Source organism: Narcine bancroftii, chromosome 11 (assembly GCF_036971445.1).
Source record: "Narcine bancroftii isolate sNarBan1 chromosome 11, sNarBan1.hap1, whole genome shotgun sequence".
NCBI lineage: Eukaryota > Metazoa > Chordata > Chondrichthyes > Torpediniformes > Narcinidae > Narcine > Narcine bancroftii.
Window position 1 is genome coordinate 97584207 of NC_091479.1, and position 144179 is coordinate 97728385.

Sequence of the window (144179 nt, forward strand, 5' to 3'; positions counted from 1 at the left end):
AAGAGAACTCAAGACTAAATGAGTTCAGTAAGCAAGGAAAGGCTAATTGAAATAATTGAGTTGAATTGAATTGCTTATTGTCTTATGTACCGAGGTACAGCGATAAACTTTGCTTCATGTGCTATCCAGGCAAGTCAACTCATACTTAAGTACAGCAAATGGTATAATAATGAAACAAAAATACAGTTTGTAGTATTACAGTAAGACAAAGGGTACAGTGTTACAAAGACAAAGTGCAAGGTATTGAGAAAATCACAATTAAAAATTGTGCAAGCGGGATGCAAGGATTGCCAAACCTGAAAGTAGATTTAATTGAACAATGTGAGTAAATTTGGTGGCGTTAGGATAGATAGAAGAGCTCAGAATGAGTATTATGTGAGCAAAATGAGTCACACTCTGGCGTCATCTTGTACAGGTGAAAGTTGTCTTCAAATAGTGCCTTTCATCAGAACTTGATTTGGAAGTAACCTGCAAGCGTTGAGTGAGGGTAAATTAAAGCAGTGGTTTTCAAACTTTTTCTTTCGACTCACATACCACCTTAAGTAATCTCTATGCATAGGTGCTCTTAAAGGATTACTTAAGGTGGTTTGTAAGTGGAAATTAAAAAATTTGAAAATCACTGGGTTAAAGGAAGGAAAACAGAAGGCAGGAATAAATGGGTAATTTTCAGGTCAAGAGGGTGTCGCCTACTGGTGTTCCAAGGATTTTGGCGGGGTGTAGTGGTTCAAATCTACACCAGTGATTGGGATGGAGAGCAACACTGTTATGTGAGAATAGATAAGACTGACTAGGTTTGTAAAGTTAAGAAGCATGAAAAAAAATGTAAATGAAACATAAAATTCTGACCGAGCTCCCCTGGATGGGACGTCAGGACCTGATTCGAGGGCAAAAGGAGAAAGTTCTTCAATTAGAGAGAGGTGCACCGATGGACTTCACTATCACGGAGAGCTGCAGAAATCAACTCACTAGCCCTTTTCCCTCTGGCATCCCAGTTAATTGGCCATGCAGTGTCCTGGGATTCGAAGCCATTTGTGCTATTTCCACTGGGCCACCTTTAACCGGGACACTGACTGCTTTCCCCCCTGTACATGACTCATCCCCAGAGATTGGAGAGTCTACTTTCAAATGGAATGGAATGGATGGAAGTTGTCCTTTTTCCACTGTTTAATCAGCTGACACCAAGGGTACAAGGAGGGACAGAGGCTGTCAATCCCTGCCGTGATTTGACATCATTTGACATCGGCGTCCTGATTGTTTTCCTTTTCCACTGGAGCCTTAACTGGTCAATTCCCCCTTAATTCCTGGAGGAAGATACATTTCTGGCACCATCAAGGAGGATGTCAAGGAAGTGGGAATAGATTGATTAATTGGTCATCAGCCATAATCATTTGAATAGTGGAGCATGTTCAATGGTCAAGTCAAGTTTATTGTCAACTGATTGTACAAGTACAACCTGTCAAAATAGCGGTCTCCGGTCCTCATTGAAAAACACGCACACACGCAGCCAGACATAACACACATACAGACAAACAATGCATATGCAGGACAGTATTTCATCAAGACAAATAACTAAATAAATATTGTTTCATGACCATGCGATGGTTAACGTAAGGAGTTTATTTGGTCATTCAGCATTTTCACTGCCTGTGGGAAGAGATGTTCCTTAGCCTGGTGGTGCTGGCTCTGATCCTCTTGCATCTCTTCCCTGACATAAGCAGCAGGGTGGAACAGGTCTTCAATATTTTGCACGTCCTTTTCAGAAAATGATCCCAGTAGATCCCAGCAATGGGGAAGGGGAGGGAGGAGACTCCAGTGATCCTCCCTGGCACTCTTCTGGGTCCTGTGAATTGACCTCCGATCCATTCTCTGCAGCAATTGTACCACACTGTGATGCAGCCGGCCAGGATGTTCTCGATAGAGCTCCTACAGAAAGATGACATAATAGTGGCCGGTAGCCTTGCCCACTTCAGTTTTCTCACTGTTGCACATGAAGCAAAGTTTATCGCTGTACCTCGGTACATAAGACAATAAGCAATTCAATTCAACTCAATTATTTAGTGTTGACCAGTGAGGAGATGTTGAGTGTCCACAATAGGTCACTAGTTAATTGAACTCCAAGGAACTTGATGCTCTCCACTCTCTCTACCACAGAGATGTTGATGTGTAATGGAAGGTGATCATTCCTGATCCTTCTGAAGTCCACGATCTTCTCCTTCATCTTGTTCACATTGAGACTCAATTGCTAATCTTGCATCATTTCATGAGAATTGCCACCTCTTCTCTGTCTGTCAGCCAAATGCCCTACTCCTGCTTCTTTTCTCTGTGTTTTCATAAAAGGAGTTGGTATTCAGAGGGAAATACATGTAATGTATTTCATGTAATTCATGAATTACTGAAGGATAATGTTCAGTTACAGCAAGCATTTAGAAAGGGGTTGGCTTTATTGCAAGAGGATATGAGAGTAAAAGTAGAAATATATTGAAACTGCACCAAGTACATTGTGTACTGGTTTGGCTTCCTTGTTCAGTGAAGGATATACTTATGATGGTAAGAATCCAAATAAAGATTTGTTTCATTGATTCCTCAGATGGCAGGCTTGTTGTATGTGATGAGATTAAGCTCTCTTGAGTTTGGGAGAATGCAGTCTTATTGAAAGGTACAACCTTCTCATGGGATTTGACATTTTGGATGCAGAGGTGATATTTCCCTTGTCTGGACTTAAAGCAAAAGGAAATGGCCACTCAGAACACAGATGAGAAGAATTCTTCCCATCCGGGTAATAGCGAATGTTTAGAATTGTGCGTCAGGAAGGCTCAGTTGTTGATGACACTCAAGACACTAATATTTTTGGATATTAACGCAATCATGAGATATGTTTTCGTGCAGGGAAAAGTAGCAGTGATCTTTTGAATAATGGGGTGAGCTCAAGGGGTGAATGGCCTAACCCTTCGATTTATTCTGGTCTTGGATAACCTTCTTCCTTTGTCTGTAACCCTCCAAGCAAAACAAAGTTTACTTAGAAACTATAAGTCACGGAAAGCTTCAAAACGTAATGGACAGAGGCCAAACGCTTGCAATCGGGGCTGTTAGAGTGGACAACCTGGATGGCATGAATAAACTGGGCCGAAGGGCCTGTTTCCCTCCCGCAAAACTGACTCAGTTAGTTTGATCTTGCTGTGCAAAAACTCCCCTGATGAGTCAGGTGAAAGGCAGAGAAACAAGCTTTGTTTGACCAGGGTAAAATGTCAGACTTCAGTGTCCAAATTCCTTTCCCATTTAAATGCAGTAACTTCTCCCAGTTAGGGGGTCTGCGTGCACTGAAGGATTGATTGCAACGTGGTGTCATTAATCCACGTTGAAAGTGCACTTGGAACATTGAAGGGAGGAGATGAGAAGGAGGATGACAAATAGAGGGGGGGGGGGGGGTGAGGACCCAGCCATCAGCCGAGCGTCACAGCCTCTGCAGTCACGAATCAATCAGGCTTTGGGGGAGAGAGAGAGGGAAGCTGTCGGGAGGCAGAAGGAGCCACCACCTTTGCGGACAGGGTAAGGCGGTGCTGCAGGGAGGATGCAGCCGAACCCAGGCGAGAGATGGAGGTGTCAGCCCTGCTTGTGAGACAAGGAGCGGCGAGCTCTTCCCGGACTGGGGCTGCTCTCCTTGCATCGCTCATTCTTCCTTGTGGCCCGCTCCGCGTTGCTCCGCGGCTTCCTTGCAAGGGACGCTGTAATTTCATAGTGTTCAGCCTGGGTGCCAGAGAGCCGGGGACACAACCCTCCTCGGGGGTGCATCCACCCGCTCGCCTTGCCCTTCCCCTCACGCTAATGACCGGGGCGGAGTTTGCAGCCCGGCCGTGGCCTCTCGACCACCCCCAACGCGAGCGTCTGGGTGGGAAGGTCTGAAGGTTGAGATTTGGTTTGTGGAACTGGCATCAGGTCATGTGGCTCCATCCAGCCCACTCCTGGTCTGCCCCCAATCTCTCAGGCACAAGCTGACTTTGTTCAGCAACTTGGCTGCTTTTCAAGGGGTTGGCAGGGACTACTTTTAAAAAAAAATGCCTTGAATGGAAGAGTTTTCTAGCTGTACAATAGCTTAGGGTGGAAATATCTCACCCTGACCTAGTCAGATACAAGTCAGTACAGTATGGGATCTGTTCTGCTCCAAGACCGCAAGAAAGTAGAACATGACCCGGTTCAGACCCTTGATGTGCCAGCCGAGAAATTCTTACCAAAAAAACCCCTTCTTCCTTTGTATGGAACCCTCCCCAGCAAAACAAAGTTATTCTCGGCGCCTTGGCGCACATGGCAATAAGACGCTTGCCCTCTGCAATGGCTGAGCAGAGCCATTTTACGGGGTAAAAAGGCAATTGAGGAGCGATGTTAAATGCTTAGCATGTGAAGAGCAAAGTTCACAGTTTTATAGCATTCTGCCCCACCACTATTTGTGTTAACTTGTATTTGATGGTTATGTTGCTGTGAGTCATTTCCCAACAACACTTTAATGCCAGTATTGTTTGTGAATTCTATCCTCTCTACTGTAGTTTTATTAAGAGTAGCCGCACAAGGCGCTCATCTTTGCTTGCCTGCCAGACAATACCAGACTGCATTGAGCCGAAAATGCTGCAGCTCATCAGGCCATTTCAGTCAGAAAGAAACTACAGCATTATCTGTCTTTATTTTTGATTCCCGGCATCCGTTGTTTTAATATCTGGCACCTACGGGGATTGGTAGATGCCGGATTCGTGTATTTTCCTGTTGCTTGAGACTTACTCTTACGATGCCTAACTCAAACTTTGCTGCCTCGTGATCCGCTGATTCCTGCTCACCAGACAAGTGTCGTGTACGGATTGTTTTTCTGGTTGCTTGAATTCCGGACCCCAGGAGTTTTACTGTACTTAATTTAGAGATACAGCTTGGTAACAGGCCCTTCCAGCCTATGAGCCCACGCTGCCCAAAAATCTCGTTAGAACACGATTCGTTAATCCGCGGAATCGAGTGTCTGTGGACCCCAAATATTAACTTTAGGATGCTAAAGTCCCTTACAGCCTCAAATTCAAAAATGGACACTTATGGCTCATTTACCACATGTGTATGTTAATATGTGGAGTTTAAAGGCCTTATTATAGGGTTTGAGTCACAGTATTCTGTTTTCCTGCTTCCTGAATCATGATGTATATGCATCTGTTCCGCGGCTTGGCTGGTATGAAATCTTGGACCCCAACTACCACGTTCTAACGAGGTTTTACTGTACACCCATGTGACCAATTAACCCACTAACCTCGTACATCAGGTCCCTTTTGTTATTGGGATGTTCATTATTGTCCCCTATAATGAAGATTGATGAAAAGTATTTAGAATCTCTGCTATTTGCCTATTTCCATTGACCAATGTTCTAATCAATCTCTTTAAAATATATATATTCTACTAATATAACAAAGGAATATCAACACATATATAATTAATATATATTCACCTTACAACAAATTTCATCCATAATTGTTAATTTGACATTATTTATTAAAATAATTATGACTATAAACCACTTGAGTGACATTATACCAACACTCATCATATCTTGGCGTAATATCTAGGTAATTGTTATGATCTAGGACTATCAGAATTAAACCATATATGATCAACTTATCTAAAAAAAAGAAAAAAGAACAAACCTAAATCAAATACTAATCTAACCCCTCCCTCTAATCAAGGTTATTTAATAGGACCTAAAAGAACCGAAAATGGATCAAGTAGCGACCCTCAGAAGTCAAACAGAGCATCCCTGGAACATCCAAATGACCTAAAACTCCCATTTGTGATAGTATTCTATGAATGGGCCCTATATCTTTTCAAACTGAAACTTTCTATCTTTCATATTTGTATCTAATTTTCTCTAAACCTAGATATGTCATTACATCTAACCATCTCGTGCACGAGTCGGTGAGAGTTCATCTTTCCACTTTGTTAAAACTGCTCGTCTGGCTATCAACATGCTCAAAGCTAAAACTTTCTCTGATTAGTCCTTTTCCTGCCCACCATTTTAGAATGGTACAGATTAGGCATTAAAAGTTATAAAGATTCATTTACAACTTCGCCTCCTTTGAACAACTGTTAGTTAAATTTAATCTTTCTAATAGACTTTTTTTTAGATATTTTCAAGTTAGGCACTTTGTTCAGTCTAAATTACATGATTTCCCTCAAATTGCAGATTCATTTATTCAGATATCACTTATTTATAATGATTAATTGGATTTAAGATCAGCCTCAATGGCTGGGATTAAAAATGATTGGGAGCGTGATATTAATATGACATTCTCACATGAGGATTGGTCTTTCACTCTTAGTTTGATCAATGACTCTTCATTTTGTGCAAGGCATTGTTTATTACAATTTTAGTTGGTACACAGAAAACATAGATCTAAACTTAAATTATCTTGTTTTTATGCAGATATTGACCCACTATGTGAAAATTTTTGAAGCTTTATTGATTCATATGTTTTGGGAGTGTCCCGAATTAGGAAGACTTGAGGAGAATACCTTTCAATCTTTCTCAATGATTTTTAAGATTAAAATAGACCCCTGCCCTTTAATTGCCTTGTTTGGTTTTTCTCACGAACCACATATACTTTTGTTGGTATCTAATCAATCTTTAAGAGGCCGACGGTTACTTCTGCTCCCCTCATCCTCTTTAGGAATGAGCTTACTTTCTGTTGGCTGGTTTCTAAATGGTTCCCAATCCTTTGGCCTACCTTTGCAACATTCAGTACGATTTCCTTTAATTTGATACTGTCCTTAATCTCCATAATTAAACATCAATCTCTCTCATGGAGACTTTCTGACTCACTTGAATCTCAGTGTTCCACTATCTTGCCCTTTAATCTATTTGTCCAGTCAACTCTGCCCCATACCATTAAAATTGTCTTTATTTATGTTCAATACAGTAATTTTGGAAACTTTCCTACTTTCACATTGAATTTGAAATTGCAACATGATATAATCCTATTTTGTAGTGGAAGTTTTACTATGAGATCGTTGTCTCATACACAGTACCAGATCTAAAAGAGCTTGCTCATCTGACTGGTTTCTCATTTGAGCTAAGTCAATGTCCTTTTTTTTGAATGAACCATCTCAGCTGATGACTTCAGAATTTAAATGCAATTCAAGGCTCTGAACAGAATTAAAGTAGCTATCAGAAATTTTAAAGCCTCTTAACAAGAGGCACAATGCAAGATTACAACGGTCAGTCCCCAGCTTCTGGGCATTGATGTGAGAAGTGCTTAGGCGTGGAGAATGTACTTTTCTCAGTTACAGAATCAAATGGGAGTCAGGTTCTTTCAGAGAACACAGTGTTAGCTTATTGCAACATAAAGAGTGGAAGTTACCTCCTCAAATCTTCTGTTCCTCGAACATTGTGTTTGTAGATCCCTTGGATAGTGTCATTAACTTGTAAACCTTGCCTTGCTCTAAAGATGATTAGAAATAATTCAAGGTCCACTTAAATGTTAAAAACCTTTGGAAATATTAAGAAAAATTGGAATTGCAATTTTTAACAAATATTACATTTTCTTTTAAAATAAATAATCTGTGAAACATTCAATATTTTAAAATACTGTACTGTAGTTGACCCATAAATTTAACATTAAAAAATGGACTACAAAATTTGACTTTTACACGAGTATAATCGGTAATTGAAAGACTTAAATCCAGATTATTTGCCTTTCTTATCTTTATTCAAACATGGTCACAGGCCTGGCACCAGGTCAGAAATAGAACGTGTTGGAAATCCTCAGTAGCTTGTCCAGCATCTACGGAGGGAAGCATTTCAGCTTGACACTCACTGTTTTTCTTCCACTTTGCTGCCTGCTGCTTATTTCTTGCATTTTCAGTTTTATTTCAGATTTCCAGAATTTTACCTGGCACACGTCCTGAGAATCCTGAGTTCCTGTTCCACCACCGACCTCTGTGTGCAGTCCATTGGAGGAATGTGGCCAGGAAGCCGCTAGTTGAACCGCACCTGTAAGTTCAAGATTTCTTGGTGTCCTAAAACCTCTGGGTAGTTATGCTGAGGAATGCATATCAGGGCTGTTTATTTACTTTATTTTGTTTTTTTTTACTTTTTGGTGTTGATTTGGATCTGGGGCTAACTCTTCTTCTCCTTTTCAATGTCATGCCATGGGGTCTGAGAGGCCTCGCAGGGATTTTTGACTGGATGATGTGTTCTAATTTCATCACTGATGCATGTTAACAAAGATATGCTTTGTAAATATAGAAGGATCAGTTCAATACACAAGTTGCGCTAAGTGGAGCTAAATTGTATTTGAAATGGCTAAAATATTTGCATTGCAATTCAGGCAGTGATTTAGGCACTACTTAAATAGTTCAGTTAAGTACTCGAGATGGCAGAGGTCGACAGCATCGAGTCCACGCTGCTGAAGATCCAGCTGCGCTGGATGGGTCACGTCTCCAGAATGGAGGACCATCGCCTTCCCAAGATCGTGTCATATGGCGAGCTCTCCACTGGCCACCGTGACAGAGGTGCACCAAAGAAAAGGTACAAGGACTGCCTAAAGAAATCTCTTGGTGCCTGCCACATTGACCACCGCCAGTGGGCTGATCTCGCCTCAAACCGTGCATCTTGGCGCCTCACAGTTTGGCGAGCAGCAACCTCCTTTGAAGAAGACCGCAGAGCCCACCTCACTGACAAAAGGCAAAGGAGGAAAAACCCAACACCCAACCCCAACCAACCAATTTTCCCTTGCAACCACTGCAATCGTGTCTGCCCGTCCCGCATCGGACTTGTCAGCCACCAACGAGCCTGCAGCTGACGTGGACTTTTTACCCCCTCCATAAATCTTCGTCCGCGAAGCCAAGCCAAAGAAATAGTTCAAGTTCAAGATGCAGTGATAAAGGTTGTTTTGAATCAGGCCAGTAATATCTCATTCATTGTACAGCATGAGACACAGTAGAAAGGGCAACACAGTTAGTGTAGCGGTTAATGCAAGACCGTTACTGTGACAGTGACTTGGATCCACTGTTTGTAATGAGTTTGTACGTTGACTCTGTGTCTGCAAAGCTTTCCTCCAGGTGTTCTGATTTCCTACAACCATTCAAAACGTACTGTGAATTGTAGGTCAATTGGGTGGCATGGGCTTGTGGACCAAAAGGGCCTGTTACCGCGCTGTATGTAAATTAAGTTAAAATAAAAGTGTACAGTTACAGGGAGTGATCAGTGGTATGGAGCAAAGGCAACATAATTTTACTCATTGGGGAGTAAAACTCATTCAAGAGTTTGATAACAGCAGGAAAGAAACTGCCTTGGAATCTGCTGGTGCATGATCTCATACTCGTGAATCTTCTTCCTGACGATGTTGGGGGTGGTGACAAAGGCGTGGCTGAGGTTGGATGAATCTTTTAATGTATGGATGTTTTTCTAAGGCGGAGGGATTTATAGATGGAGGGGAGATATGTGATAGCCTGAACCGCGTTCACAATCCTCTGCAATTTCCTGCGGTCTTGGGTGGAGGGGTTCTTGTACCACACAGCGATACACCCTGATAAGATGCTTTCAGTATTTTCTATCAGCTGCTCCATGCTTGATTAAGCAACAATTTTGCTCACAAATAAGTGGAATAGGAAAGTTACAACAATGGTGATACTAAGACAAAGGTCCCCTATCAATTTTCCCCTATTGTATAACACCACCCTCTATCAACAAAAATATGGGACTCTTCTTGTATCTTGGGAGCCACCTCTCAGCGAAATCCATCATCGTCTTCAATGTGCCAGTATGACCTTTGAGGAAAAAGTATTTGAAGATCAAAACTTCAGGCCTGGAATGATGTTCATGGTCAACCAGGCCACAGAGACTTCTAACCCTAGGCAGACACTTCAAAGTACTGTTAAAAGTTCACCAATGTTGTCTCTGCCAAATCCCCTGTTTTGCAGAGACATATCTACTGTGGGACAATGTCTTCAGTATACTCACTCTGTAAGCCACATTTTTTTTGCAAGCCCAATACCAGATTTCTGAAGCATACATTCCTTTCTAACAGAAAAAAAATACTACCAGGTAGACAGAAAGATTTGATGGTGTGCTCAAAGCCTTCTTGATAAACATGCAACTTATCCATGGAGCTTTGGGAAATTTGGCCCATAACCACTCAAAATGGAGAAGAAGGCATTTGTCATGGGAATGAGAAGCTTGGATGAATGCATCAGGAGCACACAGTAGCCTTGTGTAAACAGTGGAAGGAAAACACCACCTAACAGGCCTCACCAGCTCATTCCATCAGTCACTCCATGCCCAATCTGTGGAAGAAAGAGCCTGCACTGCCCCATAGTCTCATTTGTCACCTCAGAGCCCAAACCAGCAGGATAGGATTAAGTCAGCCTTGACCTGCCTTAGAAAAAGAAGAAAAGTTACATTGGTCTGCATGAAGACACAGTGGGGGTAGTGTCTGTCCTATCATAATGCTCGCATAAACCTTGGAAAAGACCTGTGAAATTTGGTTGTAGACTTCATTCTGAGGGACTTATGAAATTCGACATAACTAGAGATCGAGGGATAGAGGCACACAGTTCCTTGAAAATGACAACTCAGGTCGACCAGGTAGTAAAGAAGGGATTGGACATTCTTGTTTTTATTGAAAAGAGTACAGAGTACAAAATTTGGGACCTCGTAATTCAGCTGTACCTGGTGTTGGTGAGACCACACTGCATGTAATTCTGGCCACCAAGCTGTAATAAAAAAGACATCAATGAATTGGAAAGGATGTCGAGGAGATTCACCAGGATGTTGCTGGGACTAGAGGAGTTGAGTTATCGAGAGATATTGGATAGGCTGGAATGAAGGATGCTGAGGGGTTATCTTATAGAAGTTTATAAAATCATGAGGTGCGTGGATAAAGTAAATGTTCTCAGTACCACATAGCATAGAAGTTTCTGCTGGCTGGTTAACTATGAGTATCAAAGTGAAAATCATAGAAATGCTGCAGGTTTTACAGTATACATATATAACCAACATTTCAGGGTTGAGGCCTTCTTCAAGGTACATGATACTTTGAAGAAGGCTCAGGCCCGAAATAATGGCAATATATTTTCATGTCCTGTGGACACTGCGAGACTTACTGAGTTCCTCCAGCATTTCTGTGTTTTCACTACAATCACAGAGTCTGCTGCCTTTTGTGTTTCACTCAACTGCAGGTATGATGCCAGGATAGATGATTCTAGAACTAGAGGGCATGGTTTTAAGGTGAGAGGGAAGAGATTTAGGAAGGACACATAACAACATTCAGAAGACATTTGGTCAGTTTATGGAAAGGTGGGGCTTAGAAGAATATGGACCATATGTAGATAAATGGGACCAGCGCAGAATGCAAATTTGGTTGGCGTGGATTAGATGGGCTGAAGGGTCTGCACGATGTTGTACCACAATGACCACTTACTCATAATGCAAAAAAACTGTGCTCCAGAAGGTATGAACACATGTAAACAAATAAAGAAATATAAGCAAACTGACTGTGCAGTACAGAGAGAAAAAAAACTATAAAGTGCAAAGAGAGAATCCTTAATTGAGTCCCTGACTGAGTTTATTGTTTGTTCTGTTTTAAGTTGCCAGGCTAATATTTTGTGTGTTTTTTCTCCTAGTTCATAATGCTTTTGCTTTATTTTCATTATGTTCTTCTTCTCCACCTTATACATTTGTAATGTTTCGTATTTTATTTTTTTTGTCCGCCAATTCACTTCTTTTTGTTATATCGTCCCTGGTTGTTAGTTCTTTTTCTGTACTTACTATCTCCCTTTCCAATTGTTCTATTTCCTGATTGTAGTCCTTTTTCATCTTAGTTACATAACTTATTATCTGCCCTCTAATGAAGGCTTTCATTGCGTCCCATAATATAAATTTGTCTTTCACTGATTTCGTATTTATTTCAAAGTACGTTTTAATTTGGCATTCAATGAATTCTCTAAATTCCTGCCTTTTAAGTAGCATGGAATTTAACCTCCATCTATATGTTCTTGGTGGGATGTCCTCCAGTTCTATTGCTAATAACAGGGGTGAATCATCAGATAGCAATCTAGCTTTATATTCAGTTTTTCTAACTCTACCTTGAATATGGGCCGACAACAGAAACATATCAATCCTTGAATATGTTTTATGCCTACTCGAATAATATGAGTATTCCTTCTTCCTTGGGTGCTACCTCCTCCATATATCCGTAAGTTTCAGTTCCTGCATTGATTTAACCATAAATTTGGCCACTTTATTCTTTTTGCTTGTCTTTTGTCCAGTTTTATCCAACATTGGGTCCAAATTAAGGTTAAAATCCCCTCCTATCAATATATTCCCCTGCGTATCTACAATCTTCAAAATTTATCTAGCATAAACTTTTGATCCTCTTCATTAGGTGCACATATATTGAGCAAATTCCAGAATTCTGAATATATCTGACACTTTATCATTACATACCTCCCTGCTGGATCTATTATTTCCTCCTCCATTTTGATTGGTACATTTTTATTAATTAATATAGCTACACCTCTACCTTTTGAATTATATGATGCTGCCATTACTTGCCCTATCCAGTCTCTCTTTAATTTATTATGTTCCACTTCAGTTCGATGCATTTCCTGCACAAATGCTATGTCCATTTTTTCTTTTTTCAGGAAATTTAATACTTTTTCTTTTAATTTGGTTATGTATTCCACCCCCTTTTCCCCATTTTCATCTCTCAGTTTTCCCTTTTTGAACTCAATGTATGACAATACTTTTAAAACATAGACTGAGTTTGTTGTTGAGGAGTCTGATGGTGAAGGGGGAGCAGCTGTTCCTGAACCTGATAGTTAGAGTGGCAAGGTTAAAAAATGCTGTCGTAAAACTTTTGGCGAGTTGCTGATATTGCATCTTGTTGGTGGTTCATACTGCAGTCAAGATGCCAATGCTGGATGGATAGAATATTTTAGAGTTGAATGCTTTACATATTGTCAAGGCGAATTTCTTGACTGTTGCATGAAGTGTGAGGTTTAAGTTTATTATCATCTGATTGTACACGTACAATCTGAGGAAACAGGATCTCTCCGGACCATTGCACATGCACAAAAACACACAATACTCAGTACCTAAAGGTGACATAAATAATCAAAATAAATGTGTATTTTTTGGGGGGACCATTTACTCAATTATAGGATACTGTTCATCAGTTTCACAGTCTGCGGGAAGAAGCTATTCCCCAGCCTGGCAGTCCTACCTACTTCCTAATGGTAGTGGGTTAAAGATACTGTGCAATGGATAAAAGCGTCTTCTATTAGTTCCTTGAACCCTATTTAGACAGTGCTCCCAGTCAATGTTGGCTACATAGTGGTTTTCAACTATTGCATGGGTCTTAAAAATGTTAAATAAAATACTTTAAATTAGATGTGCTTCTTGCAGAGCTGACTTGAAAATATTACTCGGGGGCGTGGCAAGATGGCGTAAGGAACAGACGTGCCTTCCACTCCTCTCCTGACTCTGATTTATTGTTTTGTTTCTAAGTGCCCGTTAAAATTCTGTAAAAAGTTTAAAAATAGTAAGAGATGTTGAATTAATGTCTAATGGTTCATTTGTTAAAAAAAAGTAAAAGAAAACACCAACAGATCATTAAAAAATTACATTTCCCGAAATTATCTGAGCCTACCTGTTTACAAGAAGCCAGGACTCAGCGTGGAATGGATCCAGGAGAAGAAGTGCAGGATTCAGCACTGGAGCTCCGCTCTGTACCGGTAGGGCTCTCTAAAGATGGCACTCGGCAGCCTTTAGAACAAAGGGCTGGCCGGGTGCGTGTATTTCAAACAACGCCCGCTGTGAGCGCCGTCACCGAGACTTTGACAGCTGAATCAGCTGGGGCGCCGCCAGCTGGAGAGTTAAAGAGCCGACCTCTGATTGATATAGTGGTGGCGCTGCGAAATGCACCACCAGTCATGACATTTTCCCCAGGTATGGATATAATGGAGGCTTTTGATGAAATATGGCTTAAGGATAAGGATAACCCTGACTATCAGCCTCCTGATATTGCTGAGGGGGCTGTGGCAGGGGTTTCTACACGGAGCCATACTGCAAGAAAGGCTGCTAAACCAAGGGAAGGGACAGAAGACCCTTTGGTTTCTCAGAAACAGCAGGATCCTACCATGTCTGAATCTACTTTTGCTGATACGATTGTTAAGAATCTTGAGTTTAAGACGTATTCTTCAATGAAACAGCTCGGTAGCTCTATAACTCACGTCCATTCTAAGCTTAATGAATTGGTGAATATCAATACTCAACTACGGAGCATTTAAACTTGAAACCACTGAAAGACTTGATATGTGTGATCAAGGTTTAGTTGATGTACAAGACCAACTGCAAGATGTAAACAAAACAATTGAAACATTGCAGATTCAGAATAAAAATCTAGCAAAAAAAGTTGATTATTTGGAGAACCAATCTAGACGGAACAATGTAAAAATTGTTGGTTTGCCAGAAGACATAGAAGGGCCAGATCCAAGAAAATTTTTTACCGAATGGATTCCACGAGTGTTAGGGCAAGATAAGTTCCCTGAAGGTTTAATATTGGAACTTGCTCACAGAGCTTTAAGAAGGAAACCTTTTTCAGGACAGAATCCGAGACCTGTTCTGGTCCGTTGTTTAAATTATTGTGATAGAGAGACAATTTTACGTGTGGCTATTAGAAATGCTCAGCAAAATAGAACTCCTTTGATGGTCCAGAATAATCGTGTTTTTTTTTTATCCGGATCTGAGTCAAGAAATTATGTTTCAATGACGTGAATTTAATTCTGTGAAAGAGTTGTTGTGGAAAAAAGGATACAAGGCAACTTTTAGGTACCCTGCGGTATTGAAGATTTTTCAGGATGGATATCAGCCAAAGTTTTTTGATAATCCTAAAGAAGCTATGGACTTTGCTCAATCTTTACCAATCACGCAATTTCAAGAACGACGTAGTCCTCCTCGGTCTCCAAAGAGAGTGGGGATACAAGATGGGAATCAGATTCCAAGAAGAAATGGAAGCAATGGTGGTCGAAGTGATAAAATTGATTAAAAAAATAATACATCTTTTTTTTGGAAGATTTTAGTCATTGATGATAGTTTAATATGAAATGGGAGTTGGGAGAGGGAACTGGGTGGGCACTATTTTCCAGAAATCGTCAGCTACGTGTGAGTTATCTCACACGCAGTATTTTGTGGGAGTTACCACATTGTGCGGTTTAAACAGGAGGAGGTAGTAGTAACCTCCTGCCTGTTTTTTTTTCTTAATTTGGGGGTGGGGGGGTTAGACTAACTTTAAGCTAGGTCATTAATGTTGTGTACTAATTATTGGGGGGGGTTTAGTTTATTTAGTCTGCCGATGTAGTATTGTAATTTTTATTATCTTATGTTTAATCTTTTTACTGTAACTTTCTATTTTATTCATGTTATAAAATCTTAAATAAAGTTTTTAAAAAAATGAAAATATTACTCAATCATTACCACCAGTAGACCATGGCATGTTAGACCAGAAGCCAGGTGGACCTTAGTCTGAAAAAGGTTGAGAACCACTACTAGAGAAAAGGGAGACCCCAGTGATTCTCTTTGCTGTTTTAATAGACCTGGCAATGATGGTATTGCAGCCTATTCATGCCATACTTTACAGATAGGGGAAAGGGGAGTAAAGAAGGAAGGCACTTGACAAAGAACATCAACAGATTAAAACACATGATCTCTGCTTTGGCAAGTGACTGCAGTGAATAAGGTGGCAGCTGTTACCAACCAACATCTCACACTGCGTACAAAGGGAGCTGATCTGTGTGACAGCATTATAGCCGTCTCTGAGCATACCGTTTAAATGAATACAGTGCTTAGAATAGAGAGTGATGATGTATGATGTAAGTTTTATAATCTGAGTCCAGGAAATTTGTAGGCAAGCCAGTTTAAAATGGATGCAGAATATTAAGGCAGACCCTGGCTTATTTCATTTAACTGATTTTGCTTTTCTGAGCTTGAGGCTAGTGATAATATCAGTACCACTGACCTCTAATTGAATTTGAGTTTCACAAGCCTGTGCATGGCACACAGACAAAAAAAAAACTACCTCAAAGACCTCTCCATTGAATCTCTATTAAATAGAGGTCAGAATGGTTTGAGCTTTCACAGGAGAGAAAGGCCAGTCTCATCACGTTCAGTACAAAGTCACATTGTCCTTGCTGTGTTAATGTAAATAAGGCATAGAATATAATGACCTTGTCACATGTATACATAATGTAAGAACTTCATGTCCTCTGACTAGTGATGGCTGCTGTTAGCCCATAATAAAGCACCTATTCTTGTTCTGAGTTCCTGGTGTTCTTAAAATTATTATTGTATTCTTCACCGCCAAATTCATTACAATTGGTGAACAGAATCTCCTTAATTGCCAATGCAGATTGGTGAACTGGGAAAATTATCATAAAGAATTATTTTTTTGCCTTTCCCAACAACAGCTCCACTTTGCAGTCATGGCAGAAACCCTGAGAAAGACCCCAGGGACACAGGCAGAGATGACCCCGAATGAACTTCCTGTCTGTGAGGTCAGTCACTGGATTTGTGTACAACTGGCACGCTATCTTAGTGAGCAAGAGTTCAAAAGTGCAGTTGGAAGCAGTGGCTCTCAAACAAGATGGTAAATCTTAACCTGCAACATCATGAGAAACATGGGGCATAAATATTAACATACAGGAGGCCTGAGCACGTGGCGGCTAAAGCTGTTTGCTATCAGTACTGTATCATCTGCCTAGCAAGGGTTGTTGATATTGTGTCCTCCAGAGAGGTCTGGTATGGTTCTCATGATGTTTTCACTGTACAGGGAGAACAGGTTTAGTGATAGAACACAGCCCTGTCTGACTCCTCACTTTATTGGCTGATATTCACCAATCTCGTTGTCTATCCGTATGGCTGCACTTTGTTGCCAGTAGAGGTTCCTGACTATTCTTAAATCTTTTCCACCAATATTAATATCTTTAACCATTTTCATGATGACTTGGTGTTTCACTGTGTCAAAGGCTTTTGCCTAGTCAATGGAACCTAACTATTGACCTTTCAATAACATTCCTGAGAATTGAAGTGGTGTTCCCCTGCCTTTGACAAAGCCGCACCGTTCTTCACTGAGTTCTTTCTTTTTAAAATATCTTTATTGAGTTTAATAGAAAAATGCACACATATTGACAAACATTTTGTACTTCTCCGATAATACTAAAATAATACAGATGAAAATTGTGTGTACTTCTCTCAATCAAACCCCTTTCACAAAATATCTCAAATGAAATGATAGGAAGCAAATTTCCAGATTAAAGTTATGGACCCATTTGTTTGCCCATGAAAATATTGTGTTTATTGTTTCTAAAATTTACCAATCATCTTAAAAATATCAAATCAGCCTTAGACAGCAAGTGGTTCATTTTTGCAGCCATGATCAGAACTTTGGCAAAGTCTCCAGTAATAATTGCAAGATAATTCATCAAATTTTAGTGCCTTTTACCTTCTACCACCAAACCAACTTCACATCCAACTTGCTGAATTGTCTCAGACTCAAATCGTTTGGACCAATTTCCTATGTGTTTGTCTAAGGTCTGATTACATCAGAGACTTCACCCTTATCGATAGACTTGGTCACCTTCTCAGAAAGTTCAATCAAATTAAACAGACTTAACCACCCCTTTAAAAATGTCACATTGGCCATCCCTGATCAATCAAGTGCAGGTCAATATTACCCCTTATTTCTTTTTCTAATTATTTTGCAACCATTGGCCTCCAGTTACTGAAATCTTTCTATTGCCAGGTCCGGTCTTATATTAGAAGTAAAACACAAAAGTCTGCACACACTGTGGTGGAAGTAAAAACACAACGTTGGAGAATCTCAGCAGGTCAAACGGTGTACTTTTTATAGCAAAGATATAGATACATAACTGACGTTTCAGGCTTGAGCCCTTCATCAAGGTATGGAAAAATGTCGGTAGGCGTCCGAATAAAAAGATAAGAGGAGGGAGTGTGGGGGTGGAGCATGTTCCCAAAGGCAGGAGGTAAAAAGTTGGAGAAGGGAGGAAGGGCACAGCAGCAAGCATGGGGAGGAGGGATGGCTAAGTGAATTGAGAGGGAAGGGGGTGGAGAGCTAAGGGAAAGAAGACAGAGGACAGGGAAGGGAGGAAGAATGGAGAGCAGGTTAGCAAAAACCAGAGAATTTGATGTTAATTGCATCTGTCTGGAGAGAGTACAGACAGAAAATCAGATGTTGTTCCTCCAATTTACAGGAAGTCTTGGTGGGATAGTACATGACGCTATGGGAGTAATGGAGTGGAACACAGAACCAAAATAGTGGCCACTGGGAGGTCCCTGACATTGGTGGGAACAGTGCCCAGTCTCTCAAATGTCGAGAAGGCCACAAAGGGAGCATCAGGTGCAGTAAATCAATCCTGTGGATACACAAGTGAAGTGTTGCTTCCCTTGAAAGACCTGCGGTGAGGGAGGAGGTGTGGGGGCTAGTGTGGTACCTCCTGCGGCCACAGGGGAAGGTGCTGGGGGGGGGGAATTGGTGGGGAGGGATAAGTGCATGAGGGAGTCATGGAGGGAGTGGTCCCTATGGAACACAGAGAGGGGAGGAGAGGGGAAGACGTGTCTTATAGTGGGATCCTGTTGTATGTGCCGGAAATTCCAGTGGATAATATGTTGGATGCATAGACCAGTGGGGTAGTAGGTAAAGATGTGTTTCTTGCATCTGGGGGTGGTGAGAGGGGGGGAAAATGAGCAGGTGAGGTCTGAGTTGATGATGGTGGAGGGGAAGCCACATTTGTGGAAGAAGGTGGACATTTCAGATGATCTGGACTGGAAGACCTCATCTTGGGAACAGATATGGCGGAGACAGAGAAATTTCAAAAAGGGAATGGAATCCTTGCAGGGGGCTGGGTGTGAGGAAGTGTCATTGTGGTAGTTGGCGAGTTTGTAATGTATGTTGGTGGAAATATTTGTCTCTTGAGATTTTGAAATTCATGGGCAAAAGGAGTTGAGCTGATAGCATTACTGTGTATTCGGTCAACATACTGAGGTTTTATGTTTGTTGGTGCATCCTCAGGAACCACAAGCACAAATATCTTGAGTAGATGTTGCAGTCATAAGTTTGTGGAAATGTTTGAGGGATCTTCAGTAAATAAACTTTACTGACAGTGATATTTAATTACAAAATTGCAAGTTATTTTGGGTAAAGACTGCCAATCCATTGATTTCAGGACTAATCATTTTCAACAATAGCCATTCACGAGACTTGTAGAGAGGCAAATATAAGACCATAATACCGTAAAATATAGGAGCAAACATAGGCCATTTGGCCCCTTGAGTCTGTTCCGCCATTCCATCATGAGCTGATCCATTCTCCCATTCAGTCCCACTCCCCTACCCTCTTGCCATAACCTTTGATACCCTGACGATTCAGATAGATATCAATCTCTACCATAAATACACGCAACAGTCACCCATGGTAGCAAATTCTAGAGGTTAACCACCCTCTGGCTAAAGAAATTCCTCCACATCTCTTTTAAATGGGCCCTATTCAATCCTGAAGTTGTGCCCTCTTATCCTTGACTCCCCTACCATGGGAAACAACTTTTCCACATCAACTCTGTCCAGGGCTTTCAATATTTGAAATGCTTCTATGAACTTCCCCCCCCCCCCCCTCCCTCCCACCATTCTTCTGAACTCCAAGGAGTACAGTTCAAGAGCCGTCAAATTTTCCTCATATGCCAATCTCTTCTTTCAGGGAATTATTCTTGTAAATCTTCTTTGAACCCTCTCCAACACCAGCACATCCCTTCTTAAATAAGGAGCTCACAACTGTACCCTGTACTCCAAATGAGGCCTCACCAGTTACTTACAAAGCCTCAACATCACATCGCTGCTCTAAAATCCTCTGGATACGAATGCCAACATTACATTAGCCAATCCTGAGCAGGTATCACACTTACACAGTGAGTATGCACCCTTTTACCATTGAACTTCTCTATCCTATGAGCAATCTTACATCTCTACTCATACTCTTTGGAACCATCTTGTTTTAAGCCTTGATTTCCAGCCCAACTTGTCCAAGCTAATCCCTCAGGCGCAGGCATGGGTGTATGTGCCAGAGAGACTGCTATTTTGCCCTGACCAGCTCCTTCGGAAGACCTACTGCCTGGATTTCTGTCGAACATCCCCCAGGCCCAGAGGCCACATGCTCAGCTCCCTGTCAGTCTTGATCCCTTTCTCCCTGGCTTAATTTGCCTCTTGAAATTATTTATTTCTGCCTTCCAATTTTGATTTTTATACTATTTTTCATTTCTCTCCTTGTTTCCCTCTGTCTCTCTCTGTCAGTTCCTTCTCCCTGCTACTCTAAATGAAGTCTTTCAGAAGGAATCAGCAGACGTCACCCACCAGAAAGGACATTGGTCCCCATCCTCCCTGCCTGTCTGTAAGAGATGGTTGGAAGTGAGTGAAGGGCAGTGGAGCAGATGGAACATTTGAAGATGACATTAACCCTGTGTATGAGTCATTGAAAAGGTTGTTACACTGATCTAGATTCCCAGAGGCATAGCCTCTGGCTGTCAGAGCTGCTTCTGACTTGCTATGGGCTTAGACTGAGTTCTTGTTTGTAAGGGGAGCCTCTCCTCTTCATTGACCAAAGTTTCTAACGTTGCATTGGAAAATCACAGTGCCCCTTCTCAGCCACCTTCCCTCCCACCAAGACAAGTTCTGACAACACTGCATCTTCCCTTCAAGAGTTGCAGCTCTGGATTTATTCAGCCCAAATGAGTTTTAACTAATGCTTGCCCTTCAAGAAACTCTGTTAAAATCCACCTACCGATCGATAGCAGAGTGAGAATCAGAATTCATTCTCATGAACAAGTCACAAAATTTGTTGTTTCGCTGCAGCGTCAGAGTTTAAACATTCATTTAAACCACTTTACAAAAAATAAATAAAAATATTGCATGAAAAGTCGAAGGAAGGCAGTGTCTGTGGATCATTGATCATTCGGGAATCTGATGGCAGTGGGGAATAAGGTGTCCTTGTGCCGCTGAGTGTTATTCTTTAGACACCTGTACGTTTTCCCCCCCAATGGTAGCAGAGTGAAGAGAGCCTGGCTTGGGTGGTGAGGGCCTTTGAGGATGGAGGCTGTTTCTTCGGACAGCACCTCTTGCAGTGTCCTCAATGGAGTGGTCTCGTGCCTGTGATGCCGCAGAAATCTCTGGAGTTTTCTTTCTTGTCCTGAGCGTTGGCACCTCCGTACCAGATGGTGATACAACCAGTCAGAACGCTCTGCAGAAAAATCTATAGAAGTTTTCAAGAGTCTTTGGTGACGTACTGAATCGCTTTTCATACGGTGGGTGAGCGGTGACCCACTTGGACCCGGGTGAAATTCCAGGGAAGGCAGGACCTCCTTGGCCTTTCATACTGTAATCCAAATTTCCTGTAATTTGCCCTCCCTGTCAACTTAGAGGGGGCCCCGCCAGCAGTGATGATGTAATGAGTGACGCATTACGTACTCACAGGAAGTCGGAAGACTGTGTGTTTTATATATATATACGGTTCTTGGGAAAATTTCCTGAGAATCCCCACTTTACATGACCTCAACATTTAAGAGGTCAGGAAGGTTGGCTTCTGTGTGTGACAAGTGCCAGGTCTAATGAGTATGAATTGATCCATACATCTTGATCTCAGCACTTTTGATTATGACCCAATCTAGCTCTTATTACTTTGCGGCTCTACAGTATGAAAGTTTTATTTTACTGCCTTGTTATTTAGCACTCAAAACAATTCAGATTTAAAAGGTGGCAGCTGAGATCAAAGCACCTTATGATACTTTAACTGCATAGCAACATGCTGCATAAAAGCTCATTTAAAGAATAGGCCTTGGTGATTGTGCTGGACAGCTTGTAATTGTTTTCGTGTTGCAAAGTGCAAGAGAAGAATTTCATTGCAATTAGAATCCAATGTCAATCAGGAAAACCATATACAGTAAAACCCTGATATCCAGCACTATGGGGATGAGTGGATGCCAGATACATATATTTTCTGGTTGCTTGAGACTTGCTCTTACAATGTATTGGGAATAAACAGTTTAAAAGGCAAACAACAAAAATACTATACTGTACTTACATGCATTAATATATAAACCTTGAAGAAGTTTACTCTATTTTCAGTCACATTCTTTGAAAAAAATTAACCGTCAGGTTCCTGCCTCTTCACAGAGCTCGAAAGATGAACAGTAACCCTCACCACACACCTTCCCCCCCCCCAAAGTTTACAGATAAAGCCTCTGACCAGGGTGACTCTTACTAAGCAGGGATAAGGAGACACTTTAAGAGGGTCACCCCAACAGCGAGCGGCATCAACCAGGTCTTCATCTTGGGCGACGCCATTGTTTTTTTCACACAACTTTATTCAAACAGGGCTACGAGCAAAGTATGACCAAGGTCCTCCCTCCGCTGGCTGAATATTTGCTCTCACCTTCATCAGAGAACATTTAGTTTTACAATTTTAAATGTGCGTATTTTTTTTTTACCTATTATTTTATTCTTATTTATTTTACTTCAAAAAAAAATTATTTTCCTTGATTTTTTTTTGCTGATTGCTTGAATTCCAGATACCAGGGGTTTTACAGATACCTTTCACTCTCCCTCAAAATGACGAACAGTTTGGGGCTGGGCCTTGTCCTTAAATATTTCCTTCACAGGTAGCGATCTTTCAGAGTTCCCTATGCTTTGCAAAGTCTGAATGACATTGCAAGTTGAAGCATAAAGTCGAAGCAACATTAATACATTTTAGAAAAGATGTTGTACAATAATGTGGAAATCCCACAAACCCAACCGGACCTAAGCCATAACAAGAAAGGTCAATGTTTTGGCTCTAGTTCATTCTCCAAATGAAATGTTGACTACTTATGTGTCCTCTTTCTGAATACTGGCCTATCTGCCATGCACTCTCTGTTTTACCGTCATACTTTCAAAAACTGCAGCCCTCTAATTTTATTTGATATTTGAGATGTTTTCATTGGAAGTTTTCCAAGTACATCTCAGAGTATGTAAAGTTTACTGCGTCTGCTATCGGACTCCTGATATTTTTAAATTATATAGTAATCCTTTAAGAATGCTGATTACATTTGACATTCACCTAAAGGTACTTCCCAAAATCTGTCATTCTAATTACAGGGCTTGTGAAGTTCTTTCTAAGAGGTGCTCCAATTCAGCTTTAGTCTGGTTCTGAAGTACTGCCCACAGCAGGTCACACCTCATTGCAGGTGCAGGCAATAGGAGCCTGACATATCTGAGAATTGCACATTAATAATTGGGAGATCTAAAGTGAATATCAAAGAAAACTGTTGAATAACGAACTTCGTGGTAAGTCCTTCACTGTGATTCTAACTTTAAATTCCAAAATAAACTCATGAATATTCTATTTCTTTCAGCTTTACTGGCAGAACTGTGGTGCAATTTCTAATGAATTTAATCTTAAACTCAAGCTTTGAATTCACGTGGCACGTCAATGTGGTGTTTCACTTGAGCAGGAGAACCTGTCTGCAATCTTCACCTGCCCAACAATTGACAGGGTAAGCAAATCGGAAACTGCTTCCCCCTTGGAAAGGAGGTGAGAAGCAGTCAGCAACAGAAAACTTTGGCAGTCTGGCAAGATATCGTGGAATCCTGGCGTGATGCTGCACAGAAAGAGGCCGGCTGTGGCTTTGTGTCTACGGCAGTATAGAGTGAGTAGAAAGGGAATGGAGGGAAGTATAAATAAATATGAGAATAGGGAGGAAACAGTGGATCCAGGTGGCAAATTAAAAATATTTGGAATACTGATTGGTTATGTCAGATTCACTCTGCCTGCTCCGGCTGGAAATACTAATTCAACTCCTAAAAACTATGGTGTGTGTCCTGGATTTCCAGATGCACATTATGAATGGAAGCCTGTCTGACAAGTGTGGCGTGTGAAGGATATATTTCAGGACACTGGGTAAGTCTGGGATCAGGTATAGGCGGGAGCTGTGAGGAAGACAAGCCTAGTCCAAGAGCAGGTCTGTGGGTTGCAAGGGAGATATTGGACATGACTCTGTGGTCAGTGGCTGGTGATGGGAAATGGTGGGACCAGTGCTCATGGGTGAGCATTGGAGCAGGGTGGATCGTGGGTCATGTTGCTAGGTGCTCGGTGTGGGGGGTGGGGGGTGGTGGGGGGAGATCATCAATGGTGAGTCAGGTGAGACTTGTGAATTTTGAAATGGTTTAGGGATTTTGAGGTTGGTAATGATTGACTCTCTAAAAGAGGCTGGTCAATGCAGCACTTTAAAAGGACCTTTTTAGCCTGATTACAAATCAACTTTCCAATTGAAACAGAGGAATCTGCATCTGATTTTTGGGTGCAGTTATCACGCAATGAAGGCACTGAGAAGATTTACGAGGATGTTGCCAGGTCTCGGGGAGAGATTGAGCTGGCTAGGGATTTAATCCTTAGAGTTCAGGAAGATGAGGGGTGATCCCTTAGAGCTATAGACCAGGTGAGTCTACTGTCCAGAAAAGAGCAATGGGTAATCAGAGGACATTGGTTAAAGGTGAAGGGGGGAGAGATTTAGCAGGAACGTGAGGGGTGTATGGAACAGGTTGCTGGAAGAGGTGGTTGAGACGGGTATTCAATGTTTAAGAAAGAATTGGATAGAGAGACATGGGATAGGATGGGTTTAGAGGGGTATGGGTTAAATGCAGGCAGGTGGGACTAGTGTGGGTGGGACTATTTTAGTCAGCATGGGCAAGTTGGGCTGAAGACCCTGTTTCCACACTGTATAAATGGGATGTGTTTATCGAAGGATTGGCATTTTGGTCTGGTAAGTTGTTTTTAGGGATATTGCAGCGCCAGAGTCGCAGGTTTCAATCCGACACTGTCTGTAAGGAGATTGTACATTCTCCCCGTGTCTGTGTTGGTTTCCTCCGGGTTCTCCGGTTTCCTTCAAAAACATATGGGGGTTGTAGGTTAATTGGATGTATCTGGGATCATGGGTCGAAAGAACCTATTGACAGACAGCTGTGCAACACAGGTGACACAAGGCTCATGTGGATCAAGGCTATATTGTGAATTAAGGATAATGATGCCTCCCTTGCGAATGGACTGAACAGCTCTGGGCACGGTTTGAAGAGAAGAACAGGATGACGCCAAAGAAAGCTCCATGTCTCCCTGATGAATGGGTCCCCTCACATAGCTGTGGCCGAGGTGAGGAGAACTCTACCCAAGGTGAAGCCACACAAGGTGGCAGGACCAGACAACATACCTGGTTGGGTACTGAAGGATTAAGCAGACCAATTAATGGCAGGGGCATAGCCAGTTTCTAAAGTTAGTGGTAGTAAGCGTATATAACAGAAACCTCTTACCATGCATGGGCCAGATGGTGGGTCAGTGGTTGAATGGCGGGCTGCACTGATATTTTGGTGCCGTCAGATCCGGGTGGTAGTGGGGAGGTGCCACTTTTGAAAAAAATGTGCTCGGAGGAACAATGGCTCCGCCTGCAATGGAGGACTTCTCGGACATCTTCAACACCTCATTGCAGCAGTCCATTGACCCCACAGGGTTCAAGACAGCCATCAATGATCCCGGTACCCAAAAGGCTGACAATAACAGGCCTCAGTGACTACTGCCCTACGGCACTGATCTCCACCATTATGAAATGCTTGAAGCATCTTATGATGGAACACATCAAAGCACACCTCACTGGGACATTGGATCCATTTCTCTTCACTCTGTCCTAGCCCACCTGGAGAACAACGTCTCACATGAGAGGCTGCTGTTCATTGACTGCAGCTCAATATTTAATACAATCATTCCCCAGAGCTTGGTGGAGAAGCTGTCCTCACTGGGACTCAACACTCCTCTCTGTAATTGGATCCTGGACTTCCTAACTACAGTCTGTCCTGGTCGATAGCTGAATATTGAGCACCGTCACGCTGAGCACTGGCGCACCTCAAGGCTGTGTGCTCAGCCCACTCCTGTTAATGCTAGTGACCCACGTCTGCATTGCCAGATCAAGCTCCAACAGTGTCAACAAGTTTGCAGGTGACACAACAGTAGCAGGCCTCATCACCAACAAGGATGAGTCACTTTACAGAGAAGAGGTGGAAAATATTGTGAAATGGGTAATAACCTGAGTCTCATTGTGGACAAGACGATGGAGATGATCGTGGACTTCAAGAAGTCAAGAAATGACCATGCTCCACTACACAACTCTAAAGTAGAGAGAGTGGAGAGCACCAAGTTCCTTGGCGTTCACTTAACTAGTGACCGATCGTGGATACTCAACATCTCCTCACTTGTCAGGAAGGTGCAACAATGACTACACTTCCAGAGAAGGCTGAAGTGGGGCAAGTCTACTGGCCACCATTATGTCAACCTTCTACTGGAACTCTATTGAGAGCATCCTGGCCGGCTCATCACAGTGTGGTATGGTTGCTGCAGAGCATTGGATCAGAGATCAATCCACAGAATGAAAAGAGTGGCAGAGAGGATCATTGGAGATCCCCCCCCCCCCCACCCCCCATCCTCCCTATCGATATGATTTACTGGGATTGTTGTCTGAAGAGGGCATGCAAAATCATTGAGGACCCTTTCCACCCCACACAGCATCTTTCTGCAGCTCCTGTTGGGGAAGAGAAACAGGAGGATCCGAGCCAGCACCACCAGGCTGAGGAACAGCCTCTTACCATGGGCCATGAGAATGCTGAACAACCAAAGGAACTGCTAACATTAACCATCCAAGATTCTCATTTTTACAAAGCCTTATCTATTAAACACTTAATTAATTAATTAGTTTGTATAGATAAAATACTTGTTCTGCCTATGCATTGTTTGTCCATATGTGTGTTATGTCTGGTTGTATGTCTGAGTGTTTTGCACTGAGGATCCGAGAATGCTGTTTCATCAAGTTGTACTTGTGCATCAGATGACAATAAATGCATAATAACATAATAACATCTTTAATAATGTAATACAGTAAAACCTCGTTAGAACGCGGTAGTTGGGGTCCAAGATTTCATGCCATGTTCCAGCCGAGTCGTGGAACAGCTGCATATATGTCAGAGGGCCAATGGATAATCAAACCCAAATATTACCAGTTTTTGAAGGATCCACTATCTATAGCTAACAATGTCAGTCAAACTCATCTATTAAAAATAAGTTAAGTATTTATAGTTTCAATTGGTTCCCTTTGTCATCTTGATCTAGGAAATGGATTTTGAGGGCAAAATGCATATCATTAATCTGTCAAACCCATCCATCTTTCAAAATTTGCAAAGTTTGGGATCCACATAGCCCTGCGCTATAAGCAATTCAGCTGATTAATGAATTGTTATTATGCTATAAGTAGACAATAAACTTGATATGTTACTCTGCCATTTATCTAAAAATATTGTCATACCCACACTCCTGTTCGGCTCCGAATCATGGGTCCTCTACCGGCACCACCTACGGCTCCTAGAACGTTTCCACCAGCGTTGTCTCCGCTCCATCCTCAACATCCATTGGAGCGCTTACACCCCTAACGTCGAAGTACTCGAGATGGCAGAGGTCGACAGCATCGAGTCCACGCTGCTGAAGATCCAGCTGCGCTGGATGGGTCACATCTCCAGAATGGAGGACCATCGCCTTCCCAAGATCGTATTATATGGCGAGCTCTCCACTGGCCACCGTGACAGAGGTGCACCAAAGAAAAGGTACAAGGACTGCCTAAAGAAATCTCTTGGTGCCTGCCACATTGACCACCGCCAGTGGGCTGATAACGCCTCAAACCGTGCATCTTGGCGCCTCACAGTTTGGCGGGCAGCAACCTCCTTTGAAGAAGACCGCAGAGCCCACCTCACTGACAAAAGGCAAAGGAGGAAAAACCCAACACCCAACCCCAACCAACCAATTTTCCCTTGCAACCGCTGCAATCGTGTCTGCCTGTCCCGCATCAGACTTGTCAGCCACAAACGAGCCTGCAGCTGACGTGGACTTTTTTTACCCCCTCCATAAATCTTCGTCCGCGAAGCCAAGCCAAAGAAGAAGATTGAAATAAAATATGGTGCTGGCCATTCTACAACTTAAGTGCAGAAAATGGGAATTAAATTGAGATGGTGTTAGAGGTGTGAACATCCTTTGTCAAAGTACAGATGTGTTTGTGTCTGTGCTTGTGTGCGTGGGGGATATGTGTGTGTGAGTGTAAGCACATAGTGGTCTGTATATTAGTGAGTCAAAATGCACGTGTGTGCATGTGGTTTGATCTTGCATATATTTTTATACCAAACTTTTGAAGGAAGCACAGAGAGCTGGAAGTCCGTCAGCCTTCATTACAAGGAATGACTTGGTATTAGATAATGCGAATGCATTTCAACTGGTATTGATTTTCTTCGGGAACATACAGTCATGGTGGGGTTCTCCGGAATTGTGTCCCTGCTTGCAGGGTATCCCATAGTTAAGCAGGATCAGAGCCCCAACTTCTGTTTGATGTGGCTCGTACTATGAAATTTGGTGCTCATGGCGACTATGAGGGCAGAAGACCAAAAATGGTCAGAGATGAGTTTCAAGGAATATCTTGAGGGAAATGTACAGAAATTTAGAGAAGAAAATCTGAGACTGAGACCCTGGCATGTGAAGGCAAGGATACCATTGGTGGAGTGATAAATTCAATTCACAAGACATTTACGGAGTGGGACAAAACTACAGAGGGAAGCCGTGAAAGGATTTGTAAATGAGATTAAGAATGATGTCTTGTTGCCAAAGTGGAGCAGCAGGTCTGCAAACAAATGGTGAAAGGGGAACCTGACAAGCTGGAAGATGATCTCAGATTCACAAAGGGTGGAAATCAACTCTCAAAGGTTTCCTCAACAGCACCTTCTAAACCCACTTCCATGTCATAAGCTTAAACCTTTCTGACTTGCACTGTGGGAATAACTCTACCGTACGAACTGTTGTGGATCAGGATGTGCTTGTCAGCAACTCCAAAATACTGTGAATGGATTCTATTGAGCTATTATTGCATGTTAACAAATGTCCTGGAGAAACTCACCAGGTCGTGCATGCAGCATCAATAGGAAGGAATTCTAAGGCATGATTAACTCCATTGAATGAACCTATCACATTCCAGTTATGTCTATGCCCATAATTCACTCTGCAGTAAAACCACTGGTACCCTGCACCTATGGAGATTGGTTGATGCTGGATAAGTATATTTTCCGGTTGCTTGAAACTAACTCTTACAAGGCCTAACTAATACACCTATATTAAGAATAAACAGTTTAAAAGAAAAAAATACTATTCTGTACTTCCACTGGACAAACTTAACTTGCACGAATATATAAACCTTAAAGCATTTTACTTTATTTTCAGTCACATTTTTTGAAAACATTTAACTTCATCTGCAGGTTCCTCCCCTTCCACGGAGCCACCCAAAAGATGAACAATAACATTCAAGATAATGAACCCCCCCCCTCCCCCCAAGTTTACAGATAAAGCCTCTGACCAGGGCGACTTACTGAGCAGGAATACAGAGACACTTTAAGAGAGTCACCCAGCTCTTCATCCTGACGCCATCACTGTTTCACACAACTTTAGTCAGACAGCTGCTACGAGCAAAGCCCGACCAAGGCCCTCCGCTGGCTGAATATTTGCTCCCTTCTTCACCAAGGGTTTATGTGTTGAGAGAACATACACTTTTACAATTTTAAATGTATGTGTTTTTTACCTATTTTTTTTTAAATTTTTTTTTGCTGGTTGCCTGAATTTTGGATACTGGGGGTTTTCTGTGTTTGGAGTAAGGTTAATTACTCTGAATAGTTCTGATCTTGTCTTGTGATTATTGCTTTAAATCTTTGGTTTTGCCACATTGCTAACATTACTTTCTGCTTTATTTTTAGTTCTCTCCGAGATTTGTTTTTCCGGGATATGTTAAATTTTTCCCTTTTCATAAGTTTTGTAACAAGTATTTCAGAGTCTATCATGAACCTCTTTAAATACAGAAGTATTTCTGTCTGTTGCCATCCTGTTGATTTTATTATAAACATGCAGGTAAATTGCTTGTCCTAAATAGGGCATGAAAGTTGTTTCCCACAGATTGCTGGCTGTCCTTGTTAGTCCTTGAGAGGCTTTTCATTGTAATCTGTCATTGATGTCCTTTGTTAGAGGAACAAAAATACCATGCATCTTTGCTGCTAGTTTACAATATTCAAGTGTAGAACTTTAAAAAGACTTTACTGCATGGCTTTAATGATCAATGGTTTAAATGATCACCGTGTCGTGGTATCACCGAGCAATTTGTAGCCTGAAAGAGTGATGCAAACCACTGTTAGGAATTAAAGTACCTTTAAAGAAATTGCTCGAGACAAAAATTGAGAACAAAGAACATTTATTACTACAACAATGCAAAGTTGGGTGCTTCCCCTTACCCTGGGAATACACACAGACACTGGGGCTCACCCAACTTTTATACAGTTGATTTCAGTATAGGAATACCCTCCCCCTTACATTCTTCTGCCTCCTGCTGGAGAGGTTTGGCATTAGGCAATCCTGCCTGCCTACGTGCAATTTCAGTATACTTGGAGGACCAGGGGGTATCCTGTCGGTGTCCCTTCATGTTATTGTCCTTATTCACACCTTCCTGATTCTCGGGGCTACAGTCTCTTGATATGCAGAGTTGACTCATTCTATCTAGGGTTGGCTAATTTCATATGTATAAATCTGTGTATGGTTAGTTAATTAGAAATGTATGACTTGGTACTTCTGTCCAGGGCTAGGAGACCCTTATCTGATCCAGACTACCTCAACTTCCTACATTCTATTGTACCTTACCATTCCTTATCTTAGTCCTATGGTCTTGTCACAAAGACTAGAAGATTCTTATGTTAATCGTGCTGACTCTGCTTTCCTGCATCCTAAGCCCCAAACTTATCCTGTTTGAACTGGTTTCAGCCATTTTACTGATGAACTTTAGTTTCTTCCATGTTCATAATTTTAGGTCAATTTTCCCATCTCTCACAATCCTCACTTTTCTTTTAGATCAGTAATACTGATCTTTCACCATGATCAGTGTTACTGATCTTTGGTTACTAGTGTCAGTGTGACTGATCCCCCCCCCCCCTTTTCCTCACTTTTCTTTTAGATCAGTAACACTGATCTTTCAAGTGTAAGGTGTAGTTTTACCCAGCTGGTCAATAACCGAATTGTAATGTCTGTGTAAAGTCTTTAGGTAGGGGAGCACCATGAAGGTCAGGGGAGTGAGTCCAGCTGCTTATTAGGGTTTGGAGTATCAGGCTCCAGTTCTCAGTAAAGAGTCTTGTCCATCCCATACGTTGAAATATGGAAGCAGTGTCTTTGAAGCACACGACCTTTGTTAAGTGTTGTCCCGACGAAGTCTGTGAGAGGCGCTGCCTTCAGCAGCGAACGAGTCGCAGTCTATGAGAAGCGCTGCCTTCAGCAGCGAACGAGTCGCAGTCTATGAGAAGCGCTGCCTTCAGCAGCGAACGAGTAGCAGTAGTCAGGCGGTTCCGTTTGATTGTGGCTCGTATCTGATGTCCCCTTCAGCCCCGAACCCTAGGGCCACCGATCTCCGAAGGCTGTTTGGAGCCTGATATTAAAGTGTCAAGCAGCTCACGTTGTTGGAAACTGGTGCTCCCTTTCATGGGGTGATGAAAAGAGACCAAGCAGGGGGGATTGTTTCTTGTGATTTAACTGTGTGTTGCAGCTTGTCTGCTAACATTCATTGAACTTGTGAGTTGCAGCCTGTCTGTGTACATTAGCATATGTGTCAACTCTCTCTCTCTCTGCTACATGTACAATCCAATGTCCTTTGTGAGGATTTTGACACCCTGCACTCTACTTCGCTCCTTTCCACGTTATATAAGCACCAGATGAGCAGCAGCTCCCTGAAAACAGGTGTTCCCCTTCAGGGATGATCAGAGAGAGAGAGCCAGGTGGGGGATTATGTGTCTCGTGGTTGTGTGAAGTGTCTGTTTGTTTTGCGGTTAGCTTGTTAGTTTCCCCCTTTGTGTGAAATGTACATTGTTTGTTTTGCGGTTAGTCTGTGTACACAGGTGCCTCACTGTGTGACTGCCTATCCCCACTGTGTTTCCCTGATCCGTATTCTAAATACCTTGCCTCTATGCCCTCTCTAGCCTGTAAAACAGTACAATCTGTAACCTCTGCTACCCCTTCTCCAGAAGTACTTAAAACATCGAGAGTACTCCACTAAAGCTGTTTAATTCCCCTGGTCCGTATTGGGATCCCTTATATCCCATTATGACTATACATTAAATCTATGCCCTGTCTACATTCTAAAGGAGCTGAATTGTAACCTCTGCTGCCCCTATTCCAGGGGGTCTTAAAACATTAACGAACAATATTCCAAAGAAATTAGTAAACAACAATGAAGAATACATGTAAGCTCATTAAAATACAATAAGAACTTAATAAAACACAAAAAATGTAAAGCTCATTGAAAACTGCAATAAAATGCAAGAACTGAATAAAACCACAATAAATGTCAAACTCATTGGAAACTGCAATAAAATACACAAAACTGAATAAACCACGATAAATGTAAAGCTCATTGAAAACAGCAATAAAATACACAAAACTGAATAAACCACGATAAATGTAAAGCTCATTGAAAACAGCAATAAAATACACAAAACTGAATAAACCACGATAAATGTAAAGCTCATTGAAAACAGCAATAAAATACACAAAACTGAATAAACCACGATAAATGTAAAGCTCATTGAAAACAGCAATAAAATACACAAAACTGAATAAACCATTAAAAAAAACGAATAAAATTGTAACATTATGGCACTTTGTCATTAATTCTTTGAATGTGGGTCCAGCCTTTCTCTCTTGTTCTTACTGCGGTGTCTGTAATTAAAAGTACACAGAAGGGACCATCCCAGGCAGGTTTTAGTTGATCCTCTTGCCATGCTTTTACATATAACCAATCACTAGATTTTAATAAAATGAATAACAATCTGACTTTCCTTTGTGTTAGTGTAAAAATTGTAAAATGAAACACAAACCATATTTGCATGGGTTTTGAATATGTTAGACCTTATTAAAATGCAGTTGGAGCTGCTTGTCTGTATGGGGCACAACCCTCCAATTTGTTAGAGTGAGTACATAACAGACATTGCAGCACAAGAGCCCCTGCAAGAGAACTTGAAACATATTCAACCTTTAGTTCTGCCTTAAGTAAAATGCCTTGTGCCACAGCTCACAGGAGCTGGCCTTATTTAAAACAGTCTGTAAAACAGGCACCAAAAAAAGTTAAAAGATGTTCTTATGAAGATTGCACACACAATAATTTAAGTACAGGCTAGTTTCTATTATATTCCACTTAAAAGTTCTGCTGCATGAATCCTGGAGCTTGTGGAGTCATTATTGAATCAAGAAATATTGGTACCATGCCAATCTCATTCTAACATGCCAATTTCTCCAGTCCTTAAGTCAAGATGTACTGAATAGCATCTGGTACAAGATCTGTGAGTTCTTAATGATATTATTATTCTTATGCACCCAATTGTTCTGAACTATGCCACCAATTTAAATCATATTCCACCTATTGCAGTACTCACACAGCACCATAGACCAGTTCGCAGGTTTATTTCTCCATTAAGCTGAATCCAGTCGCGCAGGGTTTACCTCCGTGATTATTTACAATGTAACTTCTGCACTACCGGATTTAAATATAAACCTGATGAATGGGGAAAGTTATCATGAATTAAATAACAGCGGCAATACAGAGAAATTGTGCTGAGGCATTAATTTCACTCCAGAGGAAAATGCACCAGAGAAATGAATGATTAAACTTATAGGAATCCCCATAGGAATCCCCAGAGGTATCTTTATTCTCCAGAGGTGGGTGATCTTTAAACTCACGGACCTTGACTGCTGAATGTGTAGAAGAAATGTATTAAATGTGTTGATAGGGCTCCATACCTCTAACTGCAAGACAAGAGCCTGAAGCCTCAATTTCAAGTGCCACAGTGCACTTAAAGGGACATGCACACTCCCCCTTCAACTGGCTGATCCAGCCACTTTACACATCAGATCCTTTCTTTATCTCACATACACTTAAAGTTAAGATGTATAGAACTCACCCTATTTGCGCAAACATTTCTCCCTGCAAATGTTATAACATCACTATTCTCAGGTAGTCCCTGTGCAAAATCACATTTGAATACAATGTATTTCATAAATTGGAATTAACTGGTAGTTAAATTCGCTAATTCTACAGTATTGAAAAACGATCATTTATGACATTTAATTTTTAGCATGAATTTTAATCAATATTGGTCAGTGACTGAAGTGGGAAGTCGTGATTTATGAAATTATCTCTGGTCTCTACTCTCCCACTCCCTGCACTTCTCCCAACATTCAGGAGCTGGCACACAGTCCCTGCCTTTTTTTTTTTTTGTTACTCATCTACTATTCCTTTAACTGCTTGCATCAAAATGTTAGCCTTTGCTTTCTGCTTATCCTCAGATGTCTGGACAAATGCTTTTTGTGTGATCTGTAGAAGCTGGGTTATTCCCTGCTCATGCCAATTTTCTGTCTTTTGTAATTTTCTCTTAATGTCTGGGGCTGAGTTGGTAACAAAACCTGTTAGTACCAATTGTTCCCCTGCTGGGGATTCTATGTCGAGACCCCCATATTGTATATATATTTGGTCCCAAAAATTGGTCTAACTGTTCGGCACATCCCTGGGGATCTTCTATCAGGGAGGTCAGTTCTTTCTTAAAGTTACACACTTCAGTACTGGTCAGGGGCACATTTACGAAACCGAGACCCTCTCTCATGGGAACTTCCCGCAGTGGTCTCATCCAATTGGTTTCTGGCTTATTAGGTCTGGGTTCCTGCTCCCTGGGAAATGAATCAAAGGGTTCTGCCCTTTCTTCCTGAAGAGTCTCACGCTGTTCTGAATTAAAGTTACCTCTCTCTCCTGCCAACAGAGGTGGTAATCGAGTGCTTTGTGAGCAAGTTATCATACCACTCCTGCTCTCTTCTCTAGTGGTGGGGGAGGTGGGGAAGGTGCAGAAGGGTAGGTCATAGGAGGGGAAGGAAAGATAGGAGCCGGCATAGGAGGAACATAGGGTGGAGGGAGGGAATGTAACACATCCCAACCCTGTGGTTCAGGGACAAGAGGTTCCTCCTCTCTCTTATCCCTGGATTCTTTCTCATTCAAAACCAGCTGTTCAATGGATCCCTTGAGCCAGCAGGCTGCATATTCCCTGCTCTCAACATTGTCTGGCTGGTTTTGATAGAGCCATAAGTTCAAAGCTTCACACATCCATTCATCCTCGGATCCGAATTTTGGCCAGTACACGGAGCTCCCTTTAACCGGGTATCCCACCCATTCATTACAACAATATCTGACCGTCGTCAGTTTGTCTTTACCGCGGGTCTTTCCTGTGCCCCACTCAGATAACATCATCCCAAGCGGGCTGTACGTAGCTATCTGGTGGTCACGTCCTGTGTCAGGACTCTCATCTCTACTGCCCGCTAGTCTGTCTTTACCGCGGGTCTTTCCTGTGCCCCACTCAGATAACATCATCCCAAGCGGGCTGTACGTAGCTATCTGGTGGTCACGTCCTGTGTCAGGACTCTCATCTCTACTGCCCGCTATTCCCATACTTAGGAACAAGTAAAATACTCTTACCGAGTTCTGGCAGTACTGCTCTAGCGCGCGTCCTTCCGCCGTTTGTTCTCAATGCCTCTTCTCGGATATCACTCGCTTCTTCCACTGACCAGCCACCCGTCGCCCGTGAGTCCAGCTGAATCAGCCGGGGTGCACCTACTCTCGTCGTCAGGGTACTCTGTCAGTGGAGGGAGTGTGATCCCGGACGAGCCCCCATTTGTTAGGAATTAAAGTACCTTTAAAGAAATTGCTCGAGACAAAAATTGAGAACAAAGAACATTTATTACTACAACAATGCAAAGTTGGGTGCTTCCCCTTACCCTGGGAATACACACAGACACTGGGGCTCACCCAACTTTTATACAGTTGATTTCAGTATAGGAATACCCTCCCCCTTACATTCTTCTGCCTCCTGCTGGAGAGGTTTGGCATTAGGCAATCCTGCCTGCCTACGTGCAATTTCAGTATACTTGGAGGACCAGGGGGTATCCTGTCGGTGTCCCTTCATGTTATTGTCCTTATTCACACCTTCCTGATTCTCGGGGCTACAGTCTCTTGATATGCAGAGTTGACTCATTCTATCTAGGGTTGGCTAATTTCATATGTATAAATCTGTGTATGGTTAGTTAATTAGAAATGTATGACTTGGTACTTCTGTCCAGGGCTAGGAGACCCTTATCTGATCCAGACTACCTCAACTTCCTACATTCTATTGTACCTTACCATTCCTTATCTTAGTCCTATGGTCTTGTCACAAAGACTAGAAGATTCTTATGTTAATCGTGCTGACTCTGCTTTCCTGCATCCTAAGCCCCAAACTTATCCTGTTTGAACTGGTTTCAGCCATTTTACTGATGAACTTTAGTTTCTTCCATGTTCATAATTTTAGGTCAATTTTCCCATCTCTCACACCACTTTAGAATCCATATGCCCCATTTAAATTTAAGTTTCTACTTGTTGGAGGGCTCTGTTTCTGGAGCTCACACCAAATTGGCCAGAAACTCAAGGGAGCCAATCCAAGAATGAGGGAGAGTGAACAGGCTGCAAACATACTGCAGAAAATGGAACAACAGCGTTTGTTACTCCATTATTGACCCCCTCAGTTAAGACAAAGAATTTGATGGGGTGAAAATGAGCACAATATTGGCCATTATAAGAGTAAAAATAATTGGACAGGTACAGGGATAGGAAAAATAAGAGATTTGGGCCAAATTGGATGAGTGTGTACAAAAATCTTGGTTGTTATAGACAAACTGGACAGAATGGTCTGCTTCTGTGCTGCATATCTACAAATCCAAGATATGGAGAAGTCGTTGAAGATGGAAGAGTGAACAGGGAGTCACGAAGGGACCAATCCCTTTGAAATTATGTAAGGAGAGCAGGGAATGTAGATGGAATCTAGATGGAGCAGGCAGATATTGCAAAGAATGAGCCATTAAATGCAAAGGTGGACGCTTTCACATTCAAGTAGTAGAAAAAGGTTGGAAACACTCTTCCTTGGATGGCAGTCATGGCAAGGTCAGTTAGCAAACCTATGAAACTGATTGTGGATTTCAGGAGGGGAAGATCAAAAAAAACACAAACCAGTCTTCATTGAGGGGTCAGCAGTGGAAAGGGTTAAAAACCAAACTCCTGGCTGTCGAGATCCCTGAAGATCTATCCTGGGGCTTCCGTGTCAATACAATCATAAGAAAGGCTCGGCAGCAGCTGTACTTGGTGGGGAGTTTGAGGAGATTTAGTATGTCACCAAAAACTTTGCAAATTTCTGCAGGTGTACCAGCATTCTGACTGGTTGCATCCCTGTCTGGTATGGAGTTGCCATTGCACAAGATAGGAAAAGGCTACTGAGAGTTGTAAACTCTGGGCATCAGTCTTCACTCCCTTAAGGACAAGAGATGGTGTCTCAAGAAAGCAGCCCCATTCTCAGCACCCAGATCACGACTTCTTCTCATTGCTACCATCGTGAAGGAGGTGCAGGAGCCTGATGATGAACACCCGATGGTAAAAAAAAACAGCTTTATCCCCTCTGCCATCAGATTTCTGAATGGACAATGAACCACAGACACTACCTCACTTTCTTTTCTTTTAGTTTAATTAAAAAAATGTACTTTATACAAATTTTGCACCTGTACGCTCCCACAAAGCAATGAATTTCGTGACCACTTATGAACAAGTTATCAGTTATATGCCCAAGATTGGTAACATGTGAAACTATTATTGTATTTGGAGAAAAGGTGACAATCTGGAATTGTTATGATCTCGCCAAAGGCAAAAACAGATTCGCGATACAAGCGTCCCCATGTGCGTTTGAGGTAACCATTTTGGAAAAGTACACATTGTGTCGGTACTTAGCTCAGGCAGAAGGATTTAATTCAGCTGACATCTGTGGAAGCATAACCCCAACGAGAATTACTACCTCAGGAAAAAGAAAAAAAGTTGAGGAGAGAAGGTTGTAATCACACGCACAGTCAAAATGTAGAGCAGTTTACAATTTGACTTGAGCCAAGTAATTTTACTGACTCTTCTAGGTGACATATTTGACTCCCAAGGTGAATTCTGACTCCTGGAGAACTGTCAGGGAACAAACTACACATGGTCCTTGAATGTTATTGAAGGTCGCCTCTCGCAGACTTGATACATTTGGCAACAGGCAAATTTGTTAATGAGCATGAGCAGGCAGTAGAATATTCATAAGTGTGTGCGTGTGTGTGTGTGTGTGTGTGTGTGTGTGTGTGTGCGGGTAACGAGATGAGCCAGAGCAGTATTGATTGAAGTCTTGTGGAAATGAATGTGTGACTGCATTAAAAGAATGTGAATTATTTTCTGCACTGGGCTCCCTCTCTGACTGACCTTGGAACAAAGTTATTGTTCTGTTGAGTGTTGGATCACCATTTCTTTTGAAACTTCAGTTCTTGTCACTCAGTTGTTGTTTCCTTATTTAACTTTCAAGTGAGGGGTTACATCTCCAGGTTTGTCCTAATTTACCAGAAGGTAAAAGGAGATGGTAAATTGCTTACACAGACTACTGATCACTTGAAACAGCCTGGCAGTTCAGTTTGTCTTATTTTCATTCCTCCGCCCACCACCCCCCACCACCCCCAAATACATTTGTGATCACATTTTAACTTTTTTGCAATTATTTTGTGAATGGGCCCATTTGGTGAGAACACATTAAATTAGATGAATTAAGTAACAGTAGGTGCAGTGAGATAACCTTGCAATTGACGTTGTACAGCTCCTCCTACTCTTTGTGTGTTTATATTGATCTATGCTGAGCAGAAAATTCCAGTCTATTCTTGTGTTATTATACTCTCTCCATTCAAGAAGCATCAAATCAGGTATAGTTTCAACAGTGAAAGACTTAACACGTGTCTCTTTAGTTTCCAGAAAGACATATATATTTGACAAAGAAGCATTTATCAACTTCTTTAACTGTAACTCAAAAAAATCAATGGACTTTATTTTATTCTTCCAGTTAAGCAAGAAGAAAAGGAAGTTAAAGATGCCACCACCAATGGCACCCCAGGAATATATACCCCCAGATGGTGGTTGGGGATGGGCTGTCGTTGCCGGAGCTTTCATTGCAATCGGATTTTCTTACGCATTTCCTAAAGCCATCACTGTGTACTTCAAGGAGATTCAGATGATCTTTAATGCCTCGTACAGCCAGATTGCATGGATCTCTTCCCTGACGCTTGCTGTCATGTACGCTGGAGGTAAGATGGTAAACTTCTGGTGTAGTTGGCTCACGTCCAGGTTCTTCAACAAGAGAGGTAAAACCATTTGACACCGGTTCAGTCTAAATACTCGTGTGCACATGCTGCATTGGTACAAAGGGTGTACAATATTTTGTACTCTTAGCATTATATTCATTCAAAATGCACCAAGGAACGTAGGCCGCCTTGAGGAAGTTATGACAATACAATGCTTATCTCTGCTAGTTTATGAGCATTTGAAAATTATTTTTAGTCTTTTAGTGGATTTGTAGTTAATGATTAATTAATTATCCTCCTGCAAGGTTAGTCTTTCATGTGTTATCGATATTGGTTTGAAGCTGCACCCAGTAATGTAAAGAATAAGTTAAAATTGATAGGTTTATGATAGCTTGGATCAAATAGTTCATAATTCAACAAATTCCAATGACCTTATGAATTCATAGCTTTTTTTATTTATTGGGGATTTTTTGGTGTAATAATATTGTTTAATCTGAATCAACTGCCTTTATTTTGGGTTTACTTCATTATCGGCAGCCACATCTTGGATGCCGATGGTCGTGACCCTGAGTGAATTAAAGAGTGTGGAGCACGTGCCTCACAGCCACTACTAGAAGTGGAGCTGGATCAACAGCAGCTGGTGCAGGTAGTGGATCAGGGGTTAGATACTTTCCTCTGACTGTGGAAACTGCCACAAAAATGTTGACTGCCCCTCCAGTAAGATGAAGTGGTGTATTCTAGGAGATTCATTTTAATTTTAATTTTGACGTACAGCACGGTAAAAGGCCCTTTTGTCCCACAAACCCACGCTGCCCAATGATACCCAATTGACATGCACGTACACGTAGGGAGAACATACAAACTCCTTATGGACATTGCTGGATTTGAAACCCAATCACTGGTGCTGTTACAGGATTGCACTAATTGCTTCCCTAACCTTGCCACCCTTAAAGTCCTGTTTATTGTGCCTGATAAAAGAAAAAAATTCCTTCAGTGCTGTTTCAAAGAATAGATGGTTGGTGTCCTTCAATCATATTAATCAGGTGTTATCATGTTGCAGGGGTGGGATATTGTCTCCTGAATGTTAACTCTGACAAAATATTTTAAAAAGTATATTATTGGCTGTAAAATGTTTAAATTTAAATTTAGACATACAGCATGGTAACAGGCCATCTCGGCCCATGAATTTATGCTACCCAATTAACTTCCACCTCCGGTAAGTTTCAAACAGTGGGAGGAAACCAGAGCCCCCGGGGAAAACCCATGCAGACGTGAGGAGAACAGACAACACAGGATTTGAACACTGGCCCCAATCACTGGCGCTATGAAGGCATTGCGCTGACCGCTGTGTCAACCGTGCTGCCCCTACGCCAACTATGCCTCTCTATGTGGCAAGGTGTCTGTAAGGGATCACATATAATTCTATAGGATATATAGCAGAAAGAACAGGTCATTCAGGCCAATCTGGTGCAGCCTAGTCAGGGATTTGCTTTATTGTGCTTTCACTTGTTTCCTTCTAAACCTATCGAAATTACGCTTGATTCCATGTCCACATGCTGTCCTGGTACTCCTCTAATTCTTACTACAGTATTTGTTTCAACCACTTTCTTGGGTGATTGCTTTCCCTTTCTATTTTGGATAAAGAAGTTTCTTCTGAATTTGCTCTCAACTTTCTTGTAACTATCTTGATGTACTCCAGTAACACTCATTCCTACAAGTAGCAACATCCTCTCTGCATACATTCTATTTGAACCATTTGTTATTTTAAGGGCCTCTATTACATCAGACCACAGTCTCTTTTCCTGAGGAAGAGACCCAATCCCTTCTTCCTTTTCTTATTAATGCATCCTTCCATATTCTGCACCCTTCTTGTAAATCTCTGCACCTTCTATAGTGCATCTGTAGAATTTGTACGTTATGGTGACCAGAACTGTGTGGAGTGTGGCAATTGTTTTGGCCAACCAACGTTCCATAGAAAGTGTGGAAAACCTCACCAGCTTTCAAATCTATCCCTCTTCCTTTCTATCCCATTTGCTTTTCCAATGGTGTGGCTTTTAGTGAACAATGCTACATTAAAGCAGATGCGTTCAGTCAGAAAAGTACAGAAGCCTGAAGTCCAGCACTGTTTTAGTTTGTGTATCCATGCATGGCTGCAATAAGTAAGATTGCCAGTGTATACATTGCCCTTGTGTAGATGACCTTACTTTGTGGTCAATGCTCATGGCTTGTCTTACTTCCTATTAGTCTCCTAGTTACAGTCCAGCTGGATAGATGCAGCAATTGAGTTTCACATTTTGGCCTTGGCCTCAGGCTTGGGGTTTCCCTGGGCCATGCTTCTTAGGGAACATATGCCATGCATACTGCCCTCTTCAGAATATACCAGCAAGTGAGGAATATTTCTTCCTCCTATCATTTCTTATGCTTTGGATCCAAATCAATAAACAAATGAGCTATTTTGATTAATACTGCGGAGAAATCTTAAGCCCTTTCCCATTACGGTTACCCATTGGGTTCAAAGGCGTTCATGTCTATCAACTGTGGAACCGAACATTGCAGCACAGTACAGTGTCTTCAGCCTACAATGTTGTGCCGACTTGTGTGAACCTACTCCACAACAATCTAACTCTTCCATACCTCACACCCATAACCCTTTATTGTTCTTGCATCCGTGTGCCTGTCTGAAAGTCTTTTGTACCAGCCTGTGCCACTACTCCACGCAAAGCATTCCAGCCACCCACCACTCTCTGTGTAAAAATAAACTTATATTGGGTGTCTACCTGAAACTTTCCACCACTCATTTTCACATTTTTTTTGGTGGTCTCAGGGTAGTTTCTGGTTAGGGTAGCACAGGCAGGATCAACAGGCCATAAAATAAAGTTCTACAGCATAGAAACAGACCCTTCAGGTCAACTAGTCCAAATCACCCAAGTTTCCCAGCTCAGCTACTCCCAGCTGCTTGTGTTCTATCCACATTTCATCAAACCATGGAACACTACAGCTAGAAACAGACCCTAATTATCTTGCAATATGAAACAAAGGGAAAACATTATGGCCAGCTTTTAGTTATGTAGAACCAGAATGATAAGTGCTATGCCCAGCCTTATTTGTTGGAGCAATGTGTGCTGGCAATTTATTTGAAGTAAGGACTATCTTTTAACATGGGTGAAATGTTCCAATGCCAGCTTGAAATAGAACACAGTACAGGTCCTTTGGCCCTCTATGTTGTGCTATCCCATATATTTCTTTTTTTTTAAAGTACTAATCCCTCCCTACCACGTGACCCTCTATTTCCCTTCCATCCATGTGCCTTTCTAAGAGTCTCTTAAATGCCCCAAATGATTCAGCCTCTGCCACCATCCCTGGCAAGGTCTTTCAGACCCCCCACAACTCTCAGTGTAAAAATCTTATGCTTTATGCCTCCCCTTCATTTTGTACTCATATCCTCTGGTGTTTGCTATTCCTGCCCTGGGAAACAGGTGCTAACTGTCCACCCTTTCTATGCCTTTTATAATCTTGCAGGCCTCCATTGTCTCCTCTCATCCTTCTATGCTCCAAAGGAAAAGGTCCCAGCTATGATAACCTTGTCTCATAAGGTTTATTTTCAAATCCAGGTAAATCTCCTCTGCTCCCTCTCCACAGCTTCCATATCCTTCCTGTAATGAGGTGACCAGAACTGAACACAATACTCGATAAGTGTGGTCTCACCAGAGATTTATAGAGTTGCAACATGTGCTTTTGAGCGCATGTGCTCACAAGCCCCACAACAGCGGGATACCCCTTCTGGGAAATGTGCTCTAATGTAATCCATCAAGGTCAAATATCGGCCAAGTATAGAGCTAAACAAACTGTTTTTAATTTGGAGCAAGCATTACATGGTTGAGCCATGAAGGCAAAACAGAAACATTACCAAAAGACATGTTTTTTAAACACAGTTGGGAACATTCGTTGGCACTTGGATTGATTTTAGAATGTCAAAATAAAAACTAAAGTTGTGCCAGGATTTTAGGTTAATTGGGCGACATGGGCCTGTATGTCTGAATAAATATATATCATATATATCTATATCTATAGATCTATATGTATATCTATATCTATATATAAAATATAGATCTATATAAATAAATAAATAAATAGATAGATAAAATGTCTGTTTATTTGCATTTCTCCAAAATAGAACTGAGTGAAAAATGAGAGTTGACTGGTTGTGAAATGAAAGTTAACGTCTTTATCATAATTGCAGTTAAACAAGAAAGTCTGCAAACACTACGGTCGAGTGTAATATACAAACGTGCCGGAGAAACTCAGCAAGTCGCACAGTATTCATTGGAAGTAAAAGGTAATCAACATTTCAGGCCTGAGCCCTTCGTCAGACCCACTTTCCTTATGAAGGGCCCAGCCCGAAACAGTTACCTTTTACTTCCTTTAGATGCTGAGTGACCTGCTGAGTTTCTCTGGCACTTTTGCTAATCTTAATTTTGTTTGAGTTAAATTTTTGTGCTCAATGCAAAACATGACATAAATGTCTTTTAGGACTTATTCTACTGAGTCTGAAAGTGTGCATTTTCAATCGGCCTTCAAGCCACTAGAATAGATAATGGCAGCTCTCATAGCAGAGGGTTGATCTGATGGGATAGGTTTACAAAATTGTTGTCCAAAATATATTTCCCAGTGTAGTTTGTAGGTCTTATTTTTTTCACATGAGTGCTATAACAAATGACATGTTTTTTTCCTCAGAGCAGTTTTATCTTAAGATTTTGCTTTGATCCTTTTTAAATTGTACATGAATCACATTGCAAGGAATTCATGACATTTTAGAAGGGATTTCAGTCCAGAAGTTTCTCATGCAATTTTCTCTTTCTGTTGGAACGATGAAATGAGCGGTCCATTTTTGCCCACGAAGCGTGACAGAATACAAACGCTATTTGATGTTTCCATCTGGCTCTGATGATTGCTTTTCTCTCTAGATATTTTTCCAGCTTGCAATCGGGAAGCAGTTGTTATCTGAAGTTCTGCATGAATCAAACATCGGTGGAAGCTGCAGAATTTAATCTGCCAAGTGCAGATGAGTCTCGAGACACTTTAAACGTAGAAGCGGTTGGCTAGAAGGGAAGCTGCAAAATTCTCTTACTATTTCACCAAGCCTTGCCACTGATGGTCAAAAGAAGCCCTTGTATTTGGACGGACCCTCCTGATGTCAAATCTCTTCGCCATCAGTGTGGTCACAGTTGTAATGCAGCCGTATGTTTGCACACGCACAATATTTTTCTGCAGCTTGTTTTTATTGTAGTGGTTGGTGGATAAATACTCCCCAAAACCCAGAAAAGGATTCCACAGTTCTTCTTCCCATTGGCATACAATAGGAGTTCGAGAATTGGGATAAAATCTCATCTGGAAGCTTTCTATCACGAAGCATCCAGATAGATTTTACATTAGATCTTAACATGGCTTAAACCCATAATATTTTGATCTAGTAACTGAAATTCTTAAAGCATGTCTTATTGCCATTTAAGAGCTGGTGCAAATGACTAACACTGGACTCTAAATTGACTTTTTTTTGTTGTTCTGGGAGGTTGAAGAGATGAGGAGCCAGGGGATAGATTGTGTGGCCTGGTAGCTAAGTAGGTTCACTGAAGAAAAATTGATTCTTAACAGAAGTCTGCAGACGCTGGGATCCAGTGCAGTACACAGGAGAAACTCAGCAGATCATTCAGCATCCATGGAATGTAATGGGCAGTCGACATTTTGGGCTTGAGCACTTGTTCAAGTACGCCAAAAACCAGGGAGTGCCCAAATAAGAAGGTAGGGGACAGGGGTGGAGCAGAGCATAAGCCAGTAGGTGATAGGTGGGTATGGATGGGAGAGGGAAGGAAGTGAGAGTGATTGAGGGAGGGGGGGGGCTGAGGGCTGAGAAAGATGCTCTCTGACAGGAGAAAGGAAGGAAAGAGGCTGAGACGTTCTGGGCTCAGCTAAGATTCATAGAATATGTGTCTGATGGCCCTTCTTTGACTTTGGCAGGTGTGGTCTTGATGTGCCTGCTCTGGAACAGACAAGCCCCAACATCTTCTAACATAGGAGTTGAGGCTTGAAGAAAACTATTCAATATAATATCTTTATATATAAAATCAAATCAAGCTGCATTGGGTGCATTTTCTGCTGGATTATTTTTTTTCTCAGCATAGGAATTGGTATTGCTTACTGGTTAAGTTTGTTTCTTATTCTTGTCAGCGATTCATTCAAAACAAAACTGGTTGAGAAGAGTAGGTGACAGGGATGGAAATTTGAGCAGAATCCTTGCATTTGCCTTGTGAAGCGTTTGGCTTCAGCAATGTAGTGATCAATTGGTTAATTTCCATCCTCCCATTAATACTAATTGTTCTTTACATTAATACTAATAGCCCAAATGTATCAGTCAACTTCTGTTTAATATGTTTCTGTTTATTGCAGTTATATTTTGTAGCGTTAAAGTTGAGGTATTGTTGGATGTGGTTCAGATATTTATTCCTGTTTTCTCCTTCAGGACTTCCTGACTTTGAAGTCCACAGATCAGATATTTCAAATCTTGGACATGTGGCTGTTTTAATTTATATAAATAGCATACAGGTAGTCTTCGACTTCCGAACTACGCCAATTACTTCCACCTGCTGATATAACCAATTGAAAAAAAAAATCTTTCTTAAAACTACTGTGCAAGTACATATTTTGTATTAAAAGTAACATATACAGTGGTCCCCAGCCCAGTGACATCCCAAAGTCCCTACTTTCGGCGGCATCCCGAGGTCCCCACTCCCAGCCGCAGCCAGAGGTGCCCAGGTTATGATCAGTCTGAGTTTCAACCTCACCATTGGTCCCAGTTACAATCATAAGTTGGGGACTACCTATCATTACTGGATATATTTAATTAAATTGATGGAACGTTAAATATCAGTGTATAAATTAGGTGGTAGCTCAGTTCCTGAACTGAGAAGGGAGGTGGGGGGGGGGGGTGGGGTGCATGATCAGTCACACAGTATTAGTCACATACATGCCAAATTGGGTAAAGGTGACAGATAACCTTCCCTGAAAGTTATTAACAAACAAGGTGGTTTTTTTTGTGACAATCAAGCTGTTTTGTGTTTACCATTAATGAGACCATTAAAAAAAAAGTTTTGTTTAATTAGCTGAGTTTAAATTCACAATAAAATCCACATCGCTACATGTTCTTTTCATTGCAGTCAGTGTTCACTTGTTATTTTTCATACAATGGAAAGCTTAAAAATAGAATATTTTAACTCAAAACACACAAGATTTTCACGAGTGATATCAACATATTATGTGCATAAATAGGAAGAAATGACATTTAGGTTTAGGAGATATTTAGATATATGTGAGATGGAATTCAGGGAGATCCAACATGATCAAACTCAATAGGCCTGGAGAATTTAGGGACCTTCTTGAGGGAGATTTGATATTTTGTTTGCTATATCATTGGATAGCATACTCATTTTGAATGTACGGGGACAAGACCGAAGGATTCAATGAATGACAGCCCTCAACATGTGATAGTATTAAACCATGAACTTTATTTAAAACAGGGAACAACTACACAAAAAGATACGCATATACACACAAGCAAACTGATTTCACTATCGTGAAAGATACTGTAACTACAAATAACCACAACTACAGAGGGTTAAAGCAAATGATACCTGCCACCCTCTCCCCCGACCTGCTGAGTTCTTCCAGCATTTGTGCATGGGTACGACAGATTGTGGCTTGTTTAGAGATTTCACATTTAAGATTTATTGTCAGAATACATCTTTTCCCCTATTTTATCTAATTCTAATCTCGTCCAGTCTGGTATTTCCCTTGTTTGATAAAAATCTGATAGGTATCTTAATTGTGTGGCTCTATAATAATTTTTAAAGTTTGGCAATTGTAAGCCTCCTTGTTTATACCATTCTGTTAATTTATCTAGTGCTATCCTCGGTTTCCCCCCTCCATAAAAATTTCCTTATTATTTTCTTTAACTCTTTGAAGAATTTTTCTGTCAGTTGTATTGGCAATGCCTGAAATAAGTATAATATCCTTGGAAAAATGTTCATTTTAATACAGTTTATCCTTCCTATTAGTGTTAGTGGTAAATCTTTCCAATGCTCTAAATCGTCCTGTAATTTTTTCATTAGTGGATAATAATTGAGTTTATATAATTGGCCGAGATTTTTGTTTATTTGTACACCTAGGTATCTTATTGCCTGCATTTGCCATCTAAATGGAGATTCCTTCTTAAATTTTGAGAAATCCGCATTATTCATAGGCATTGCTTCACTTTTATTTACGTTTATCTTGTAACCCGACACTTCTCCATATTCCTTCAATTTCTTATATAATTCTTTTATTGATAGTTCTGGTTCTGTTAAGTACACTATAACATCATCCGCAAATAGACTGATTTTATATTCCTTGTCTTTTATTTTTATTCCTTTTATATTATTATCTATTCTTATCAATTCTGCTAGTGGTTCTATAGCTAACGCAAACAATAAAGGTGATAGTGGGCATCCCTGCCGCGTTGACCTGCTTAAGTTAAATTGCGTTGATACATGTCCATTTACTGTCACTTTCGCTAACGGTCCCTTATATAATGCTTTAATCCAATTAATATACTTCTCCGGTAAACTGAATTTTTGCAATACTTTGAACAAATAATTCCATTCTACTCTGTCGAAGGCCTTCTCTGCGTCTAAAGCAACTGCTACTGCAGGTGCTTTATTTCCTTCTACTGCATGAATTAAGTTAATAAATTTACAAATATTGTCTGTTGTGCGTCTTTTTTTGATAAATCCAGTTTGGTCTAAATTTACCATTTTCGGTACCTGCTCTGCTAATCTGTTTGCTAATAGTTTAGCTATTATCTTATAATCTGTGTTTAGTAAAGATATTGGTCTATATGACGCTGGTGAGAGTGGATCTTTCCCTTGTTTTAGTATTACTGTAATTATTGCTGTTTTACATGAATCTGGTAAGCTTTGTGTTTCATCAATCTGGAGGGGTGGAATTAATAAGTCTTTAAATGTTTTGTAGAATTCTATTGGAAATCCATCCTCTCCTGGTGTCTTATTATTTGGTAATTTTTTTATTATCTCTTGTATTTCTACTGTTCCAAATGGTTCTGTTAATTTATTTTGTTCCTCTATTTGTAGTTTTGGTAGTTCAATTTTAGTCAAAAATTCATCTATTTTCCCTTCTTTCCCTTCGTTTTCAGTTCGGTATAATTGTTCATGGAATTCTCTAAAGTTTTCCTTAATTTCTTTTGGATTATATGTAATTTGTTTGTCTTTTTTCCTTGATGCCAATACCATTTTCTTAGCTTGTTCTGTCTTAAGCTGCCATGCTAGGATTTTGTGCGTTTTTTCACCCAGTTCATAATATTTCTGTTTTGTCTTCATTATATTCTTCTCTACCTTATATGTTTGTAATGTTTCATATTTTATTTTTTATCCGCCAATTCTCTTCTTTTAGTTGTATCTTCCTTCATTGCTAATTTTTTTTCTATATTTACTATTTCCCTTTCCAACTGCTCTGTTTCCTGATTATAGTCCTTCTTCATCTTGGTTACATAACTTATTATTTGCCCTCTAATGAATGCTTTCATTGCATCCCATAGTATAAACTTATCTTCCACTGATTCCGTATTTATTTCAAAATACATTTTTAATTGTTTTTCAATAAATTCTCTAAAATCCTGCCTTTTAAGTAGCATGGGGTTTAATCTCCATCTATACATTCTTGGAGGGATGTCCTCTAGCTTTACTGTCAATATTAAGGGTGAATGGTCCGATAGTATTCTAGCTTTGTATTCTGTTTTTCTTACTCTATCTTGCATACTAGCTGATAACAAAAATAGGTCTATTCTTGAGTATGTTTTATGTCTAGCCGAGTAATATGAATATTCCTTTTCTTTTGGGTTTTGTTTCCTCCATATATCCAAAAGTTGCATTTCTTGCATCGATTTAATTATAAATTTGGTTACTTTGTTTTTTCTGTTAATTTTTTTCACAGTTTTATCCATATTTGAATCCAAATTCAGGTTGAAATCCCCTCCTATTAGTATGTTCCCTTGCGTATTAGCTACCTTCAAAAAGATATCTTGCATAAACTTTTGATCTTCTTCGTTAGGTGAATATACATTGAGTAGATTCCAAAACTCCGAATATATCTGACATTTTATCATTACATATCTCCCTGCTGGATCTATTATTTCCTCTTCTATTTTAAATGGCATATTTTTACTAATTAATATAGCCACTCCTCTTGCTTTTGAATTATACGATGCTGCTGTTACATGTCCTACCCAATCTCTCTTTAATTTCTTGTGCTCCAATTCAGTTAAGTGTGTTTCTTGGACAAATGCTATATCAATTTTTTCTTTTTTCAGTAAATTTAGCAGTTTCTTCCTTTTAATTTGGTTATGTATTCCATTAATATTTAAAGTCATATAGTTCAACGTAGCCATTTTATACTTTGTTTATCTTCCCTTTCCGTTTTTCCATCATTACCTTTCCTCCTTTTCCATTTCTGTTTTCTTATTTTAAACCCTTTATAAGACAACATTCGTAAAACATCAAACATTTTCCTTATTCTCCTATTTATAACTTCTTTAGCCCCAATCTCCCCTTCCCCTCCTGAGTTGTCCTTTATCCCTTGTCGGACAACCACATCTCCCCTCTCCATTTGGGTTTGCGAATTCACTCGCAAGCGTCAACTGATTTTGCAGTGACCCCAACTCCCCCCCACCCAGCCCCCCCCAGAAAAGATTTCACTTTTCATATGTAACAAAGGTCACTCTTTTAATTCCCTCCTTATTCTCTCTATTCCATTACCTTCCCTTATTAATTCTTGTCTATACTATCTATATTTTCCTCTAAATACAGATACATTCATTATACCTATACACTCTTATACCTCTTTACCCACATACATATCAATCGTGATAATTTTTACTCTCATTACACGTCTTCATCCCTCAGTCTATTTTGTAATTGTTCTGCAAATTTTCGTGCTTCTTCTGGATCCGAGAATAGTCTGTTTTGTTGTCCTGGAATAAATATTTTCAATACCGCTGGATGCTTTAATATAAATTTATACCCTTTCTTCCATAAAATCGCCTTTGCTGTATTGAACTCCTTTCTCTTCTTTAGGAGTTCAAAACTTATATCTGGATAAATGAAGATTTTTTGCCCTTTATACTCCAGTGGTTTGTTGCCCTCTCTTACTTTTTCCATTGTCTTCTCCAGTACCTTTCCTCTTGTAGTATATCTTAGGAATTTTACTAAAATAGATCTTGGTTTTTGTTGTGGTTGTGGTTTAAAGGCCAATGCTCTATGTGCCCTTTCTATTTCCATTTCTTGCTGTAGTTCTGGACATCCTAGGATCCTAGGGATCCAATCTTTTATAAACTCTCTCATATTCTTGCCTTCGTCATCTTCCTTAAGGCCCACTATCTTTATGTTATTTCTTCTGTTATAATTTTCCATTATATCTATTTTTTGAGCTAGTAGTTCTTGTGTCTCTTTAGTTTTTTTTATTAGATTCCTCCAATTTCTTTTTTAAGTCTTCTACCTCCATTTCTGCTGCTACTGCCCGCTCTTCCATCTTGTCCATTTTCTTTCCCATTTCTGTTAAGGTCATATCTATTTTATTCATTTTCTCTTCTGTGTTGTTTATTCTTCTTCTTAAATCATTAAATTCCTGTGTTTGCCATTCTTTAAATGACTCCATGTATCCCTTAATAAGAGAAAGTACCTCCTTTATCTTGCCTTTCCCTTCTTCTTCTATTTCACTGTACTCTTCCTCCTCCTCTTCTTCTTCCTCTGGGTTGGCCATCTGTTGTTTCTTTGTTGCCCTTTTCTTCTCTTCTTTCTTGTTTCCATTGTCTTCTGTGTTCTCTTCTTGCTGCAGGTGTTCTGCAGCTGTCGTTGCCGGCTGTGGAGATCGACTCCCCAGCTGGTCACCCCTCCCGTCGGTGTGTTTTTTTTTCATGCGCGGTTGCGCACTTTTACTCGGCTCAGCGAGCCATTTTTGTAGTCCAATTTCTACCGACCTGAGGGAGCGGGTTTCTCTCTCCACCGCGGGCCTCTTCGAACAGGTAAGGCCTTCTCCTTCTTCCTCTGTTGTCTTCTCTTCCTCTCTTCTTACCGTTGATTTCGATTTTTATTTTTTTGTCGCCATCTTCTTTACACCTTTATACTCACTTTTCTTTAACTTTTATTTCTGTGCCTTTGTGTTTTCCTTTGTTTTTTCCGACTTTTCTGGAGAGGGCTGGAGTTCACCGTCCGGCCACTACTCCATCACGTGACTCCTCCGATGATGTGGATCCATGATGATTGCTGCTGCTCTCCAACCAGCATTGCTGTAGATGTTCTTGATGTTGGGAAGATTTTGCCTGTGATGTCCTGGGCTGTGTCCACTACTTTTTGCAGGGCGTTACACTCAGGGGTATTGGTGTCCCCATACCAGACAGTGATGTAGCCAGTCAGCACACTTTCCACCACACATCTGTCAAAATTTGTAAAATCCTGAGGAAGTAGAGGTGCTAACATACTTTTTTTCACAAAGCCATTTGTGTGTTGGGTCCAGGAAAGATTCTCCAAGATAGTGACTCCCGTGAACTTAAATTTGCTTACCCTCTCCACCTCTGATACCCCAGTGATCACTGGATTGTATACCTTTGGTTTGACCTTCCTGAAGTCAACAATCAATTCCATGGTTTTGGTGACATTTGAGTACAAAGTTGTTGTTGGTGCTGCATTTGGTTAAGTTTTTAATCTCCCTCTTGTATGCTAACTCATTATATTTTTCTTTGTACAACCACCTACTGTGGTATCACCGGCAAATCTGTAGATGGTGTTCCAAGGCTTAATGCAGAGCCAGTGAGATGGCATCCGCCATAGACCTGTTGCTATGATAGGTGAACTGAAACGTATCCATGTCACCGCTTAGACAGGAGCTGATCTGCTTCAACACCAGCCATTGAAAACACTTCATCACTGTTGATGTAAGTGCTACTGGTTGATAGTCATTAAGGCAGGTTACTCCGCTCTTTTTGGGTTCTATATGATTGATGCCTGTTTAAAACAAGTGGGTACCATGCCCTGCCGGAGTGACATGTTGAAGATATCTGTGAATACATTGCTAAGTTTGTCAGTACAGATTTTAAATTCTCGGTCAGATACTCTGTCTGGGCTGGATGTTTTCCTCAGATTCACTCTCCAGAAGGCAGGATTTATTAATTAAATTTAGATATACAGCACAGTGACATATTGTTAAAAACTGGAATGATATAAAAGTTGTTAAATCAGGATATTAAAAATCAGTTTGTGTTTAATTTTATACTCTCTCATCCTCAGAGTGGTGCAGCTTGTGAATTGGCATCTATGCTGCTAACCGAGTTTAATTGTACATAAATTAAACCCTATCAATGGATCAGTAAAGGTTTGATAAACCCTGACAAATTTTGACAGATGTGTGGTGGAAAGTGTGCTGACCGGCTGAATCACAGTCTGGTATGGGGACACCAATCCCACTGAGTACAAAAGTAGTGAACGCAGCCCAGGACATCACAACAAAAAACCCTCCCAGCCGTCGAGAACATCTGTGGGGAACGCTGCCATCAGAGAGCACCCAGCACCAGTGCACGCTCTGTTCTCGCTGCTACCATCAGGGAAGAGGTATAGGTGCCGCAAGGCTCGCACCACCTGGTTCAGGAACAGCTGCTATCCCTCCACTGTCAGACCCCTCAACAACCAACTCCATCAGGGAGTCATTTAAGGACTCTTACTTCTGCACTTCATTGATTTTTTTTCTCACTCTGTATTGAAGTCATTTGTTTAGATTTTTATTTGTTTACATGTGTATGTTGTGTACAGTTTTTTTTTACTACCTACAAGTGGTAATTCTGCCTCACCGGCAGGAAAAAGAATCTGAGGGTTTTATGTGACATCATGTCTGTACTCTGACAATAAATCTGAATCTGAGACCATATGGGATATAAATTGATTGTGACTGGTAATATATTTATGAAATATTGTGAAGTCATGAAATGGACTTTAATCTACCAACATTTAAAAGGACAATGGAGGAAGCAAGGGAAATGGACGAATGAGAAATTTTTCTCGAAGAATAGCAGAGGCAAGATCGGTGAAATTGCCTCCATCTGTACCTTGAGTCCAGATGCTACAGATATGAAAGCATGATCTAATTTGTTATTTAAGAGATCATACTGTGGTGATCCACAAAATAGCAGGGATATCCTTTGGAATGTAAGTGTTGTGGGTTGTCTAGAGGATGTGATAAGACTTTGTAAGAAAAATCTAATTAGTCCCAATCCCCTGCTTTCCCCCCAGAGCCCTTCAACTTGTATTCCTCTTCAAAGGTTTATCTTTGTCTGCCTAGAAAACTGCTATTGCTATTAAGAGAGAAAGGAGCTCCAGTAACTCCCCAATGTCATATCTGGGCTTTTTTTCCCCCCAATTTAAGACTGCTACCCATCTTAAAACCCAGTGTGGTGCTGAAGGTGGGGGATAAAAAGGCAGCAGGTAGTGCTGCTGTCTCACCGTGAGGCTTCAAATTTGCTCTCCGATGTCACCTGTGCCGGTTTTCCCTGGGATTATTCTCCCCCACAGTTCCTTCCACACACTGGAAGACAGGATAACTGGCCGTTGTAAGGTGACGCTGATGTTGGTGGGCATCAGGAGAATCAGTGGATGAATGGGCCTGCGAGCTGGAATTGGTCACAGAGAAATAAGTGGGGAAAGTGATTGCTCTAAGAATTCGTTCAAAAAATGTTGCGTAATGGAGGTGTGTGCTGGGATGTCTGTTTTACTCCTATACATAGAACAGAATCAGTATTTATTGTCATGAACGTGTCATGAAATTAGTTGTTTTGTAGCAGCGTCACGGTGCAAACATTTATATAAACCACATTACAAAATAAATAAAAATAGTGCAAGATAAAGAAAAGGACAATGGGGAAGAAGCTGCCCTTGTGTCACTGAGTGCTTGCCTTTAGGCTTCTGTACCTTTTTCCCGTTGGTAGCCTAAGTGGTAAGCATCCTTGAGGATAGAGTCTGCTTTCTTAAGACACCGACTCTTGTAGGTGTCCTCGATGGACTGAAGATGGTGGCCGTAAAGTTGCAGGTTGAGTTAACAGCCTTCAGGAGTTTTTTCTTGCCCTGAGCGTTGGTGCCTCTGTACCAGACAGTGATGCAACCAGCCAGAATTCTCTCCACGGTACACCTGTAGAAGTTCTTGAGAGTGTTCAGTGACATGCCAAATCTCCTCAAACTCCTCACAAGGATAACCACTGGTTAGTCTTCTTCATGATTGATTTGACATGGAGGCTCCATTACAGCACAAGGACAGGCCCTTTGGCCCACAATGTCTGTGCCAGCTGAGGCTTCCTGAGCAGTAAAAGCAATGTAACAACCCTGTCAACCAGTGCCTCTGCTCTTTGCAGCTGTAAATAAAATGGTTTAAATATTCCACCGATGGAATGACAGAGGAAAGGGATGGGTGAGTCCAGCCATCATTTTATTGATGGCTGAAAGGTTATGTTCCATTTTCAGGACATGCTGAGTTCAGACTCTTCCCAGTTCACACTGAAAACACTGCACATTGGGAATCATTTTCCTGGTGAACCCCCCTCTTGGAAACGTGAATGGTGAACAAAATGGAGCAGCACATAGGGCGCTGTCCTGTCAGAATGAATGGCCTGTGGGGAGAGGGGTTGAGAGGGCTTTGGCCATCATATCAGAGAAGAGAGAGGGAGGTTCAATTCATCAATGATGCATGAGTTGGCTTTGACGAGATCATAATGATCTCTCCACTCTTCCTATCTATTACCTGGTTACTTTGACCCTGCTGCATTATAATGAATGATCATGTAGCTCAAAAGCATAAAACAGAAGATGTATTTGTAGCAGGCTATTTGCCATAGTAACAAGCTGATTTCTTTCATTATATACAGCCATATCTTCTGTACCATGAAGGTCATCATTCACCACGACCTTTTGTACTCCTACACCGTTGGAGCCTAATCCATTTGGGGTGTGGAGCAGGTGATCTGGGTCCTTAGTTTTACACCATTCCCAACCAATGTACTTTTAATGTGCCATATATTTGAAGCGTGTTTCAATGCACTTTTGGAAACACAAGAGTGTTTGCTTCTGACAATGTTATCATGGCTCAACCCCATTTATCTGTGTCGTAGGCAAGAGACAGAATGGCAAAAATGGTCACTTGCTGAAGAAACACACAAAATGCTGGAGGAACTCAGCAGCTCAGGCCACATCCATGGTCGCTGTTTTGCAAGGAATGGCAAGAAATAGGCAGAAGCCTAAATAAAATGATGGGGGGGGGAAGGGGAGGAGCTCAAGTTGGCAGGTGATGAGTGAATATGAGTGGGAGGGGGAAGCAAGGTGGGGGGAAATGTAAGGTGGTAGGAAGAGGCAGAGGGCTGAGAAATTTGCACTGATAGAAGGGAAGGGAAGGGGGGTGGGGAGCTGGAGGAAGTTGTGAGTGATGGGCAGGTAGAGAGGAGGAGGGGAAAGAGAAGGAATGGGGCCAGAGAAATAAGAGAAAGCAAGGTAATGGGGGTGGGGTGGGAGTTGGTTGAGAAAGCAAAGGGGGAAGATTATTGGAAATTGGAGGAGTTGATGAGCAGCAGACCTTCGACAGACATGTCGGTATGGGAATGGGAAGTGGCTGCCCACCAGGATATCCTGTATGTTGCAGAGGATGCAGCGCAGATTCCCAATGAAGCACTCTTCCTGTCTTTCCGATGTAGAGGAGACTGCACCAAGACCATTGGAAACAGTTACTGACACATTCCCATATCGTGGACTCATGAAACCTTTGACAACCTGTGACAGAGATCACTGCAACTAATTGAGGATACAAATGAAATTTAAGAATTGGTTCATTTTCAAAAATATAATTATTTAAAGCTACAATAAGCTACAATAAATACATGTTTGTATTGTATTTAGGTGACTGCCACAATTTTGGTTGGATTCTCTAGGTCATAAAATCTCTTGTGGAGTGGCAGTGATTAAAATTTGATGAGCTCTCTCCATCTCTGTTCATGCATGTGTTGGAATGTAAGGTTTCTTTTTCCCATGTTAAAAGTACTGCACATCTGCACGAGAAACATGATACCCACAGCTTAGATAATTATTTCAGTCAATTTACACTTTATATTCGTTTGCTGGACAGAGTCTGCATCTTCATCTATTTTTTTAAAGGGCAAAGTATTTGTGGGCAGAAAAATCTATGTTCAGTGCACATTTTAGTGTTGGATGGAAGAAGGAAGGCAGATAGAGACGAGGAAAACATTTTTCAGTCAGAGGGTGGTGTGGAACTTATGGCCATAGGTGGCACTGGTAGCAAGGTCTAAGAGATTGACAGGTATTTGATTAGTCAAGACATCAAGGGTTACAGGGAGAAAGCCGCAGGGGGTGGGGGAGGGGGTGTGTGAATGGGAAGATGGATCAGCTATCAGCTGATGAAAGAATGGCGGAGCAGATTTGATGGGTCTACTTCTGCTCCTATATTTTGTGATAAACTGAGGACCATTTTATGTTGCCATCTCAGCTCTTCGCTCTTCTCAAGATTCCTTTATTGTGATGTTATAGTTCACAACATGTAATATTACACAAAATTGCCTTCTGCCTGCCATAAGGCAGTCAAAGAGTCACCATTAGTGTCGCTCAGTGCCCCTTACAGTAAGAGAGAAAGAGAAGCAAAATAACTCTCTATTGCCTCTGAGCCGATGGGTTGTGGGTTCAATTCCAACCCCAGAGATTTGAAGATAAATTGTGGGCTGATACTCCAAAATACTGAATTATTAGAACTGCCACCATTAATTGAGATGTTTAACTGAGATTCCCTTTATTTCCTCAGATCCCATAAGATCCCACGACACTTTAAAAATGGGGTTATCCTCATTATCCATTAAAAAACCAAATCAGTTTGTTACTTGTGTGAGTTTGCTGTGTGTAAATTTGCTGCCACACCTTTCTGCATTAGGAAGATGATCAAACTTAAACCCATGTGGTCTTTAGAGCCCAATTATTTTCTTTGGAGCAATGTTAAAGCGGATTTCCATTTTGATTTGAGGACGTTATTTTTGTAAAACCTTTTAAAGGACAATGGATAGTGTTGAGAACCTCAAGATCATGTATCAACAGAACAGAGAAGCCCTGGGAAGGAGAAGACCACCTCTACCCATGCCTCTGCCCATCACCTCCCACCTGGTCCATTACTCAAAGTTTTTGGTTCCTGTATTGTCCTGATTCGTGACCACAAAACTGGAGTATGTCATCCTTGATTCTGAGGGCCTGCCTAAAAAAGTATGTAATTAAAGTGGAATCTGTTGTGATGCCCTGAAGCACTGATGCATGTTAAAATAAGTGCAAATGCTTTCTTCTTAATTGCACTAGGTACAATTTAAAAGCACCCAGTAGGTAGTTTACATTTTAGTGTGTCTCAGTGCACATGGCAATCAAATAATTCAATTGCTTCATTTACTGGTGCATGTATTTTTTTGCTCTGATAACATACAATGGTCTTAGCATTCTGCTTCAGATGTAATGACAAAAGGCTCTTCCAGCCCACGATCCCATGGCTGTCAAATACAACAATTAACCTACAATCCCCATATGTCATTGAAGGATGGGAGAAAACCGGAGCCCCCAGATGAAATCCACACAGGGAGAACATACAAATTCCTTACAGACAGCGCCAATTTCAAACCTGGGTCACTGGTGATGTAACAGCGCTGCTTCATTATAACAGTGAGCTCTCTATCCTTCACAAATTAATAAATTTTAAATTTAGACATACAGCGTGGTAACAGCCCTATTGGTCCACAAAACCTTCTGGCCCAATTACGCTCAATTTACCTACAACCCTTGTCCTTTTTGAAGGGTGGGAGGAAACCAGAGCACTAGGAGGAAACCTGTTCATACATGTCTTCTTACAGACAGCACCAGATTTGAACTCCCAGTCACTGGCACTGTAACAGTCTTGTGCTAACCACTGCACCAACTGTGCCACCCATTTTTTCATTTGACGGTTTGACATGTCATCAACACTCTACTGAATCTCGACAGGTGAAATGTTGAAAGTATATTGGTAGGTTGCATCATGGCTTGGTTTGGTTCCCAGGAATGCAGAAGGTTGTCAAAAGTAGCAAACGTTGCCAAGGCTATCACAGGGCTCCGACCTCCCATCCATAGAAGACATCTGTGTGAGGCACTGCCTCAAGAAGACAGCCAACATCATAAAGGATTCCCATTGCCCTAGCCACAACCTCTTCTCATTGAGAGCAAGGTGGTTGTTCTGACACCACGCAACCAGATTCCTGATCTCCATCTTACATTCCGATTCCTCATTTCCCATTATTCGGCAAACAACAGGTGATGTCGTCAGTGCATTTATAGCTTGCGCTGAAGCTGAATTTGGCCACAGAATTGTGAGTATCAAGGGAATAGAGCAGGGGACCAAGCATGCAGCCTCCTGTTCGGACAAGGAGGAGGTAATGTTGCCAATCTGTCTTGAATGGGGTCTGGCGATGAGGATCCAGATGCAGTGGGATGATCAGAATCCCCGATCCCTCGGTTTGATTAGAAGTTTGGCTGGAGTGATGCAGTTTCCATGCTGAGCTGTAGTCAATTAACAAGAGCCTGATGCAGGTCTTGGTGTGGTCCAGGTGGTCTCATGCAGAGTGGTGGGCCAGCAAGATGGCATCAGCAGTTGACCTATTGTAATGAAAGGCAAACTGAAGTGGGCCCAGTCCCTGGTTTGAAATGTTGTATAAAATAGGAAAAACATTTATTTTTATAATTACTCTGCATTACTGTTTAAATTGTAATTCTTTTATAATATAATTTTTTCCAGTTACATGAATAAACCTGCATCAATATTTACTGCCTTTCAAATTTATAGTGCACAGAGCTATAATTGCTTTTGATGTTGTCAAAGCAATTTATTTCTAACAGCATAGCATTTAAATCTGTTCACTCTTTTTTCAATAAATATCACTTGACTGAAAAAAAAACATGTTGGAAATATTCAGTAGGTTTGGCCGCATCTGTGGGAAGAAAAATAGAGTTAATGTTTCAAATTGCTGGTCATCAGATTGGGGAAGAAGATGAAAAACCGTCCTGAAGCTGTAGAGATGGTGTGGGTAGGGTTGTCTCTAATTGGGTAAAACCAGAGTATCCATGGAGATAGGATTATCTGGCCAATGAGTGAATGGGGCCAGTGAGAGAGGGAGAACACAGATAAAAGCAGATAGATGATCTAACATAGGAGTTGTGAAATGGAGAACATGAAGGCCACCCCAGATTTTAAATTTTCTGCTTCATATTTGCAAATGTTTTATTTTTAGTGAATGTTATTCAATAACAAGGTAAGTGCCCTTTTTTCATCAGCTTAGCAGACTCACTATACTGCTATTCTTCCCTCCATAAATTTTTACTGAAAATAGAGCGATCAAAATGAACTGCCGCCCATTCAAAAAATTGCTCTAACTTTTTGGATTTTTTAAAAATTCTGATAAATTGGATTGTCCACTATGGACAGATTTAGAATTGTGATCTATACAGCAATATTTAGTGGCCTTGTTATTGGGTACCTCTCTTACATTTAGCTTTTCCAAGATCAATAGGAATATATTTAATCCAATACCCAAACATTTATTGTGAACCTGGTTCCAATTTAGGAATTTTTTTTAATTTCAAAAACTGTTTTATCGAATGTTATCTCTTATTACTTTTTTTTTCAACCATCAATAATTGATCAATCTTTCTCTATTTGGAAAATCAAAGGTATTGTTTATTTTGCAAATTTATTTAAAGAAGGTTGCTTAATGTCTTTTGAACAGCGGGCAACTAAATATGACTTACCAAATACTCATTTCTTTTAGATATTTATAGATTAGAAGTTTCTTAAATACCATATTACTGGATTTTCCTTGTATACACACCAGATCTAGTTGATAATAATTGAATCCTTCTCAGAAAGGATTAATTGGATTATATATGATAGATTATGAAATGAAAATTAGGTCCAGTACTTTACGATAAGATTAAAAAGACATGGGAAATGGAACTTGCAAGACCCTTATCAGAGGATCTATGGGACAAGATTTTTAAACCAGTGAATACATCTTCAATATGTGCCCAACATTCATTAATCCAATTCAAAGTGGTGCATCATGTTCACATATCCAAAGATAAATTGGCTTGTATTTTTTCTAATATAGGCCTATTTGTGACAGATACAAATATGAAATTGCTACATTGGCACATATGTTTTGGTCTTGTTCATCCTTAGAAATCTATTAGAAATAAATTTTTTTATATCTTTTCAACTGTACTCCAGGTAGACCCAACCCAGACATGGGGAGTTTTTCTGTATCGGTGTAACGAGTTGTGGCCTTCTCTACATTGTTGGCTAGAAGAACCATCCTATTCAAATGGAAAGTCTCTAGACCTCCAACAGTGTTTCGGAGGTTTTCTCATATCATGTCCTGTTTCAGTTCAGAAAAAAAAATTAGAAATCATATATTTGATTCATTGGTGAAATTTGAAGATACATGGTACCTTTTATCTTATTTTCATTTGATATATATGTTTTTAATGCGATTAGATGTACTCACTTTTCCATATGAGATATAGTCTTACCTTTGATTTTTGATTCACAGTAGGAACCAAGAGCTACAAAATATATGTAACCCTTAGGATAAGCTGCTCAGCTGCATTTTTTGGTTAGTTTTTTTAAATTGGAGTAGGTTAGGTGGTTTTTTTAATATAATACTTTTTATGTTTTTTAAATTTTCACTCATTGCAATGGTGGGGGGACCGAGTTTATAAAATTTGAAGTTTTATCTGAATATAAATATGTATGTGACGTTTTATTTTAATTTTCGATCCTTTTTCTTTATTGTATTTTTTCTTATAAAAACAACAATATAATTTTTTTTTAAAAAAGACAAGATTGTCAGAACTTGGCCCTAATCAAGGGTTTGATGAATAATGTGCCCTTACAATGGACAGCTATTCCAAACGTTTGGCTGAACTGATGGAAAACTCAAGCCTAAATATAGCTTGCCAGTACTTGTTCTGCTACATTGTACATACCAACAAAGGAACCTCATGAAAACCCCATTATTGCGACGTGAATTCCACTGGATGCTGCTATTTATACTTTGCAGTTTAAATTTTTTATTTGTAAAAAGAATATACACAAATTATTTGCAGGCATAAGGAAAACAAAACTGCAAATGTGAGTAATTTGAAACAAAAAACACATAGTTTCAAATAATCAGATCACGAAGCAACTTTGTAAAATAACGAAACAAGAGTTAACTCAGTGCTAAAGGCTCATTAATGTGTCACGTTGAATCTGTTTCATTCTCCACATTGCTGGGTATTTCTTTGTTTTTATTTGTGGAACAAGTTTTGGCTCTGTCACAGAGGGGGCATTCAAAATGTACCTCAATCAAGGCATCTCATGATAGAATCATAATGTAGTTCTTCCTGGTTTTTGGAAAATCTCCTTCAAGAAATGTTAGAGGCTGTGGAGTCTCAGTGACAAACAGACATGTTTTCTTGATAACCCAATGCATTTGGCTGAAATTTAATCAGGCAATATCAGTTCACAGTTACCTCATTGCAGATCCAAGTAGAACAATCACAATAATCTTTTGGAAAATGTCATAATACAGCTAAGAATGTGACAAGAGATGTTGACACATTGAGACTGGTGATTGCCTATGGACAGTTAAATATTCAGGGCTGTTTGACCTCTGTCGGAAGCAAGCTCTGCATTTTAGGTAACTTGAAGAGTTGATTTCAATTTGTGCAGGTGAAACTTTATCTGTGTTTCACCCTGTTGCTATGTGATATGATATTGTACATCTTGTTGAACAAAGTGTTTAAAACCATCTGGGTTGTTTAGACGTGTATCTTAACTTAAGGGCATCCTAACATTGATTGCATATTTTTCTTCTGCAGTTCTTCATAATCAAGGATGACTCACTCACTTTTTGTGGGTCTGTGCTGGCTAATCAAACCAATGTGGGGAAACAAAGCTTCTTCAAGTGATGGGCCAGGAAGCAGCTGATGGGCAGGTGGGTGGGTAATTTATGGGGTGGTCCACTCCTTCCATTGCTTGCTCCATTCCAGTTCTTTGTTCTTCCTATACGATTTGCAGGTTCTCAATATCATCCATTTAAAATCAAGCCTGGATCTTGAAGGGTTCCAATCTGTAAACATTGACCAATCTTCTACCCCTCCCCCCCACACACACGCACTGATGCTCCTTGACCTGCTGAGTTCCTCCAGCTGATTTTTTTTTTGCTCCAAATTTCAGCATCTGCAGCCTCTTGTGCATGTTTAAAACAAATCTGCGAAACCTGACTGAAGGGCTCTTGACCCTATCCCATAACCTCATTTACCATGGATAATGGACTTTGCAGTGAGATCTGTAGTTGGAAGGCACCCTCGTTGACCTTTTCTATGCTGGTTGAAACACAAGAACCCATTCTATTTAGTGTTCTCAAGATTCTAGGTCTGAGGTATTGGTTTCAAATTGTTTGTATGCCCTTTACAAAATCTGTGGAATAATCTTATTATTTCATGAGACTCAGAATGTTACACGGGTTGTCATAAGTTGCTAGATTCACGCAAAGAATGAAATGAAGTTTTGATCACAAGTGAAATACAATTGGGAATGCAGCAGGGTTGCTGGAATGCTCAGCTTATTTAATGGTTATTTCTTTAGAAGGGCGAATGCTGTTTTAATATAAATGAAGCTGACTCAGAGCACAAGACAATTACATACCGCACTGCTCTTCCACAATAGAATCTCAGGTTGGTTACGCTTATATTGATTGGCTTCTATTCTAATTTTTGTCCCAAGGGAGTTACATGTGTTAGTTCATGTTTTTACTTCCACAAAGAATCTTTCAAAGAAAGATGAAACAAGACGCTGGAGAAATTTAACAGGTCAAACAGCAAAGATAATGTAGCAAAGATAAAGATAGACAACCAACATTTTTGGGCTTGGGCCCTTCATCAAGGTATCATTTCCCCAGCTTTGTGTTTTTACTCTGACGTCAGAAGTATGACAAAAGATTGATAGTTATTCTTGAGAAATTGTTCTGGGATGAGAGCAAAATGTAGGCAGGTGTCTGAATAAAATGGTGGGAGTTGGAGGTGGATGGAGAAAAGGGGCAGGAGGACAAGCTTAGACCCTCGGGCAAGAGGTAATCGGTGGAGGGCACAACAGCAAATGGAGAGGGGGGATGGTTCTGTGAGAGGAGAGGGAAGGGGATGGAGAGCTGGAGGATAGGAGGCAGAGATATGGGGAATAGAGGGAGAACAGAGAGTGGGCTGGCAGAAACCTCACTGGAGTACTTTTGTAGTGTTGGCAAGTTCCAGCTTTGACCAGACAGTTTTAATAAGCGGTGAAAGATTAATTTTTGGCCAGGATTCGTGCTAATTTTCATAGTCTTGAAATAATGCCAGTCCATCTTACCCCTGCTGAGGGAATGGAGGGAACATGCCTTTAACTGAAGGTCTTTGAAAATAATGCCAAGGTGATTCTTTGCAGTAATTCTTAAGTTCCTCTTTTTATTGTTTGGCTGCCACATGTAAATGTGGCAATAGTAAGATTAGTCAGGATATAATTTTAAAAGGTGGAGCGTCAGTGTCATGAGTGCTCGGCCCTGATGCAACTCTTATTTATGGAAACTAATACGTGTCGTACAGTTTTCCATGAAGAGTTTGACCTGTTTTGCCAACAGAACAGTCCTAGAATCTCGTATCACCAAATGCCCATCACAAGACCAGCTTTTTCTAACTTCACGTTTCAGCAAATGCTGACTTGTTAACCTAAATTAGAATGTCCTTGAAACAAAGTTCAATTTGGCCATTGTAATAAATTACAGTAACAACAGCCAAGTTCAACAAAGCTGCTTTTATTTCTTTTTGCATTCCAGATTGTTAGTTTGCAATAAAAATTAAGATGACAATAAATTAATCTTGAAATATAATTATGTAATTAAATAGAAAATGTGATAATATTTAAAATTTCTTTTAGTCTTCTGTAAGGCAAAGATTTTCCATCACCCTAAATTGCCCCGTGCCCCTTACAGTCAGAAAAAGAAGCGAAAGAGACTCTCAACTATTTCCCCCCCACCCCCCCCAAAACGGGTCACTGATTGTCCACAGTCCAAACCATCTGCAACCCAAGCTCCAGATGCACAGCTCTGGCACAATCTGGAAGCCTCCAGCGCCTTCTTGCATCCCGGTTCCGATACCTGCTACTCCTTCAGCGTTTCCTCCTAGTCTCCAGCAGTTTGCAGCGCAGTGTGAGTGCTTTGACCGCAGTCACCCAGCCTGTATCCTTTGTGGGTATCTCGCCTTGAGTTGCCAACAGCCTGTGTGCACTTCAGCCTCCGAGCTTCTACTGGCCCACCATGGTCACCGTCCCGTAGGGTCATTTCCTCTGCTCCCTGTTGTCTGGCACCCCGATATAATGAGATGAATCATTGGACTCGGGCTCTGGGCAGGACCGTGGACCTTGGGCTCCCAGCAGGAGCGGGGGTGTTGGGAAGGTCATGGCAGTTCCAAACACAGGTTTATACTCAGACACTCAATCATAAGTACTGGATTATTAGGTTCAGCATTGCACATTTTATTTGTTTCCTGCCAGCAAAATTGCCTTTTCAACAAAGATTTATTATAACCATGATTTAGCGTGACCCCACCTTTTTGGCGATGAGATTTTATGGACCCAAACGATCGCATTATAACAGAGCCACATTGCACAAAGCATTTTGTGTCATGGAGGGATGGACTTATGGCAATAGCTAAAGGTGGGGAAGCAGATATTTGAATCCCCAAGTGCACAGAGTAAGCCACAAAAAATTCACTTGTTTACAGGGTTATGCATGGATGTGTAATGGCACATTTTGCACATTTAGCGGAGCAAAAGCATAGAAATGCTGGAGGAACTCAGCAGGACTTGCAGTGTCCATGAGAGTTAAAGATATTTTACCTTTTTTTCCCTTCGGGCTTCCTCCAGCATTTCTGGATTTTTGCTACAATCACAGAATCCCCCTGAACATAAATCCCTGCAAAAGGTAGTGAACACAGCCCAGGACAACGTAAGCAAAATTCTCCCCACCATCAAGAACATCTGCAGGGAGACCAACTGCAATCATCAAGGATCCACACCATCCAGCACACATTTTGTACTCACTGCTACCATCAGGAAAGAGGCCTAGGTGCCACAAAACTCACACCACCAGGTTCAGGAACAGCTGATCCCCCTTCACCATCAGCCTCCTCATCGACAAACTCTAATCAGGGACTCATTTAAGGACTCTTGCACTTTTTCTCACTCTCTGAATTGCACAGTCAGTTTGTTTAGATTTCTTTATTTGTTTACATGTGTATGTTGAGTACAGTTTATTTTGCACCTCCAATAAGCAGTAATTCTGCCACACCCACAGGAAAAAGAATTTCTGGTTTGTATGTGATGTCATGTATCTTCTCTTGCAATAAATCTGAGTTAGTGGAGCTGCTGCCTCTCAGCTCCAGAGTCCTAGCCGCAATCTCATATGACTGGTGTTTACATCTGCTTCCTGTGACCACATGGGTTTCTTCCAGCTGGTCCAGTTTCCTCCCGCATCCTAGAGATGAGTTAATCAGCCACTGTAAGTGGCCCCTAGTTGTGTGGGTGAGCGGTAGAATCATGAGCCAGCTGTATAGAGAATGTTGGGGGAATAGAAATGGGATTTGTGCAAATGGGTTCCTGAAACATAGAAAATAAGTTCAGGAGAAAGCCATTCAGCCCTTCAATGCAGTCATGGTCAATCATGTGATTTCAATGGACAAAGGGCTTGTTTCCATGCTGTCTGTGTCTGTGACTGAGTAACAGTAAAGATGTGCCCTGGAAAAACCAGCAAAATCTTGCCCCCAGATGGAATTACTTGTCCATGTCAAACATAAATGTCACTTGTACTCGCACTGAAAGAAATTCATCAGACGATAACAAACTCAGAAATAAATGGTGGCCAATGTAAGGCCAAGTGAAAAGCAGAGCAAGCAAGAATCAAGGATTAATCTGGCAACTTGTGAAATTGACAGCTTAGACCATGGCAGCTTCATAAAAATATAGAGCCAATTAAAAATAACAACTTCAGGTAACTCGTGTCTTCAGTCTGAGCCAGAATTAGACTCTCCCACAGTGATATTGGCTCAGTTTTCATCTCGCCATTAGTACAGCTCTTGTTTGTTCTTGTTCTCACTCCCAAAATGGCCTCATTTCAGTTTTCATATTCCTTTGTTCATGTTTTCTCTCTCACTAACTGTACAACTGGATGAGCTTTTCTGCTTATTCCAATGACAATCCTGACTTTGCCAAATCAGAGGTATTCCCTTTAACCCATCCACCCCCACTCCTTCCTTTCTGCAACTTTAAGCCAACTTGTTTTCTCTCTTTCCTGGATCTGACAAAACCTCGTTGACTCAATGTTCACTCTGTTTCTCTTCTCTGGATGCTGCCTGACCCTGTGAGTGTTTTTAGTTTTTATTTCTGATTTGAAGCATCTGCAGGTTTTAATGTTAGCTCTGTTAGAAATGAGAGGATCTCTGGAGACTCCTTCCCCACCCCCACCCCCACCCCCCAATAGACATGATCTACTGGGATCGTCATCTGAAGAGGGCACACAAAGTCATTGAGGATCCCTTCCACCCTGCACACAGCATCTTTCAGCTGCTTCTGTCGGGGAAGAGATCCAGGAGGATCAGAGCCAGCACCACCAGGCTGAGGAAAAGCTTCTTCCCATGGGCAGTGAGAATGCTGAATGACCCAAGGAACTGCTCACAGTAACTATCCGAGACTCTCATATTCACAAAACAATATTTACTTGTATCTATGAATTCTTGTTCTGCACATGTATTGTCTGTCTGTATGTGTGTTATGTGTAGATGTGTGTCTGCGTGTTTTGCACTGAGGACCAGAGAGTGCTATTTCACTGTGTTGCACTTGTGCAATCAGATGACTATAAACTTGACTTGATTTGACTTGGTAGCATAACAAGTTAGCACAGTCTGGCGCTGTAGGTAAGGAGTTTGTACATTGTTCCCGAGTCTGCGTGGGTTTTCCTAGGCACTCCAGTTTTCTCCCACCCTTCAAAATGTATGAAGATTGTAGGTTGATTTGGGTGTAATTAGGCAAGCACTAGTCTTAATGGCTGGAATTGGCTTCTACTATGTTGTAAATAAAATTGTAAAAATTTATAAACTTGTGAAATGGGAGCGCTGGCCAGCAATCGTCCTTAGTGTCATCATGAACAGGGGTGACCAACGTGGAAATTGATCTTGTTGAATAAGTTTTGTGAGTTCGAGTCAGATTGGATATCTTTTCAGGTCATAAATGATGAGCTGTGATAAGTTGGGATTGGTGTGGTTCATGGAGTATGTATGCAGGCCCTACAGCCCCTAGTCCCCATGTTGACCATTAAGTACCCTTCAACCTTGCTCACATTTTCCCATAGAACAATACAGCACAGTACAGGTCCTTCAGTCCCCAGTGTTGTGCTCAAATTAATGAACCCTCCCTACCCCATAACCCTATTTTTTTCATCCATGTGTCTGTCTAAGAGGTTCTTAAATGCCCCCAATGTTTCAACCTCCACCACCATCCCTGGCAAGGCATTCCAGGCACCCACAACTCTCCGTATCTTTAATTTTTTTTTACCCCTGATGTCTCCCCTAAACTTCCCTCCCTTAACTTTGTACTCGTGTCCTCTAGTGTTTGCTGATCCTGCCCTAGGAAACAGGTGCTGGCTGTCCACCCTATCTGTGCCTCTCATAATCTTGTAGACCTCTATCAAGTCTCCTCTCATCCTTCTACACCACAAAGAGAAACGTCCCAGCCCTGCTAACCTTACATCATGAGACCTATTTTCCAATCCAGACAACATCCTGGTAAATCTCCTCTACACCCTCTCCATGGCTTCGACATCCTTCCTATAATGAGGTGACCAGAACTGAACACAATAGTCCAAGTGTGGTCTCACCAGAGATTTATAGAGTTGCAATATGACCTCTCTACTCCTGTATTCAATCCCCTTATTAATGAATCCCAGCATCCCATAGGCCGTCTTAACTATCCCATCAACCTGTGCAGTGACCTTCAGGGTTGCATGGTTTTAAACCCCAAAGTCCCTCTGTTCCTTCACACTGTTAAGTAACCGACCCTGTACTCAACTCTGGTTTGTCCCTTCTGAAATGCATCACCTCACACATCCTTCTGCCCAACTCTGCATCCTGTCTGTATCTTCTTGTAACCTTCAACAACCCTCAGCTCCATCCACAACTCCTCTAACCTTCATGTCATCTGCAAACCTACTGACCCATCCTTCATTTGTAACCCAGGTAATTTATAAAAATCACCGAGCAGGGGTCCCAGAACAGAAGCTTGCTGAAGAGGGCATAAGAAGGTCTTGGTTACTCCAGTAGTCAGAGACCTCCAGGAAGAATACTTTCTTTCCACTATTACTAACTGCAGCCCTCCACTCTTGCATCCTTGTGAACTAAACACGCGTCTCCACCACAAATTCTCCTGCTGTTTACCTTAAAAGAGGGTCAGTTGATAACAGCCAATTAATCTAAAATAGATGCCATTCAGCTCATTGTGCCTACAGTAACCCTTAAACACATCTATAGATTTCATATTCCTGTCCCTTTCCATGTTCTTTAATTTTTTTTTAGTCCATTCTCCTTTTAAAAGCTAGCTGGGATTTTGTTCCTGAACAACTTTCTCTCCAAACAGAAAATAATTTGTTTTTTTTTCTCCCCCTGAATAAACAACCGTTGTTCTTGGTCTTAGTTGAGAGCATCAACCTTTTTTATAGACTGGTCCTGATGGTCTCATGCAGTCTGTAAATGTTTGTGAAGAATGTAAATGGCTTCAGCCTAAACCAACCCCCAAAGTAACACTCATTAAATAAAACAAGAGCTTGTAATATTTACCAAAAGGGTCTCATGTCCTTCCTTCAGGAAATGAACTGGTGGGAATGGGAACCATCATCTAGGTCAGGAATTCCTTTGTTAAATCCAAATTCTGGATCCCATTGTTAAAGGGGATTGGAAAGACCTATTCTCACAGACACTAGGTGTATTACGTGCAAGGTGATGCACTTTGGGAGCTCTAATCAAGGTGGAGTAAATACCATTAATGACAGGACACTAAGCTATATGGAGGAATAAAGGGTCCTTGATCTACTGGTCTGCACTGGTGGATTGGGCGATGAAGAACGTATGTGGAATGTTTGCTTTCATTAGGCAGGGAATTGATTATAAGTGCTGAGAGGACTTGATACAACTCTACAAATCACTGGTAAGGCCACAGCTGGAACATTGTGGGTAGCAGGAAAGAAGTGATTATACAGTCATTTGTAGAGGATGTGGCCTGCAATGGACTTCAGTTCTGGGAAGAGACTGGGGAGACTGCTTGTTTTCCTTGAGCTGATAAAGAGGAACAGAATTATGGGGGGCATAGGATTGATAGCAAGAACTTTTCCCCACTAACAGGGAGGTACCTGAGCAGAATGCATCGGCTTAATAATTCGGAAGAATTATTCTCACCCAGAGGTTAAGTATAATTTGGATCAAACTGCTTGTGAAAGTGACGAAGGCAAGTGCACGCAAAAAATTTCAGAAGCAGCGGGATTAGGGTGGTGTGATTAGTGTAAAAGTGTGATGCCGTTACAGTGCCAGCCACCCGGGTTCGCATCCAGGACTGTCTATAAGGAGTTTGCACATTCCTTCTGTGTCTGCATGGATTTCCTCTGGGTGCTCAGGTTTCCACCCACCCTTCCAAAAGAAGGGTGGGAGGGGTGTGGTTTAGGTTAATTGAGGTATTAAAGCAGCATGGGCTGAAAAGGCCTGTTACCACATTGTATGTCTAAATTAAAAAAAAGATTAACACTTGAACCACCAAATCTCCAGATCAAGTCGTGGTAAACGGGATAAGTATTGATCGGACTTGCTGGATGGAATGGATACAGTGGTCAGAAGATCCTGTTTCTGAGATACACAATTCTATGTCTCCATGATCAACTTTGGACTTCTTGTGTGGCATTTTCAGAGCATTCCTCAAGACAAGAATAGAAAGGAATTGTCTTTATGGACTTTGGGAACTTACTGGTTAAGCTGATAAATAACTTTGAATAGGCCATAAAAAGGCTAAACGATATACATACAATATATCTGTTTAAATTGGGCTGCCTGGTGAACAGCTTTAGCTGAAATTGCAATTTTGGTGTTTAATTAGTTGCTGCATTGTATAGGACTTTATAAGGGGGACTGTAATTGAATTGTATTCCAATGATAGCAATCATTGATTTGTGAGGTATTACATTACAAAGCAGTCCAAGTGTGCTCACATTTTCATGCAAAGTGGTCAAATGAAATGTGACAGTTATCAAATGTTCTCTCATGACTTGATCCTGCAGAACCAACTATATAGTTAAAAGTTAATTGAACAAGCTTGAACTCAGCTTCTTTATACTGTGACAGTGTGTGTTTTGCTATAGCAACTTGGATTAGCAGTGAGGTGTGGATCTCAATGGAAATGTTATTCCTGGTTTTTGCCTTTGTTCTCTGGCGTTAGTTGAAAAAAGGCCAAAGCCTCGAGCAGTTTTTGCAGCTCTCCCATCTATTCTGAACCCATGTATCTGCAGTCATATAAAACCAAAGAAATTTATACTTTGGACTCTTGCCCAGCAACAGCCTTGCTTGTTTTACCATACAAACATATTCAGTGATTAATTCAAATTACTCTTGTGCAAAGTAATTTCTCAATCATACACGATCTGTCTCTGATGGGACAGTTTCTCCTGTGAATGAATGTGGCTAAAGTCTCACGTTGATACTGTTACCATGATCTTGGCAATTTCTGGCCAAACCTTGATGATGACTATGGACAGACAAATAAATTAATTTTATTAAGTATGAACACAGTCCTGTTTTTGTTGGTTTTCTTCCACAAGCATTGGTGTCTTAAGTTGAATTATTCTGCAGGGAATGGAACAAGGATAAATGCTTTTTTCCTTGTATGTCACACTAATGTGTACATGGATGTGAGGGGTTGGAGGGTTATGGGCAGAGAGCAGGAGGGGGAAGCTAGTGGAGTTGTTCAAGTGAACCGGTGTGGACTTGAAGGGCCGACATGGCCTGTTTCCATGCCGTAAACAGTTATATGGTTATATCAGTCAAAAAGAATGGACGACTGAGTTTGTTTGAGTTGCAGTCCATCCTTGGAGGGGAAAAAGATGCCAGCACCTTTTACAACTCCCTGGATCATCTGAACTACTTGACCATCAATGTAGTATTCACGAATTGGAATCACCCCTTATAAAATGCTGAAAATGTGTTCAGAAAATTGTACACAAGTGAGGCATTACAATCTGTATAACTGATCTTGTTTAAGGGATAAAACACGATGCTGGAGAAACTCAGCTGGTCAAACAGTGTCCTTTATATAGCAAAGATAAAGATACAAAACCAACATTTTGGACTTGAGCCCTTCATCAGGGCTGTTATGTTTCTTGATCAGTTATATAAAGTACACTGTTTGATCAGTTAAGTTTCTCATGCACTTTGTTTTTTACTTCAACTATGCTGTCTGCAGACCTTCAGGATTTACTATTGTAAATATTGCCCTTTGTTCTTCGGAATGGTTTCAAGGAGTCTTTCAAATTCACTCGAGACTGTAGACTCTTGGTTTAACTTTTATTCTCCCCAAAAGATAGTCCATCTCGTAATCTACCTCTTTTGTGACTAAAATCATTTTTATTTTCTTTGGTGAATACATTTCAAACTTGTGGATGGTGTTGGCAAGATATTGACCAGGGGCCATCCTTAAGAAGTGGGCAGACCAGAAGGTATTGCATCTCACTAGAGCTGCAGGCATCATATTTGGTGGAATATCTTTGCATTGTCCTTTGGCAAGTTTACTGTCATCTGATTGCTCAAGTACAAGACAACGAAACAGTGCTCTCCGGTCCTCAAATACAGACAGACAATACGTTACACAGACTAGTATTCATATATACAAATAAATAAATGTTTTGTGAATTTCAAAGTCTCGGAGGGTTAGTGTGATCAGTTCCTTTGGTCGTTCAGCATTCTCACTGCCTGTGGGAAGAAGCTGTTTCTCACCCTAATGCTGCTGGCTCCGATACTCCTGCCTCTTTTTCCTGACAGGAGCAGCTGAAAGATGCTGTGTGTGGGGGTAGAGGGGTTGATAATTTTGCACACCCTCTTCAGACAACAATCCCAGTAGATCACGTTGAAGGGAGGGAAGGAAACTCCAGTGATCCTCTCTCCCACTCCTATGGTCCTGTGGATTGACCTCCGATCCACTTCTCTGCAGCAACTGTACCACACTGTGGCTTTGACCCGTGGGCGTCAAAAGGGAGCAATATGCCTTTGACACTGCACCACTCCTTCAATACTTCTCTGAAGTATTACCTAGATTTTGGTGCTTGACCCTATGCATTTTAAAGCAAGAGGAACAGCAATCTGATAAAGCCAAATAAACTTTTGTGCTTTTATTAGTTACAGAATGCATTATTGGAAATGAATGTCTAGAAATTCATCTCCAATCAGTAGTCTGAGCATTATCTTTCTGCCAGCATGTTCATCTCTCTCTCTCTGGAACTCATCTCACCATCCATGACAGTCATGCCTGCAACTGGCTCTCTGGAATCCTCTTCCTGGCCCTTTCTCCCCCTTCTACTCTGATTCTCGTTTTCCATTCCATTTCTTTGACCAACCTGAAGATGCAAGAATGCAGAATTTTCTGCCATTGTCAGTTTTTTAAAAAATTCCAATTTATGACATCTGTAGCTTTCTTTCTTTCTTTGAGCAAACTTTAGGGAATCCTAAATAACCTCTTTTGGTTTTTGAACTTTGTAGAACCATGTACATTCGAGTTGTTGAATAAATTATATTTTTTTTATTAGTGATAAGGGGGAATCGGACATAGTTTAAGTGGACTGCCTATCTTGCAGTGAAATACTTCGGCAAAACTGTTGGCAAAAACTTCATCCACTTGTGGAGTTGCTCTTGTGTGACTGATACGAGCAAGGAGCATGCTCCAGAAATAAATTGATCTTTCCAAGGTCAAGAAACAATTTAATGATGTGATAAAGGATAAAACTATAAAACAAATAAAGATGCCCATAATTCTTGGGAAACATTGAATGACATTCTATCTGTTTCATAATCTAAGCACTGACTTTTATCTTTTATCTTTTACTTTTGAGGTGCTGTTTTAGAATGGGCTCATTTCTCTCTACAGTTGAATCTAGACTACCTAGAGTTGTAAGGCTTAGATTTTTTTCAAAATTTCAGAGATGCAACATGGTGACAGGCCCTTAAAGCCCTACAAACCCTGTACATCTTTGGAGGGTGGGGAGAACGTACGAACGCCTTGCATACAGCGTTGGATTCAAACGTGGGATGCTGATGGTGTAACAGCATTGCCCTAACTGCTATGCTAACCGTGCCACCCGAAGAAGGTTTTAAAAAAACCGTAAAGACAAAAAAAGCACCATGTCCTCATCAAAACTCCAGCTCACACAAGTTCAGAGTAGACGCAGCAAAGTTGTTTCCTATGGTGAGAGGGGTTGGGGGGGGGGAGGGGTGTCGAGGACAAGAGGCCACGACTTCAGGGAGTGGGGCTGAGTGGGAGAATGATCAGCTTGAGATGAAATGGCAGAGCGGACTCGGTGGGGTGAATAGCCTACTTCTGCTCCTATATCTTATGGCCTTAAATTCAAGATTACTAAAACCTGTATCAGATGACAGAACAAGTAAAAGAAAAAGGATTTAAAAAATGTACCAGAAGAAAATCAGAACTAAGTGGTTTCACCTGACTAGAGAGATGATGAGGCTCGTGTCCTTTAAGAATGCTCTGGATTAGTCTAATGGAACTGTTTGAGATTATGGAAATACTTGAAAGTATAAGAGGCCATACTAAGGTCTATATCTTTAATGTGATCATACACAAAACCAAAAGTGAATTTGGGAACAACGTCTTTACTCAAAGAATGATTAGAATATGAAACTCAGCACGCAAGAAAAAATTGAGGTCACCGGCAGAGAGGCATTTAGGGACAAGTCATCTTAAGCACTTCAGGAAAAATGAACAGTGGGACATGTTGATATTTAGATGAAAGGTGAGAGGAGTCTCAGCTGCAGTTCAAGCAAAAACGTGGCTATTTGGCTGATTCATCTCCTGTGTTGTCAATACGAACAGCTGCATTCAAGGGCACAGCATAGATTTTACCAGCCTAAAAGAGTGGGGGTTCTCAGTAAATTGCAAGCGTGTCAGAGTCGGGAAAAGGACTTCAATGTGATATTGTGGAAAGTGTTACCTCTTTAAAGGTCAACTGTCTGGTGCCAGGCAATGAGCATTCCAAGGGTACTTCACTGGAGTGTTGAGCTATGTAAAGGAAGACTTGGTGGAGAAGGGTGGGGATGGTGAGTGAGGAGTTGATTAAGGACTGCATTCAAGATCTGAAAGGTTGTGGGTAGCCTGTGATGTGGCAAGATGTTGCTGTGCCATCGGTGAATTGTAGTGTCACTTAACAGTGCAGCAGAATTTATTCCAGAATTTCTGAGATTTTCGAGCAAGCTATTCAAATTTAATACCAGATTATTGATCATCCATTTTTTTTTTGATTACAGGAACTGGGAAAGAGTCCTTGAATTTCACATCTATCTAACTTGCAGTGACTAGAGGGAAATATAATGCATACTTTTCCTTTTTAAAGAGAGAGTTAGTTTTGAATTCACCTTTCACAACTGCTGTACATCATGCAAACATTTCCAGTAGTTTTGAAATGTGTTCTTTATTGTATTGTAGGAAACATTCATCAACCTGCACCCAGTAAACTCCTACAAGCAGTATTGAGATATTGATTAGATAATATTTTCTGCAAAGTTGATTGAAGGATAAATTTCCATCGTGCCCTAGCTGTCACAGCCAGATGTTCATTTTGACAACTGGGCAGTCACTCAAGGAACTCTAGTAAAAACGTACAGTAAATGCTGGAGGATCTCAGCTGGTCTCACATCTTCTGTAGGAGGTAAAGATACGTTACCTTCCTTGTTGCGATAGATGCAACAATGGAGGTGCTTCATTAATCCATAAGTTCTAGACATGTCAGAGTCTTGAGAAATATTGGAATGAAGTAGTTCAAAATTTCTCTGCACTTTCTGAAGTTAATTTTAAACCTAATCCCTTAATTGTTTTATTTGGTGTTGTTGGAGAGAGTGACCCAATGTTAACAGCATCTGAGATGCACGTATTAGCTTTTATTTCTCTTATGGCTCAACGGGTGGAGTTGCTCTGACGGAGGGATGTTACCCCGCCTAATCGTGCTCACTGGCCACGTGAGAAGATTCGATGCTCAATTTCTGATTTGAATGTAGATTTTCAAACGCTTTGGGGACCCTTTTTGAGTTACTTTTATAATCTTTGATTTGTTATGAAGGTAGAACAGTTGACTAATGAGGTAATTTATCACTGATAAGAATTCTGTCTCTTTTTTTGGCCAAACAGCTTCTTTGGTAATAGGTTTAGATTTTCCTTTTTATAATAAAATAATATAATATCAATACAATATAATCTGTTTGATTAAAATGTGGATTACCTTGGATGAAATGATATGATTTAAGTATAATGTATCTTTTTTGACTTTTAACATATATCCAGATGTTTTTGGATGTGAAATTTCAATGTTAATAAAAATATTGAAAAAGAAAGAAGATGCATGACCGACATTTTGGGTCTGAGGCCTTCTTCAAAGTATAACTCAGTGCAGTGACCACCTGAAGGAAAGCCCCGTTGATGTAAGGTTCCTATCTCTTTACGTGGCTGGGTCCACCATATCCAGCAATTTAGTGCTGTCAACATCACTTAAAGTCAGAACTTGAATATACAGTGAACATACCTATACATGAGCATACACAATACACAAACTCTTTGTAGGTAGGTACATATGGACTCTCATGGCCCATTCTTCCCTTCAGCGTCTAATAGTGCATCTCACAGCCAATTCAGTAGATTGAGAAGCAAGAATAACTAATGATGTTAATGAATGGATGGTTTATCCCAAGCACTGGCAAAATTCCCTTGTTTTTCACCACAATTAACGTCAATGATTCTCCAATGCATACCTGAGAAAGCAAATGAAGCAGAGTCTGCCCCCTGAGAACTATAGAACTCTACAGTACAGAAACAGTCCCCTGCACAATGCGGCATTCCTTCAGTCCCATATCAGAGTGGATTTTTACATGGCTCCTGAACTAAGAGCATGGTTTAGAGGTTAAAGTAAGACCATAAATCAATAGATAATATTAGCTGACCGTGTCCCAAAGAGCATACATGGAAACCTTTCTCTGCGACAGCAGATGCGGGGAGTTGAAGACAGCAGGCAGATGGAGTCACTGCTGCCCGTAATCATTGCAGCAGGCTGAGGGGTCAGGTGTCCTACTCCTGCACCAAGTGCATAGTATGGGGAACCAGCCCGCCATTCCTCACATGACACGACAGTGTGACATCACCACTAAAACTACATGGCTCAGAAAAGCAACTCATCACCAACAGCTCAAGGGCGATAAGGGATGGGCAATAAATGATGGCCTAAATATCCCCAACTCAGGGGGATGGATATCAACAGCTGTTTATCTTTCTCTGTGGTACACAAGATATAAAGCCTTGTCTGAAAGCATCAATACTTTATCAGATGAGGATTCTGGAGTACATAACATAACATAAACATAACAATTACAGCACGGAAACAGGCCATTAGGCCCTTCTAGTCCGCACCGAACCAAACACCCCTTTCTAATCCCACCTCCCTGCACAATGCCCATAACCCTCCATCTTCTTCTCATCCATATACCTGTCCAACCTTTTCTTAAATAATACAATTGACTCCGCCGCCACTATTTCTCCCGGAAGATCATTCCACACAGCTACCACTCTCTGAGTAAAGAAGTTCCCCCTCATGTTACCTCTAAACCTCTGCCCCTTAATTCTTAACTCATGTCCTCTTGTTTTAAACTTTCCTCCTCTTAACGGAAATAGTCTATCCACATCCATTCTGTCTATCCCTTTCATAATCTTAAATACTTCTATCAAATCCCCTCTCAACCTTCTACGCTCCAAAGAATAAAGACCCAATCTGTCCAATCTCTCCCCATACTCCAGATGCTTAAACCCAGGCAACATTCTGGTAAACCTTCTCTGCACTCTCTCCACTCTGTTTATATCCTTCCTATAATTAGGCGACCAGAACTGCACACAGAACTCCAAATTAGGCCGCACCAACGTCTTATACAATCTCAACATCACCTCCCAACTCCTATATTCCATGCAATGATTGATAAAGGCCAGCATACTAAAAGCCTTCTTCACCACCCTATTCACGTGAGTTTCTACCTTCAGGGAATGATGTACCGTCACTCCTAAATCTTTCTGCTCTTCTGTATTCCTCAATGCTCTCCCATTTACCACATATGTCCTATTCTGATTCTTCTTACCAAAATGAAGCACCTCACACTTATCAGCATTAAATTCCATCTGCCATTTTTCAGCCCACTTTTCTAAGCAGCCCAAATCCCTCTGCAATCCTTGAAAACCTTCTTCATTATCCACTATTCCACCTATCTTAGTATCGTCTGCATATTTACTAATCCAATTCACCACCCCATCATCTAGATCATTAATGTATATAACGAACAACAATGGGCCCAATACAGATCCTTGAGGCACACCACTGGTCACCGGCCTCCAACCTGACAGACAATTATCCACTACCACTCTCTGGCCTCTCCCTTTCAGCCAATGTTCAATCCATTTGACTATCTCAAAATTTATACCTAAAGACTGCACCTTCCTAACTAACCTTCCATGTGGTACCTTATCGAAGGCCTTACTGGTCCATATAGACAACATCCACTGCGCTACCCTCATCCACATTCCTAGTCACCTCTTCAAAAAATTCAATCAGATTGGTCAAACATGACCTTCCTCCCACAAATCCATGTTGAGTGCTCCTGATCAGACCCTGTCTATCCAGATGTTTATAAGTACTATCTCTAAGAATTTTCTCCATTAATTTACCTACCACAGACGTCAAACTTACAGGCCGATAGTTGCCAGGCTTCCTCCTTGAACCCTTTTTAAATAACGGAACCACATGCGCAATGCGCCAATCCTCCGGCACTATCCCCATATCTAATGACATTTGAAAAATTACCGCCAGAGCCTCTGCTATTTCCTCCTTCACTTCTCTCAATGTCCTGGGGAAGATCCCGTCTGGTCCCGGAGACTTATCCACCTTTATATTCTTCAAAAGCCTTAAAACTACACCTTTTGTAATCTCTATATTCCCCATATTTACCCAATTTGCTTTTTTTATCCCACATCTCCCAATATCCTTCTCCTTAGTGAATACCGAAGAAAAAAAACTGTTCAATATCTCCCCCATTTCTCTAGGTTCCACACACAGTTTTCCACTCTGATTTTCTAAGGGACCAATTTTGTCTCTAGCTTTCCTCTTACCATTAACATATTTGTAGAACTCTTTTGGATTAGTTTTCACCCTGCTTGCCATAGTTTTCTCGTACCTTCTTTTAGCTTTCCTAATTCCTCTCTTAAGATTCCTCTTACATTCAATGTATCTTTCAAACATCTCCTTAACTCCATGCTTCTTATATCTAATGTACGCCTCCCTTTTTCTTCGAACCAAGTTTCCAATATTCCTTGAAAACCACGGCTCTCTCAAACCTTTTGCCCCTCCTTTTAACCTAACAGGAACATAAAGCTTTTGCACTCTCAAAATCTGATCTTTAAAAGACTTCCATCTCTCTACTACATCCTGCCCATAAAACAAATTGTCCCAATGCACACCCTGCAAGTCCTTTCGCATCTCCTCAAATCTAGCTTTTCCCCAATCAAAAACCTCAATCCTTGGCCCTGATTTCTCTCTTTCCATAATGACATTGAAGCTGATGGCATTATGATCACTGGACCCGAAGTGCTCGCCAACACTAATCTCCGTCACTTGACCCATCCCATTTGCCAACAGTAGATCTAACACTGCTCCTTCTCTGGTCGGCACCTCTACATATTGTTGTAAAAAACTATCTTGCACACATTTCACAAACTCTAACCCATCCATTCCTTTCACAGAATGTGTTTCCCAATCTATATGTGGAAAATTAAAATCTCCCATAATTACAACCCTGTGCTTATCACAAATATCTACTATCTCCCTACAGATTTGCTCCTCTAGGTCTCGGTCCCCTCCGGGTGGTCTATAATACACCCCTACAAGTGTAACCTCTCCTTTCCTACTCCTCAGTTCCACCCAAATAGCCTCCGTGGATGTGCCCTCTAATCTATCCTTCCTAGGCACCGCTGTAATATTTTCCCTGACAAGCAATGCAACCCCACCTCCTCTTGCCCCTCCGACTCTATCACACCTAAAACAACGAAACCCAGGGATATTCAGTTGCGAATCACATCCCTCCTGCAACCATGTCTCACTAATCGCTACCACATCATACTTCCAAGTATCAAGTATGCTATACCTTCCACTTCCACGGCCATCTCACCACGACGATCACCTCCACCCTTGCAACTGTCCCCCCACCCCCCATCCGATATTTCTTACCACCAGTCTTATTAGTGCCACACCTAGATCATTGCCAAGAGCACCAGTTCTTTGGCAGATATTCAGTGTCAGCGAGATCAGGTTCTTTCCACAGTCATGCACACACACTGCCAAAATACCATGAGCTCATAACTTGTAGAAACTAACTATTGAAGACACTAAATCACAGCCTCAATGGAAACAATTTGTTTTCCAAGAAGTGCTCTTATTTTTAAATTGGTTTTGAAAGGGTGCGGTCCTCGGTACAAGTCAACTTTCTATCACTTTGCTGAGTGCTTCCGTATTCGCTTTGAATAGGCAGCGAGGAATGGAATTCTGTTTAAAATCTACTGCATGTCATTTGTATATCTTTGCATAAGGCACTTGTACAGATAGAATTTCTTGCTTATATCAGAATATTTAAAAATGCATGAAACTTGAAAACTGACACAAGAATGTGTGGAGTTTTGGGAAACTTCAAGACCTCAATATGCCAGATGATATGTTGTGTGAAAAGAGTCCGGATCGGGATGCCAGGAGTAGTGGTGGAAGCCTATACTATGTTTGAGGCTTCTAGATCGACATGAATATGCAGGGATATTCAAGCACCAGAGTTTTACTTCAACTTTGGCCACATGTTCGGCTCAGAAAGTGAGCTGAAGAGTCTATTTTCAAGCTGATTCTTCTATGTTCTATAAATTGCTACAGTGGTGGAAGGGTGGAGGTGCCTCCAGCGGTTCCATGCAAATTGTTGGCAGAGGAATTCCGATGAGGTTGTGCACATGCATACTTGATGCTGTAGGACTGACTTGAGCACATGATAATAACGAGCTTTTTTGGACCCTGCTTTTCTCCACGTTACATTTGAGGCCTCAAGCTGTAGTACATCATCTGTCTGCAGTGCACACAGCTAAAGGAGCTGCACGTAAGTGGAAGATCCTGAATGCTTCTATATTCGACTTTGCAGGTGCATGAGAGAACGCAGACCTTCCCTCTAATTTCTCAATGATTCGGAGAAAGGAGACCATAGGAAGTTTGTAGAGGAGCGTATCAGGGCTGTAAGGTTCATGTTTGGTTGAGTCGACTTTAATTCTACTAGGTTCCATCATCTTTCTGTACTGCTTGAGTGATACTTTATCAAATACATTTGCATATATTACATCTGCTCCCTTCATTAACATTTTCTCATGGAAGAATTCAATCATGTTATTCCAATGCACTTTGCCAAGATATAATTGCTGGTTTTCCTGGATTAATCAGTGGCCTTTTCTGGCACTGAATTCGGAGCTTTGGTTCTAAGAGATGACAGGGTTTGACTCGTATCGACTAGATAAAAGGCAACTTTTGAGAAGTTAAACACAATCTGCTCAGAGGAACTCAGCGAATCAAACAGCATCATTGGGAAGAAAAAAAAAGATTGACATTTCGAGTGAAATCCTTCATTCAGACCTAATATATTGTGTTTAGTCAAAACACAATGCCACAGAAAATCAGCAGGTATTGATGAAGGGCTCAAGCCCAAAACATTGGTTATGTATCTTTATCTTTGCTACATAAGTACTCTGTTTGACCAACTGAATTTCTCTAGCATTGTGTTTTTACATCAACCATGGTGTCTGCAGACTTTCATGTTTTACCCCAGATTGTGTTGAGTTTTAGATTCCAGTATCTGCATTCTCCTGTGTGTCTCACGTGTTGAGAAGTATTGTGATTAGGTTCTGAACTTAAGGAAATTTTGTTTGTTGCTGTTCTATTTTCCGCTCCAAAATAAGTCTATTCACAATCTCACACAAAATTTCAGTGCATCCAAGCTTTTGTCTTTAAAGTCAGCAGCGTTTAAAAGTAACTGTGCTGGCTCGAGACACCAAGAACTGAGCCAACATTGCAATAGCCGAAATGAATGTGACCTTACTCTGACCATGTGCAAGTGAAACAGGATTTCCAGTAGTCAAACTTGTTAATGTACAATTCTGGGTCTGCAGCCAATATCAGGCCTAACACCGATCTAGCTTTACCCAGAGGGAGGAGCCAGCTGTTGGAGTGTTGACAAGTAAAACCACTTAACTCAAAGTGCTTTGATAATTGAGGCATTAATTGGATGCAATTTTAAAATATGCTGGAAAATAAACGCTGCTTTAAAATGATTTCAAGCAGTGTTACCCACTCATGGAAAGAAAGAATTTGCTTTCAAGTCACAAGATCATAAGATCTAGGAGCAGAAGTAGGTCCATCAGCCCATTGAGTCTGCTCCGCCATTCTAATCATGTGCTGATCCATCTTCCCACTCAGCCCCGCTCCTCATAATCCTTGATAAAATACTGATCAAATACCTGTCAATCTCTCTCTTAAAAACACCCAACAACCTCATGTCCACAGCCACCTGTTACAACAACTGCCAACCTCAAGTTCCACAGACTCACACCCCTCTGGCTAAAGAAATGTTTCCTCATCTCCTTTTTGCAGCAGATCCATTGTTCTGGAACTTTGGTGGTGCTCGATCATCAGATTTTCCAGGTTATTAGATCTTACTCGCGCTCATGCAGAAACAAGTTTTTATTTCTGATGCTTTTATTTCTGTTACAGGGTCTCAACCCAAAAATTCTCTGCCTTTATGGATGCTTCCTGATTTTGCTCTAAATTACACCATATGCAGTCTTCCATGTCCACACTTTTATTCTCCCTTTCTACAGTCGACACAGATGTACAAGGCATAAATTTAGACATACAGCACAGTAACAGGCTATTTTGGCCCATGTGTCCATGCCACCCAATTTACCCTCACCTTGGTACGTTTTGAATGGTGAAAGGATCCCCCAGGGAAGACCCATGCAGACACATGGAGAACGTACCACTCCTCACAGACTGCGTGGGATTCGAACCCAAGACCCGATTACTAGCTTTGCATTAACTGCTTTACCAACCATACTGACCCTAGAATTTAGATGTACAGGATGATGACAGGCCATTTTTCCCCATGATCCCGTGTTGCCAAATGACACCAAATTAATCTACAACCCCTAGTACATTTCGAATGGTGGGAGGAAACCAGTGCCCCTGGGGAAATCCAACACAGACAAGGGGAGAACATATAAACTCCTTAGAGACAGCGCAGGATTTGAACCCTAATCCCATTCGCTGGCAGCCCTTTATTTTCTGGTAAACCTGTTAAATTTAAAGGGAATGGGGAACACACAAGCGCTCTACCATCTGACTCCAGCTTCAAACCTCCACATGTTCCTGACCCTTGGTGCTTTGGACCCAACCCTAGCTCTGGCCTCACACCGAGCTCAGAGTCCGAACTCTAGCCCCATCCGCATCAAGCAGCATCTGTGGCAGAAAAGGAATGATTGAAGTTAATGAAGGGCTTCAACCTGAAACACCAACATTTTTTTGTCTCTCACTTATTACTACTCGACCTGCCGAATTTCTTAAACTGTTTCTGTTTGGCTCCCATCCTGAACTAGTAAGCGAGCTAAATTCTGGACCATCTGGATTTCTGTCCAATAGCACGCCAGAGGATTGGAGTTCCACTGTTTTGTTCTTCACAACAACGAGACATCGCAAAATCTCTACCATTGAATTATATATTTTTTTTTAATTTGGAAAGGCATAACGGTAATGGGCCCATCTGACTGCTCAAATACCCCAAAACCCTTGCAGGCACAAGGAGAATGTGCAAACTCCTTACAGACAGTGCGGGATTCGAAACCAGGTCACACGCATTGTGCTAACCATGCTGGCCTATTATATTGTTGTAAGTAAGAAACAAAATTGCCAATTTGTGCAGAGCAAGTTCTCGATTTACCATCCAGGCCACAGTATCTTTGCGAACTATCTTCAAGGAAGAGATACAGGAGCATTAGAAAATAAAGGACTGCCAGACTGGGAAACAGCAGTGAGACTGTTAAACAATTCTAGAGACCTGTAAATTATATATTTTTTATATGTATAGAGAGAGAGAGAGAGAGAGAAATTGATTTTGGATCGCTATGTATATATGTCGTTTGTGTGTAGGGTGTACTATGTGAATGCGTGTGCGCACTATGGTCCAGCGATACACTGTTTCATCACATTGTACAACATGTACAATCAGACAACAATAAATGAAATTGAATTTCATTTTACTTTTTTCATTCCTCATTTTCATTTATCCTTTCTGCAACACAAAGTTTGGCGAAACACTAAAATTTTACTGTGGGAAGTTTTTGTTCGGGATTATTGAAGCAGCGTTAACATTTCTAATGATTCCGTTTCCTTTCAAACTCCAAATCGACTGTTGAGAATTGAGTCTGGGTTGACATGTGATTTGCAGCCTATATGTTATCAACACCTACGGTAATTTAGCACAATACCAGCGACCCCATCTTACTTTGTAAATGGGAGGGGGAAGGTTTAGGGCTTGTTCTTTTTTTTTCTTTGCTAACTCAAAGTCAACATTTAATGATAAGATTGTGTTTCTTTTATGTACAGGTACACAATCCTTTATCCGGAAAGCTCCAAAATCTGGCATTTTTTTTCCAGATGGTGCTACAGTGGAGGGAGAGAGAGAGGCAACAGCGCGACTCGGGTGGGTGAGAGGGGAGAGAGACGGCAGCGCGACTCAGGTGGACGGGAGGGAGAGACGTCAGCGCGACTCGGGAGGGCAATGGGGGAGGAAGATGGCAGCGCCACTCGGCTGGGCGGGGGGGGGAGAGAGAGTCTGCAGCGTGACTCGGGTGGGCGGGGGGGAGGAGAGAGAGTCGGCAGCGTGACTCGGGTGGGCGGGGGTGAAAGAGAGACGGCAGCGTGACTCGGGTGGGCGGGGGGGAGTGATGTCAGCACAACTCGGGTGGGCGAGGGGGAGGGAGGAATGGCAGCACGACTTGGGTGGGCAAGGGGGAGAGAGACGCCAGCATGACTGGAAGGGAATGAATAGGGGAGCACAATTCGGGTGGGATTAAATCTGGGGAAGCTAGCTTTTGTTCTGAAATCCTGAAAAATCTGAAATTCAGAACCCCAAGGGTTCCAGATAAAGGATTGTGTACCTGTAATTGATGAATTTCATATTTTCATGTTCATTTGAAAATATATATAAAATAATTTTTAAAAATTGTTGTTTTCATTTGCTTGGTTGAGCAGCTTAATGTTATAAATCATAAATTTTACATTTTTCTTGGATGAGAATTCTGTGAGATCACCTCTCATTTAATGGCATTGGAACTGTTGTAGTTTACTATACAAAAGGACACCATTTGATACATCATGTCTTTTTTCTGCTCCAGCAGACAATCTCCCACTCCTCCATGACCCTCCCTCCACCGATCCCATCTGACAGGCCGTGTATTCTGTTATATTTTAGATTTCCAAAATTTCCAGCATTTAATTTTTGCTTCCCAATCGGTTGAGACATTGTGCCCGCGTTGACTGTTGACATTTTACCTTCAACGATTTGTTGCAATATAAGGCAAAAGTGAGACCAGCAATTTTACGATACTGTGAGCATATTCCACCTCTAACTCCGCTACTGAACTCTGTCTCATCAGGGTTTATGTATTGACTGGTTCAACCAGTTCATCAGATTGTGCAACTCTTTAAGGCCACATCATAACAAGGTGGTGACTGAACTTTAGAGATTTCCTTTAGAGATGAAATCACTCTTGGTTCCAAAGCATTTATCTCATTTGGAATCAATCTTGAACCGTTTGTCAGCGGGTTCATTGTTCTCGTTGCTGCCATCAGGAAAGAGGTCTGGATGCCACAAGTCTCGCACCCCCAGGTTCAGGAACAGCTGACTCTCCATTAGACTCCTCAACAATAAACTCAATCAGGGACTCCTTTAATGTGTCTTGCATCACATTATTTATTACTGAATATTTATTTTTTCTGAATTGCATATTCAGTTTGCTTACATTTGCATTTCTCTCTTTTGTATGCACATCTTTTCTTTTTGCACTACTATTAAGTGGTAATTCTGCCTGGCCCACAGGAAAAATAATCTCAGGGTTGTGTATGTGCTCTGACCATAAATGTGAACCTTGAACTTTGGGCTTCAATACAAGTTCAAACATCACCATGGCCACAAACAGCTAAATATATGGGGGAATTTGGAAAGAAAATAACTGTAGCAACAGCGGCCACAAAACTATTGGATTATTGTAAAAAACTTGACTTGTTCACCAATGATCTTCAAGAAATAAGATTGCGCTTCTTGCACATCTGACCTGTTTGAGACCCCAGGCCCCATCATGTGGTTGATTTTTAACTGACTCCTCTCTTCAGAGGCAAGTAGGGATGGACAAAATAGATCAGCTTTCCCACTGATGTCCACATTCTGTCCCTGTAAAGACCATTCATTTTCAATGTCGTTGACAGTGATGGGACAGTGATTCCCTCACTAACATCTTAGTGCGCAGGAAAACCAACAAGTTTCGGGCAGATTAGACAATTTTCCAGTTTTTTTTTAACCAAAAGTAGACTTCATTCAGAATAAATTATTCACGAAAGGAAAAGTCTGTTCCCACCCTAGTTTCCTAACCATACATTCCCATCAATGTACATTCTTACTTTTTTTCTATTCACGCCATATAACCATATAACCAGTGGCACATTGTTGTTACTCCCTCCCCCCGCCTACCTTGTTATTTGAGGGGATCAGTGGGAAGGCTCTAGACCCGTGGTTCTCAACCTTTTTCTTTCCACTTACATCCCACTTTAAGTAATCCCTATGCCATTGGTGCTCTGTGATTAGTTCAGCAACTTCAAGCTGAACACAAAGATAATTTCAGATTTACTGTATCACGTAGGAAATTGGGGAAACATTAAAATATCTTTTATTGAATTTAGCCTGTTGACACAGGCGTTAGTTCAACTGACTGATGTTTTCTTGCCGATTTTCATTTGTACTCAACGTCTGATGCCTCTCGTGTCAATGTCCACGATAGTTGGGCAGCATCGATGGATTCCAGTTGCCCTGATAACCACTCTTCCATGCTCCCAATGACCTGGTGAAGCCATCGATGGATTCCAGTTGCCCTGATAACCACTCTTCCATGCTCCCAATGACCTGGTGAAGCCATCGATGGATTCCAGTTGCCCTGATAACCACTCTTCCATGCTCCCAATGACCTGGTGAAGCCATCGATGGATTCCAGTTGCCCTGATAACCACTCTTCCATGCTCCCAATGACCAGATTCGTGACTGCACCAAGACCTGTCAGGAAGACATCCAAGTGTTAATGCAGAAAATGAATTTTTCATAATATTTTGCACTTCGAGGTTTTGTGACAGAAAAGTCACAAAAATAGGTTAAAAACACGGTACGTGATAGGAAAATGTTAATATGATTTTCATGATCAGCAGTCTTAAAAATACACCCAAAAATGTTGAAGAAGCAAAATCTTCATTGCCTCGTGTCATTGTTCTTGAAATGGTTTCCACACAGAACTTCACATTCAAAGTTTGCTCAACCAGTTCAATTTCTCAGAACATGGTGAGAAATAATTGAAGATATTTGGTTTGAAGTATGATCTTTCTTGAATATTTATCAAGTGATGATCCTTTGCACTGACTGTGAACAGCAGGCAAATTTGTTCTTGTCAAGGAATGTGACTCCTTTCTCTCTTTGCTCCCTGCAGGCCCCATAAGCAGCATGTTGGTGAACAAGTATGGGTCTCGTCCAGTGATGATGTCAGGGGGATTACTATGTTCAATTGGAATGATTGCTGCTTCATTCTGCAATAATATTCTTGGGCTTTTTATGTGCGTGGGTTGCATTGCAGGTGAGTCGTTCTCAGGCAAGGTGAGCCAAAAGACTTGTTTCGGTCGTGCTGATAATTTTCTCCACGATGTGGTCACAGTGATTGCTAAAGTCTTGGACTAGCCAAATTAATTCCAATCTTGGGTGATAAAGGTAGTTCAAGTTGGCTCTGGATGGTGAGAAAACCCAACCTGATTTTGCCTGAGTATCCCACAGTGGATATCTAAATTATGGCACATGCCCTGGGGCTCACTTGAAGGGCACCACTGAGCCATTCTCTGATAGTAAAAAAAATTTTTTTTCACCTGGGCCCCGGTGGTCTCCTTCACTGCCCGGGCCCCTGGTGGTCTCCTTCACTGTTCGAGCCCCTGGTGATCTCCTTCACTGTGCCGGGCCCACGATGGTCCCCACATGTCCCCTGATGAATAGAAGTGGGGCATGGAAGGCATGAGCAGAGATGGAGGCCCGATTCACCTGTACGAAGTCTGGTTCTCCCCACCCCCAACCAGCGCCACCCCCCCAAACAAACAAAGAACACGCGGCTCTTTCTTCTTTGCTCCATCCACCCTTCTTCATCCTCTCATTCACCTTAAATTTATTAAAAGGCCTAAGCCAAATACAACATGGCGGCCACCAAGGCTGGCTCTCGCGAGACCATCTTGTCGCCGTTTATTTTGATGCATGGAATGTAAAAGGTTGCCCCCACCCCCCGCCATGTGCACTATTTTCCGTAGATGCGCCCCTGGACTCACAACATGGTCGTCATTCATAAAGGACAAGATATATGGAACAGAGTTAAACACGATAGTCTGCAGAAGCTGTGATTGTTGTCAAAACACAAAGAAATGCTGGTGGAACTTAACTTGATCTTGCTGCGTCCATAGGAGGTAAAGATATGTAACCGATATTTTGACCTGAGCCCCTCCTCAAGGTATAAGTGGAAAAAAATACGAACAAGCAAAAATATGAGATCTTACTTTAATATTGACCCCATCAATATAAAAAAATAGGATGGAGATCCCCACTGGACTGTTCCACCATTCAATGGGGCAAAAAAAAATTAGACATACTCATTTTCAAATTCTGGGGAAAAATTTGGAGAATGGTGCTGTTACAGCCCAACAATGATCTGATTTTCTACTTTCTAAATCAGCTCCATTTTCCTACTCTTTGCTTGTACCCTTCCTATATCTCAGCATCAAACTTCCTTATTGAACAGTGTTATAATCCCTATTTTCAATTTGTGGAGATACCAAACTCTGTAAATCAGTGGTTCTCGAACTTTTTTCTTTCCACTCACATACCACTTTAAGTCATCCCTATGCCATAGGTGCTCTGTGATTAGTAAGGAATGGCTTAAGGGATGTGGGTGGAAAGGAAAAGTTTGAAAACCACTTTTAATCATCCCTCATTGACTCGTTATGTGCACGGTTTCATAACTCCTAAGGAAATGGGCCAATGACAATTTTTCTCAGGCCAAATATTTCAGTAACAATTGGGTCCAGAGCAGTGGTTCTCAACCTTCCCTTCCCACTCACGTACCACGTTCAGCCGTCCCTTACTAATCACAGAGCTCCAATGGCATAGGGATGACGTAAAGTGGGATGTGAATGGAAAGATTGAGAAAGGTTGAGAACCACCAGTGTAAATGAAGGTATTGCATGGGTGACTGGTGATCACTGGGGAAAAGGTACAAGAAATAAAGAGCAAGTCCAGATTAGGTAGAATGTTGAACTGAAATGAAGGTCATATTGGCACAGAGGGTCCATTCTGTGCGCACCTGTGAGAGTGTGGTGCGTAGTCACAGAGCTGATTAACAAGGTCCAACTGCCTGGTCCACATGCCGAAAGGGACAGCAGTGTTCTTGACCTGTTTTTAATGTTGGCACCAACTCATTCATTCTACCAAAAGAAAGACAAAAGCACCACAGGGAAATATGAAACTCCATCAAAAGTGGCTCAGATGGATGATTGAACCCCACCACCACCAAGTTCCAGTCTCATTCTGCACAGGCAACCAAGAATTCATTTTCACATCTGTTGTCCAAACTGTTGAAATGTCTCTTCCTTTCCAATCCAATCCGATTTGACTCTTTGGACAGTGAGTAAATCAAAGGATATGAGCAGAAAAGTGATCGTGAGGATCAGCTTTCATCTTATTTTATGTCAGAACAGTCAAGATGGGGAAAATAGTCTACTCCTGCTTCTATTTCTCAGTGTTCTTATGTAAACAGTACATATTTTACACATTTTTGTTCATCGTTTTTTTGGTTTATAAATGTATTCCTTATTTTTTCCAGGTCTCGGATTGGCTTTTAATCTTCAGCCAGCCTTAACTATGATTGGGAAGTATTTTTACAAGAAACGCCCCATTGCTAATGGAATCGCAATGGCTGGGAGCCCAGTGTTCCTGAGTACTTTTGCACCTCTGAACCAATATTTGGTCAATGTCTTCGGTTGGCGAGGCAGCTTCTTTATACTGGGAGGAATAGTATTGAACTGCTGTGTGGCAGGATCCTTAATGAGGCCCCTCCAACCCACAAAACCCAGCATTGTGAAAGACGCACAGTCAACTGCCTCCAACAAATATGAAAGCAAAGAAGTGGGCGATGGACTGCAGCAGGAAAAGAAGAAAAAAAAGACCATCTTTGAACTGATTAACAAGCAACTAGATCTCAGCCTCTTCAAACACCGGGGGTTTCTGATCTATCTATCAGGCAACGTCATCATGTTTTTTGGCTTCTTTGCTCCAATTGTGTTCTTGGCTCCTTATGCAAAGCACATGGGTATAGATGATTATTCTGCAGCATTTCTGCTTTCTATTCTTGCTTTTGTGGACATGTTCGCAAGGCCCAGCATGGGGTTGCTTGCAAACTCTCGATGGATCAGACCAAAGATCCAATATTTCTTCAGTTTTGCTGTCTTCTACAATGGCTTTTGCCATGTCATGTGTCCATTGGCAAGTAACTATGTAGGCCTGGTGGTCTATGCAATTTTCTTTGGTTTTGCCTTTGGAATGGTGAGTGCAGTTCTCTTCGAAACTCTGATGGATCTGGTTGGTGCCAAGAGGTTCTCCAGTGCAGTGGGACTCGTCACCATCGTAGAGTGCGGCCCTGTCCTTCTGGGACCACCGCTGGCAGGTAGGAGTTTTCTGAAAAAGCATGTTAAAGCCATTGACCCTGCAGATGCTGTCCAGTAATTTCAACAATTATTTACTCCTGGTCTTTTGAGGAAGAATATAGTGGAAGGAAATAGTGGCAAGAAGGATCATGAAGTCGGGGTTCACAGTTAGCACAGCGCTGTTGCAGTGCTAGCAACATGGGTTCAAATCTGGTGCTGTCTGTAGGAGTTTGACTGCGTGGGTCTCCTCAGGGCTCTCCAATTTCTTCCCACCCTTCAAAGCCTACCAGGAGTTGTAGGTTAATTGGGTGGCATGGGCTTGTGGCCGAGAAGGGCCTTTTATGGTACTGTAAGTCTAAAATTTAAAAAAAAAATAATACAAATTGCAGACGGTAGATAAAATAATGGAAATTCATTGGAAATATAAGTGACAGGTCCAGAAAACAGATAAGAAGAAAGTGGGAATAAATGGATATCATAACTCTTACTCAATTAATTCAAGTTATTGGGTAAATTTCTGTTAGTTCTTGGGCTGTTTTATTCTAAACCTATGCAAGGAGGTACAGTAGCAGAAAATCAGAAGGAGAGATGGGTTGGCCCAGTGTCACAGAGGCAGAATTGGGCAGTTTAGTGTAGAATGGACTAGTACTGCTCATCATGAGGTCAAATAATGCTCCAAGGTTACTACAAGCAAGTCCACTTCAACTTCAGGTGTCAGAGAGAGGGACGGATCAATGGGTAAGCCATGGAGTTCTTGACGGGGTTTGAAGACAATGAGATAAGATGAGAGTTTATTGCCATATACATGAGTACAACACACGGACGGACATTCTGGCATTCTACTTGTTGCAGCTATACAGGCTTGTAAAATCTACTGGCAATTGATAAGTAGAGGTGCCCCTCTACTTAAGATTTTTTGAGGTTACGATGGTTCGAATCCGTACTTTCAATTTCAAATTCCGCGCTTGAAATATACGGTACGCTGCTCTCTCACAATGCAGGGCGATGGCAGCATCGCGCGGGACTACTGTACAGAATACTTCATGCCCAGTACCCTTTCAGGTGCGTACGTTCATGGTTTATTTTTCAGTGTGGAATAAAGGGATTCAAAATTTAATTATAAAAAATGGTAGGTGCGGTTTTCTTTCTCGACTTACCATTTTTTTTTACTTACGATGGGTTTACCAGAACCCATCGTAGGTTGAGGAGCACCTGTATAGGTTAAATTACAACACAAGAGAAAAAAGGATAATAAATACTGATGAATATTAACAATTAGTGCAAAACAATGTAATACTGCAGTCAAACAATGGCTGACTAAATATGGTTTGTTCCCACATCATTACTACCCTGTGTGATTCTGAAGGTTAGGATTCACAATCCTCGGCATCTTTTGAGGTTTACCAGCTATGCAGCTGTCAGTACTTTCAAGAGCATAAATATATCAAGATTCATGTTACACTGTAAGCACTTTTGCATCATCCATGACATAAATTTAATTTCTTTGTAATAATGATATATATTTTAACATTAATGACATCTGTAATAAGACAGACGGTGAACCAAATTAGAAAATGTGCCTTTTTCTAATGCATATTACTGAGCCTTGGAACATAAAGCAATCTCTTTGTAAGCAAAAGGGTTTTGGAAGTGCCTGCTTTTATGATGGTCTGGTGGCAAATCTCATGACCATACATATGAACTGGCCCTGCACAGGGGTTCTGCTTTCTAGCAGCTTTTATCTGCTAATGCAAACAGATCCAGAAAATTAAATAAAGGCTTGTGTTTACATAGCATCAGAATCAGAATTTATTGTCATGAACATGTCACAAAATTCTTCTTTTTTGCAGGACCACGTGAAAATATGTTATATTTAAATAAATAAATTAGTGCAAAAGAAGAGAACGTGAGGTCGTGATCAATGTCCATTCAGAAATCTGATGGCAGAGGGCAAGAAGCTGGGTGTTCATCTTCAGGCTCCTGCCCGATGGCCGTAGTGTGAGGAGGGCATGGCCTGGATGGTGGGGTCCTTGAGGATAGAGGCTGCTTTCTTAAGACAACGCCTCTTGTAAATTTCCTTGCTGGAGTGAAGAATGGTGCCCGTGATGCTGCTGACGGAGTTAACAACAACTCTCCGGAGTTATTTCCTGTTCTGTGTGTTGACACCTCCATATCAGACAGTAATGCAACCAGGCAGAATGCTCTCCATATAGAAACCTGCAATGGTCTGTGGTGACATACCAAATGTCCTCAAATTCCTCACTAAGTATAGCCACTGGCAAGCCTTCTTCATGATTGCATCGATATGGAGACCCCCAGGACAAGTCTTCAGAACACATCCCAAGCAGGTGTACAGCCAAAGAAATACTTCCGTAGCATAGCCTTTGTCAGAGACAACACTAGTGCCCAATAAACACAGAAAGATCCCATTAATCGCAATGGCCACGAAACCTTATGCAGGATGCTGGTTGAACAAAGAGTTCTGGTTGTGCCACTAAAGGTTTCTTGACTTTAGTGCCGGCAAAGGTGAGGAATGCAGTTTAATATCTCACACAAGAGAAAGCTTATCTGTACTGGAAACGTCTGCTCAAACCAGAATATAGTTATGTTAACTGCCAGTGAGTACAAAAAAAATCTTCATTTTTACATTTTAAATTAAGCTTAGACATACAGCATGGTAAAAGGCCCTTCTGGCCCACAAGCCTGTGCTGCCAAATACCCCAATCACCTGCAACCCCTGTACGTTTTGAAGGATGGAAGGAATCCAGAGCACCCGGACGAAACCCACGCCGACCCTGGGAGAATGTGCAAACTCCTTACAGAGAGCACTGGATCATCCTGCCCATTACCTTCCAGTGAAGCTCTAAGATCTCAGAATTCACATCTTTACCACGCCACACCCTATCTCATTCTTTCAACGGCGTAACAATGAATGGGAGCAGCTCATCTTGCTTGCAAACATGTGAATTCTTAAGCTGATAACCTCCAGATGAAGGTGGAAAATTGACCCTCTGGTAACATATTTCTCATGTCATGACAAAGTCCCTGCAGGGCTAAGTAATGCTGAAAGTGCCAGATTTCAAAATGCTAGGGCCCGATGATCAATTTGCCTTGCACCACCAGCACAGCGACAGCCGTGGATTTGTTTTGACCGTGACTGTACCTTAGCATCCATGTTTGACCTCCTCGCATTCTCTGCAGTGTTATATACAGTCAATGACACAAACCTGTGCCTGTTGGCATGTCTGCAGGTCTGATTGTTAAATTACTAAGATCGTTGACTGAACAATCATGGCATATGAGTTCAAATACCACCCTAGTGTCTCAGGGTGGTATCAGTTGTGTAGAAATTTGTATTAAAAAAAACTAATCTAGATCATAAACAGGAATATCCAGGAACAGTGAGAGGAATCTATGCATTGATTACATGGTATTATTTTCAATTTTTTAAAATTTAAAAATAATGATACCTTCTAATCAATAAGATATAGCCAGGATTTGAAAGAGGGTTGATTGATTAGAAGGTATCATTATGTCAGACTGTGACACAGCTTTCTTGTATTCACACACCAATCCCCAGCTTGCTGAGACTTTTCAGAAGGCAGTTAAGAATCAATCACATCTGGAGCCTTATGCACTTTCTCTAGGTAGGGATGACAGCTTTTTTCTCATCAATCACGCCACTGCGTTCGGAGCCTCATGCATGCTCTCCAGGTAAGGATGGCAGGTTTTTTTTCCCCTTGCAATACATTTGTGAACCAGGTGTTTTTTATCATCCCCCATCTAGTAACGTCATGGTGGTCCTGGGATGTTTTGCTACGTCAATGGTACAATAGTAATCCCTATGTCATCGGTGCTCTGTGATTAGTAAGGGATTGCTTAAAGAGGTATGTGAGTGGAAAGAAAAAGATTGAGAACCACTGCTCTAGCTTCAAACTTCTAAAAAAAATCTATATTATTTAAATAATTCCTTTTGGAACTCTCCAAGTAGGGTCATGTTTGAAATCTTATTTACAGGAATTCTATCTCTACAATTACATCCAGTCTTACATCCTTTTACACCTCGTCAAATCTGGTGATTTGATCATTCCTGAAATTAATTTCTACACCTTCAGCACTGCCCTTTCCCTCTTACTTTTAGATGCTCCTATAAACTTAACTTTTGAACTGCATGAAACCCTGTTCTTCAGTCCTCAGTGTAAAAACATGCACGCACATATACAGACATTGCAAACATTTACATCCAATTTAATGCAGTACATATACACAAATGACTAAATATTGTTAACTAATAGCAGATCCCCAATGAGCAGTTCCTGTGGTCGTTCAGCGTTCTCACTGCCGTGGGAAGAAGCTGTTCCTCAGCCTGCTGCTTCTGGCACTGACACTCCTGTATCTCTTTCCCAACAGGAGCAGCTTGAAAATGCTTTGTGTGTGGTGATGGGGGTCCTTAACAATTTTGGGAGCCCTCTTCAGAAACGATCATGGTAGATCACATCGATGGGCGGGAGGGAGACTCCAATTATTCTTTCTGCCACTCTTATGGTCCTGTGGATTGACCTCAGATCTAATTCTTTTCAGCAACCATACCGCACTGTGAGGTAGCTGGCCAAGAGACAGCTCGAGACAGCTCCTATAGAAAATTGACAGGGTGGTGGTGGCCAGTTGATTATCTGCTTCCGTCTTCTCAGAAAGTGCAGTTACTGTTGTGCTTTTCTTACACGTGAGGAGATGTTTCCAGGATAAGTCACTTATTAAGTGGACACTGAGGGACCTGGTGTTCTTTGCTCTCTCCACTATCAAGTTATTAACGTGTAGTGGAGAATAGTCATTCCTGATTCCTGATCCTCCTGAAGTTCACGATCATCTCCTTTGTTTTGTCCATGTTGAGACACAGGTTGTTATTCTCGCACCATTCTCACAACCAAGGAGATGATTGTGGTCTTCAGGAGGAAGTCAGGGAAGCAGAACCCAGTCCTCATCGAGGGCTCAGTAGTGGAGAAGGTCAGGAACTTCAAATTTCTGGATGTTAATATCTCAGAGGATCTGTCCTTGGAGCCTCCAAGTCGATGAAATTCTGAAGAAGGCTTGCTAACAGCTACACTTCGCGAGGTGTCTGAGGAGATTTAGTATGTCTCCAAAGACTCTTGTAAACTTCCTCAGGTGTACGGTGGAGAGCATTCTGGCTGATAGCATCACTGTCTGGTGTGGAGGTGCCAACTCTCAGGACAAGAAAAAACTCCAAAAGGTTGTTAACTTGGCCTGCGATATCACTGGCACCAGACTTGGCACCATTGAGGACATCTCCAAGAGGCGGTGCCTTAACAAAGCAACCTCTATCCTCAAAGACCCCCACTCTACCATCAGGAAGGAGGTACAGGAGCCTAAAAGAAGCATTCAGTGGCATAAGGACGGCTTCTTCTCCGCTACCGTCAGATTCCCAAATAATCAAGGCCTTACTTTTCATGCACTATTTTTTTTAAAATTTATTGCTGGAAGGGTGAATGTTTCCACTGTGACGCTGCCGCAAAACACCAAATTTTGTGACTTATTCGTGACAATGCATTCTGATTCTGATATCACGAGATTTTCCACCTCTTCTCTGGATTTTGAAAACTTGGCTGAATGGTGCACCAACAAGAACCTTGCACTCAAAGTCACCAAAACTAAGGAGTTGTTGTTGACTTTAGGAAGAGGTTTACAATCCAGTGATCATTGGGGGATCAGAGATGGAGAGGGTGAGCAAATTTAGGTTCTTGTGAGTTATTACCTGAGGATCTTTCCAGGGCCAATTGCATCGTGGAGAAAGCACATCAGCACCTCTACTTGCTCAGGAGTGTACTGAAGCTTGGTATGATGTCAGAAACTCTGGCAAATTTGTAGAAAGTGTGCTGACTGGCTGCATCACAATCTGGCACGGGGACACCAATAGCTCTGAGCGTAAAGCCCTGCAAAAGATAGTGGACACAGCCCAGGACTTCACAGGTAAAACCCTCCCCTCTATTGAGAACATCTACAGGGAACACTGCCATTGGAGAACAGCAGCAATCATCAAGGATCCACACCACCCAGCACACGCTCTGTTCTCATTGCTACCCTCAGGAAAGAGGTGTAGGTGCCACAAGACTCGCACCACCAGGTTCAGGAACAGCTGCTATTCCTCCACTATCAGACTCCTCAACAACAAACTCAATCAGAGAATCACTTAAGGACTCTTGTGCATTTTATTGATTTTCTTTTTGTTCTCCCTGTATTGCACAGTCAGTTTATTTATATTTGTATTCTGTTTACAGTTTTTTGTTTGTTTACATGTTTTACTCTGTGTACAATCTATTTTTTGGATTACCAATTAATGGTAATTCTGCCACGCCTGCGGGAAAAAGGAAGCTCAAGCATGTACATGATGTCACATATGTTCTCTGACAATAAATCTGAAATCTAGTGCGACATCATTGTTGCTGATGAGGCCAACTACTGTTGTGTCATCTTCAGTAAGCTTCTCTATTCCCAGGCCAGGTGAGGCAAGGTCATCACCCCAAAACTCTTCTCCGTCTGCCTCACTGCAGTGGTGCATCTTGCCTCCAAGAAGCTTCACAGCAGAGTGGAGCTGGTCTACATGACAAAAGAGAAACCTTTCAATCTTCATCCCTGCACCCAAGAAACGAGGGATCATCCTATTGTTTGCGTGCACACAGAGGACAAGGCCAAGTGTTTTGGCATAATGAGCAGTGTCCACTCAGTGAACATTAATGAGGAAAGTTCATCAATAAAGTAAGGCAAAGTGGAGATTTATATAAAAGACGTAAATAACTAAATTCTGTCAATTAAATAAAAAGGCGAAAAAGGGTCAATCATGCATTGCAGTATATGAGACCTGATAAACATCATTGAGATCCATGACTACTATATCTGTAGTCTGTATCTGTAATTCAAGCAATGTCGGCTTAAAATAGATTAACTGGAATCCAGAATTCATCATTCTCACTGCCCGTGGGAAAAAAACCTGTTTCTCAGCCTGGTAACACTTGCTCTGATACTCCTGTATCTTTTTTTCCGGCAGAAGTAGCTGAAAGATGCTGTGTGTAGGGTGAAAATGGTCCTCAATAATTTTGCATTACCTCTTCAGACAACAATCCTGATAGATCGCTTTGATGGGCTTGGGAGGGAGACCCCAGTAATCCTCTCTGCCGCTCTTATGGTCCTGTGGATTGACTTCCAATTCAATGCTCTACAACAACCGTAACATGCTATGGTGCAGCCGGCCAGGATGCCCTCGATAGAGCTCTTGTAGAAAGTCAACAGAATGGTGACTGGTTAGCCATGCCCACTTTAGTCTTCTCAGGAAGTTTCAATGGAGATTTTGATGACATATCCATATATCTCCAGTGGACTGCGTTGGATAGCATTTCTGTAAATTCCTTTTGCATGGATGACTATGTGAAGGATTGTAAATGAACACAAGTAATTGCTCCTGCTTCAATGACACAGCAACCCTGTAGATGCTTTCCCACCTGTGCATTCTGACCCAGTTGGATGATGATTGAACTGGGTCAGAGGATGTCACTTTGACACAACTGTGTATTAGGGCGGTGTTTTATTCAAACTCTGCACCAACTGGGAAAAACACAGCTTGATGGATTTGTGGCCAACAATGTCTTATCCAGTGCTTGAGACAATGATAAAACCCCAAGAATGAGGTTATTTGAAATGTGTGGATGTATTTGTGCATTTTATAAAGTCAAGCAACAATCTTGTGTTTAGATCAGATGAAGTAACATTTGTAAAGCTCTGCAAAAATATGATATTCGCACATCTTAGGAAGGAATGTATTTTGGTTTGGAGCAGATGGACTTAAGGATAAGGGTACATAATTCCATGAAAATGGTGAGATAAGTAGATAAAGAGGTGTTTGGCATGCTTACCTTCATCAGTCAGAGCCCAGAAGCAGTACAAGGTCATGGTAATGGTGAGACCACGCTTGGAGAATTGTGCACATTCTATCAGAAAGATAATATCAATCTGGAAAGAGTGCAGCAAGCAATCGCTAGAATGGGATAGTGGGCTTGAATAATAAAGCAATGCTAGGACTTTGCTCTCTGGGGTATAGGAGGCTGAGGGAGAGCTAACAGAGCTCTGTAAAATCATGATGGCCATAGATAGGATAAAAAAAACATTGGTTTTTCCCAGGTTAAGGAAATCAAAGACTAGAGGGCATAGGTTAAAGATGAAAAGGGATCTGAGGGGTTTCTTTCTCACACAAAGGATGGTGGATACATGGTAACAGGCTTTTGTATAAATGTCAAATTTAGACAGGTGCATGGATATGAAACAATGAGAGGGATATGAGATGAATACAGATAAATTAGCTTGGGTAGACAGTGTGGTCAACATGGACAGATTGGGCTGAAGGGTCTATTTCCATACTGTAAAATTCTATGACTGTGTGTCCTCTACAGCATCATTTTTAGGATGAGTAAGGACAACTGTACACTGGCCAAATGTGCAGTTCTCCTCACCTTGCCGGAGGAAGGATGAAGGATATCGTTGAACTGGAAAGGAAGCACAGAAGATTCATGAGCATGCTAATGGGACTAGAGAGTTTCAGTTAGAAGGAGAGGCTGGACTTTTCAACCGGGAGCACAGGCGTTTCAGGGGTCGTCTTGCAGAGGTATTCAAAGTTATGAGGGTCACGGATCAGGTGATAGGGTCACAGTCTTTTTCCCAAAAGAGAGTCTAAAACCGGAGCATGGGTTGAAGGTGAGGGGTTGGGGGGGGGGGGGGGAGGTGGTGGAGGGTGTTGGGAGTGTTAAAAAGGACCTGAGGAGCAACTTTATAAACACAGGGTAGTGACCATAAGGAATGAGCTGCCAGAGGAAGTGGTAGAGGTGGATATAATTGACTCATTTTTCAAATACATTTGGACAGATACATTAGTAGGAAAGGGTTAGAGGGATATGGTCTGGGCACAGGCAAATGGGACTAGCTCAGATGGCCAATGACATCAGCATTACGAGTTGGGCTATAGGAACTGTTTCCATGCTATATCACTCCATCACTGCTTTCATACTGAGATCCCAGTAAACTGGCGCATCAATGACCCGTGTTTAAAGCTGGGTCAAGTCAGTTTGGAAACATTCACATTGAACCAAGAGAAGCCCAGTTCAGTGCGACATTTTACACTGGAGCCGATGCATATTGCATCAGCTCGGATTCAAATTACACTGGTGGGTAAGTACCGGGTCGAAAATGACCTCCCCATGCCACGTTGGTCATGTTCACACAGGTAAGGGAAATGTCAAAAGGCAATTAAGTACTGGCTTTCAGGGCCAATGTGAAAGCAACTAGAGGGCACACGTAAAACTGCTGCATTATTATTTGGACTAGCTTTTCGTTGCCTCTAAGATCGCCATCTTGTGGTTATAATGTATTAGTATGATTTTTCCACACTGATCTTTTTCTTCTCTCTGTACAATAAAACCCTTAGTAAGTGACACTTATGGGGATTAGTAGATGCCGTATAAGTGAATTTTCCAGTTGCTTGAGATTGTGTGTTGTGTGATTGGTAAGCTAAAGGCGAGGGGCCAATTTTAAACTTCCGTATTTTTTACCGATTTATTTTCCACCTATGCTTTGCCGGTTGCTTGAGGCTGGCGGTTGGTTGAATTCCAGATACAGGTTTACTGTATTTTATTTTCTTCCATTTGGTTTGAAACTACTAATGCATTTTGAAGTCATAGAGCTGTCAACATGTTTTTTTGGCCATAGCCAGGACAGGTTTTGGATATAATGTCTTCATTAGCCAGAGCATAGAATATACAAGCAAGGGAGCTTATGGTACAGGTGTATAAACCATTGGTGAGGCCCCACCTGGTGTACTGTGAGCAGTTCTGATCCCCACATTACAGAGGGGTGAGAATTGACTGGAGAGGATGCAGAAGAGTATAAGAAGAACTTTGCCAGCGATGAAATGTTTCAGTACAGGCACTCCTTAATGTACATTAAGGTTATGTTCTGGCAAACCCATCTTAAGTCGAAAAATTGCAAGTCAAAAAAGAATACCTCACCTAACATTTTTTTAAATTAAATTTTGAATACCTTTATTCCACATTGAAAAAACCCATTAACGTTCACAGCTGAAAGCACACTGGACATGAAGAATGTTAGAAGCATTAAACTAAAATTAATTGCTGGATGGTGAGGTTGCTAAAGTGACAGGGTCATCAATTTTCCTCTTCTTCTTACCAGAAGCAGGAGACACACATGGGTGTTTGGCAGACATGATGGGTTGTTTACAGTGCACTCATTCACATGATCACCAAAGATATTCTCGAGCGATGCTGCCGTCGCCCAGCATCGCGAGAGAGGAGCATACCACATATCGCAAGTGCAGGATCCGATCGGAATTCGAAACTGAAAGTGCAGATTCGAGGCATCGAAACTTTGAAATATCGTGTTGGACCATCTTAAGTAGGGGAGCGCCTGTACCAAGAAGAGACCGGAACAAGCAGGATCGATTCCCTTGGAGTGGATAAGGCTGAGGGGAGACCTGAAAATTTATACAAAATTATGAGGGACATAAATATACTCACCTTCCCCTATGTAGTAAACCTGCTCTTCAGGTCCCCTTTTAAATCTTTCCCCTCTCACCCTAACCTGTGGCCTCTAGTTTTGATCTCCCCTTCCCCAGCAAAAATACAGCAAGAATCCTTCTTATACATGTCCTTCGAGCTTTTATAAACCTGTAAAGTCATAGCTTACCCTCCAACACTCCAAGGAAAGTGTCTCACTCATATCTAATCTCTTCTTATATTTCAAGGCCTCTCACCATATAACTCAAGCTCTCATCATGTTCCAATTTCTACTTATGATTTTAGATCGATCCAATAAATGCATTTATCTCTGGAATTCTGTACCCAAGAAAGCGGTAGAGGCTGCCTTATTAAATATATTGAAGACAGAGTTAGATTTTTTGTGTTGTATGGGATTTAATGGTTATCGAAATGGGAAAGTCCTATGATTTTATTGAATCGCGGAGCAGCCTTGACAGTCCAGGTGGCCGACTCCTGTTCCTATTTCTTACATTATTAAGATCAAGAGACCTTACAAACATGACAAACTTAAGTGCTCTTCCTCGGTCTTTTTAAAAAAAATTCTTGCATTTTTATTCAGTAAAGTAGCCTCACTTTAGATTTGATTTCTTGATTGGGGGCTGATCAAGAAGAAGAAAATAATCTGATGATGCTTTAGCGAGAAACTGGCATGAAGAGCTTCTCTAAGTATATGAAAAGGAAGAGAGGGGTTAAAATAACCATACCTTGTGAAGAAATTGAAGCTGAGGAAATAGTTATAGGGAACAAGGTATTGGTATCGATAAAGAATAATTTGCCCCCGTCTGTGCAGTTGGGTAGAACATATTACCATTAATATTAAGAGTAATTGGAGAAAAATAGAATGATCATCATTAGAAAATTAGTATCAAACATATTAACAGCTGATAGTTTGGCTCCTGATGGTTTGCACTCTCGATTCCTAAAAGCTGTTACCAGGGTTACCATCTTCCATAATTTATTAAATTTTGAAGAGGTCCTAAAGAAAGGTTAAATCTGCCAACACACGACTCTTACTAAAGATGGGGTGAACATTGGGCAACTGTTGGCCTTGTGTCTAAGGTGAAAAAATAGTTTCAAGTCAATAGTTAAGGACAGTGCAGTTAACACAACACTATAATAATGCCAGCGACTTGAGTTTGATTCTAGAGCTGTCTGTAAGGAGTTAGTGTGTTCTCCCTTAACCTCATGGGTGTCCTCTGGGCACTCTGGTGTTCTCCCACGTTCTAAAGGTCTACGCAGCTAGTAGATTAATTGATCATGTGAGTGTATTTAGGAGGCGTGGGCTCATGGGCCGGTAGGACCTGTTACCGCGCTGTATCTCTAGATTTTAAATATGTAAAACATTGTAAGAGTTTCCAGGATTAGACATCAAGCGTAAATGTCTTTATTACATTCATCCTAAATCTGGCCTTAATGTGTCAGCCAACATTGCATGCTTTGTGTTTCTGCATTTGTTTTATTTACATCGTCAGTACACCCTGAAGCAGTTAACATTTTTACAAATTAGTTTCTGATTGATAGTTATTAGTTTGGATTTACACATAAGGTCCTAAAGGGGAATGCCCAGTTAATACACTGTGTGATGGAGTTGTTTGGAGAGTGCAGTTCGTGATGTCATTCTGAGGGTGCAATCAATACTACATCTCAAGTAGGAGCCAAAATGTGTAATTTGTTTACCTACCTTGTTCGGTCGGCGTCCTGGGGTCAATTGGCTGGCCACAGCCATCTTTATTCTGGTGCGCATGTGTGAGTGCTGGCTGGAGCACGTGCAGTGCATTTGTGTATTGGAGTGCTGGCCGGAGCACAAGTGCATTCGTATATTGGAGTGCTGGCTGGAGCGCGCACAATGTGTTCGTGTGTCAGACTGCCGGTTGGAGCGGGCGTGGTGCGTTTGTGTATTAGACTGCCGGCCGGAGCACGCGTGGTGCATTCGTGTATTGGAGTGCCGGCTGGAGCATGTGTAGTGTGTTCGTGTATTGGAGTGCTGGCTGGAGCGCGCACGGTGTGTTCGTGTGTTGGACTGCCAGCTGGAACATGCGTGGTGCGTTCGTGTATTAGAGTGCCGGCCGGTGCATGTGTGGTGCATTCGTGTATTGGAGTGCTGGTTGGAACATGCGCAGTACGTTCATGTATTGGAGTGCCGGCGGGAACGTGCGCAGTGTGTCCGTATATTGGAGTGCCAGCTGGAGCGCGCATGGTGCGTATGTATATTAGAGTGCCGGCCGGAGCAGGCGTGGATGGTTCATGTATTGGAGTGCCTTCTGGAGCGTGCATGGTGCATTCATGTTTTGGAGTGCCGGCTGGACTGTGTGCGGTGCGTTCGTGTATTGGAGTGCCAGCTGGAGCAGCTTTCGTGTATTGGAGTGCTGGCTGGAGCATGCCTGATAGTATATGGCATGAATCGGGAGCTTTAAAATATTATACGACATGGCCGCATAAGAGGAGGGTGTGTGAAATGCTCATAATTTTCATTGAGCAGTTTTTATAGAGTTAAAACAGATGTTATTGGACATTTTATACAAATATATTATCTATAAACATTTTATTGAATGTTAAAGAAAATAGTTACAAGTTTGTGTTAAAATAAAGGATTTAGACACATCTAGACTTGAATTGGGAATAATTGAAATACGTCATGAATGAGTGTCTCACCTGGCCTCCAAGTGAATAATTGAAATACGTCATGAATGAGTGTCTCACCTGGTCTCCAAGTGAATAATTGAAATACGTCATGAATGAGTGTCTCACCTGGCCTCCAAGTGAATAATTGAAATACGTCATGAATGAGTGTCTCACCTGGCCTCCAAGTGACGAGCTGCCGCTCTCTCACAATGCAGCACTTTCTCAAGGTCAGAACCAGTTCCTCATGACACCTGATCGTAAACACCTTCTCTCGACACTGAGCCCTGAGTCTCAAATTATCAATTTGTTCTCATCTCTAATTTATCCCTTGACATCCAATGATCTTTCCTCTCCCCAATTTGCTGCTTCCAATGTCACCTGCCCCTTAAAGCACCCTGGATTCTGACCACCACCAGTCCACCTCCAACTTCCTTCTGCTCTATTGTTGTCTTATTATCTCTTGTCCTCTCAGTTAACTTAGATAGGCAGGATATATTTGGAGGAGATAGTTAACTTTGCCCTTCACAGTTAGCGCAGTAATGTAACATTACTGTTACATCGCCAGCAATTGAGTCCGGGGTTCGAATCCCGCACTGCTGTCTGGAGTTTGTACGTCCTCCCCGTGTCTATATGGGTTTCCTATGTGTCCTCTGGTTTCGTCCCACCATTCAAAACCTACCAGGGGTTTAGATCAATTGGGTGTAACTGGGCGGCCCGGGCTTGTGGGCTGAATGGGCCTGTTACCGTGGGGTCTGTCAAAATTTAAATTTAAAATTCAACCATCTTTCATCTTGGGGAAATCACTTGATCAGTCTGATTGGATCCAGGAATCTATCCCCAAAAATGCAGTTCCATTCAGGTGGATCTCCAGGAGACCTGTACTTCTTGGCCAACGAGCTGTCGGAATGTTCCCCAAACAGTTTCCACCATCTCACAATTATTCGTGGCTTAAAAATCTCGTCGCTGGTTTGGGATAGGGAAGACTATGCAATGTGGAGGTGTTCAGAAAATCCTTGGATTCTTTCCAACATTTCTTCTGTGGTCCACTCTAATATTATCTACGTTGGTCGACTATTTTATCATTGATGCTAACCATCGGAAAACTCAGGCCTGCCATTGTAAATCAGTTCTTACCGATGGAAAGCCTACTCAATCTGTTTGATTAACTTGCTCTGGCTGCTTTGAAACGGTGGTTGTTCAGCACTAAGAAAATTGTTTGTTTTGCAGGATGGTTGGTGGATGTAACGCAAGATTACAGGTACATGTACCTGGTCTGTGGAAGCGTTGTGATACTATCGAGCATCTATTTGTTCATTGCAAATGCTATCAACTACCGACTGTTGGCAAAAGAAAGGAAGATGGCAGAGGAGAAAAAGAAAGCATCGGCGGACGGTGCAGAACTAAAAGACGTCTGTGGGAGTGCGCCAGACGATGATGATATTGAAATCAGCCCTCAGATTCTGATGGCAAATTCCTCCGAGAGAGAAACTAATATTTAGCCTACCCCACTGATTTGTTGTTTCCCTTCTCCCAGTGTTCACTTGAAATTAAGGGTCAAAGTACACGTGAGTCTCTACATAGATATTCAGACTCCAACAAGGGTCAGTATTTTCAACTGCAGGTCACTTACTGAACCTTGGGATGGGAAGGAGAACCTCTCTGTTTCAAGGGTTATCCTAGTTTAACGTTGTGGTCGGAGAAGTGTCTGCATTTTTTTTTCACTGACCTGTTCTTTTAAAATGCCATAATTTAGCAGGGAAATTAGATATTCCATAGGGTTAATATGCAAGAGGAGAAATTCTCCCAACATTTGCCACCCAAATGGTGGCCTGTGATCTACTGTCATGCAGAGATTTTAAATCCACACCATTATCGTAGACCATTTTAGTTGTGTGTCAGCAAAACAATTGCAGCTAGTAGTTCATTCCTGACCAGGCACAACTTGATATGACTGTGTCCATTTTTTTTGTGTATAAACAATCCAAGGTATCTGTGCTAGGAACTGCATAAATTAACATAGCAGAGAACTGCAACGACAGACTGCGAACAGCAAGCAAAAAAGTCGGCAGTATATGCTAAGCACAGGAGAGGGCACTAGACTAAGAATAATTAAAGATGAACTCTTCTTCATGAAGAGATGGCCCTTCCTAATTGAGTCTCCACAGACTTGACTGCAACCTTTCATGAAGTTTGACTTTCAGGAAACTTAATGAAGAACGAAGGAGGTCTCACCTGCACCGGCCTCTTGTTCTTCTATTAAATAGATTAATGTCTGGTAAACAAACCAAATTGAGCTCTGCCACTCAAAAAAGATCTTAACTAGATGGAGAAGAGAGCATGAGGGACAGAGGCTCTTAAGCCTAGATTTTCTAATCAATGTTGATTTAGCACTGGCAGTGGCCTATTTATTTTCGAAATAATGTCAATTGGAAAATCTAAGCTTAAATATTCATCTGCAAGTGAAATCGATGTTGAATTAACATTAGATTTTGAAGATCCTCAGTGAAATAAATTGGCGAATGACCATCCAATTTACAGTGTCAGTCAGCAAAAGGACTACACCACCTTGTATTTTAACACCCGTTGACTCTTTGTCAAATTGTGTTTGATAATTTCTATGGGGTATTTTACTCTGGTAAGATAATAGAAATTGGCCAACACTCAGAAGCCCACATAGGGTTGGCAATAAACCACTGATGCACTCGAGGCATTTTTCAAACTATAGTTACTGTTGCCAATTCTGACTAGGGGGCTGCTAACCTGAAATATGAGGTGTCCAACAGCTAAAGTATTCCATTACCTTGTACCAAAGTCCTTCACCAAATACATCTCACAGGTAAAACTAGTATTTGTCTATTTTAGCTATTCTCTAAGTTGTTTGTATTGTAATTCAATTAAATTTATATCAGGGTCATGAGTTATGGAATTAAATAAACTTTATAGTTTGTACATAAATTTTATATTGTATTTTCAAGATACAAACAATTTACAATTCTGTTAACTCGTACCAATCTTCTGTGAAATGATATTTGCACTCTAAGCAAGTGAGTTGTGAATGAAGTAACTGCAATACCCCATTGTCACCTCAGTGGGAGCAAGGAGTTGGCATTAGAGCAACTTCTCTCATTTCTACTCCTTCCATTTGGGAAAGTATTTGAACTTTCCTGACAGCAATAAGACTGGGAGAGAGCTCCCGCAGCTCACATGCCATGGTGCCATTACTGCTATTAATCACATGCTGATTGCAGTAAGATAATGGCTGCTATTAACCCTGGGCATTTTCTAAATTTAACTGTACCTTCTTGACCATAGTGATGTGAAAAATATGAGAGAATTTGGAATTTTATCTGGCTGAGACCAATCCATTTTGGGTTCAGCTATCATATAAGGACTCACAGTGTTGACTAATTTTCCAGATTAATCCCGAAGGAATTGGGTCGAATATTTTATTTTTTTTCACTGGCCCAATATTGCTTCCAACTGACTTCTCATATTTACTCTTCCACTCACCCACTGATCGCAGCTTTTAGGCTAAAATGTCTCTGAAAGTATGTAGTAGAGATTACTTTTCCAGGCATATCTGTATATTTTAAAAAAACTCCTGAGGAAGGTGTTTTAAATTGGATCTGAGCAGGACATTTTTTTTTTCTCTCAGAAGGTGTCCAATATGTAGACATGCTGCCAGAGGAGGTAATGGAGCCAGGTACAGTAACTCTGTTGAGGAGGCATTTGGACAGAAGGTACAGGCAGGGTAAAGAAGGATATGCTCCTAATGCAGGTAAATGAGATTAGTGTCAATGAACAAAAAGGGTCAGCATTGATGTGGTGGGCTGAGGGGCCCAAGTTCTCTGCTGTAAAACTCTCTGGCTATGTGACTCCAAATTCAATAACTATGTACATATTTGAAGATAAGATCAAAATAGAGAAATGTTAATAATTTTCTATCTAATCTCATTGAAATTTACGTAGGATTTGGTAGTATAGTAGTTAATCAAAGGGTTTGGAGACACGAGTTGAAGATCACTTCATGGCCGCTGAGAAATTTAAATTGTTAAAAGCCAATACCAATGACTGTGAAATTATTATTGATCATAAATGTTGAATTGGTTGGCTGAGGTCCAATCTGATATCCATATCCATTCAGGTTATGATTCCAAATGCAGATCTGTTATTAACTGCAACAAGTACGACCCTATGAAACAGTCTTCTTTGGTCCTTGGTGAATAAACACGCCAACACATGTAGAGCCACCACACACATGCAGACTAAAGATTTACAGGCAGTGCACGTACATATAAAAAATGAATAAATGTTGTTGAGCTTGGAGGGGTTGAGGGTGCAGTCTCACTGCCTGGGGAGGAACCAATTGCAAGCCATTCAGTAGGACTGTAAGGTGACAAAATTCACTCCACCGGTTCACACAGGATAGGCAATAAATGTTAATCTTGCCAGCAATACCCTTATGCCTAGAAATTCATTCTCAGGTTGATCACACTAAAACCTGTATAAAAATGCTGGAGAAACTTCCATAGGAGACAAAGATACATCATTGATGTTTCAGAGCTGAGCCTTTGTAAGGAATGAGTGAAAATCAGGCAGGCACCTCAATATAAAGGGGGGAGGGAGGGAGAGGGAAGAAGAGACCAAGGGAGGAGCATAAACCAACAGCCAAGAAGTCGTAGGTGGACATGGATAGAAAGGAGGAGAGAAAAGCTGAGAATTGATCATGTGGTGGGGGTGTGGGGGTTGGAGGGAGTAGAATACAGAGTGGGATAAGGAAAGAGAGAGATACAAGGAATGGGGAGCTGGTGGAAAGGAGATAGAGAGAGTCGGGGGAAGGCCAATGCCCAGATGGAATATGAGGTGCTATTCTTCCAATGTGCACGTGGTCTTAATGGGCCAGTGCGTTAGACCATGGCGAGACATGTCAGCATGGGAATGTAGTGGGGCCACTGGAAGATCCCTGCTACTACAGCAGAAAGAGCAAAGATTTCCCAGTCTGTGCCCAACCTCTAATGGAGCCTCCGAATGCAGTTGGTGACCCCCCCTCCCCCGCCCCCTTCTCCCCTTCAGATCCACAAGTGTTGCTTCACTTGGAAGAGTTGTTTGGTGCCCTGAATGGCAGTGAGTAAGGAGCTGTGGCACGTGTAGCTTTTCCTGTGGTCACGAGTAGATACCAAGAGATGATCGGTAGGAAGGGATGACCATTGCTGAAGGGCTCACCCCCAGAACGTTGGTTATATATCTTTACCTCCTATGGATGCTGCAGGGACCTGCTGAGTTTCTTCAGCATTTTTGTGTATAAACTACAATCACAGCATTCGCAGACTTTCTTGTTTCAAAGCCTGTATATAACTGCGTTCCCAGGTTTCCCTCTGAAATTCATTCCATTGACAACAGTGTGTGGAACAATTACATATTGTGCTACTAGGCAGGAATTAAGTTCTTGGCCAGTGATCCTTTTTGAATTATGTGGCCCCTAATATTTGCTGTAGCACTCACTTCAATGACGGAAATGATTAATCCATCAGAAACATTTCACTTCAAAGCATATGTAAACATATTTTTAAAAATGGTATGGTCTCTGTTTTTCAGTAAATGAAAGCACTTATTGAGTAAATGTGAACAATGTTGAGTATATCTGGTTCCTATTGTTTGGTGTGAGTGTACAAGCAGGTAAATCATTTTAATTCCTTTCTATGTCTGGTGAAGTGTTACTGAAAGTTAGTGAAAACAAGTATGGACTGAAAAATAAAATAGAAAAGAAAGAACAAATTATGTGGACCATTTCAACAATGCTTAGAGTTGGCTGCAAACTACGCTAGTCTGGTAGTTGGATTTTTATTTTAAGCATGAGGACAGCAACATATGGAAAGGCTTATTTCTCATCTTTCATTGCACTCGCTTTTTTGGGGGTTACCATTGCTCCAACAAAAAGCAACTACTGGTTCAATCTTCCAGTCACTGGAAAAACTAGAGAATGAAATTCATCTTTTGGGAGCTGGTGCTAAACAGTTGTGAGCGGACCAGTGTCCAGTGACTGTTGAGAGAGGGTCAATCTCCAAGGATACCACCTGTCTTACCAAATAAAGTAAATGCATTGGAGAAGGACACTCTAACACGTAGTCAAAGATAAATTTCTCACCTAAGTTTTGTTGAGGTTTATTGAGAATAATTCGCTCTGCTGCCAAACACCGGATTTCAGAAACTACGGTTTCTGGGGAGCAGGTCACCAGAAACCGGAAAATAGATAAGTCCTGGTTCTGATTCTCAATCACCTCAGTGAGCATTTTGTTTTAAGGGACTTGATTCCAAAATTAGTTGAATATGTGGTTTGGCTCTCAAAAATTCCACTGGCCAGTTAACAATGTGGCAACTCTAGATCTAAGAAAGCCCTTATCAGCTAAGGTAAACCTGAATGTCATCAGCTTAAGAAATGTTTAGTATCAGTGGACCAATGTCTTAATCTTCAATTGCAGGGTCACATTTGGACTGACACTTCATGCTGAATGGGGGTTAGTCTATGTTTCTATTTGGCAGTTGGAGTTTCCTTCAGAGAAACACGAGTTTCCAATTAGGATTCATCTTGGAATTAAAAATAAAAACAGGTTAAATTAATTTCCCCCCCCACCATTCCTTTATTAAAAATGACATGGTAGAGAATGAGCTTCATTAGAAATAAAACACGAAAATCAACCTACACTGGTTGAAGTAAAAGCACAGCACTGGGGCAAGTCAGCATGTCAAGCAGTATCCTTTATATAGCAAAGGTAAAACTACATAACCGACGTTTCGGGCTGGAGCCATTCAACAAGGTATGGAAAAATGTCACCAGGTGTCCAAACAAAAGAGTGGGGGGGGGAGGAGAAAGAGGTTGTGGTCACAAAGGCTGGAGGTGATGGGTGGAGGAGAGGACAGCAGTGATCAAGGGGAAGGAGGGATGGCTGGGAGAATAGAGGGGGAAGGGAGGGTGGAGAACTGGAAAGGGGAAGGGAAGGGGGGGGGGGGAATAGGTCACCAGAAACCGGAAAATAGAGAATGAGCTTATTATGAACAAAATCAAAGGTGATCAGCTGACAAATGAATGACATTTCATTAGCCAATAGGAATTTGAGAGAAGGCAGGTACAATGAGGCTAAGGAGTCAGCGGTGAGTTCTTTAAGACTTACACATGGATGATGCAAACTAATGAGTTGACTATGTAATGTGTGCAATAACCTGCTCTAAGAGTTTCAATTAAAAGTTAAATACACCTTGAACATGAGCATTGTTTTGCATTTTTTTTTAATTGTTGAAATGTCCAAAAATGTTGAATTGTTAGTGGTGGGTGATGGGTTTTGAACTGTCTGTAAGGAGTTTGTGCGTTCTCCCTTTGTCAACATGGTTTTCCTCCCACCATTCGAAACGTACCGGGGCTTGTAAGTTAACTGGGCGGCATAGGCTCGTGGGTCGAAATGGCCTGTTACCGTGCTGTATAAATTTTTAAATAACTTGCAATGTTACCAGATTTAGAGTGTTAATGTGCAATTTCATATGCATTATCAAATAATGCATTTGCTCTGAATTAATTAGTTTACTGGCAAAATTCTTTGGCGGATTGCTTAGAATATGGATTGAACAAAACAAAAGCAGTGCAGGAGTGCCTAAGACCAGCTTTCATAAAAATAAGCTTTTCAAGGAAGATTCCTTTTTTTGGTTGATGCAAATATAATTCCTGTTCCCGACCAGGATATGTATATCCATTTTAAGTCAAATGAAACTGAAGGCTACCGTTGAAGCATATTGGCAAAGATTTCAGCCAGAACAGAGTATCAAAGTCTTACTGAGCCATAGCATGCCTTCCGACTCCAGAATTAGAAGAATCACGGATCCCATCCCACGATCTTTGTTTCAGTATAAAATTAGATTTCTGCAACTCATAAGTTCACTGGATGAAAGACAAACCATGGGTAGAATAATCACCTTGGATCCTGGTTTGAGAGTGTCACAGCCAAGAAACCAAGGTTCCGGTTACAAATTTCTGCTTAAGATATGAAACAGTGACAATACCTGCTGTGGTAACGGTTCTTATCCAGGAATCTCCCAGCGGCGAATTTCCCAATGGCACTCGGGCTCTCCGGTTGGCGAGAGATGATCTACCTTTTCCAACCGAAAGAGGAAGACTTGCAAAATGAGAGGACATGGGATGCTTTGTAAACCAGAAACAAGATGGAGCAGAAGCAGGTTCTTTTTTATTCAGGGACTGAAGCACAGAAATGCTGGAGGAACCTAGCCAGACTCACAGCGTCCATAGGAGGTAAAGATATATAACTGATGTTTCGGGCCTGAGCCCTTCTTGAATCTGTGGATCTCTTTACCTGAAGTGGTAATTGAAAGCAGTTTTATAGCAATGTTTTCAAGGTACGATGGCAAGAAGCAAAAGGAATAAAGGGACACGTAAATAGGCTTGTAAGATTAAAATCACTGGTCATGTAACTGATCAACACCAGAAGGGCCTGAATTCATCTTTACCCTCGTAATTTCAAGGCAATACTGAATTAAGGCTGGCCAACAACCATTTTAAGATGCCGTTGGTCACATCAATCATGAAAGGGGCATATTACAAAAATCATTCTCACTATTCAGTTTTGCTGTATTTTAAGCACAGTGGCTTTTACCAATTTCTCTGGGTGTTCAGCAATGGTCAGGAAATTCAGGTTTGCTGGCAATTCCCACATAACACAGACATTTTCTTATTAATGAATTTCCATGGCTTTTGCACTTTGGTTCAAATTATTACTTTTTAAACAGAAGTGCCTCTTTGGAAGTTAAATCTTAACGATTGTTTTCTGATTTATATTTATAGCTGGATAAATATCTCCAGCTTTAATTGCTATGTTATAACAGATATATAGGGGGACATTTTTTTTCAGTGGCCAGTCTTGAATACAAACTGTTTCATGAAAATGCTGACCTCAGGAAACTCTGTTTAAAGTCAATCTCCATAAATAAATCAGTGCTGTGATTTGGAGAAGTTATTCTACAAAACGATTCCTTCCAAAACATTGCAAATAAATTGCGTGCTTCTGCATGTGCTAAACTGTAAATATTTTTGTGAGCACTTGTATCTAATGACACAATGAGAAATAGTTTAGGTTTTCACTGGCGAGAGTGTTTTATATTTATATGTATAGGAGTTCTAAGCTAATCCTATTCCTTTTTCTTTTGCATGATATACAATTCCTTAGGCCAACCATTCTCAATGGCGGCCCGACAACACGTTTATGTAAAAGCCTTGTTTCCTTTTCTCGCCACGTATTATAAATATTTCTTTCTTTTTGTGAGGCCATAGGATAGAATCATGGAAGAAAGAAACCAAAACTTGACTGCTTCACAGGGAAGGGAGCCCATGAACTTTGAGCAGAGACCAGGGTTGGGGTGGGGGAATAGCTGAGAAAAGGTTGAGAACAAATGCTGTAGGCAGTGGACGAGACTCGACAAACTTTCCTCGCTCTTAAGATCAAAAATAGCAATATTTGTCTAAAGAGTAATCTACCTTTGGGATATTAGATAAAACAGAATTTCCCAAAACCATTTACGAATAGCTCCCCTCTCTCTTCTCACTCCGGGTCTCAACTCCGGTTGTTCCATTTAATAGGGCCTTCAAGGATTAAATTATTAGGAACACTCATCTGGATAAACCGGGAAATTGCAGTGAGGCAAATTAGTGCAAACCCCATCAGGGTGAACATTTTGTTGAAATCCCATCTGTTAAACTTCGAGATAAATTTCTTCAAGATAAATTATACAGTTTAATCGTAAGGCAATCCCAACACTAGAATTCAATCTTGCTGACAGATTAATACATGGGTAAGGATTTTGTTCATTCCTGTGACCTTGATGTTCGAGAAACAATTGCCATTCTTAGACATACTATCCCACATAATATTAAATTTAGAAAAACAGCAGATTGACATTCTGTATGTCCTTTTCTTTCAACATTAAATCCAATATTAAATAAATCTGCAATGGGATTTTCAGATTAGGCTCCTGCATGTTCTGCCCCATTTGATGCACAACTCTATTTCGTAGGTCTGAGAGAGGGAAAGTGCTCGTGCACAGAATGGAATGGAACACCTTGCATGGAGTGACAATCACTATTTGTTTAAAAATAAAGTATTGATATTAATGATTAATGTTAGTACTGTCATAAAACTTGTTGGACTGGAACAAATCAACAACTGCTCTCTTGGTAAATTGGGGCCTGATGTTGCAATTGCAGTTTTTATGGGTTGGCATTTAATGCAGAGCAGAGCAGAGCTGTTCAATGTGGACATCTTTCTCACTTTCTCTCCTTCAACGATACGACACATTAAAGCATTTATATATTTTGAATGCACGAACAGGATTGATGTAAGTAATTACCACCCTTTGTATTTTTATACATGGATTTATTTAAACTGTGATTAAAAGTTAGAAATTTTCAATGATTCTGTTGATATTTTACAAAAACATTTTTTCCCAAATACAGTAAAATTCCTGGTATCCAGAATTCATGTAACCGGCAACCCCAAACAACCGACAAAAAAAAAATCAAGATAATAAATAAATAAGTGAAATTTTAAAATAAATAAGAATGTAAAAGTTTAAAATTGTAAAAGTAAATGTTCTCCAGAGCAACACACAACCCCTTGGTGAAGAGGGGAGGAAACATTCGGCCAGCGGAACGCCCAGGTCATGCCCCACCTGCAGCAGCTGTTTGAATAAAGTTGTGTTTGAATAAAATGGCGGCGCCCAGGACGAAGAGTCGGCTGATGCTGGGACAACTCTCCCATAGTCTCTCCCTATCCCTGCCTAGTAAGAGTTCTATTAGTATATTATTAAATATATTAGCAAGGCTTTATCTGTAAACTTGGGGGAGGGTGGGTTAATTATGATGGTGGCACAGTTAGCACAACATAGTTAGAGAACGTTTTTACAAAGCCAGCAACTGGGGTTGAATTTGAATTTAAATTTTGTAAGTTATGGGAATTACCTGATTAAAGTGAACTTTATATTTCGGAGTATAAGTCAAGTCGTCAAACCCTAAAAATAAATTCTCCAAAGTGAGGGGGGGGGGGGGGGCGGGGGTGATGGGGTCAACTTATACGCCAGATACTTTTGAGACCTTACATTCACAAAAAAACCCAGATTGACATCAATCTGGCGTATAAGCTGATGCTGGAAGCACTTCCCCGCTACTGGCACCGCTCCTCCCCGACACCTCCCCACCTCTGGGCACCACCATAACCACCCCTACCTGAGACCCTGAGGTCGCCATCACCACTCCTGTCTGGTAGGCCTTTGGTCTAGCCAGGAGCATAATGTTGGCCCTCCAGTTCCATGGGCCATCGCCGCTGCTGCCTGGTAGGCCAAGATTTGTTTTTTTACTGAACTTACAGCTTTGTTACTTGCAATTGGGGTGTTTGAAACATTTTTGGGTTGTTCCTGGGAGGCCTGGACAGCCCAAAAAATAGGGTGGACTTATACGCCAGATATGCCATAAAACCTTTAAAATTAGGCTGAAAAATGGGGGTCGACAATGCTGGTCGACTTGTATGCCAAAATATATAATAATTAAGGGCTCTAATACTGATTATTTTCTAATTACTTTATAGTTTGCACAGTTATTTGCCTTTTAAATTGTTTATTGTTAATGCAGGAGTATTAGGCCTTGTAAGTGTGCATCCCAGTGTGAGAAACACATACAAATATAAACTAAAATATTAGTTTCTCTTGGTTCGTGATTTGTCTGGTAATGCTGAACTTATCCAGTTGTTTGCCTTCATAACAACTATTTCTAATGGACTGGTCTCATATTTATGTATACAGCAAGGAAACTCAAAATGAAAACAAAAGAGTGTTTTTTTGAATCACATGGATATAATTGACAGCCATCTCCAAGGGACTTGCCCTGATCTCTCGACAACAGTTCAGAAGCTTGGTGTAAACCATGGAGAGATAGTGTAAAGGTCTACCTCTTGCCTGCAAATGGAGAGTACAGCCACGGACATGCTATCCTGAGATTCATTACGGGCTTGACAAACCCAAAATGCTGGGAGACCTGGCTTAATTATTCTTCTGTGGGGAAGAGAGTTGGAGTATTACAAGTGCTCGCTATCACCTTCCCAAGGAGTAATCAGGGTGAAGGCCAATAAATGCTGGTCTTGTAAACAACAGCCATGTCATACACAAGCATGATAGTAATTGATGCCAATGACACAGCCAGTGGCCTGTCTCATACTGTATTCCCACTCCTGGTACCCAATTACCTCTGCACCAGAAATGCATTTATTCAAGAATGCTGGCAGTAAGTACTTGTGGTTCCAATGATGTTCTGGGCTACTTGCACTCATTTTGGAAAGCATCCTTGGGAATTTGGGCTCTGGTTTCCAATGACAATGGGAATGTTTGCACCTCTGTGCATCCTTTTAAATATTAAGGAGCGCTAGCATTCTTTCCTCCACCACCAGAACAGCAGCAAAACCACACCCATTGCATTTCTAAACTGGGCTGCTGGTGAGGAATGATAGGGAAGGGTGTAGAACAGTGGTTCTCAACCTTTTTCCACTCACATACTACTTTAAGTAATCCCTAGGCCATCGGTGCTCTGTGATTAGTAAGGGATTGCTTAAGGTTGCATATGGGTGGGAAGGGAAGGTTGAGAATCACTGCTCTAGCCCCAATTTTTACTGAAATATTTTGCCTGAGAAAAATGGTCCTTGGCCCATTTCCTTAGGCGTTATGAAACCGTGCACATAATGAGTCAATTAAGTACGACTAAAACGGGTTCTCAAACTTTTTCGTTCCACTCACAGAGCACTGATGGCCTAGGGATTACTTAAAGTGGTATGTGAGTGGAAAGAAAAAGGTTGAGAACCACTGGTGAAGAATAAAGACCCATGGGTTAACAATTAGATTTAGAGCCAAGGGTAGGAAAACCCCTTTCATGGGGGAAATCACAATGTTGCGGTGTCACCACCCAAGATTGGAGAATGGAGAAAAAATTATGCTGGAGTACAAGATTAAATGAGCAGCTCTATGAAGAAACAAGTATTGAAAGGATATTGAGTTTACTCAAAAATGCTGGAAAAACTCAGCAAGTCACATAGCGTTCTTTATGTAGTGAAGGTAAAGATATCTAACCAATGTTTTGGGCCTGAACCCACCATTGAGGAATGAGCAAAAAGCAGACAGACTCCTGAATATAATGGTGGGAGGAGGAGCACATGCCCACAGGCAGATATGGGTGGGAGGGCACACAAGATAAAAAGCTGGGGGGAAATGGGGGAGAGGATAAGTGTGGAGAGGGAAGGGGTAGCGAGCTGGAGGCAAAGTGACAGGGGGATGGAGAAGAGAGGCGAGGAGCCAAACGCAATCCAGAGAAGTTGATGCTAACACCATCCGGTTAGAGAGAAAAGGATATAGAAGCAGGTGGTGGATAAATGCTGCTAGGATTAAATTGAACTGATTGTGTGCTAAAATGCCCTGATGATGTCACTTTTTTTGCATTTCTCTGCTTTTCCCAATCTGGAGTCAATTCCTTTCATGTCAACTATTTTTATTCATGTTACGGAACATTTTCTTGTTCATTATTGAATGTTATTGTTTCAAGGCATCTCAACTTCTAATTTCTATTAAGTCAGGGGGTCAGGCTACTTTATTTAGTTCAGGATTAGTTTGTTCGTTTGGATCATATATCTTTTCTACTGTGTTTATTATTTGAACATTAGAGTTGTGGGGAGTTAATTAGCATTTGTTTATGATGTTTAACCTTTTGATTTACAGTAGAATCTGTAACCTCGCATTCCATATATTGTTTCACTTTATTTAAAATTAGTAAAAAATTGGAAAAAGAAAAGAAACCTGGAGTCAAGTAATTAATCCTTGAGTGTAGTCATAGCAGTAATTACAGATTCATGGTTTGTCAATGGTCAATTCAGATACACTTCTGTTGCAATTAGCGTAGTCACAGTATATATCACCATTAAATGATTCATAGATTGCTAACATAAAGTATATTAGCAAATGGTGTGCATTTTGTAAATCAAGGGTGTTGATGAAATTTCCTTGCCATCTGCCACAGCGTTCCTCGTGATCCATGTGATCTGTGTTGACAACAGGACCAAGCCTAATTTAGATGTAACAAAGTCCTCAAATTAATGTCAGAAGTTCATTGAATTTTGTGATATAACTCACTTTTACCTGTTCATTCTTACCGACTTCCACAGAGATCTAGCAGTTCCTACCCCTGTGGCCGGCTACCTCAATCTGGTGGTGGAGGGGTTGGGGGGGGTTTACCTAATTCCCTCTGTGCCATCGATCTGGTGCTGGAGGAGTGGGTGGGGGGGAGTTTTACCTAATTCCCTCTGGGCTATCAAGATCCATTACCTCAAGAAGGTAGGATGGGAATAGTTAGGGGGGGGTGGGGGAGAGTTTTACCTAATTCCCTCTGGGCTATCAAGATCCATTACCTCAAGAAGGTAGGATGGGAATAGTTAGGGGAGGGGTGGGGGCATTGCTGGTGAAATGTGCTGTGCGAGTACAGGAAGATATTCAGGAGCCATTGAAAGTAGTTAGAGAGAAATCCCAGTTTGTGTGTTAGTAAAATGCCCTGCAATACGTGACAAACACTGAAAACCATATCATGCATTTGATCATGATGTTCCTTCCATTCGGTGCGTGACTGATGACGCAGTTTGGTCCTAAAGCAGCCATAATTGCCACTTGTTCCCAGACAAAATCGAAATCGTAAAGGACACACCAACCTCTTTGGCTTGTGAATTTGACCTCAGAAACTGAGTTGTGCAATTTTTGGCTTTGTCTTTCTATCTGCACGTTTATTTGAGTTGCACCTTCAATGCCTTTGAATGCTTTTGCTTTCAACAGCACCTTGATTTACAGATTGCATGCCAGGTCCTGCTAGATACTAAAAAAATGTAATAAAATCATGGCTAAAAACAATGCAAAGACAGAAAAAAGAGCTGCCTCGTGTAATTGATTATTGCTATCTTTTATTATTAATGCTCAGATACTTCAGTTGTGCATTGAGTGACTTTTCATTTTTAATGCTAAAATAATATCTACTTTTTTAATTATAATTTTGCTTCACTCAGGGTTTTCTTTGACATCATGCAAAATTGATTATTCTTGTTATTGGCAAGATATAATATTTAAATAAATATTTTGACTTTTTGTTCGACCTCTGCTACATTTTTGTTTCCAGTGAGTGGAATGTCTTGTATTCCTTTTACATCGTTAGCGCACAGAAAATCATGCACTAACATGGGAACCGTGCCTTTCTTTTGAGAAGAGCGTACAGCACTGCTGCATTGAGCTGTGGGGAATGTATTCAGATTTGTGTCTAATAGTGTTACGAGTCCAAAGGACCCCAAAACCCAGCATTCACCAAGACAAAACAAAAATTGTTTTTAATTATCTTTAAACATGAAAACAGAATCAAACTTTAACTTATCACTATTAACTTAACTAAACCCACCTTCACCCCCTTCTAATTCTAAGTGCATGTGTATGTGATGTGTTTGTGTAAATGTAAGAGGAGTTCTTTAGTTCACAGTTCAATCTCATTTCTCATTCTTCCAAGTTCTCTGGTTGCAGGCAATTGTTATACTGTGGACAGAATTTAACATGTATAAAGTTCACCAGGCTTTGGTGCTTGTAGTGCTCGAAAGGTAAATGTTTACCACTCAAGAAAGTTCTCGTACGGTTTGCAGAAAGAGATTTGTTGTTCCAGGATTACCACAACTGAGGTATCACTATTAGTCACGTCAATGTCTTGATGATGAGACTTGACCCATCACAGTTCTCCACATGATAACCTCTTTCTTTCAGGCTATCACAGAGTTCCTTTCTGTTTCACTTATTCCAAGAGAAACATCAGACAGATAGCATTTCTAGCCATCTGCCACACTGGAGTTTGTTTAAGTTCCAACCAGCTTCTCTTGCTTGTTTCAGCTGTCTGTCTGACTCTCTCTCCCCCCCAACTGCCAGAAAGCCCATGTGACTCTCTCACTTGCAAAACCCCTGACCTTCTCCAGCAAACAATAGGAGTTAGTCTTCTTGGTCAAGCTGTTGTCTTTAGGTAAACAAAAACCCAGGAGTGACCTTTCTGTGTACTCTGGCCAAACCCTTGCAAAGAGCTTTTAACAGCCAGAGCGTCTCCTGCTTGTGGCTTTAATGATGTCATTTCAATTTAGCACCTACCTGTGAAATGTGCACAGCATTCTCCATAGTTTCTGTAAATTCACTAAATATGAATTCTTCAAAATTTCAAATAAAATCTGTTTTAAAGTGTGTGTAAGTAAATAACCTACTCTAATTTTACCAATTTATCTCCCAAATATTCCATTACAATAGTAAATTAATTGAATTAATCCGCTACACTTACACCAAAGTGATGTTGATAAATAGAGAGGAATTTCTCCCCCTTTCCCTCTTGGAAAGAGAGAAAACCTAGTTTAGAATGTTATTCAGTATCAGGAAGTCAGTTCAGTCAGTGAGCTTTCAATGGAAATAAATTATCGTAATAAAGGCACAGCCACTTTCACAACAGATTTGGGCAGACTGAATATCTCTGTGTATTTTACAGACCACATTATGTTCCTGGTACAGGCCCTTCAGCCTATTGAGTCTGCACTGAGCATCTAGCACCAAATTAATCTTACTTGCCTTTCAACCAGTCCGATTCTTCTGCCACCTACCTGTATATCAACTTACAATGGCCAAGCAACATACCTTCCATCATGCCTCTAGCGTATGGGAGAAAATTGGAGCAGCTCTGGGAAAGGTCCACTGTCACAGGAAGAACATGCAAACTCCATGCGGGAGATCTAGATCAAATCAGAGACAGTAAATACATTTCAATCAATAAAGAACTTTCAGAAATTAAATATGTGGTATACAAAATCTCCCCTCCCCCTCCCTTCCCAAACACCCAAAAAAAAGAAAAGAAAAACAAGCAGAGAAAAGAAGGACTGGAGAATGTCAAGGGTATAAACTATTTATATCATATTTTTTTAATTTTGGAGGTTACCAAGAGGTGAGGTCTTCAGAGAGTCTGTTAAACATTCATACCCACATTTTCCAAAAGGTCTGATTTTTATTTTGTAAATTATAAATAATCTTCTCAAGTGGAATGCAGCTACGAAGTTCCACATGCCATCTCTCCATCCCTAAATCTGTGTCCGTTTTCCAAGTTATTGCTATACGCTTCCATGAAACTGCTAAAGCAATTTGTAAAAATTCAATTTGATACATAGTTGGTTTCAATTCAGATCTTATAACCCTTATAAAAATAGCATCGGATCCTGTGGGAACTTAACCCCTGTTATTCGTTCCAAAAAATTTCCAACTTCCAACCAGAAATGTTTAACTTTAGGACACTTCCAAGTAGAATATAGACACGATCCAATCTCTTGCCCACATATAAAACACAAATGTGACAATGTAGGGTACATTTTAATTTTTTTTTAAATGAGTTAAATATAACTGATGCAAAAAATTATATTGAACCAACTATATCTAACATTAATAAATTTTGTCATATTATCTCTACATTCAGACTTTCCCATCTATTTGCCTATTTAAATCCTCTTCCCATCTTAATCTTGAAGTATGTCCCCTATTTTGGGGGCTTTCTTTTGAAGTAAATTTCCTTATATGTTCTGGGATCATAAAACAACTCCTTAATTGAATTGAATATGTGGACACACACCAGATTTTGTCTTTGGATTCCCCTCTCACCCCAGTTCACCCTTGTCCAGGAACAGACCAGTAAGAAATTTCTATTTGTTTCGTATGAATCATGGTGTTCATTTTTTCATTTGCTTGCAGAGGTATAATGTTGCCAGTTATTTATCATTCTTATTTACATTATTAAGATCACCAGGTCCTTCTAAAATCTGTTTAGACTTGCTAATCGTGGACTGTTTTCAGTTAATATATTGTCTTGTTCCTTTCTTGCCCCATCATATTCTGTCTTTGTATTTCCTACAAGATAATTATCCATCTCAGCCAACATGGGTCATTGGGTGTTGTTCATGTGATGGTTTCATTGAATTTTATAATAGATTTTGCCCTTTTGTTTAGGTGAGATACTCTTTCTGATTAATATTTATCTCCCAGCCTGCACTGCCGAAATAATTGCCTGATAATTATCAAAATACACTCTGAGGAACCTTGCTGTGTTTAAATTGAATTTTAAAGCCAGGTAATTGTCAGACAATGATGCATTGTACAGCAAAACTCTGATAATCCAGCACCCTTCGAACTTTGAGAGTGAGCAAATCTTGCTGATGAACGAATGTTTCTCTGACTAATAAATGCACATTTATCTCATTATTTTTACATGCTATGCAGTCGTAATAATAAACTTCCAGGGAACCTTTCACTTTTCAAAGGGAGTTCAGGGAAATATGCAAGCGTTCCAGATCCTGGCTCCCACAGTACACCTCCTCATTGATGAGAACCAAATCCCAGCCTTGACCACAATCCAGTGTGCTTGCGCTGGCTGCACACTCCACTTGCACTCTGGACCCCTGCTAGTGAATGAACCAGATTCCAAACCATCAGCATTTTGATGCCACACTATTGATGTTTTACTGTATTTGCTAATCAAATCAGAAATAGATTTATAAAGTTTCCTGGGCTGTAAATCGACACAACTGTACAAGACTCTTGATTTGGGTGTGCTCCAGGACAACAATAGCCAATGCCAGAGCACATCAATTTAAGGTGAGTGGAAAAAGGTTTAGGGACGATATCAGAAATATTTTTTTTTACACAGACCGTGGTGGAGGATGAAGGTGGAGGCCATTTAAAAAAAAACTCTTAGATAGGCACATGGACATAAAAATAGAAGATTACGAGTTAAGTAGGGAAAAATATTAAATTGTGGTGGAGTAGGTCAGCACAACATTGTGGGCCAAAAGGCCTGTTCTGTGCTACAATGGTCTCAGGGAGAATGTGCAAGCTCCACCAAGACAAATTCTGAGGTCAGGATCAAACTCGGGTTGCTGGAACCATGAAGAAGAAGCTGCAACATCAGGGACTGTGCCACCCCACCTCAATGACTAACTTTAGCCCCGATACTACTGATTTCATCGACAAGCTGACCTTTAAACCAACCTCCAACCCCCTATCAACAAATGATGCCTCAGTAAATCTTCTATCTCCTTCAATTCAGCATTACCCTATACAATTTTGTTTTATTACATGACAATTAATAGTATCTGACGCCTGTTACACTGGACAACGAAGATTTTTCTTCCTGAACGTTTTTGGGTGTATTTTATAGACTTTGGGCTGCTGATCAAGAAAATCACCTTAATTTTCCAAAATGTACTGTTCTTTAAGATATAACTTATTTTTCTGACTTCCTGTCATATTTTAAGTCTACATCAAGCACACAAAGCCATAAGGAGCATCATGTCATTGAAAATGTATTTTCTGCTTTCACGCTTGGACTTCTTCACTGCTGGTCTCGGTGCAGCCAGTGACGTACACGGTGAAAGATTTCACCAAGGCATTTTCGCATGGAAAAGCGGAATCAGGGCATCTGGAATCCATCAATGTTGGCCAACTATTGTTAGACACTGACATGAGAGGCATCAGATGCTGAGTACAAATGAAAATCAGCGGCAAAAGATTTTTAAGACAGTTCAACTAATGCAATTGTTCAGCTTCATTATGCCATTAAACATGGTAAAGTTCATAAAAGTTAATTTAATGTTTCTCCAACTTCCAACTTGATACAGCACATCTGAAATTATCTTTGTGTTCAGCTTGAAGATCGTAATCTCCAATTTATTTTCAGAATCCAAATCTTGTGAAAGAAAATTTGTTGTCCAGTGTTACTGATTCCTTTTCCTCCCTCTGGCTTTTTCAGCATAAGGACAGGAATGGTCTTGGCCATCGTAATACTTGAAAGATGCAAGGTCCAGAAATGGAAAATGGGAAACATTTCCTTGTATTAAAATGGTGCTGGGCAGTTTGTGGAATCCTTCACATCTACCACATCTTCCTTGTGAAATATGGAATTGGGGTTCACTGGCCTAAAGTAGGAAAAGGCCATTCAGGGCAGAAGGAAAAGACATTTTGTCACTGAGCACAATCTACTGGAGGAACTCAGCAGGTCGAGCAGCATTCACTGGGTTTCGGCTTGTAACATCCACCAATCTTTTTTTCTCCCACTGATGCTATTTGGCCTGCTGAGTTCATCCAGCAGAGTGCGTTAAGCCTGAGATTCCAACATCCGTCGTCTCCTGTGTGTGTCCAAGAATGTTGTCTACATCTTTTGATATTCTCTCCCCAATGGTGGGTGGAGAGATAGATAAGAAAGGATAAATTGGTTGAATTTTATAAGGAATCAATGGAAATTGAATTAATGTAGGGAAATGGTAATAAATATTTTTTTAAATAACATATTATTGTATGGTGGGCAGACAAGAGGGGCAGAATGGCCTCCTATGGCTTTTTTTCTTATGTTGTTCTTATTCCCCTTCCCCATCCCCTTCTCCTCCTCCTCACACCTTCCTTTTCCCCTTCCCCTCCTCCCATTGCTCCCCCTCCCCACCTCTTTCTCCCTCCCCTCCTCCTCCTCTCTTTCCTCCTATCCCATCCTCCTCCCTCCATTTCTGACCAATCAAGCACGGTAGCTTTGTTGAAACATCAGTCCGTCAGATCGAGGAATGGGCCTAATGCCTATTTAAGGGGATCCTCAAGGATACCTGAGTGTTTGGAATGTCCAATAATGGGACAGAATTGCTCTTTTTTAAAAATCCTGTTTTAAGCCCAAAATACAGGCTCCAATTGCGCCACCAAAATCCCTCAAGGCAGTTTAACATTCCATGGAAAATCACCTCCAGCCTGCAGTGTTCAAACATAAAAGTAAATTCTGCAAACAACTTTTTGATGAACCATGGAATTTGGGCTGCAGCAATCATAGTTTCCATGGTTTGGACGAGAATACTTATGGTTTATGATGAGATTTCAGGTCTGATTTGTGAGCAATTAGATTATTTATTGATCTACAGCAGAGATGGGTGTTCGACCAATAAAAATGCCATTTGCTCATCACGGTTTCAATAGAACAAAGCCTGCTTATGACTTGTGTTATACAGAATGATGGAAAATACATTTAGGTAACATCTTGTCTGTTTGAAGAGCTGACCACACAGGCTCCAAGTTGTTCATTTCACGTTTTTGCAGCTGATTTCTGTAGTCGGACCCACCAGTCATCTTTAATCTTGCTCTTCACTCTTTCATTTCATTTCAGCTCAACAAGGCCCTTAATTATTGAATCGTGCTTGGGAATAAAGTAGTTGAGAAAGTCTGACTAAATTGACAATGTAACACTAAGCAAACACCACTGATTTGCCCTTGTGTAATGATGGTGGAGTGGGCTCTTCTGAAATACAATGGATCATTTTAATTGAAATATGAATTTGAGAAGCATACCAGGACAATGCTACAGCTTTGTTTGACACCATTTGTGGACACTGATTAGTATTATGGAAAGCTGCCAATATTTTAAAGGATCCTACCCACCCCAGACCTGCTCTCTATCCTCCCACTTCCGTCGGGTAGAACATATATGAGCTTGAAAACTTAAACCTCCAGATTCAAGGACATGGAACCATAGAACCAGTTTCTCTTCTGGTGTTATCAGACTCTAAAGCAAACCCCACATCGGCACTGTTTAATTGTACCTTTCTATATCTCCCACACTTCATCCTCGTAGCATAGTATCAGTTGCATAAGAAAACTGGAGTGGAAGTAAGTTGTCCTCAATCCTGCGGGACTTTCTGATGATGAAATTAACTGACCAGAGACCTCAAGTACCATTTCACAGACTTCATTTTACAGGATACATCATGGAGAGTAGATAACAGTCTCCACTACTGTCCAACCCTGATATCTACTTCTACAAGCACATACAGGTATATGCAGAGAGTAATGGAGAAAGTCGGATTACATCATGGAATAAACCCATTGAAAACTACATCAAGAAGTCTATTACAATTTTTGTCTTTCAAAATCTTAGTTTTGTCTAATTGGAAGAAGAATGTGTCACTAACCACTGCTAGCATTTTTTAAAAATATTTTCTTTATGATTCTTTCCAAACTCAGACAGTTCCAATAATTCACAGTTCAACAATCAGATTCATCAGTATCAGTCATTTTTCTTCTCCTAGGCCTGTTTTTATCCCCCCTCGCCCCCCACAACAGAAAATAACAAAAAAGAACACATTAATCATTAACATGAAAAGGCAAAAGTGCTCATTTAACATATATATATAAAAAAAAAGATGCTTTGACCAAGGACAAATAACAAATTAGAAAAGAAAAACACATTAAGTATAGAACTCAACACCCGTTCTCCAGGTCTCTTACATTTATCTCAATTTAGCCTGATTGGAATGGGCTCCCCACTCCCTGTCCATCTCCAAGAGAGGATGGACAAAAAATGGGTAGCGGGGGGGGGGGTGGGGAGGACAGGCAGTGAAACACAGGGGACCGCACTATATCCTTGCACCTATATAACGCAGGCAGGGTTGCCAGATTTAAAGAAAAGTTTCATATTTTTTTCCTTAGATTATAAGTAACTTTCTCCAGTTCTCGATGACAGTTAAGGCTACAATTTAGCTTCTAAATAATATCTTTCTGAACAGATCTGCCAATTATGTTAGTGAACATGTCAATCCTTTCTTCATAAAATGTCTTCCAACCTTCCCAAGAAGAAGAAAAAAAGTATTTAAAGAGGTGGCAGATTCTCATTGTTCTTCAGTGGACAATTTCTTCTTCTAAGTTATCAACCTGTTATAATATCAGTTCATTTTTAGACAGAAACCATCAAGTCTAAAATCAAATTAGAATCAACAATATCAAACGGTGAGCCCAATTTCTATTTGTTGTACTTGTTTATATTTGCTTAACAAAATACCTCTCTGCATGAGGCCAGAGGCAACTGAATTATTGAAGTTCTTCCTTGAAGCGTTCAGGCGCAAGCAGCAATCTTTATCTCTTTCTGTGCAGTACTAATTGAAGGACTGTGCGACTGAGCTGAGAAAGCCCATACAACGGAATGCTACATTGAGGTACCAACCTGTTTGCCTAAAGAGCAGCCAAAGTTGTTACTAATAGTCTTTCATATTTCACATCGAATCACTGAGTTCAGGCAAAGTCCCATTGGAACGGGTCTTAAAGTAAAACTACAGAGAAACAAAAGAAAGCGCATTTATGGCAGTGGTGGACTTACTTCATTCTCTCAAGAGACCCTATCACATACTTCCTTTTTTGTTATTTTATACCACACAAGCTCAATACAGTTTTCTTCAATTGTTTAATATCTGTGATTTATTTACAAGGAGGAAGGATTTAGAACCAACTCAAGTTCAGTTCCAATTTAGTGAGATCAGTTCTTCTTGTTGAATCCTCATATTGGTTTATTGTTATATTGACACTTTCAAAGAAAGACTTGGATTTATTGATACTTTTTACATCATGTCGAACTACTCAACAGTCGCTCGCCCCTTTTACACAGAGTTTAAAAGCCGGATTTTATTCACTTTCAAGCTCGTGTGTGTAAAAAAAAATCAAAGGCAGATTTGGGTGAGTGGGGGTGGGGGGTCCAAACTCATCTGTCTTCGATCCACCAAGAGGGGTATTCCCAGCAGTGGAGTGTAGGGCTCCACAACTAATCTAAAATGGTACCAGGTTGATATGGGAAGGGCTGATGATGTCATGTAGGTCTTCAGCCCGCGACAAATGTGCGGGAAATTCAAAATTGTGTTTTTGATCATACAGATGTTCTAACAATTGCGACATCACTTACTTAATAATTTTCAACAGCTTGGATTGAGTTCCAAGACAGCGCAGAATGTACATGGCTATCAAACGCATGCGTTGAACCACCACCATTTTGAATGCGCACCAGTGACACTTCCGGGTGCATATGTTTTTCGTCAAAGTTGACACCGAAGTTCATACGGTAAACATCCCGCCTCTTTTGCTTCGGGTGCCGGCTTGCATTGTAAAAATTTCAAGGAGCTGGTTTTTTTGTGTGTTCAGTGTGAACACACAAGCTGGCTTCCCAAGATGGTTCATGACTATGGAAATACTGCGGATTTGCAGCCTAAAAAGGCCTACTGTTGAAAATTCGCCAGCCATTTTTATGCAGGGTTAACTTTCAGTGAATAACATTGTGATACTGGCAAAATGATTGCCCAGAATTTTCTGTGCATATTAAATGGTCAAATGCAACTTGCCAGGATGAATTTGTTCAAATCTCTGGACTGGGACCTAATCGGACAAAGTTCTAACTCAGTGTGAGCCACTGAATAATTGCAAACACTGCATGACCAGCAACAATAATTGATTCCACCCTACTAAATTAGGCTAACCTTTCCAAAAATATTCTTGGCAGTGAAATATTCCACCATGCCCTTAGGTTATAAAATGCCCTGCAATGAAATGGAAGCATTTAAAAAAAACAAATTCTCTCAGCTTTGCTCTACCTGTCCACTGATATTGGTTAATCCAAAAGCAAGCGTTTGATTGGCATGATGGGACAAATGGCCTGTTTCTGTGCTGTATGATTCCATGACAAGTGCAAATGCTGAAGTCGAAAATAAAAGAGAAAATATAAACATTCAGCATCTCAGGTTTCAGGTTATTGTCAGAGAACAAAAAGGTTCTTTTTCCCTGCGGGTGAGGCAGAATGACCACTTGTTGGCAGTGCAAAAAAAAATTGTGCTCAGCGTACACATGTAAACAAACTGCAAGACACAGAGAGAAAAAAATAAAGCACAAAAGTCCTTAAATGAGTCCCTGATTGAGTTTGTTGTTGAGGAGTCTGATGGTGGAGGGGGAGCAGCTGGTCCTGAACCTGGGGGCTGCGAGTCTCGTGGCACCTAGATCTCTTTCCTGATGGCAGCAGCAAGAACAGAGCGTGTGCTGGGTGGTGGGGGTCCTTGATGTGGCTTCTGCTGACGGTGGCGTTCCCCGAGGATATTCTCGACGGAGGGTTTTACCCGCGATGTCCTGCACTGTGTCTATTCCTTTTTACAGAGCTTTATGCTCAGGGCCATTGGTGTCCTGTGAGGAGAGTTAGAGTTAACATTTCAGGTCAATGTCATCTCATCAGCAATGTGGCGATGACAAAGAGAAAATGGAGCATTAACTCTTTTTCTCTCACTTGGGTTCAGAGACCTGCTTCTGTCATTAAAACTCCATTAAACGTGAGATGGAATGATTATGAAATGCATTCTGAATTGAGAGCAATGCCATGCCTTGAGCTATACTGCCCGCCTGGTGCGTTTACTGAGCTAACTGGAGAAAATTACAGGGCAGACTTTTGAGGGTAATGTACACTTGGTAATCGAACATGGTTCTGTTTCAGTCACAATGAATTGCCATGTAGATCTCAATCTTAGCTGTTATAAATGGAGATCCACCTTCAAAGTAATCAGTTTTTACAGTGCTGTCTGCTTAAATATTTTAAAGAGAAAAGTATTGTGACTTGTCATGAATGCCTGGAATAGAACAGCTTATAAGTGAATGACTAATTTAAGTGGATTCTGCACTGGGTACACCAATGCAAAACAAAATTGTCCTACAATCCCCTCAGCTGTTGAATAGGTCATCACGGTGGTTTTTTTTGTGTGACCCCAATCTTTGTTACGACGGAGGTACCTCTCTGTAATGACCACCCTTGGGATTGTTTGAGGCATCTTTAAGGAGGCCAGTCAGAATGGCTGTGGCGTGCTGAATATTTATATTGCTATTATGCAATTTACTTCAATAATTTAAGCAAGTACCAAGAGCAACAAACAATTTGTGTGGCACCTTTAGCATCAAGCACAGTCCCAAGGCACCATGCAAATCAGGCTGAGGTGTCCAGCCAGGAAGGGAAAAGGAATGAGGTTTTTTCTTTGAAAAAACAAACATGACAGGGGAGGTAGAGAACTTTCTTGAAAGCAAAGCTGAGCTGAAAAGCTCTCAGGGTTGAACCCGATAACTCATTGCAGCAATCTGATATGGAGCTCAATGCAGTGTACTTTAATAAACAAACTAATAAACTGGGTGCAATACTTTTGGTGGAAAAATTCAGCGTCCATCAGCAAACCACATCCCTGGAGGGAAGTTGTGGTCTGTAACATTCCTTTTCTTTCCTATGAATGGCAAGCATGACCTTGTTTCAATTTCAAGTTTACCCCTATTGTCATGTGTTGAGGTGCAGTGAAAAGATTTGTTTTTAAGTACAGCAGAATTGTTTTATTCAAACTGTCCACTCTTGCAACCTTCTCCGCACATGCTGAGGGAATCTGCATTCTGAAAAGAGGTGGACGACTGTCTCCACTCCACTGCAAGCATCTTGGGGACAACATTCATTGTGGGCGACGTTTCTGCCATACAGGACCAGAAGGGCGAGCCAGGTGAGGTCCTGGTGCTTACTTGTGAGTTCTGATAATGCAGCATTCCACCAGACCTGGACGGTCTGCTCAGGGAACCACACCACTGTGTCCATCTCAGAGTCTGCAGGAGATTCTATGCTGACCACTGCCTGATGGTCTTGTGGTCAAAGGTGTTGGTCTGAAATTTTTTTTACAAAGGATAGGTGGTGTGGCAAAGTCCAGCTGACTGGGACATTGTATGGCAATGGTGCCAACCCCATCCTAGGACAGGTAGAACCTCAGCTCATGGTGCCATTGTACTTTGGTTCCATGCATAGTCTGATGCAGCCACACACATGAACATGGTCATCAAGATGAGAGCAACTTGCATATGGCTTGCCTTCAGACCTTGTACATTTTGGATCCCCATATGGACTGGAAGGCTGCTCTGGTAACCACCAGGGCAGAGGAGCAGGAAATAGGCCACTCCTGCACCAGGTACAGCACTTTGTACCTGATGACCAGTTGCCTCCCAGTAATCGAGAGGGAAAGTTGACCCCACACACCCAATTTCTGGTAGACCTTTGCGGTCTGCTCCAATCAATTTTTGTTGCATATCTCCAACCCTCCAAACCAGATCCTTCAAACCTTTAGGTCATCATACCTGACTGTGAAGGGGATGGTGGACCAGTTAAACCAATTACTGAAGAACATTGCCTTAGCTCTTCTTCCGGTTTACACTGGCACACAATGAAAACTCAAAATGTCCACAGATGCTGATCTGTCTACAGACCAGTCGTGTCTGAACAGAAAATGACACCGTCGTCCATGCACTGGGAAACTTGACCACTGCCTGGCAACATCACGACTCTTACGCCCTCATCCTTTCCGCTGGATTTGACAAAGAGCTCAATACAAATAAGCACAAATAAGCTTGGAGAGAGCAGACAACCCTCCCTAACTCCAGACTCTGGGGAAGCTTTGAACTGCACAATGAATGTTCATGTTGAGCAGTTTAATACAATTCCCTCCCCAAAGCCCATTTTTGAGAGCAAATCCATCATATATGTGTTCGATGTCTGGTTGAAAGCCAGGAATGAGACTGGAGCATTTCTCAGTTACCTGGATAAGTCAAGTTCCAACAATACCTTGGTGACATTGTACTTACATGTCACACCAAGGCCATTTTGACAGGACCTTTGAAGGCAATGCTGACATTCATTTCAAGTAGAGTAGAAGAGAATATAAGAGCAGGGATGTGATGTTGAGGTTTTATAAGGCACTGGTGAGACCTCACTTGGAGTACTGTGAGCAGATTTGGATGGCTCATTTATGAAAGATGTGCTGACGTAGGAGAGGGTTCAGAGGAGATTCGTAAATGAATCTAGGGATGAAAAGGGCTATCACATGAGGACTATTTGATAGCTTGTAGCCTGTATTAATTGGAATTTAGGAGAATGTGGGAGGAAGGAATCTCATTGAAACATTTTGAACATTGTAAGGTGTGAATGGAGTAGATGTAGAAGAAATGTTTCCCATGGCGGGAGAATCTATGACAAAAGGGTACATCTTCAGGATTGAAGGGTGGCCACTTAGAACAGAGATGCATACGAATTACTTCAGCCAGAGGGTGGTGAATCTGTGGAACTTGTTGCCACGGGTAGTTGAGGAGGCCAGGTCATTGTGTGTATTTAAGACAGAGATTGATAGGGTCTTGATTAGCCAGAGCATCAAAAGTTATGGGGAGAAGGCCGGGCTGTGGGGAAATAGATCACCTCATGATTATATGGCGGGGAAGACTTGATGGGCTGAATAGTCAATTTCTGCTCTTATGTCCTTATGGTCTTAACTTCCATTAGGTGTAGCACTCAGGGCAGCAGACATTTGGGAACAGAACTCCCTCCAGTTAAAGAACAAAAAACTGGAGATGCTAAAAATATAAACAAAACACAGGTTTTGTTGAAAATTCAGCAATTTGAAATGCAACAGGACCCTCCTATCTGCAGATTTTCTTGTGTAACTAAAGCTGAAATGTTGACTTTATTTCTTTCTCCACAGATGCCATTTGATCTGCAGAAGATTGTTTGCATTTTTGCCCTTTTGTGTTTAGAACCATCTCCAAATTCTTTGCCAGAGACTTGAATTGGAAATATCCCGGTGAACTTACCGGGTCACTGCATCAAACTCACCGGGCTCTGTTCCTGTTACTTTCACCAAATCTTCAGCATTGAAAGTAGATCCTTGCCACCTTATCAGGAGGAACTAACCAATAACAACTCCTGAATTAGTGATTGTGACTCTTGCTAATCTATTTCCCAACCTAAATTTGGATAGGAACATAGGAACATAGGAAGTAGGAACAGGAGTAGGCCAAAAATGGCCCATCAAGCCTGCTCCGCCATTCAATAAGATCATGGCTGATCTAATTTATAACCTCACTCCACCTACCTGCCATCTTCCCATAATCCCCTAATTCCTCTTGTGATCATCCCTTTACACTGGACAACAATTTTTTCCGACAGGTTCACTTCCTGAAAAAAAAATTAGGGATTATGATGGAAAACTTCAAGGTGAACACAAAGATAATTTTAGATTTGTTGTATCATGTAGGAAGTTGGAGAAACATTCAATTAACTTTTATTGAATTTAGCCTGTTGAACCATGATCATGATGTTCATTTATACTCAGCATCTGATGCCTCTCATGTCAGTGTCCCACAATACTCAGCAGCCATTGATGGATGCCAGTTGATCTGACACCGCATTTCCATGGTTGCAATGACCTGGTGAAATGTTCGTCACTGACTGCACCGAGATCAGCCAGGAAGACGTCCAAGTGCGAATGCAGAAACTGAATTTTCAATGACATGTTGCACTATGTGGCTTTGTATACTTGAAGTAGACTTAAAATATGATAGGAAATCACAAACTTAGGTTGTATCTAAAAAATCGTATGTGATTGGAAATTTTTATGGTAATTTTCCTGATCAGCAATTCAAAATCTATAAAATAAACCCAAAAGTGTTTAGGAAGCAAACTCCATTGTCCAGTGTAATCAAAGTTTAAAAAAAACATGTTAAAGTTCTCAGAATCAGTGCTTCGCAGCACAAAATGTGACTTAGTTCAGAGCGCATCAGGTTCTCATTGCCTAATGTGGAAGGCTGAAGCTTACATTATACTCTCAGCAACTACTGGGCAAGTGTCCAAACCACTTGACTTGCAAGTGTATAAGTGTTCACTTGAACCAGGCCACTCAAATATGCAAATCAGATGCTAATGCCCATTTCAGGACTCCACTCAAAATCAGTCATCAAGCAGGAGGACCATGTACCACCCATGTTTTGTTCAGTTTTGCTCATCGACGAACATGTTTTTCAGATTGTCAGCGTAAAGTTGCTGAAGAAAGCCAAGTGACTTCTCTACAGCATTGGGTCTGTCTACTCATTCGGGGTTGTGGTCCAAATAAAATAATATTTGCTTCCCTTTGCCTTAGAATTATTGTTCCCACATTATCAAGTACCCATTTTCCCATTTTACACAGAAATCCCATTTAATTAGTGTGTGAATGACCCGTGTTTAAAGCCAGGTTGGGTCATTCACACAGAACCAAGAAAAGCCAGGTCAAAACGCATCGGTTCTGATACTACCTATCTTAGTGGGTAATACACGGGATGTAATACACGGGATGAAAATGACCCCCTCCCCCCACCCCCCCCCCCCCCCCATCCAGCATTCAATGCATTCACACAGGTAAGAGAAGCAGTTAAAAGGTGATAAATTCCTGTTTTTTAATGGCTGTGTAAAAGAGGTGAAGGAATCCCTTCATCCTTCACTGTGAGGAGAATGATTTAACAACTCCACTGTGTGAGGGAGCATTGAATATCAAAAACTTACAAGTGCTGAAAATCTGATGTAAAGTCCCAGAACAACTTGGGCAGTATTTGTGGAATGAATTAATGTTTCAGTCCAAACGCACTTAGAACTGTGACTAGCTGCGGTTGAAGCCGGCAGCCATCAACCATGGTACCTCAGATTGGTAAATTGCGATTGCCATCAACATAAGTAAAAATATTAAGCTGGTGATTGCTTTATTTTGACATTGCCAGGCATTTAATGTCAGAGGGCAGTGTATGTTCTTCGATACAACAAAATCCTTCCTCCTCTCTTCTTGACATGACCAAAGCTGACAATGTGTTGCCAAGTACTGTAAACATTCCACAGCAAGCTTTAATATTTCCTTCCTTCAGGAATAAGCAGCAAAAAAAAAAATCCATTAATACATCATTTCAATGTAAGATTGTGCCATCTGGGCTGTTAAGAACCTGAATAAAAATAAAATGAATGTAATAACATGGCAGAACACTAGTATCATGGTAATCACCACTTATGTTAATTTCTTTGCACCACACCGTGTGTTATCTAAAGAAAGACCTGGATTATCCGAAGCCGCCTGGGCTTTTCAGGATTCTTGCAATGTAAACACCCTGGTTTGCCTGCCAGCATGTCATCGGACCTGATGATATGAATCCAGACTTGTCAAGTTCAACTGATTTCAAATTGTTTTGAACAGGGAAAACAACCTGCTTCTCGTTCTTTCAAGATAAGCATTTTTTCATGCATTTAAATCGACGTTAAATTTATCAGACTTGCTTTCACTTAGAAGGGGATAGTTTGATAAAAAAAAAGCATTCCTGATGCAGTAGATGTAGCCTATTTGTATCTGTACCAAATACTACCCAGAATCATCCCACCTTGCACAGCGCCAGGCCATAGAGCTGGAATCCATGGATCTTCTAATGCAGGGTGAGAGTTGGAAATTTAAAGGATTTTTTTTTCACATAGAGTGGTTGATATCTGAAATACACCACCAGAGGATACGGTGGAATCGGATTCAATTACTATGTTTAAAAGATATTTAGGCAGACACTTAATTAGACAAGGCATAGAATGATACGGTAATGGTTATTGTTATATACACTGTACAATATATTTAAGCAATGAAATTCTTAACACAGCTGAACAGGTAGTCTGTAAAGAAATAAAAAGCAACTGCAGCAGCATATTTTAAATTAAATATAAATAGATAATAAATGCAGAAGCTTTTTTTTTAATTTAATCCAACAGTATAGTTACAGGCCATTTCGGCCCACGAGTCCGTGCCGCCCTTTGTACACCCAATTTGATCTTCGCCCCCAGTACATTTCAGACGGTGGGAGGAAACTGGAACCCCCCCAGGGAAAAACCACAGGGACAGGGGAGAATGTACAAACTCCTTACAGACAGCGTGGGATTCAAACCCTAGTCCCGATTGCTGGCACTGTAAAGCCTTTGGGCTAACTGCTATGCCAACCAGGCTGCCCAAAATGGATAATAAATATTCACAGTTACCACAGTACAAAAAAATGGTGGTGACATGATTGTGCAGACAGGCCTTTCTGTGGCGTGAGCAACTTGGATCAGTGTAGATGGGCAAAAAAAAAGGTCAGCAAGGACAAGTAGGTAGAAGGGCCTGTATCTCTGCTGCATGGTTTGATAACCTTGTGATTGTAGTGGAGGCTGAAACATTAGGGACACTTAAGAGACTCAGGGATAACCTTGTGATTGTAGTGGAGGCTGAAACATTAGGGACACTTAAGAGACTCAGGCACATGGTTTAAAGAAAAATAGAAGGTTACAAGGTAGGAAAGGTTTAGTATTTTTGGTAGGAATATATAGGTTGGCACAACATTGAGGGCCAAAAGGCCTGTACTCTACTATAATGCTCAATGTTCTATGACAATACCTCCCTTTAAGTGAATGAGTTCCAAACCACTATCACCTTCTGGATAAAAAAAATTCTGCAGATCTTACCATCCATTACTTTCCTGGATTTTGACCCCTCTACCCTGGGAGATAGTTATTTATGCTATCTAGACCCATCATAATTTTATACACCTCAGTTAGGTTCCCCTCAAACTCATCCGTTAAAAAATAAAAACCCAGGCTTCCACATAGCTAAATGTTTCCAATCCTGGCAACATCTTTATAAATCTCTGAGCCCCTTCCAGTTTAATCACAACTTTCCTGCAATGTGACGACAACATTTTTCTGTCATGAGGTTGAATTATTTGTCTACACTGTACTTGTGTAACCTGACTTACAAGTCTGCATCTCATCCACCAAAAGAAGCCACCTGTCTGCGATTTCAACTATTTTGCTGTCCCTAAGGATCTTTGGATCTTCCCCTCAAGACATTTCTGTTGTTTTACACCCCTCAATATCCATCCCCTTGTTGCATCTCTCCAAATCCTCTGGATTCCACTTTTCTGCCCAGCTAACCAGACAATCTATACCTTCCTACATTCCCACTCACTGCCAACCGCAAGTACAATTTCTGTATCAATTACAAACTTATTTATCATACCCCCTCCATATACATCTATATTATTAATTCACATTGCAAAAATAAAATGCCCATGGAACCTCGCTCTTAACAGTCACCAAAACATCTGCCAGTTACTATTTGTTCTGTAGATCAAATTTGCCACTCCACCTTGTCTTCTCTGAACTTTTCAATAATTGATCAGCCTCTCCTAAGTTGTGAGACTTTGTCAAAAGTCCATGGAAACTATAGCATACACACTGCTTGCCTTCGTTCTCAACATTACCTCCTTGAAAGAAAACTCAATATGAAGAAACCTGTTCATAAACAATTCATTCACCCTGCGGCTGATTAATCTGAGGTTTTCTAATTGAAGCTTCACACCGTCCCTTCAAATGGCTTCCATTTTGAGAAGATACAAAAATTGGCCAAATTGTGAATAGGTTGTTTAGGATGCAGCTGGTTATTGATCATTTGGGAGTTTGGACAGAGAACTGGCTGATGGAGTTTAAATTATTTTTTAATTTTAAATTTTAAAAAATTTAGGCATACAGCACAGTAACAAGCCATTCCAGCCCACGACTCCGTGCTATCCAATTACATCCCATTAACCTACACCCCCAGTTTTGAATGGTCTCTGGAGACAGATGCCCACGAAGGAAACCCATGTAGACGCGGGAAGAATCAGGCTCCTTACAGACAGTGCCAGATTCGAATCGCAGTCGCTGGCGCTGTAACAGCATTTCATTAACCGTGCTGCCCTATCTAAGCAAGTGCGAGGTGTTGCACTTTAGGTGGTCAAATGTAAGAGAGAGTATATAGTAAGTGGCAGGACCCGTAGAGGGATCTTGGGGTGCAAGTCCTCAGCTGCCTAGAAGTGGCAACACAAGTAGGCAGGGTGGTAAAGGAGTTGTCAGTTGTGATGTTGAGAATAAAAATCAGGATGTCATCTTACAGCTACGTATCTGCTAAAAGGTTGCAGCTTGAAAATAAAATGGCTGCGGTTCTCGATCTGCTGTAGTGGCAGGGCTGCCACTGGGTGTAGGTACACAGAGAACAGGGAGAAAATTCTCAGCATTCCCCTGCAGGATCCAACCACTCAGTCCGACAGCCATCAGCTCTGAACAGGCTTTAATTGCCTGTTAAAGGAGCCGATGGTAGTTTATTTTAAAAATCAGCAACCGTGCGGTCTGGGCCTAAGATGGCGGCGCCTATGATCAGCATGGGGTTGCAGACTCCAGAAAAGTGGAGGACAGGGGCAGGACGCCATAAAAATGGGAAGATCACCCCTCCCCCCCCCCCCCCCCCCCCCCCCCACAATGGTTTGAGAAAGGGAAGCAGGGGAAGACGACCCGGGGACGGTGACACAGACAGCAGCCTGCTGGTGACTCAAGGTGAGAAACACTAGTAGGCTGTGGGCGACTGTGGTCAAGGGACACACACCAGGCTGCAGATGGCTGGAGACTGGCTGAAGGGGTACCAGGCATCAGAACTGGGATGCAAGAGGTTGCTGGACACTTCCTGATCATATTAGAGGTATACATCTGCAAATCAGGTTGTTGATAGTTTGGACTGAAGACAGTGTAGCTACAGAGACTGTGGGAGCGCTGTAGGCAAAGCCATGGACAGTCAATGTCTCTGGGGGTGGGGGGGAACATTCTCTTTTTCTTCTCTTTCTCTGGCTGTAAGGGATGCTGGGAAATTTTTGCTGAAGATGAATTTTGCCAATTGTATGGAAATATTGTGTACTATCACATTTTCTGTCTTATTGCAGGACAGTAAAATAATCTTGAATCGAAAACTTTGGTTTGGCCACATTTGGGGTATTGAATGTGGCTTTATGGGATGTTTGTGGAGGCCTTGGAGAGAGTGCAGAAGAGATTTATCAGGATGTTATTGGCATTACAGAATGTTACCTATACAGAGGGGTTGTGCAAACTTGGATTGCTTTTTCTAGATCATTGCAAACTGAGGAGCAATCTGATAGAAGTACAGAAGTGCAGATAGTCTTTCGCCCAGCGTGTAAATGTCAAAAAAAGGAATAGATTAAGGATAAGAGAAAAAACGCTTAAAGGAGATTTATGAGACAAATTTTTGAAGGTGTCTGGATTACAGTCAGCATCAGAACAAATCTAATTGGGGGCATTAGGATATCTGTGGAGGGGTGGGGGGAGGAGAACAAACTACCGTTTGAGAACTCAATCAGCGTGGGGCGGGGGGATTTAGTGCGGGTACCATGTATGGCCTCCGCCATCACACTTCCTCCTCCTTCCAACATAGAAGACATACGTGCATGCTGACGAAACCACGTGATTCATTTTGGTGACACCCCCTTTTGATGGTGTCACCCAGTGACTGTAGTGCTGTGGGTGGGTGGGGGGGACGACGACACAGTAACTTATTTGGGGGGGCATGCCCCACGAGTAATCCCCTCCCATGACACCGACCCTGCTGGAATACACTGTCAGGAGAGGTGGTGGAAGCAGATAAGATAGCAATGTTTAAGAGGCATTTAGAGAGGCACATGTGCAGACGGGAAATGGAGAGACATAGGGATTGGTTTAATTTGGCATCCTGGATGGCCTGGGCACTGTGAGTCGAAGGGCCTGTCTTGTCCTATTCCACTATTGAAAAGCCTGGCTGAAGGAGCCAGGAAAGAAAATCCCCACACAATCAAGGAGAGATGAAAGGAATTTCATGACCTCTTGTCAAGGTGATCAGCTCACCACTGTGTACACTTGCTGTGTGGAGATCCCCACAGTAAATGTTCCTTTTGGCAGTGGTCTGAGTGCTTTATGCAGGGTGCACTCATGCAGAGATGTAGCAAGCCACCAAAGTAATTGTACCAAGTATTTATTTATTCATGTTACAATCCCATACAGGTGAGCCTACTCTGCAGGCTGTGAGAGGATTTTATGCATTATTTTTCCGAGCTGATTGCTATGTTGATGTCAAGGATTGTAGTGTGGAGAGAGTCACTTGTTTTGCATTTTTCACTTTGCCAGCTCCTTAGGGAAATCATTTCCCTTTAAGAGACTCCTTATATTCCGATCAGCTGGAGAAGTGGCTTTGGTTGTTGAGCTGGGTCATCTCTCGGGAGCCTTCAACTTCTTCCTGCTCCTTGGGTTGGAAAAGGCTGGATAATGTAGATATGGAGAAGATATTCATTGCCACAAACAACAGTAGAGGTGATGTCTTTGGGTATATTTAAAGCAGAAATTCAAAGGTTCTTGCTTAGTTAAGGTGCCTAAGGTTATGGGGACAAGGCAGGAAAATGCAGTTGAGAGGTAACTCACATCATCACATGGTGAAGCAGACTCAATGGGTTGAATGACTTTTTTTGATCCTAAACCTTATGATCTTGTGCTCTACCTTACCCGCTCTCAGGTCTAATTCATTGGAAACTCAGTCTCCTTGCTGTACTTTCTCTGCAACTGACTGTAGTGGAGAGCATCAAGTTCCTTGGAGATCACTTAACTACTGACCTATCGTAGAAACCCAACATCTCCTCACTTGTCAGGAAGGTGACTGAACTTCCAGAGAAGACTGAGAGTGGGCAATGCCAGTGTTACAAGCCCAAAGGACTCCAAAACCCAGCAGCAATAGAAATTCACCAAGACTTAAACAAAAGTTGCTTTTAATTTTCTTTAAACATAATAACAGGATCAAACCTTAACATATTACTATTAACTTAACCTAACTTAACTCCATTCTAATTCTAAGTGCATGTGTATGTAATGTGTACATGTTCAGGACATTCTCTGCTTCACTATCCAATCACTTCTCCAAGTTCACGAGTATCAGGCAATTCTCAAACTGTGCACAGAATTCAACATTTATGAATCTTCACCCGGCTCTGGTGCTTACAGTTAAATGATTACTGCTCAGGAAGGTTCTTGTTGGTTTTAGAGAGGAAATTGTTGCTCATTAGACACACACAAACTGATTTCCTCCTATCAGTCATTTCAGTGTCTTGCCGAAGAAACTTGCCCCATCATGGTTTTTCCAAATGATAACCTCTTCTTCCAGGTCATCACAGAGTTCCTCTTGTTTCCCTTATTTCAGGAGAAACACTCTTGCCAGCCATTTCCTCTTGTCAGGACAACAAGGGTTTTGAACAGGCTGAGCTCAGAACTCACAACCCATTTTGAAAATGAGGTTTTTCAACAAGCCTGCCAGCTTGCCATTTTGTAGCCTCAACTGCTACTGCATGACTGACTTCTCTCTCTCTCTCTCTCTCTCTCTCTCTCTCCCTCTCTCTCTCTCCCTCTCTCTCTCTAAAAGAGAAATCACCTATTTGTTTATTCTCTTTCTGATTGTAAAAAACACATTACCTCTTCTAGGGCTCCAAACCCAATAGTCAAAAGACCTTATGAGCCTCTCTGAGCCTGGATCTTATTGCCCATACACAATAGATCCACATTCTTCATTGCTTCTGCAAAGTCAACCGAAGCTTCAATGTCCAGCTTCAGCAAAGCTCTTGCATTTTAAATGAGATGTCTTTTGTGAAGTGTTACTCTGTTTGTGAAGTGTAACCCACACTAAAGCCCCACAATCTATCTCTTTTAAAGTCGTATTTAACCCATAACCATTCTAACATATCCCGTAACACCCGCGATAGTAGCAAATCCCAATGCCCTAGATATGCAGAAAGCAGTGAGCGTGTGGACCATGCTGCCAGCCAAAAAGGTGAATGTGGGCTCGACTTTAACAATTAAGAAACATTTGGATTGGTGCATGGATGGGAAGAGTATAGAGGGCTATGGTTCGGATGCAAGTGGTTGGAACGAGGCAGGATAATAGTTCTCACACAAACTAGATAGGCCAAAGGGCCTGTTTCTGTGCAGTGGTGTTGTATGGTTTGATACCACTGCACAGAAACCAAACCAGATTAAATCTTTTTTTTTCAGGAATAGACGGCCTAGGAGAATGTTGTGTTAAATGGTGAGCAGCAAGTTCATCTGCTGTAGCCATTAGAAAGGTCCTATGCCAAGGAAACCATGAGTTAAAGAGAAATTGATATGCACAAAGAGAGCAATCCGAACTCAACAGCAAGATCTAGATTGTCACATGTTGAAGTGACAGGAAACCTTAAATTACAAATACATTGTTTGATGAGGGGGTCTACACGAGATACGGTGTTTCTTAGGATTCTTTTGGAGCATGGACTTTGCCCCCTGTGCCTAGATCCTGAACTCTCTTGAACCATGGTCACAACAACAGCTGCAGTAACCCAGTCTGCCAGCAGTGTCAGCACTGAGCCACATACTAACAGCATTGCAGCTACAAAGAACATCTCCACAATCTCCATCAGTTCCGGAGCACCACAGGACTGCGTTCTTAGCTCCCTGCTCTACTTGCTTTGCACCTATGACTGCGTGGCTTGGTACGACAACAACACCATCTGCAAATTCAGTGATGATACCACGGTAGAGGGTGTATAAAAAGGGGTGATAAATCAGCATACAGGAGGGAGATTTTAAACTTGGTTTAATGATGTACCAACAACAACCTCACACTCAATGTCACCAAAACCAAGGAGCTGATTGTTGGCTTCAGGAAGGGAAACTAGATGTGTACGATCCAGTGATCACTGGGGAAATCAGAGGTGGAGAGGGGGAGCAAATTTAAGATCTTGAGAGTTACTATCTCAGAGGATCTTTCCTGGGCCCAACACACTCATGGCATCAAAGAAAGCCTCTATTTCTTCAGGATTTCATGGTGTGACATAGGAAACCTTGGCAAATTTCTACAGATGTATGTTGGAAAGTGTGCTGAGCGCCTGCATCACGGTCTGGTATGCCCCCAAGAGTGAAGCCCTGTAGAAGTTCCCAGGACAGGGAAAAATCTCCCCACCATCGAAGACATCTACTGCCATCAGAGAGCAGCAGCAATCATCAAGGATCCACACCGCCCAGCACACGCTCTGTTCTCACTGCTACCATCAGGAAAGAGGTATCGGTGCCACAAGACTGACACCACCAGGTTCAGAGACAGCTGCTCCCCCTCCACTATCAGACTCCTCAACAACAAACTCAATCAGGGACTTATTTAAAGACTCTTACTTGTGCACTTTATTGATTTTTTTCTCTCTGTATTGCACAGTTTGTTTACATTTCTTTATTTGTTTGCATGTGTACATTGAGTACAGCTTTTTTTGCACTACCAATAAGTGGTAATTCTGCCTCGCCTGCAGGAAAAGGGATCTGCGTTGAATGTAATGTCATATATGTTCTCTGACAATAAACCTGAAATCCAGAGAAAGCATCTCCTTAGTTACATGGACTGAAAGGAGCTTTAACAGATTACATTCTGTGCTGAAGACATACAGTTAGGTATGGAATTGTCAATGGGACATCAGTTTTTAAATGCAACAAACTATTCAAATGTCCTTGAAAATTTTTTTAAAAATTCAAATGTTAGAAATTTGAAATAAAACAAAGAAATGTTAGAAAAGCTAAGTCAGGCAGCATCTGTGGAAAGAGAATCGGGACAGTTGCAGGCTCAAGGGAACTTGATGGAGGCATGGAGAAGTCCTTTTTCCCCCAGAGTTGAGAATTCTGAAACCAGATGGCATAGATCTGAGGTGAGGGAAGAAGGGATCTGAGGGTCATCTTTTTCATACAAAGAGCAGTGGGTATATGGAATGAACTTCCAGAGGAAGAGGTCAAACTGGGGACAATTGAAGAGACATTTAGAAAGGTATGTGGATTGGAAGGTGTCAGTGATGCGCTCAGGAAGGTACCTTAGTTGACATGGATGAGTTGGGCGTAAGGTCTTTTTCCATGCTGTAAAACTCCATGCTCTATCAGAAATCGGCACTGTTAGCGAGGGGTGGCATGGTTAGCGCAACTCTGTTACAGCCTCAGCAATCAGGACCAGGGTTCGAATTCTCCACTGTCTGTAAGTATATACGTTCTCCCCGAGGCTGTGAGGATTTCCTCCAGTGGCTCCTGTTTCCTCCCACCATTCAAAATGTTCCGGGCGATGTAAGTTAATTGGCGTAATTGGGTTGCACGGGCTCGTGGGCCAAAAGGGCCTGTTACTGTATGTCTAAGAATTTAAAGAATTCATATTTCAGGTTGCAGAGGATCTG

At 41.3% G+C, this 144179-nt stretch overlaps 1 protein-coding gene across 8 annotated transcripts; it reads left to right on the plus strand.

Annotated features, from left to right (window-relative positions):
- The first annotated feature begins 3458 nt into the window (after positions 1 to 3458).
- LOC138746184 (monocarboxylate transporter 2-like) lies at positions 3459 to 111233 on the plus strand. Of its 8 annotated transcripts, XM_069904165.1 has the most exons (8): positions 3459 to 3546; positions 7881 to 8010; positions 23210 to 23398; positions 23521 to 23607; positions 39170 to 39410; positions 87819 to 87962; positions 90240 to 91079; positions 105519 to 111233. In XM_069904165.1, exons 5-8 carry the CDS (start codon positions 39197 to 39199, stop codon positions 105788 to 105790), a joined length of 1470 nt encoding a protein of 489 aa, XP_069760266.1. In that variant the 5' UTR covers positions 3459 to 3546; positions 7881 to 8010; positions 23210 to 23398; positions 23521 to 23607; positions 39170 to 39196; the 3' UTR covers positions 105791 to 111233. The 8 variants fall into 8 exon arrangements, with proteins under 8 accessions (XP_069760266.1, XP_069760265.1, XP_069760267.1 ...); XM_069904164.1 differs by lacking the exon at positions 23521 to 23607; XM_069904166.1 differs by lacking the exon at positions 23210 to 23398 and having other exon boundaries at positions 23467 to 23607.
- Positions 111234 to 144179: the final 32946 nt, after the last annotated feature.

Coding starts and splice junctions, on each gene's coding strand:
- LOC138746184 (XM_069904165.1), top strand. CDS start 39,197: ATGCCACCACCAATGGCACCCCAGGAATATATACCCCCAGATGGTGGT. Junction 39,411..87,818: donor TGCTGTCATGTACGCTGGAG/GTAAGATGGTAA, acceptor TGCTCCCTGCAG/GCCCCATAAGCAGCATGTTG. Junction 91,080..105,518: donor TCTGGGACCACCGCTGGCAG/GTAGGAGTTTTC, acceptor TTTGTTTTGCAG/GATGGTTGGTGGATGTAACG.